At 44.3% G+C, this 144179-nt stretch overlaps 1 protein-coding gene across 2 annotated transcripts; it reads left to right on the top strand.

The window, feature by feature from the left end:
• The first annotated feature begins 60524 nt into the window (after nucleotides 1–60524).
• On the top strand, nucleotides 60525–128198 carry LOC144689630 (chitin synthase chs-2-like). Of its 2 annotated transcripts, none has more exons than XM_078556869.1 (19): nucleotides 60525–60627; nucleotides 61302–61443; nucleotides 65606–65785; nucleotides 66816–67852; nucleotides 70088–70177; nucleotides 86232–86405; nucleotides 88647–88824; nucleotides 91422–91523; nucleotides 92628–92769; nucleotides 104526–104726; nucleotides 108949–109233; nucleotides 110604–110783; nucleotides 113783–114134; nucleotides 115702–115745; nucleotides 121040–121104; nucleotides 121284–121394; nucleotides 121995–122212; nucleotides 122296–122377; nucleotides 127652–128198. In XM_078556869.1, exons 1-19 carry the CDS (start codon nucleotides 60575–60577, stop codon nucleotides 127709–127711), a joined length of 3696 nt encoding a protein of 1231 aa, XP_078412995.1. In that variant the 5' UTR covers nucleotides 60525–60574; the 3' UTR covers nucleotides 127712–128198. The 2 variants fall into 2 exon arrangements, with proteins under 2 accessions (XP_078412995.1, XP_078412996.1); XM_078556870.1 differs by having other exon boundaries at nucleotides 125924–128198.
• The last annotated feature ends 15981 nt before the right edge of the window (nucleotides 128199–144179 follow it).

The raw sequence follows: 144179 nt of genomic DNA, 5'->3' as shown, positions 1-144179 counted from the left end.
TAAGCTTTTAGGAGGTTTGCCTTGATTTTTTAAAACTTCAGTTGCAGTAATGGAGCATGATGACCAGTCTTTCAATGATGCCTGCTACGGATGCTAGAAGTTACTATTAAGCTCTGTTCACTGCTTTCCTCCCACTGGAGAATCGTGTTTAAGCAACAATTTTTTCAGTTGCTGCCTTGCAGGTCACCAAGTGTAATGGTGTGGAACTCAGACCCGGATTGAAGGGTGTGTCAAAACCCATGCTCAGTAAAATGGAATTTGTCCAGTGCTGCCTGCTTATTGCACCATTAAATTGAATATTTTGAGTCTTTTTCAAAGTTTGCTCACCCTTCCTCGATTGTCACTAAATTCTTTGACTCTGCTGCTGGATTGGGATTTTTCATGGACCACCACGTGCTGTGGTACAGCCCTTAGTAAGCTGAACAGTTGATTTTTTTTCTCTGTCTCCACGTCTTCTATGGAGCCTTTTGGAGATTTTCAACTCTTACTGAAGTCTTCAGTTTTGGTACCTTTTTGGTCAGACTTGCAAACCTTTTTAAAGTTGTTTTTCTGTGATTTCTGGGTCCTTCACAGCAGCCGCCACTGTGGCCATCATGTTGTATGTTGGTTGTGACTGGCTAAGGAATGATTGCTGAGACATAGGTATGTCTGAACAATAACTGGTTAATTGGATATATATAACTATACACAGATATACAAGACTAGGTGTTACTCAGTTTAAGCCATGAGCATTCTCTCTCTCGACTCCTGGTCATGCATCTCCTACATCATCATGTGGGTGGTACTGTTTCTCCAGTCCCATTCATTAACCCTTTCAACTCTGAACACATTAATACTACAGATGAGACCACATTTGGAGCACTGTGTATAGTTTTGATCTCCTTACTTGAAGCAGCTTGGAAAAGGTTCACTCAACTGATTCCTGGGATGAGGGGGTTATCTTATGAGGAAAGGTTGGACAGGTTGGGTCTATAACCATTGTAGTTTAGAAGAATGAGAGGTGATCTGATTGAAATATACAAGATTCTGAGGGGGCTTGACAGGATGAATGCTGACGGATACTGAGATGTTTCCCTTTGCAATAGCCTGTGAAATTCTCTTCCCCAGAGAGCAGTGAAGGCAGGGTCATTGAGTATTTTTGAGGCTAGTTTAGATAGATTATTGATTGACAAGGGAGCCAAAGAGTACAGCAAATAGACAGGAGAGTGGCTTTGAGGCCACAATGAGATCAGCAATGATCTTATCAAATAGCAGGCTCGAGGGGCCGAATGTCCTACTCCTGCTCCTAATTTGTATATTTGTATGTCATTCTGCAGTTGTTTCTTGGGCAGCTTTTCAAATGACTGCAAAAACTATAGACATAAAAGACTACAGGAAATGTTAGCTTTCACAGTTAAATAAAACCTTCAACATTCTAAGGCCAAATACAGTTAAAGAGGAACACCAGCTTCTTAAAAAGACAACCCTACAACCCTACAGACTAACTGTAGAAAAGGAACAAATATTTCCCTTAAATCTTTTGATTTTCCCTTTTCTCCTTTAAAACAAGCAAAATGTTTTAAATAGTCCAAATTGACTTCCTGCCAAACATTTTCAAGGCAGGAGCTTATCTCTTACAATACAAATTTTTCCTCTACCACAGTTGCAACAATAAATTGAAATAAAAATAACTCACAAACCAGCAACATTAATTTATATAAAAGCAAAATACTGCGGATGCTGGAAATCTAGAACAAAACAAAAATACCTGGAAAAACTCAGCAGGTCTGACAGCATCTGCGGAGAGGAACACGGTTCCTCTCCATGCGTCCCGACGTCAGCGCACACCATCGCGATATTTCAGAAGGCGGGTGCGTTATGAAGTTCGGAGGCACCCAGCCATGAATTAATGGGCCAGTTAAGGTCCTCGAGGCAGCAATTGATTTCCATTCTGCGCAGCCCGCGCGATTTTCAGGGTGTCGCACGGGCAGGTGGGTAGGCCACATTTTCAAAAACCTCATCCACGGGTGGGATAAGAGGGGTGAGTGGGCTCGCTAATGTGAGTTGTTAGGACTTTAGATTACTTGCTTGTGTGAACAGGACAACTTCATTTCGCTTCAGATCTGCTTTGACAGTAATAACAGGCTTCAGTTCATGACTCCAGAAGAGTCAGAACACTTGGGGTCTTTCAGGTATCAGACAGCTTTCCCTTACCCTGGGAATGGGGATTGTCTCCGCTGGAGGCACCTCCTCTGAGGAGGGAGAGAGGGTCAGAAGGGAGAGGAGGCCAGGTGTCCCTTTTCAGCCTCCATGGGGGTTACTTGTGGGAGGACAGGCGCAGGCACAAGGGGCACAGGGCCAACAGGAAGTCCAAGGCACATGGGGCTGCAGAAGATGCCATTATCCTGCTGCCAGGGTTTACAGGCAGCAATGCAGCTACCTCAATACATCTGAGATGGACTGCCGAAGGAGCCTCCACCTCTCAAGGGAAACAATGACCTCCATCTGTCAGATGATTGGCCCTGAGATCAGCTCCAACTGTGTGGGTGGACACCCCATGCCAGTGGCGCTGAAGGTCACAGTAGCCCTCGACTTCTATGCCTCCAGCTCTTTCCAGGGGTCGGTGGTGGTCTTTGTGGAGTCTCCCAGTCAGCTGTCCACAGTTGTGTCAAGCTGGTGACAGACACTCTGTTCAGGCGTGCATTGACTTTCATTCACTACCGCTAGGACAAGGCCAGCCAGGCAGAGTGAGCCAGAGGCTTCGCAGCGACTGCTGGCTTTCCCTGCGTGCAGGGTGCAATAGACTGTACACATGTGGCAGCAGGTGAGCCTGGTGCCTTCATCAACAGGAAGGGCTTCCACTCCATGAACGTACAGATAGTGTGTGATCACAGGATGCTGATTTTACAAGTCTGTGCAAGGTACCCAGGCAGCTCCCACGACGCATACATCCTCAGACACTCCCAGGTGCCGAGGATCTTCAGTGCTCCAGCCCGGCTGGATGGATGGATGCTGGATGACAAGGGCTATCCCCTCAAAAGGTGGCTCATGACGTCTCTCCACCATCCAAGAACAGAAGCTGAGCAGCGGTATAATAGGAGCCACGCCTCCATGTGGCGGAGAGAATCATCGGTCTTCTCAAGATGCGCTTCCGATACCTGGACCGTTCAGGGGGCACACTGCAATACCCCCCAGATCGTGTGTCACTGATAGTGGTTGCATGTTGTGCTCTCCACAATCTGACGCTGGAAAGCGGCGACGCAGTGGAGGAAGATGATGTTGACACAGCTGCTCTGGCTGCAGATGATGACTCCAGTAGTGAGTCCGAGGACAAGCACGCTCAGGAGAACGCTGAGGAGATGGACACTGACCCGGGCAACCTCCAGGGAGGCAGGGACACTGGGAAGGCTTTGATCCAACGCTCCTTCAGCTAGCCTAGCAAGGATGAACCACCGCCATCACATGCCAGGGCTGCAGGCTCCATACTCAATACCTGACAGGAACATTTGCTTGGTGAACAACATGCACTATATGTCATTTCAATAAAGCTCAATGACAAACAAGTCACTCATAACAACATAGGTTACCCTTCACCTGCAGAACTAATGAAGCACCCAGAGGCTTGTTGAAAACAAGCACATTTACTGGTGTGGAGCCTGACATACATAAATCAAATTAAACATAAAGGTGTTCAACATCACACCAACTTAAAAAGAACTTAAAAGCGGGGCAAAAAAAGAACACGAGTGATAAGCCTGTGTTGTGCCGAAGGTGATTTGCGTTTATGTTTGCGGGTGCTACGTCTAGGTGCTCCCCCCTCGCTGGCCCCAGAATTGGAGACAGCCTGCTCATTCTGCTGTCCTGTTGGCCTTGATGACCTTGGTGGGCGTCCTCTGGCCCGTGGAGCCTGTGCTGGCCCTGACTGGGAGAGAGCAGCCAGTGGCATGGTTGGCATCTCCCCAGTCACCGGAGCCTCATCTGATGCCATGGTCACTAGCAGAGGGGCAGAGGAGCTGCTGCCCTCATCCAGAGCGCCCTGAGAGGATCCCACAGAGACAACAAGCAGCTCGTGCACCAACGCCAGGTCGCTCTGGACCTCCCTGCTCACCATTGATGGATAGTCACCTAGCTGGGATACTGGGTGCCCAATCCATCTCCCACACTGACAGTGACCACCTGAGGTCATTGGCGGTGTGAGGGCTTGCAGGTCCGAGCGCATCCCCGGGAAGCCCTGATTGAGCTCCTGGAGGAGCCTCGACATGAGAGTCGCCACTCTCTCCATGGAAGAGACTGCACTCAGCCATGAGGGTCATTGCATTGCTCATGCTCCACATGGACTCCTCCATCATGGACACCATGGCACGCATTCCCTCATGTATCTCCGCCAGATTCTCCCATACACCCTGCTGGACTTCCAGCATCTGCTGCCTCAGAGATGACTCCAGAGGCACATCATCAGCCACTGACTGAGCATCTTCCTGGTCCCCAGCAGCCCTCCATCTGCCAGTGCCATGGGCACTCTCTGTCTCCACCCGCACCTCAAGCCAGTGTGAAGTGGCCTCACCGCTGTGCACCGAGACACTGGCCGACGATCTTGTTCCCACCGAGGTGCTGGTATCTGCGCTGGTGCCTGCCTGGCTGAGAGGGTCTGATGCAGGTGTGTTCAGATCCTCCGTGTCCTCAGGGGAGAGCAGCAGTCCTTCAGGCTCCTGACCCCAAAGGTCTTCTGGATCAGGATGCCTTCGTCTTTCCTTATCAATGGGGATTCTATGTTGGAGGCTGAAATCAATATACAGTCAACAGTGGAATGGTTGCATTGACAGATTCTGACTTCAGTGCACTCTTACCTCCCGGTGGCACCCCAACCTCACTGTGGCCAGTTGATCTAGGTGCATGGTGCCTCTCCAGCTCCAGTGCCTCCTGCTTGTATCTGGTAAGGATTAGAAGGTGGGGCGGCCCTCCACCAGTCCGCAGCCTCTCTGCGTTATTGTGGGCTGTCTTCTCATGAAAGGATAGAGGAGCATTGATTAGTCCACCCTGTACCTGCATTGCCATTGCCGCCTGGCCACCCCCACATGAGGAAAACCTCACAGGGCTCAGCCGATTCGTGACCCTGGAGCCGCAAAGCACTCATTCCAAGCAGCCAGGGCTCACTCCCTTGTCCAGATGCTGCCTCATTGACATTTGCCATTCACACTTGAAGAACTCTGAGGTCCAGGCAGGGAAGGGATTGGGGGTGGGTGGGTGCACCTAGCTGCTGTGCTAAGTGACCTATGCCAACGCGGTACTCACCCTTCCCGATCGCAGAAGGTCAGTAAAGCGCTTCATCACGTCATGGGAGCTGACCCGTGATGCCACCTCCTCCCAGGCATGTTTGGTTAGGTGGTGGGGCCTCCTCCTCCCATCTCTTGGGACAAGGATATCCCAGCGTATTGCCACCTTCTCCAGGAGGGCAGCAAGGCACTCATCTGAAAGCCTCAGGGCCGACTGTCCCGCTGACCTGCCCTGTTCTCCAACAACGTTCTGCATCCTTGCTGATCTGCGGAGTCAATGCCAGCCTTAGCACGGCCACTGGGTGACCATTTGACCCGGCGGACATTGGCCTCCCACCCCCTCCTGCCCCTTCCAGCTGATCTTGGGAGACACGCATTACGCTGGACAGGCCTTAATTGGCCTGCCTGTTTAAAATGGCATTGCGCGGGTTCCCGACCGCCCCTGCCCGCTCCCGCCGAGCCCGCCTGGCGCGGGAAAAATTCCCTTGTCTTTTTTTACTTTTTAAACTGTCCTCTCAACAGTTTGTTTGGGCACACTATTTTTTTTTAAACATTCATCCCCCGCCTGGTTTCTAGCTTCAAACACAACCGCACTAACAGCCAGGTTAGAGACATGTCGCTGCAACAACAAAGTGGTCATACACTTTTTTGCACAGCTCCAAATCTCGAACTCACTGGTTCAGTCACTCTGTTTCCTGATTTTTCTGGTCAATAATCTTATTTCTCTGAGCGCAAAAGTGAGCGCTGAAAATAATTTGGTGTCTCACCCTCCCACTTTGTAACTCCTCGCTTACTGGATAAACTCTAATTTCTGTTCGAAGACTCGTTTAACACTTCTTTTTAAATAACATTTTGTCTACTCTTTATCTGTTCTTGTTTATTCTTAATCTTATGTAAGTGTCGTTGATCATTGGTGGATCATTCAAGGTCTCCACACACCCCCAAAAGGGTTTTCCCTCCTGAGACATGTGCTGCCCAGACTCAAGAAATTGAGATTCTGCCCTTCTCTCAAAAAGTGTTCACAATGCACCAAGTCCTGCAGCACGGTCGCCAGTGTGAGATTTTGGGTTCTTTGCACCCCTTTAAGGCAGGAACAGACTTGGCAGCAAAACTTTGGTATGAATCAAATTTATTGAGACAAAGTAAAGACAAGTTTATTAAGTTCTCAGATGAACTATGTCAACAAAATTGAGCAGTTATTTACAGTTTAATGCGGATATGCTCCCTTGACAGGATCTAGGCGGCAGAGTGCACAAAATAGTTTCTCTCACAGCTTTGGTCTTTTGGTCTTCAAGTCTCTCTTGCTCCCTCTCTCTCTATCTCTGTCCCTTGTCTCTTGTTTTGATCTTGTCTCTAGATGGCCTTTCCCTCTGCCACGAAGAAGGCAAATTCGGCGTGTTATTTATTCTGGTTATTATCCAATTAACCATTCCCTCACCTCAATCATCTTCAGCCCTGTGTGGAAGGACATTTTCCTTGGCTAGTCAGGAATAGTTTAAGTGACTGTTGCCAGACTTATATATTTATGTATGTAAGGTCCTTTGTATCTCAATGTTTTTATATGCCATGGTTCTTTAGCTGGTAAAGAAAGACATGTAGTTTTTCACAGACAGCTTTCAAGGTCTTGTCCATTTTGCTATGAATAAGCTCTTTTAAAACTTGACACAAGCTCCCAGAATCCCTTTACTTGGCATCTTTTCTATACTGTGCCTTGCTTCTATGTGTTCCACTTCGCTATCCCACACGGAAGGGTATCTAATTAAGTCAAGTGTTAGCTAACCACAAGGTTAGTTGTTAGTTTCTTATAACAAATTTAGATTTTAACAATTCATATTCTTGTTTGTAACCTAATAATTTACAGAGGGTATTCTATAGACGTGCAAATAGTTAGAGATATGTGAGCAAATCTGCAGGGATGTGTAAGAGTGATGAGTTTCTGACTTGTACCCCATACCTATATTTATCTAGCCCAAGATCCCATATGCTTTGCTACACTCTCAATCTGTCCTGTCACCTTCAAAAATCTGTGCAAGACACACTGTGTAGAATGGAGAGGTCAATGGCTCTACTGGTGCAGAGATGTTTGGAGTGGATGCCAATTGTGTCCCAGCTGGTGACTTCCTCCAGCCATCCAGTGTGCCTGCCAAGGCCTGAAGATGTTACGGAGGAGGATGAGGGTACCAGCTCCCACAGGGCACCTTCAAGATCCTTGGCCTCCTTTGCCCCTCTTACAGAGGGAGCATCTGTGCAGCAGGGCCAAGTGATAGAGGCTGCCTCTACAATGATGCAAGTGCAGCAGCATTAGGCAACTCCAGGACGAGGACAACTAACACTTACATTTTAACCGCAGGCAAAGACAAGTGGGCAGGCGGCCACCATCTTCTCTGAAGGCCCAGTGGGAGCACTGCATAGGACTGGACAAATGTGGAGGCCACTGCATTGCGAAAAGCACGGAGTGGGCCAGCAGGGCGTTTTCTCACTATGAACTGTTTCCCTTTCTTATCACTGTAAAATTAATGACATCAAGCCACATGTTTGAGACATCTTTTATTGCTGGTGTGACATGGAAATTGGTTTGAGGATTTCAAGGTTTTGTCTATGGTGAGGGCAAAGCCTGTGACCAAATGTGCTTCCTCCATTGGCGGTAAGAGTTTAAATGTTTCGGACTGTGTCTTCAATCGATGTGTTAGCACAGGAGCCTCAGTGAGTTCCATATCATGCCGTTCATTCTGGTTCAGAGGTCCTCAGTTTAAACGTTCATGAATCAAATGATACCTGATATTTATGGCATCCTGAAACGACCTTTGAGACCCATGCCAGGCACCAACACTTCCTCGTGCAGCAGGGGCACCTTAGTATTCTGCATCCACTGCCTCCATTTCCTCCTCCTCTTCCACCTCCTGTTTCTCCTCATTCTCGTACCAGGGCCTCATCATCCTCATGGTATATACCTCAATGGAGGGCTGTAGCATGGAGAGTGTAGCAGACAACCACAATGACTGAGGACCTGCAGGAGGCCATTGGAGGGTGCCATCTGACTTCCCCAGGCACCTGAATCACATAATTAAAAGCCTGATGGCCTGCTCAATGCTTGTCCTAGAGGGAAGATGGCCTCTGTGCTTCTGCCTGAGTTTCTCGTAGGGGTGAGTAACCATCTCTTCAAGGAGTATCCCATGTTCCCTAGGATCTATCCATGGACTTTAGGGATTGTATTGAAGATCTGAGGCAGCCTGAACTACCAAAGGAGGTGACCAAAACCCAATGCCACAGGAGACTGCATTCTGCAAGCAGATAGTCACAGACGTCCGTGCCCTGGTCTCTGGAGACTTCACATCTCACTGCACTGGTCACTATGTCCTGCCAGTAGCCTCTTCAGGTTTTCAGTGAAGATCTGAGGCAGCCTGAACTACCAAAGGATGAAGGGATCTTGGCAGCTGCCAGGAAAGTGAGTGCATACATGGAGGGAGCTCTTACTGTGGTTGAAGACCAACTGAACAATGAAGGAGTGGAAGCCCTTCCTGTCGATGGTTCTCTCTCGCCAGTCACTCGGAGTCTTAATGGGTGCAAATGATGATGCCCTGCACCTGGGGGAAACCAGCAAAGGCAGCAAAACCCACTTCCCACTCTCACTGCGAGGCCCCATCTGTTTGGAATTGAATATACTGACCAGCTCTCACAAATAGGGCATCAATGATCTGTGAGATGCAGAGGTGTGCAGCTGTTTGCAAGATGCCACCGAAGTCCATAGCTGATCCTTTGAAGGAACCAGAGACAACGAAGCTCAAGGCCACAGAGACTTACATGGCTACTGGAGGGACATAGTGACCAGTGCAGTGAGATGTGAAATCTCCAGGGACAAGGGCACAGACGTCTGTGACTATCTGCTTGCAGAACGCAGTCTCCTGTGGCACTGGGTTTTGGTCATCTCTGGTAGCTCCACTTTCATCTGTAGACCTTAAGGGAGGGTATGGCCTATGTGTCTTTCCTGCTCCTTACGCCTGGCCTCTTGATGCCCAGGGCTCCGTCCTTCCTGTGCAGAGCATTGCTTCTCATTGCAACTGGGTCCAAAATCTAAGACTCATGCTAACATTGCCAGCTGTTGCCTTCCTTGTGCTCAGCTGGTAGCCCAGTGTCCTTGGCTGCTTGGGTCCTGACTCTTTTTGCTCTGTGACGGTAGGAGGATGATGGTGTCCTGCACTGTCTGAGTGCTAACTGCCCACTCTCCCCAATATCTGTGCAGTACCAAGGACACCTGTTTACCAATGCCTGGGTACCCCCACACTGTGCTATTGAAAGATTTGTAGCTCAGAGGTAATCCCCTGGGAAGGCTATGATTGGCTCCCCACTTTGTACCCATCTGCTTTTGCCTCAGACAGCGCGTACAGCTTGTGAATCTTGAGAAAATCTCAACACAGCCCATGAACAAGCTCTTAATGAGCTCTTTAGCACCTTAGTTGCCTTTATTTGGGGATTGGGTAGGATTGCTGTCCTGCCTCTCCACCCTGGCCAGGAACAGCAAAGAATTTTAAAAGAGGTGGCTACAGTGATAGTGGATGCTTTGGTTTTGATCTTCCAGAATTCCCAGGATTCTAGAATGGTTATCATGGATTGGTAAATAGAAAATATAACCCCACCATTCAAGAAAGGAGGGAGAGAGAAAATAGGGAACCATAGGCCTTAGATCAATACCAGGGAAAATGCTGGAATCTATTATTGGGGGTGTGGTAACGGGCAGCTAGAGAATCTTAATATCATTGTGCAGAGTTCACAAGGATTGGAAAGGGAAGCCTTTGAGGTTGTAACTAACAGGGTAGATAATTGGACAACAGTGGATATAGCAAATTTGGAATTTCAACAAAACATTCAAAAACTGCCACACAAGAGATTATCACATAAAGTTAGGGTTTATGGATTGATGGTGATTATATTAGCATGTATAAAGGATTGGTCAATGCCCATAAAACAAGAGAGTAGGAATAAAGTAATTTTTGGGTTGGCAGGCTGTAACTATTGGGGTACCCCAAGGATCAGTGATTGGGCCTCAGTTACTTACAATTTATATGAATTATTTATTTAACTGAGGGAACAAAGTAATGTATCCAGGTTTTCTAATGATACAAAGCTAAATGGAAAGGTGAATTTTGAGGAGAAGAGGCTGAAAAAGGTTAAAGACAGGTCAAGTGAGTGGGCAAGAATGATGTGGCAGATGGAATGCAATATGGAGAAATGTGAAGTTGTTCACTTTGGTAGGAAAAATAGAAAAGGAGAATATTTTTTAAATGATGGTAGACTGGGAAGTGTTGGTATTCAGTAGCACCAAAAGTTCACTAGACTGCTTCCTGGAATAAATGATTGATTTATGAGGAGAGATTGAGAGATGAGGTTTATATTCCCTAGAGTTTAGAAGAATGAGAGATGATCTCATTGAACCATATAAAGTTCTTTGGAGGCTTAACAGAATAGATGCTGGAAGGACATTTCTCCTGACTGAGAAGTCTAGAACTAGGGTCACAGACTCAGAATAAGGGGTCAGCCATTTAGGACTCAGATGAGGAGAATTTTTCTCTTTCAGAAGGTTCTGAATCTTTGTAATCTCTACACCAGAGGGTTGTGGAGGCTCAGTTGTTGACTATATTCAAGACAGATGTGGATAGATTTTTGGATGCCATGAGTATTAAGGGATATGGAGGTAGTGTAGAAAGGCTAAAGCAGAAGATCAACCATGATCCTATTGAATGGTGGAGCAGGCTTAATGGGTCCAATGGCCCACTCAAGCTCCTACTTCTTTTGTTCATATGTTTTACTCAACTGCCTTGGATGCCTGAAAAACTTCCAAAAAAAGTAATGCAAATAAGGGAAATATGTTGTGATAAAATGTTCTTATTTACACCCTTAGCATGGTTGGTTACCAAGGACAAGTGTGAGTTTCTGATCTACATTTCTGAGGGTTGGGGGGTGTCATTTAAACATTCAAAACTATTGCGGATATATAATTAGGAAAGAGATTGACTCAATTTCCCAAAGCAGCAGGGCAGATGAAAAACTGTATTTAAAAAAAAACATTTATTGCTCAGAGCCCTGTGGGCCTGCTCTGTGTATTTATAAGGCATTTAAGTGAAGTCCCTCCCTCCTGGTTCTAGTTGCACTGTAAATTGTGGAGACATTTACATATCACACTTAAATGACTCTGACTCCAGTAATAACTTTAATACTTTTAAAAATTGGACATAGACAAGCTGTTAAGATGTGACTTTTGGCATTTGGACTACAGCTGGTCTGTGACCAAAGGAAGCACATCCTGCAGGTCTGCATTCTGTTCCCAGGCAGCTGCCATGTTTCCTTCATCTTGTGAGAGCCCCAGTTGCCGTACCTTTTCAGGCTAACACCCAGACTCCGTGGGTGTCTGCTGGAGATAAAGGGTTATTCCCAGCAGCTGCCTATATATATGCTAATCTAGGGGAGGCGGTGGTGTCGTGGTGTCATGGTATTGTCACCAGTCTAGTAATCCAGATACCCAGGGTAATGCTCTGGGGACATGGGTTCAAATCCTACCATGGCAGGTAGTGGAATTTGAATTCAATAAAAACCTGGAAGTAAAAGTCTGATGATGACCATGAAACCATTGGCAATTGTTAAGAAAAACCCACCAGGTTCACTAATGCCCTTTAGGGAAGGAAATCTGCCATCCTTACCTGGTCTGGCCTACATGTGACTCCTGACCCACAGCAATGTGGTTGACTCTGAAATGGTCTAGCAAGGCACTCAAGTCGTATCAAGCGGCTAAAAAGCCTAAAAGGAATGAAACTAGATGGACCACCCAGCATCGACTTAGGCACCGGAAATGACAATGACAAACTCAGCCCTGTCGACCCTGCAAAGCCCTTATTAACATCTGAGGGCTTGTGCCAAAATTGAGTGAGCTGACTCACAAACTAGTCCACAGTGGCAGCAGTGTGTACCATCTACAAGATGCACTGCAGGAACTTAACAAGGTTCCTTAGATAGCACCAGATGACCACTACCATTTAGAAGGGCAAGGGCAACAGATACATGAGAACACCACCACCTGGAAGTTCCTCTCCAGACCACTCACCATCCTAACTTGGAAATATATTGTCGTTCCTTTACTGTTGGGTCAAATCCTGGAACTCCCACCCCAACAGCATTGTGGGTGTATTTACACCATATGGACTGCAGCGGTTCAAGAAGGCAGCTCATTACCAGCTTCTCAAGTAGGGATGGGCAATAAATACTGCCTAGCAAGTGAAGCCCACATCCCAAAAATGAATCTTAAAAGATGATGCAGATGATGATGTAGCACAGACATCAGTCAGTCATGTGCTAGCTTATCTTTACAGCAGACAGGCAGTTCTTGAAGGAGATATGCCATTTCAGTAACCCACCATGTACATATTGTAAATAGTATAAATGAACTAGTTTTATGTAAATACCTCTTCACTAGAGCTCAGGCCGAGCACGTTCCTCAAACAAGGTGGTGTCCTCCAGTATGAGCTAGCCAGGGGGTTTTGTTTTCTGGTCATTTGCTGCGTGCTGCATAATGTGACTATTGAAAGAGGTCTGGAGCTGGATAGAGAAGAGGAGCACCACGCTTCCTCAGAGGAGGATGGAGAGGAGGAGGAAGAGAAGGATGAAAGGGTGCTGCCAAGGAGCCCGGTGTACAGGCATTGTTTGAAGTCTGCTGAGGCCGTCCCAGGTCTCACGGCGATTGGCAGGCTAGCATGGCTGCAAAGGCCATGTCACTTCAACAATGTTTCACTTGAGCAGCTGCCAGATGACTCTGGCACTGACCTTTTGTCAGAGAGAGAAATTATCCAATAAGCACATAAGTCTGAATAAACCCATTGCCATTCACACTGATTAAAACTCAGCTCTCTACCGCCACCATTCTCCCTCAACACAGGCCTTGGCACCTTATAAAACTCACAGCTGATACGCTCGTGATTTCTGTCCTAGTCATGGAGGTGCTTCTCCAGAGGCTCCTGCGCCTTCATCATTGCAGGGGCAGCCTGTGTCACAGAATCTTGCAGCAGGGACGGCATATTTAGGCTAATAGTTGGGATACAGCTGGCATCCACTCCTCACATTTCTGTGCCATCAGCAACACTGAGCGTCAATGCTACAGAGACTCTCACTCTATATGTGCATGTCATCCTGCTGCTCCCACTCTGAGTGGTGCTGCATATGGCCCTCCATGAGGTTGGCCATCGTCTCAATCAAAGAGTTCATGTGCTTAAATTCCTGAGTCATAATGATGCACATTGTGCTGCATGAACTCTTCCATTGACTGCCCATGGTTCCACAATGCCTCAGGGATCTCCGACATTCAGAAACTCATCTGCCTCTGATGTGCCAGGAAGACCCGCCTTGTGTGTGACGTCCAGGCCCCAGCATCCCCACCAGTGGAGCATAGAAATATAGAAAATAGGAGCAGGAGTAGTTCATTCAGCCCTTCGAGCCTGCTCATGGCTGATCCTCTATCTCAATGCTGTGCTCCTGCACTCTCCCCTTGGCGACTTTAGAGTCCAGAAATCTATTTATTTCCTTCTTAAAGGTATTCAGTGACTTTGCCTCCACATCCCTCTGTGATAGAGAATTCTGTAGGTTCATCACCCTCTGATGGTCTACGCGGTATCCTGAGACTGTGACTCCTTGTTCTAGACCCCCAGCCAGAGGAAATATCATCCCTGCATCCAGTCTGCCCATCCCTGTCAGAATTTTATATGTTTCAGTGATATCTCCTCTGATTCTTCTAAATTCCAGTGAATCGGTCCAATCTCTCCTCATACGACAATCCTGCCATCCCAGGAATCAGACTGGTGAACCTTTGTTGCACTCCCTCTATGGTAAGTATATCCTTTCTTAGTTAAGGAGAACAAAACTGCACATAATGCTTCAGGGGAAGCGTTTTACCTTTGTAGGGTGGGCCCGTGCCTGACCCGATCAAGCATAAAATCACGCGTGATGATGTTGGGCAAGCGCCTGACGTTATTGCACACTCGCGATCTTTTGTTGGCGGGTGCGCACGAGTGTGGGCAGCCCGCCTGCTGATAATTAACAGGCCTATTAAGGCCCTGAAGCAATTAATTAATTTGTATTTTTTGCTGCCCAAACTTACGGTGGGTGAATAGGCCAGGCGGCCTTTGCATTTTTTTGCATTTTTGAAAGGGATGAGGTTACCAGCGATAAGTAAAAAACACAAGAATAATTTTCCACTACATTTTCAATATGTCCCTCTTCATTTGACTGAGTCACATGTGGGGACATGGTTATATCATTTATTAAATCTTTATTTGTCTTTGTCCAAATGTTCAGCTCCCTGAGGCAGCGCTGTGCCCTCAGGGAGCTGTCAGCGCGCGCTCCCCTGCGCATGCGCAGACTCCAGCGCTCGCCCTCCTCCTGCCCCACCCCCGCAGCGCTGAGCCTTTCAGCGCACCTTTCACATCGGCTGGCTGTTAATTGACCAGCCAGCATGAAATCGCGGTCAGCGCCCGATCGAGGGCAGTGGTCTGTGTCGCGGCCGCTCCTGGGCCCACTGCCGCGCCCGCCCAACAAAGGGAAAGTCCTGCCCCAAGGCTCTGTGCAGCTGCAGTAAGACATATTTGCTTCTGTACTCAAGTCCTCTCGCAATGAAGGCCAACATACCATCTGCTTTCTTAACTGCTTGCTGCATCTGCATGCTTATTTTCAGTGATTGGTGTACAAGGACGCCCAGGTCCCTTTGTGCATCAACATTTCCCAGTCTATCACCATTTAAACAATACTCTGCCATTCTATTTTTCCTACCAAAGTGGATAACTTCACTCTTATCCACGTTATACTGCATCTGCCATATATTTGCCCACTCACTCAACTTGTCTAAATCGCCTTGAAACCTTTTAACACCCTCCTCATCGCTCACATTCCCACAAAGTTTCATGTCATCAGCAAACTTGGAAATATTACATTTGGTTCCAAATCATTGATATATATTGTGAATAGCTGGGGCCCAAGCACTGATCCCTGCGGTACCCCCCTAGTCACCACCTGCCATTCTGAAAAAGACCCATTTATTCCTATACTCTGTTTCCTGGCTGCTAACCAATTCTCAATCCATGTCAATGTATCATGCCAATCCCATGTGCTTTAATTTCACACACTAATCTCTTCTGTGGGACTTTATCAAAAGCTTTCTGAAAATCCAAATACACTATATCCATTGGCCCCCCCTTATCTATTATGCTAGTTACATCCTCAAAAAACTCCAGTAGGTTTGTTAAACATGATTTCCCTTTCATAAATCCATGTTGACTTTGTCTAATCCTGTTGATATTTTCTAAATATCCTGTTATCAAATCCTAACATTTTCTCTACTACTGATGTTAGGCTAACTGGTCTGTAATTCGTTGTTTTCTCCCTCCCTCCTTTTTTAAACCGTGGGGTTACATTTGCCACCCTCCAATCTGCTCGGACTGTTCCAGAATTTATGGAATTTTGGAAGATGACAACCAATACATCCAAGGCCACCTCCTTTAGTACACTGGGATGTAGATTATCGAGCCCTGGGGATTTATAGGCTTTCAGTCCCATTAATTTCTCCAGCATTATTGTTTTAGTAATGCTAATTTCCTTAAATCCCTCCTTCTCACTTGACCCTTGGTTCCTTAGTGTTTCTGAGAAATTATTTGTGTCTTCTTCTGTCAGGACAGAACTAAAGCAGTTGCTTAGTTGCTCTGCCATTTCCTTGTTCTTTATTATAAATTCTCCCATTTCAGACTGTAAGGGACCTACATTTGTCTTCACTAATCTTTCTCTTTTTACATACTTATAAAAGCTTTTACAGCCCGCTTTTATATTCCTTGCAAGTTTACTCTCATACTCTATTTTTGCCCTCTTAATCAATCTCTTGGTCCTCCTTTGCTGAATTTAAACTTCTCTCAATCCTCAGGCTTCCTACTTTTTCTAGCAACTTTATATGACTCCTCTTTGGATCTAATACTATCCCTAGCTCCCTATATTCTGCTTTCAGTACCCCATCCCTCTTTTTATCTATGTTGTTGGTACCAATATTGACCACAACCTCTGGCTGTTCACCCTCCCCCTTCAGAATGTCCTGTAGCCGCTCAGTGATATCCTCGACCATAGCACCAGGGAAGCAATATACCATCCTGGTGTCACATCTGCAGCTGCAGAAACATCTATCTGTTACCCTTACAATAGAATTCCCTATCACTATTGCTCTCCCACTCTTTCTTCCCCCACTCTGTGCAACTGAGCCACTTGTGGTGCTACGGACTTGGTTCTTGCATCATCCCCCTGAAAAACCATCTCCCCCAGCAGTATCCAAAATGGAAAATCTGTTGGAGAGGGAGATGGATCCAGGCGACTCCTGCACTACCTGCCTGGTGCTTTTACTCTGTCTGGTGGTCACCATTCCCTTTCTGCCTGTGCACTCTTTATCTGCGGTGTGACCACATCACTGTACATGCTATTCAGGAAGATCTGATCCTTGTGGATGCTCCGCAGTGACTCCAGGCGCAGCTCCAGCTCAGAAACACAGATTTCGAGTAACAGCAGCTGGAGACACTTCCAGCACACATGGTCTCCCTGGACGCTGGAAGTGTCCCTGACTTCCCACGTCTCACAGGAGAAGTATTCCACTTGGCCGAGCTGCCCTGCCATGACCTATCCTTAAATTACTCCCTTTACCTTTACTTCCTCTAGTTTAAAGAATATTAAGGACAAAATAAATACTTACCAGGTCCTACTTACCAAGGCCATGACACTTCTTACTGAGGAATGGTAGAAAATGGAAGGGTCACCTCTTTTCCTCTCCAGCAAATTTTCTCTCTCGCCAATCTCCAACTGAGGCACTCTGATACAGCCCAAAGCTGCACCCTAGTGCAGACAGTGCTGCCTGTGTCTGTCCTCCATCCTCTGAAGATGACTGCCCACAGCTAACTCTGCCTCACCCTCCTGTTGTTGATAACTCATGATGTGCGGTTTACCCAATGCACCTTGTTCTAAGAAAGGCTGAGGCCCAACTGAAGTGAGTGTGTGCGTTAGTGGAGGGTGTAGAGGAACAATGTGATAGTACGGCCTCAGATACATTGCTCCCTGCCAAGGAAGCTGGCGATGACTGAGCTTCTGCTTCTTTCTTAATTTCTACAACTGGTTCTGTGGAAAGCACAAGGAGATGGTAGTAAGAACTCAGGCAACTGAGCAGATACCTCAGCACAACTAATCCAATAGATGAAGTGGTTATCTAGCTACAGTTGCCAATGGGCAGGACTCACTTCCATTCCCTTCACCTGTAGATTGAACTATCAAATGACCCTGTTCTTGACGACCTGCCATCTAACCATCGCCATTGACTTGGCACGATGGCACCCTTGCTATCTCCAGGGCTGCGTCCAGAGGGGATCAGTGTGTGGAGCTGCAGTACACCACCACCAATCCAAGATATCACTTGTTAATTATGCATTCTTCTTCTCCTACAGGAAGAAGAGAAGCAGCTTTTTGAGTAAGCTGCCCTCCCTCATCAATTCAAGTTTTACATGCACATGAGATGTTGCAATCCTCAGTGGTACTCTGTGCACAACTGTAAACCATATGTGAACGTACAAACATTGAATTAAGAGCAGGAATAGGTCATTCAGCCTGCTCCACTATTCAATAAGATCATGGCTGATCTGATTGTGACCTCAACTCCACCTTCCGCCTACCCCCGATAACCTTTGACTCCCTTGTTAGTCAAGAATCTATCTACTTCTGCCTTAAAAATATTCATTGACCCTGCCTCCATCACCCTCCAAGGAAGAGAATCCCAAAGATCTACAACCCTCTGAGAGAAAAACCTTCTCCTCGTCTCCGTCTTAAATGAGAGATCCCTTATTTTTAAACTGTGTCCCCTAATTCTAGTCTCTCCCACTAGGGGAAACAACCTTTCCACCCTGTCAAGTCCCCTCAGGATCTTATATGATCACCTCTCAATTTTCTAAACTCCAATGGATACAGGCCCAACCTGTTCAACCTTTCCTCATAAGATAAGCCCCTCATTCTGGGTATCAGTCGAGTGAACCTTCTCTGAACTGCTTCTAACACATTTATAGCCTTTCTTAAATAAGAAGACCAAAACTGTACACAGCACTCCAGATGTGCTCTCACTAACACCCTGTACAACATCTCTGTAGCAAAACATCCCTACTTCTATATTCCATTTCCCTTGCAATAAACAACAACATTCTATTTGCCCTCCTAATGAATTGCTGTAACTGAATTTTAACTTTTCCTGATTCATGTACCAGGACACCCAGTACCCTCTGTGCCTCAGAGATCTGCAATCTCACTACATTTAAATAATAAGCTGCTTTTCTATTGTTCCGGCTAAAGTGGACAAGTCCACATTTTCCCACATTATACTCCATCTGTCAAATTTTTGCCCACCCACAACCTATCTATGTCTCTTTGCAGACTCCTTATTTCCTCTTCACAACTCACTTTCCTACCTATCATTGTGTCATCGGCAAATTTCGCAATCATACATTTGGCCCCTTCATGCAAGTTATTGATATAAATTGTAAATAGTTGAGGCTCCAGCACTGACCCCAGTGGCACTCCACTTGCCATGTCTTGCCAATCCAAAAAAAGGCCCATTTAACCCTACTTGTTGTTTCCTGTTACCTAACCAATCCTCTGTCCATGCTTATATGTTACCCACTACACTGAGCTCTTACTTTGCGTAGTAACTCTTGATGTGGCGCCTTGTTAAATGCCTTCTGGTAATCTAAGTACAGCATATCCACAGGTTTCCCTTTATCCATGTTGCTCATTGTTTCCTCAAATAAAGTCAAATATGATTTCCCTTTCACAAAACCATGTTGACTCTGCTTGGTTGGTTTGAGATTTTCTAAGTGCCCTGCTATAACCTCCTTAATAATAAAATCCAGCAATTTCCCTACAACAGATGTTAAGCCAACTGGCCTTTAGTTTCCTGTTTTCTGTCTCCTTCCTTCCTTGAATAGAGGAGTTATTCGCTATTATCCAATCTGATGGGACCTTTCCAGAATCTCAGAAATTTTGCAAAATTAAAACCAATGCCTTACTATTTCAGTAGCCATTTCTTTTAAGGCATGAAGATAAAATCCATCAGGACCTGGGGACTTGTCAGCTTTTAGTTCTAACAATTTTCTCAGTATCCTTTCCCTGGTGATTGTAACTGTTTTAAGTTCCTCCCTCCCTTTCACCTTCTGTTTCACAATTATGCTTGGGATGTTATTTATATTCTCTACAGTAAAGACAGATGCAAAATATCTATTCAGTTCATCTGCCTATTCCTTATTTTCCATTATTAATTCCCCATTCTCACTCTCTAGAGGGCCAATGCTCACTTTACTTACTCTTTTCCTTTTCTTCTTTTCTTTTTGAAGATTGCTGAACTCTCATAACTGCAACTGACCACTTGATCTGATGATGTTAGGAGAACTATGGACACTCACTCTGCTTGGATCCCTGACTGCTGACCTCTGCAGCCACCTCTAACCATGTGTTCTTGCTCTGGAAGTATTTCTTCCTCTGAAAGGAGGGAAGGGCACAACTCTTCTCTTGGACATTGCATCTGTCAATGTGTCAGGGGCAGTTTCAGAAAAATACAGGCCCTCCAGGCATGCCTGTCCAGGCCAGTGCTGGCCCTCTGCACACCTTGCTGTTCTGTTCCCTCAGGTAATGACAAGCCCCAAAATGCTAGCTGTTTGCCTTTTAAAATTGTCCTCTGTCACTGTAATGATTGTAAGTTAAACTATTTCTTACTGTTCTGGGGAATCATGTGACTGTATAGACAAATCAGTCCTAAGCAGGGGGAATCTTAGGGGCAGAGTTTTTTAGCCTTGGTCTTGGATCAAGCATGTAGTCTCATCTGGAGTCTGTAAATAAAATTTACTGTTTCTAATAGGAAAATTCTGCACTCCGAGTTTATTACAACTGGCAATGAGGATAAATAGCACCAACACACCTCGCCTCGCGACCGTGAGTATTCCAATATTTTAAGAGAAGGAAGAAAAGAAGCTTACTCACCAGCAATGCCTCTCTTCGCCAGAATTGACCAGTATGAGGACTGGAGTCGATACATTGAGCGATTAGGTTTCTACTTTGTAGCTAATGAAATAACAGCGGAGGGAAAGCAGAAGGCAATTCTTCTAAGTGTCTGCGGGAGCAAAAGATAAACCTAATCTGTAGCTTTACAGCTCTGAACATGCCAAATTCCAGGTCCTTCACCTATTCGACCTCATGAAAGGACATTTTCAGTCTAAACCCTCAGTGATCATCCAAAGATTCAAGTTTAATTCTCGAGTAAGGGCCCCTGGTGAGTCGATCGCAACGTACATTGTGAAGTTAAAACAGTTAATGGAGCACTGTGACTTCAGTGATACTTTAAACGGCATGTTGTGAGATTGTTTAATTTGCAGCATAAATGACGATGCCATTCAGCGCCGTTTGCTTGCGGAAGTTGAGATAGACCTGAAGCGCGCCATGGAGATAGCGCTAGCAATGGAGAGTGCTGAGAGGGACGCGCAGGCTTTGCAGAGTGTGCAACATGGCGCTGTTCTGCAGTTAGGGCAGGAACCTACCTCCGGGCATGGTGTGAAGACCAGGGAGGCGACCGCGAAGCGGGACGTGGTCTCTACAGCTAGAAAAATAAAAAGAAATACTGGAAGCAGCTCACCAGTAACCCAGAAGTTAAAGTGTTACAGTTATGGGGGAAATCATGCACCTGAAGCCTGTAGATTTAAAGAGGCAGAATGCCACAAAAAAGGGCATGTTGTTAAACAGTGCAGAACTCAATCAAGGCAGCATTCAGACATCAAGCCAAGTTAAATCAAGTGCACAAGATGAGCCAGAAGTTACTGAAGCTGACGTTTATTCCCTACACAATCTGAAGGCCAGGAAAACTGAACCAATCACTGTTACCCTTCAAGTAAATGGAAAACTTCTGCTCATGGAGGCTGACACAGGAGCGTTGACCACAATGGTGGGAAAATACATCTTTAAATACCTCAGAAAAGGGACCCAGCCATTGAGTTTGGAGAAAACCACTGCTCAGTTAAAAACATATACAGGAGAAGAAATACAGCTGAAAGGCATCACCTCTGTACCTGTATCCTACAGGCAACAACAGCTCAGCTGCCAATAATTGTTGTAACAGGAGAAGGACTTAGCCTTCTGGGCTGTGATTGGTTGAAGGAAATCAAACTGAATTCGTCAGAAATTTTTCAGGTCAGGACAGGAGGAATTCCAGAGTTGCTGAAAAAGTATGACAGAGTATTCCGAGATGAATTGGGGAAAATCAAAGGTCTACAAGCTAAAATATATGTGGACCCTGAAGCAACACCCGGTTTTTTAAGGCAAGACCTGTGCCTTACACTTTAAAAAAAAGGGTAGATGTGGAATTATGACATTTGAAGAAGTTAGGAATAATATAGCCAGTCTAATTTTCAGAATCGGCATGTGATGAAAAGCCTTGTGATGAAACCAGGCTAAACCATTCACATCTGTGGGGATTATAAATTAACAGTGAACAAGGCTGCGAAATTAGACAAATACTCAATCCCAAGGATTGAAGATCTGTATGCTAAACTTGCAGGAGGAAGATACTACACTAAACTGGACATGAGTCATGCGTATCAACAGCTCGAGCTGGACAACACATCAAGAAGTTATGTCGCCATAAACATGCACAAGGACCTGTACCAATTTACACGCCTACCCTTCGATGTGCCTTCTGCCTGCTGATTTTCCAAAGGACCATGGAAAACTTGCTACAAGGACTTCCCTGAGTTATAGTGTATCTGCACGTTGTCCTAATCACAGGGTCCATAGAAACAGGACATGTGGCAAACCTGGAAGAGGTTCTGAAGAGATTTTTGGAGGCTGGCATTCATTTAAAAAAAGGAAAAGTGCACCTTCCAAGCTAAGGAAGTTACGTATCTGGGTCATTGAGTGGATACCCAAGGGTTGCATCCATTAAAGGAGAAACTCAGAGCAATCAAGGAAGCGCCCTCTCCTACTAACACCACAGAGCTCAAGTCTCTTTTGGGCAGGGTAAACTATTATGGTCGATTCTTGTCTAATCTAACTACCCCTTTACACTTATTATTGAAGAAGAACGACAGATGGTCCTGGAAGGCACAGCAAGAGGAAGCCTTCACAAGAGTCAAGACGCTTTTACAGTCATCGTGTCTGCTAGGGCACTATGACCTGTCTAAGGAATTGATAATCATTTGTGATGCCTCTCCCTATGGATTGGGAGCAGTATTGTCACACAAGATGGAGGATGGATCTGAAAGACCGATAGGATAATGTATCCAGAACCCGAGAAAGATTACCTTCAAATTGAAAAAGAGGGCTTGTCTATCGTATTTGGAGTAAAGAAGTTCCATCAATATTTGCATGGTCGACACTTCACCATAGTGTCAGATCACAAACCACTGTTAGGGTTGTTTGGTGAAGATAAGGCAATCCCACGGATAGCCTCTGCTCGAATTCAAAGATGGGCTTTAATTTTGTTGGCATACGAGTACACTTTTAGGCACCATCCGGGTGTTCATATAGCAAATGGAGATGCCCTCAGTCATCTCCCTTTGCCCGATAGTGTTACACATGTTCCAGTACCTCAAGAGGTAGTACTTGTGTTGAATTTCCTGGACTCCTCACCAGTCTGTGTGAGACAGATAAAGAATTGGACAAATTGGGGTCCAATTTTAGCAAAAGTCCGTGAGCAAGCATTACAAGGATGGTCAAATGCACAAGTCCCTGAAGAATTAAATCCATTCTTTGTACGTAGATCCGAATTGAGTTGTCAAGATGGTATTTTGTTATGGGGAGCAAGAGTCATTATCCCTTTGCAAGGAAGAGAATCATTATTGGAAGAACTTCATAGTTCACATCCTGGTGTTTCAAAAATGAAGATGCTCACACGAAGTTATATCTGGTGGCCGGGTATAGACAATGAAATAGAAAAAATGGTGAAACACTATCTCCAGTGTCAGCAACAATAGAAGTTGCCGGTTTCAGCTCCACTGCATCTATGGGAGTGGCCGGGTTGACCCTGGGTTAGACTACATATAGACTATGTAGGTCCATTTCTAGGTACCATGTTCCTGGTGGCTATCGACGCAGGATTCCAAATGGATGGACGTGTTTGAAGTGAGATCGCCTACATTGTCTACAACCACTGAAAAGCTGCACTGGAGTTTCAGTGTTCATGGTTTACCTGAAGTCATTGTGTCAGATAATGGTACTGCTTTCACTAGCATTGAATTTCAAATATTCGTGAACCTAAATGGGACTAAACACATCTGAACAGCACTGTATCATCCCTCTTCGAATAAGTTAGCAGAAAGAGCAGTACAAACCTTTAAAACAGGCATGAAGAAACTATCAGAGGGAACATTAGAAACATGAATTTCAAGATTCCTGTTCAGCTATCGTACAACTCTTCATGAGGCCACTGGTTTAACACCTTCAGAATTGTTAATGAAGCGTTGACTTCAGACAAGATTGAGTCTAGTATTCCCTAATTTAGAGAGGAAGGTGGAGAGAAATCAGGGTAGTCGGAAAGTGTATCATGACGTTCACAGTAAAGATCAAGAGTTTACTGTGGGAGAGACAGTTTTTGTATGAAATTTTGCAACTGGACCGAGATGGGTTCCTGGTACAATCGCCTCAGAAACAGGACCTTTAACTTATCAGGTAAAAGTGGAAAACAGGATTGTTAGGAAACAAGTGGATTATCTCAGAATTGAGAAATCCTCCAACAACCAGTCAATCCACCTGAAATCGAAGTCGAACCATCTTCCCTGAGGTGCTAGATTGATAAAGAACAGACATGCTGGATGTCTCCATTGAGGTAAATAATTATGAAATGCCATTGTCTCGGGATTTCCCTGAAGCTGCATTTCCTGTTCAGGGCGATCCAATGGAAGTTGTAGAGTGACGTCACTCTACCCGAATCCGAAAATTTCCTCAAAGACTACATTTTTAATGGTATGAACTGTATATAATTGTATATATGAGTAAAGATGTCTTTGTAATTAAGAGGGTAAAACAAAATTAAAGGGGGAAGAATGTAATGATTTAAGTTAAATAATTTCTTACTGTTATGGGGATCATGTGACTGTACAGATGAATCAGTCCTAAGCGTGGGCAATCTTAGGTGCAGAGCTTTCTAGCCTTGCTCTTGGAACAAGCATGTAGCCTCATCTGAAGTATGTAAGTAAAGTTTACTGTTTCTAACAGGAAACCTGTCATGCACTCCAAGTTTATTATAGTCATGAGGTCCCGCCTCCAGGCCATAACTGATGTCACTAACTGGGTGCCGAACTCGCCTCCAGGCCAGTTAGGGCCCTTTCCTTTAAAAATTGCATTGCATCAGTGATGCTGTCACGGCACAGGGTCACGACCTTGAAATGATCCAGCCAATGGATGCCCGTCCCCAGATGGAAAATGCAGTTCATGGGCCAGAATTTTCTCGTTGGCGTGCGGGGGCAGGACCTGCATGCCAATGTGTAAAATGACGCGCGGTGACGTCGGGTGAGCATCCCGATGTCACCATGTGCCATCGCAATATTTCGTTGGGCAGGCGCGCGATGATATCTGATGCGCGCCCGCCATTAGTTAATGAGCCACTGAAGGCCCTTGAGGCGCCAATTGACGGTGATTTTTTGGTGCCCGTGCAATCTTCGGGTTGGCGCACAGGCGCAAGGAGCCGGCATGTAGGACACATTTGTATAAACTGCACCCACGGGCGGGATTAGAGGGCTCAGTGGGATTGCGACTGTGCTCAGTCAAATATTGATGTTTCAAAGTTATTGATACTTGCCTGTGTGATCTGCAATACTTCAAAACTCATACCAGCTGCTTGGACTGGACTCACAACCTTCAGGTCGGCACTCTGCAGTGAGGAATCTATTTTGGGTGTGCAGGTTTCAGGAATGGGAATGGGAGCTGAACTCTCCACTGGAGGCACCTCCTCTGATGAGGAAGGAAGGGCTAGAAGGGGAAGGAGGTCAGGAGTGTACACTCAGCCTCCAGGGGAGCCACCTTTGGGAGGACAGGCGCAGGCACAAGGGGCTCATGGCCAAGAGGTAGTGCAAGGTGGAAGGGGCCACAGAAGACACCACTATCCTGTTGCCAGGGTATACTGGCGGCGAAGCAGCTACCTCAATATGTCTGAGGTGCAGTGCCGAAGGAGGCTCCGTCTCTCAAGGGAGACAGTCAACTATATCTGTCAGATGATTGGCCCTGAGAGCTCTGTGAACTGTGTGAGTGGACACCCCATGCCAGTGGCTCTAAAGGTCACAGCTGCCCTCAACTTCCATGCCTCTGGCTCCTTCCAGGGGTCGGTGGGTGATCTTTGCGGTGTCTCCCAATCAGCTGTCCACATATGTGTCAAGCAGGTTACAGATGCTCTGTTCAGGCGTGCATTGACTCTCATTCACCATTGGGATGAGGCCAGCCAGACAGAGTGAGCCAGAGGCTTCGCGGCCATTGCTGGCTTCCCCTGTGTCCAGGGTGCAATAGACTGCACACATGTGGCCATCAAGGCGCCAGCAGGTGAGCCCGGTGCCTTTGTCAACAGGAAGGGCTTCCACTCCATGAACGTGCAGATAGTGTGTGATCACAGGATGCTGATTCTACAAGTCTGTGCAAGGTACCCAGGCAGCTCCCACGACACCTACATCCTCAGACACTCTCAGGTGCCGAGGCTCTTCAGTGCTTCAGCCTGGCTGGATGGATGGCTGCTGGGTGATAAGGGCTATCCCCTCAGAAGGTGGCTCATGACGCCTCTCTGCCATCCAAGAACAGAAGCTGAGCAGCGGTACAATAGGAGCCACGCCTCCACAAGGGCTGTGGTGGAGAGATCCATTGGTCTTCTCAAGATGCGCTTCTGATGCCTGGACCGCTCAAGGGGTGCACTCCGGTACCCCCCAGATCGTGTGTAGCTGATAGTGGTTGCATGCTGTGCTCTCCACAATCTTGCGCTGGAAAGGGGGGACTCAGTGGATGCTGAAGATGCTGACGCAGTGGCTGCGGCTGCACACGATGAGTCCAGCAGTGAGTCCGAGGATGAGCACGCACAGAGAAATGCTGAGGGGGTAGACGCTGACCCGGGCATACTCCAGGGAGGCAGGGACACCCGGGAGGCTTTAATCCAATGAACCTTCAGGTAGTACACCACAGATAGACCACCAGGACAAGCCTGAGCTGTATACTCCATACTTAATATCTAAGTGCAAAACCTGCCTTGATAGGAACATTAACTAAGGGCCTTGTTAATAAAGCTGAATGTCCCACAAATCACTCATAACATTATTTGTCACCATCCACCTGCAGAAGAAAAGAGGCACCCTCGGCCATGGTGACATGTCTGAACTTAATATTACAACCAAAGGAACTTAAGAAAACAAATTGACAAAGGTGTTAAAAACCACACCAACTCATAAATACCTCATTGCGGGCCAACACAAAAGCACCAGTGATAAACACGTGGTGTGTCTAAGGTGCCTTACATTTACATTTCTGGGTGCTACGTCTTAGTGCTGCCCCATCACTGGGAGTGGCATCTGAGACAGCCTGCTGACTCTGCTATCCTGTTGGCCTCAATGACCTTGGCGATCGTCCTCTGGCCTGTGGAGCCTGTGCTGGCACCGCCTGGGAGGGAACTACCAATTCCACAGCTGGCATCTCCCCAGCCGTCGCAGCCTCATCGGATGCAATGGTCACTGGCAGAGGGGTGGGAGAGCTGCCGCCCTCATCCGGAGCGCCCTGAGAGGAACCCGCAGAGACGACAGGCAGCTGCTGCGCTGACGTGAGGTCGCTTCAGACCTTCCTGCTCACCGTGGATGGATGGGCAACGAGCTGGGAAACTGTTGTCGTGGGGCCCAATGGAGCAGTTCCCTCAGTGCCATTCTCCTGCCTTCACCCTGGAACCCTGCACATTCTTTTCAGATAACAGTCTAATTCCCTTTTGAATGCTTCAGTTGCCTCCACATCTCAGCATTGAAATGTGAGCCTACAAAGCCGCCTGTGTGCAGTCGACGGTACTCTGCACCAAGAGTAAGCCTGCTATCCTGACAAAACCATATGCAGCCTTCATTGGCAGGGGTACTGAGTATAAAAGCTGAGAAGTCATGCTGCAGCTGTATAGAACCTTGGTTAGGCCACACTTGGAATATTGCGTGCAATTCTGGTCGCCACATTACCAGAAGGATATGGAGGTGTTGGAGAGGGTGCAGAGGAGGTTTACCAGGATGCTGCCTGGTCTAGAGGTTATTAGCTATGAGGAGAGGTTGGAGAAACTCGGATTGTTCTCACTACAGCGACAGAGATTGAGGGGCGACTTGATAGAAGTTTACAAAATTATGATGGCATGGACAGAGTAGATAGTCAGAAGCTTTTTCCCAGGGTGGAAGAGTCAATTACTAAGGGACATAGATTTAAGGTGAGAGGAGAAAACTATAGAGGAGATGTGCGGGGCAAGTTTTTACGCAGAGGGTAGTGAGTGTCTGGAATTCTCTGCCAGAGGAGGTGGTGGAAGCAGGTACGATAGTGGTGTTTAAGAGGCAGCTTGACAAATACATGAATAGGATGGGAATAGAGAGATATGGACCCCGGAAGTGCAAAATGTTTTAGTTGACGGGCAATATGATCGGCGCAGGTTCCTGTGCTGTACTTATCTTTGTTTTTTGTTCTTTGTTCAGTCCACTTGCTTTTCTCTGGTAAGAATGAATTCCACTCTCCTGGCACTTTTGACGTCTCTGATACAACAATGAACTGAAGATGTTAGAGATGTTGCCAGCTTCAGCCTATATGTATCCCAGTGGCATCCCATCTCATTTCATTTTTCATATCAGTCAACATAGTGAGTGGCAGCAGCCTGACTAGTGAATCTATGCATCACTAAAGCTTAAAGATCATCTGTTGATGTGCCTGGATCTTGTGATAGAAACCTTGTCTGGAGGTGTCTTTAGTTGCTCACAGTGATCAGTGGGATTGTCATTCTTGGATGTTGTTCTGATTGCATTTGTGATCTTGTCCCAGTTGCAATAGGACTGCATTGTGATGGAAGAGCTGGAATGGATCTGATTTGTCCTTGGTTATGCCTCACCGTTGTGCGTTCATGTGAAATGACTTTGTAGGACCTTGGTTCCTAACAAATCTTGGTCACCTCAGCTGGTTGGCTCCTGCCTTCTGTGGGATCCTGGGTGTGAACTTGTTGTCCCAACGATAAACTTGGCAATTCTGTACCTGCATTTTTAACATGCACATTGGTCATCTTCTTTTGTGGTTTCAGAAGTTGCTCTCTAGTTTTTGAGAGAGTAGAATGGGTAAGACTAGGTAAGTAGGTACCCACTGGTCTGCCAAACATGAGCTCTGCCAGTAATGGAATCGCTGCACTTAAAGGTGTCTCTCTCAGATGTAACATTGCAATGTGTAGATCTTGCTTGGTCTGTCTACATTTGAGAATTAAGGATTTCACTGTTTGAATCATTCATTCAGCTAGGCCATTAGATCCAGAGTAATGAGGAGAAAAAGTAGCGTGATCAATATTTCACTTTTTACACGTCCTGAAATGGCTAATGAATAAATTGCGGACCATTTTCTATAATGATCTCTCTAGGCACACCAAATAAACTGAAAATAGCACTTAGAGTGTGCTGGCAGTTGTACTTGACTTATTGTACAATTGTTGAATAATGGGGTATTTGATAAAGTAGTCAACAATGAGGATGAAGTCAGTGCCATGGACATGAAAGAGGTCGGACACAATTTTGGACCAAGGATGAGTAGCAACTTCATGTGGACTCTATGGTTCTTTGTGCTGACTTGTCATATGCTCTTGACATGCCTCGCACTTCTTGACAATGACTTAAATGCCATTGTTCATACCTGGCCAATAGACTGTCTCTCTTGGGAGTCTCCTCGCCCAATCTGTTGGGTTCCTCCAACACCGAAAATAAACCCAACACTGTATATATTTAAAAACTTTATCCTTATTGCTATTTTTTATTTTTAAACTGGACTTTTTCTCAAGAACAAAAAATATTCACTTCTAAGTTTCTGGAATGTCACACCTTATTATGCCTAGGGAGCTACTAACAGACAACCTAGGACTGTTCAGGCCAATTTCAAAGGGAGCTACAGAAATTCCATTTACATTTGATAAGCCAATCTTGCTAGTGGAGTCAGTGGGCCTGCCGAGACAATAGCTTCCCAAATGCTAGACCCGCAACATAAATGGCACCCCTTTCAACCCATAATGACTGAGACATCATCAGTCCTGAAAACAAAACCAATTCCAGACACTGGATAAACATCCCTTTTAAAGTTATTGTGGAGAAGGAAGGTCACATAACCCAAGCCTCTGGCCCTTGGAACATTTCAATATCACATTCCTGGGCTGCACAGGTAGTTTGCTGTTTTACCATCCTCCTGGCAAACCACAAAGAAGCCGGCTCTGACCAGGCAGGACAACTGGGCCATCTAATCTGACTCTGCTGGAAGAGCAGGGCCACTGGCTTGACCAGCTTGAGCAATGGATTTCGGAGCTTGAGCATCAGCTGGAGACACAGCGGTTTATCCACGAGGCTGAGGGTTACATGGATAGCATGTTTTTAGATGTGGTCACTCCGGAGCTTAAGGAAGTGCAATCAGAGAGGGAATGGGTGACCACCAGTCAGAAGAAGGGAGGGAGGCAGGTAGCCAGGAAAGCCCCAGAGTGCATCTCACTCAAGAACCATTCTTCTGTGTTGCAAAACGGTGAGGGTGAAGGCTCATCTGCTAATCTGCTACCTAGCTCCCTAAATCCTTATTGCAGGACCTCATCCTTCTTTCTACCTATGTAGCCAGAGCCAAGTTCACGGCACTGTGGGTGGCTCAGCTGCACAAGTGGGGAGGAGTAAGAGTGCAAGAATAATAGTGGTAGGAAACTCAATAGTGATGGGTGCAGACAGGCGCTTCTGAGGCTGTAAACTCGACTCCAGGATGGTGTATTGCCTCCTTCTGCCAGGGTCAAAGATGTCACTGAAGGGCTACAGGGCATTCTGAAGGGGGAGGGCGAACAGTCAGAGGCCATGGTTCATATTGGTACTAATGACATGGGTAGAAAGAGCGATGCAGTTCTGCAACAAGAATTTAGGGAGCTAGGCAGCAGATTAAAAAGCAGGACAGCAAAGATTGTAATCTCTGGATTACTCCCTGTGCCATGTGCTAGTGAGTACAGGAATAGGAGGATAGAGAGGATGAATGTGTGGCTGAAAAGATGGTGCAGGAGTGAGGGCTTTAGTTTACTGGATCAATGGGTTTGTTTCTGGTGAAGGTGTACAAGTTGGACGGGTTGCACCTGAACTAGAACGGGATCAACATCCTTGCGGGGAGGTTTGTTAGTGCTTTTGTTGGGGGGGTTTAAACTAATTTGGCAGGGTATGGGATACAGAGTGGAGGTACAGTAGGGGGTGATGCACAGCCAAATATAGAAGAGAAACCAAGTCAGTCTGGAAGGCAGAGCAAACATAAGCCTCCTAAGGCACAAGGGAATAATGCAAAGCTGCTTGCATCTATTTTAACACAAGGAGTCTTACAAGTAAGGCAGATGAATTGAGGGCATTGATTAACACATGGGAATATGATATTGTTCTATCACAGAGACATGGTTAAGGGAAGGGTAGGACTGGCAGCTCCATATTCCAGGGTATTGATTCTTCAGGTGTGATGGGGCGGGTGGGTGTGGGTAGTGTAAAAGAGGAGGTGGCATTGCACTATTGATCAAGGAGTCAATTACTGCAGTAAGGAGGGATGGTATCTTAGAAGGATCCTCAAATGAGGCCATATGGGCAGAACTTAAAAACAAAAATCACTTTGCTAGATCTAAACAGTCAGGGGAGGTAGAGGAGCAGGTATGTAGGCAAATCTCAGAGAAGTGTAAAAATAATAGGGTAATAACAAGAGGGGATTTCAACTTCCCTAATATTAACTGGGATAGTCTTAGTGTGAAAAGCTTAGAGGGGCAGAATTCTTAAAATGCATCCAAGAGAGCTTTTTGAACCAGCATGTAGAAAGTCCTACTAGAGAAGGGGCGGTACTGAATCTAATCTTAGGGAATGAAGCCGGGCAAGTGGTAGAAGTGTCAGTGGGGGAGCATTTCGGGTATAGCGGCCTTAACTCTGTAAGGTTTAAGGTAGTTATGGAAAAGGACAAAGATGGGCCAGAAATAAAGGTCCTAAATTGGGGTGAGGCCGATTTCAATATGATAAGACAGGACCTGGCCAAAGTGGACTGGGAGCAGCTACTTGTAGGAAAGTCCACATCAGACTAGTGGAAGTCATTCAAAAAGGAAATAGTGAGAGTTCAGGTCCAACATGTTCCCATAAAGGTGAAGGGTAGGACCAACAAGTCCAGGGAACCCTGGATGTCAAGGGATATATAGGATTGGATAAGGAAAAAAAAAAGGAAGCTTTTGGAAGATACAGAGGGCTGAAAACAGCGGAAGCCCTCGAGGAATATAGAAAGTGTAGGGGGGTACTTTAAAAAGTAATTGGGAGAGAGAAGAGGGGGCATGAAAAACACTGCCGGTAGGATAAAGTAAAATCACAAGGTATTTTATGAATATATTAAGGGCAAGAGGATAACCAGGGAAAGAGTGTGGCCCAATAGGGGCCAAAGTGGCAATCTGTGCGTGGAGCCAGAGGACGTAGATGAGGTTTTAAATGATTAATTTTCATCTGTGTTCACTATGGAGAAGGATGATGTAGGTGTAGACATCAAGCAAGGGGAACTGTGATATACTTGAACAAATTAGCATTGAAAGGGAGGAGGTATTAGTGGTTTTAGCAGGCTTAAAAACGTATAAATCCCCAGGCCCAGATGAGATGTATCCCAGGCTGCTATGTGAGGCAAGGGAGGAGATTGCAGGGGCTCTGACACTAATTTTCAAATCCTCTCTGGCCACAGAAGAGGTGCCAGAGGACTGGAGGACAGCGAATTTGATACCATTATTCAAGAAGGGTAGTAGGGATAAACCAGGTAATTAGAGGTCTGTAAGTCTAACATCAGTGGTAGGGAAATTATTGGAAAAATTCTGAGGGACTGGATTAATCTCCACTTGGAGAGGCAGGGATTAATCAGGGATAGTCAGCATGGCTTTGTCAGGGGGAGATCATGTCTGACAAATTTGATTGAATTTTTCGAGTAGGTGACTAGTTGTGTAGATGGGGGTAGTGCAATTGATGTAGTCCACATGGACTTCAGTAAGGCTTTTGACAAGGTCCCTCATGGGAGAATGGTTAAGAAGGTAAGAGCTCATGGGATCCAGGGCAATCTAGCAAATTGGATCCAAAACTGGTTTAGTAGCAGGAGGCAGAGTGTTATGGTCGAAGGTTGTTTTTATGATTGGAAGCCTGTGACGAGTGGTGTACCACAGGAATTGGTGCTGGGACCCTTGCTGTTTGTAGTGTACATTAATAGTTTAGACATGAATAAAGGAGGTATGGTCAGTAACTTCGCAGAAGACACGAAAATTGGTGGTGTTGTAAATAGTGAGGTGGAAAGCCATAGGTTACAGGATGATATAGATGGGTTGGTAAGATGGGCAGAGCAGTGGCAAAAGGAACTTAATACTGAGAAGTGTGGGGTGATGCATTTTGGGAGAACTGCCCTTAATTGGCCCACCCACGTAAAATAGCAGCGCGCAGCCGATTGCAGGCGGCGATCGGCTCCACAGCCGCCCCTACCCGCTCCCACCCAGCCCGCCCGACAGAGGTAAGATGTAGCCCTATAACTCTATTTCGTACCATCACCTACTGACTCAAATCTCTGCGTGCCCACTTCATCTTGTGACATCAACGCCACTTGAAAAGTAAATCTTACAACACTGGTCTCCAGCCAGTCGCCTTGAAATGCCTATGTGAAAGAATTCCTCATTGGACTCTGACTTTGGGACTCTGGAACTCAAATGAGCCAATATTCAGTTTTTTCTGTGGTCCTTGTACTGTAAAGCTCCTTTTCCCTATCCCTCCCTTTACTGATTGAATGCGGAGTGGGATATTGCGGATACTCCATTCACAGATCTTGAATGTGAGGAATAATCCAACCTTCTGAGCTAATCCTCCTAACTCGAGTTTGCTGTGGATTATTAATAAAATTGGATCGCATGAAAATCAAGAGGTTGGAAAAAATACGTCACTGTTACTCTTTAAAACAAACTAATTCAAAACACCTGTTTACAGACAGGCAGTAAGAGGAAAACAGTACTGTTTGAACTGACCCTTATCCTGTCCATAACAGGACTCTTGAGTGAATCATGAAGTTGTTGAAGAATATCAGGTTGCAAAGATTCTGGTATGATGACCCGCCTACCTTTAAAAATGGCTCTCCAGGAGATGCCTGCTCATCCTGATAAGGCCAAAATGGTCTCACATGATCTTGGACATGTTGAATTGAATCAGGCCATGCTTCGATGATGGTTTTCCAAAGTTTCTGTAGTGTAGAATCTTTCGCCATAATTTCTTGTAGTGGCTGGCATTTGATATGCGCAAAAAGTACCAGATCATTTGAAGGACTTGCATTCCCCTGCAAGTGCAATGTTCCAGCTCCCTTGAAACTGCCAATGTTGTTGAAACATTCTGGGTATTTCGATGTTAGGTCATGAACTGAGGTGATAGAAGTAGTTTCTGAGGTTGATCTATTGTATGAGGTCTGACCAATCCATGGATTGTCACTAGCGTGAGCTCACAGCATACTGGTAGACCTACGATTGCTGGGCCTTTAGTCTCCACGATATAGAATTTCTGTGACACCTGGGCAGATTGATTGTATTTACACTCCAGGATTATGGATCCTTCACATGGAATTAGTGAACCATCGTACACTGAAAATTTCATAGTAGTAGGTTTTGCCATGGTTGTCCATGCCTGTAGATATATGTCTCTCAGAAATAGGAGTAGTGTGTTTGCACTTGCCCTTTAGTCATTCTTTATCAATCATGAATATTTATCAACTTTCTTCCGGCAAATAATTTGAATCTTGGCAAACACTTCAGACGGTGTGACGGCACCTATATTGTTCATGAGATTGAAACATGTGTTCACTGCTCTTCGTCTCGTCATGCACATCATCATCGTTTTCTTGCTTGTCAATCGCCTCATGTATATGTTTCTGATGGGATACCAGATGGTCCTTCTTATTGCTTGAAGGTACTCATTGTGTACAATCTATTTGGATCAGTGCAATGCCCTTTGTAGCTGCATCAGTTTTCACTCTTGTGCACTGCTGCCACTAATTGCCCTTTCTGGCACATGCCTTGCAGAATTGCTGGAAAGCTGGGCATTTCCTTGGTGCATGCAGAAGACCACATGTTGTGCTAGATTTGGGTGTTCTAGTGAGTGTGTCAACAATTGGGATTGCATTTAGGAGCTTTAAACCTTGTTGGCCTGCAAGGATCGCTTTGTACTTAACACCCATCATTGAGTAGCTCTTCAATGCCATATGTTTTGTCTATTAGATCTTTCTGGAATGCTTCCATGGGAGTGGATGTGATCACCAACTCAACAATTCTGCCTGCTAGCTCTGCATTTGAAAAACCACAGTACGTACTCTTTTCTTTGCATCTGCTGATGAAGTGGTCTGTGGAGTCTGTAGGTTGTTGTCGAATGACATGAACTGTAGTCGATGAATACGGAAGTTTAACCTGATTCTAAACTAGTCTTCCAATGTAGTCCATATTTTATGGGATCCTTGAACTCTTCTGTTAAACCTAATGTGTTCAGCCTGTCTAGAACGTCATTCCCAATTGCTAGGTGAATTTTTATGACTTGCTTGTCTGTTTAAATGATTTGAATTCGGATAGTGGGTCAGCTGCATCCCAATTCAAAGTGCGAAACTTTGTCTATGTTTTGAAATATCCCTTTGACCTTCCTTCTCGTATTGTACATGGGATGAGTGTTGCTATAGCTGCTTTCGCACACTTTTCTGAAGCTCTTCCTGTTATGATCACAGTCTTCTCTGGCCTGATTGTTCTGAATTTTTTTTTTGTTTGATTCTCCCTCGCTCGCTGTTGATCCCAGCCATACCCTGGTCACTTGCCTTTCCTAACGAGCAAACCTGGTGCTGGTCCTTTTAACGTACTGTCCCACTCATGGAACTGACAGGGTATGCACTTCAATCTCACCACGAGGGATCCGTCTGCTTACCAATCCTTCATTTGAGCAATCTAGGCACTGTTTCTTCAAAGCTTCCCTGCACAGTCAGCACGCTGCGTTTTCAGCACTGTCCGATGCTGTGGCTTCATTGTGGTCTCACCAATATATTGAGGGTCAACTCATGCCATGTAGCATGATCTAAGACAGTTCATCATATTGTACCTGTACTTAATCTTGCTGCCAGACTGAGCACCATGTTGTTTGGAAGGAACTAATGCTGCACACATTGTAGTGTTTTTATAATGACATCAAAAGCATCAATCATTCATAAGGGATTGGGTAAACATGTTGTGGGTTCGATCATTGAGACTCGGTACTTGATAACAGATATATGTGGGTATAAAGCTTAAAGACACCAGCAGCAGAGCCATCTGTGTGTGCTCTGCTTAAAAGAAAAGGTGAAAAGAAAATTAGATCACATGACATACTTCCTTTCTGGTGATGTCATGTTACAATCTCTTAAAGGCATATTACAACAGGGACGATGAACCAAAGCCCTGTCAGTCCTCTCAGGTGGAAGAGAGGGGAGCGTGAAATTGAAGGAATGGGTATCCCCTCTGGGTTCCCCCCAGCCTCGAACCCGCAGTGATTTTACTCTGGGGCAGGACGGCCTCAGAAGGGCCGCCTGCCCTTACCCCAGTTGAGGCTCTTAAGTGGCCAATTATTGGCCACTTAAAGGTCATTTGCCACCCAGCCTCAATTTTTAGGCTGGCAGGGTGATTTACCTGGCATGGGCGAAGCCTGAAAATGAGTGAGCGTAGGCCTCGGGCAGCAAGGGTGCCTCCATCAGAAGCTTTCTTTTGACTTCGGGCACCCTTCCCTTAAGGTTCGGTGGCTACTGGACCTCTCTACCTCCCCCTCCACCCTGACACCCCGCCCCAAGCCTTCCTACCTTCCCACCCTGCGACCCCATAAACTTACCTTGCTGCTTGGCCCCAGGCATCTTCCTCTTGTCGCTGCAGGGACTAGAGAGCTGCCAGCCAATCAGATAGGCCAGTGGCTCTTTTCCTCCTGAGTGAAGGGCAGAAGGCCTGTGCCTGCAGTGTGATTTGTGAACCCATCCCAGAAACCCCACCACCTGAAATAATCAGCCCTAGGTTTTTATGACAGCTAAGGATAGTTTCATGGTCACCATTACTGAGACAAGATTTCAATTACAGATTTATTTAATTTAATTTGAATTCCATCAGCTGCTGTAGTGAGATTTGAACCCATATCCCCCTGAGCATGACTCTGGGTCTCTGGATTTCTAGTCCAGTGATATTGCTACTATGCTATCTACCCATATGTCACTGCAGTAACAATGTGACAAGAGTAATTAATTGGCTGTAAAGTAATTTGGAATGTAGTGTGCTCATGAAAGGCACGATAGGAATACAAGCCTTGCTTGTTTTATTTTTTAAAGCTGATGGTGAAAAGAGCCTAACTGTACTGTCCATAAAATCTCATACCTGTTTGGACTTCTGTTCACTGAATGTTTTATCAGTTCCCGCTTACCTTCTCCTTTCTGATGCCAAAGTTTTGCCTACAGTAAAGACTTTAACTGTAACCTCATTCTAATATCACCTCTGAATTCCAAACTCAACACGTTGTCCTGATATTCTTACCTTTGAACGTGGGTATGGGGTACAACCTACAAGGCCAAAAAGCCAAGAGCTGAAAGTGGGATTAGATTGGATGGCTCATTGTCAGCCAGGGTGGACATGATGGGCTGAATGGCCTCCTTTTGTGCTGTAAAGGAAAGAGATGGAAGGCATAATCAATAGTGCTATCAAGCTTCACTTGCTTAGCAATAACATGCTCATTGATGCTCAGTTTGGGTTCCACCAGGGTCACTCAGTTCCTGACCTCATTTCAGCCTTGGTTCAAACATGGACAAAAGAGCTGAACTACAGAGGTGAGGTGAGAGTGACTGCCCTTGACATCAAGGAAGCATTTGACCGAGTGTGGCATCAAGGAGCCCTAGCAAAACTGGAGCCAATGGGAATCAGGGGGAAACTCTCTGCTGGTTGGAGTCATACCTAGTACAAAGGGAGATGATTGTGGTCGTTGGAGGTCAATCATCTCGGTTCCAAAACATCACAGCAGCAGTTCCTCAGGGTAGTGTGCTAGGCCCTACCATTTTCAGCTGCTTCATCAATGATCTTCATTCCATCATAAGGTCAGAAGTGGGGATGTTCGCTGATGATTGCATAATGTTCAGCAACATTTGTGACTCCTCAGATACTGAAGCAGTCCACATCCAAATGCAACAAGACCTGGACAATATTCAGGCTTGGGCTGACAAGTGGGAAAGTAACATTCGTGCCACACATGTGCCAGGCAATGTCCATCTCCCACAAGAGCGAATCTAACCATCACCCCTTGATAGCATCACCATTTCTGAATTCCCCTATCAAAATCTTGGGGGTTACCATTAACCAAGACTGAACTGGACTAGCCATATAAATACTGTGTCTACAAGAGCAAGTCAAAGGCTAGGAATCCTATGGTGAGTAACTTATCCCCTGACTCCCCAAAGCCTCTCCATCATCTACAAGGCACAACTCAGGGGTGTGATGGAATACTCACCACTTGTCTGGATGAGTGCAGCTCCAAGAATCTTGGCACCATCCAGGACAAAGAAGCTAATTTCATTGGCATCCCATCCACAAACACTCACTCCCTCCACTACGGATCAACAGTGTACCATCTACAAGACGCACAGCAGGAGCTCACCAAGGCTCCTTAAACAGCACCTTTCAAACCCACGACCGCTACCATCCAGGACAAGGGCAGCAGACACATGAGAGCACCGTCAGCTGGAAGTTCCCCTTCAAGCTACTCACCTTCCTGACTTGGAAATATATCGCCGTTCCTTCATTGTGGCTGGGTCAAAATCCTGAAACTCCCTCCCTAACAACTCTGTGGGTGCACTGACACCACAGGAACTGCAGTGGTTCAAGAAGACAGCTCACCTCCACATTCTCAAAGGCAATTAGGGATGGGCAATAAATGCTGGTCTAGCCAATGATGCTGACATCCCTCGAATTAATTTCAAAGAACCTATGATTCTATGATTCAACATGGGATATGTTTGTAAGGGCTAGTACCCCCATACCCTTTATCCCATAGCAAGCTGTGCTCCCATGTCAAAAAGGGTATGAGTAGGGGAGAACAGTGTCCCACAACTCTCCAACTCTCAGTTACGACTCCAAGTAGCTGGTTTTGCACGCAAGCAGTCATATCCCAGGATCTTGAGTCATCAGTTGCGCAAAACTAAGTGAGGGGCCCTTCAGATTCCAGCTGGTGTGGTGTGGCCCTTCCAATATGCACGACGTTTGGGAATGGCGGAGCAGGCAGAATATGCTAACCAGCTAGTAGGACAGTGGCACAAAAAGCAGAGACCAGCCAGGTGTGGGATACACACAGGAGCACAGTTATGATACTTGGGGCATAACTTTCCATGCCCGCTGGCGTAAACAGACAATATGGCAGGAAGGCCAAAAAGTGGTTTCAGGCCGTTGTGAAACACATTTACAACCAACCCGTCAATGGGGGGCTGCGTTTCCGATCGGGAACTTCATTGTAATACATCTGCATATCATTATAAGCCCAGCTCACCGGAATTAACCCTCAATGCTGGATCATCCAAGCACGGTGCCTTGGTTGCACATCGACGTGTTTCACAACAGCATTTATCAGGAATGCAGCTGGCGAGCTGCACTTTGAGGGGAACTAGGAGGTGAGTACACAGTAATGTTGCACAGTGCTTACGAGGTCGCTTGTTGGACCTCAAGGTTGAGATGCCAGGTATTCATGCGAGGGCACAGGCAAGTCACTTTTTCCCAGCTGGCTGACTGCCCTGCAGTTGAGGTGAGTTGGGCAAGTGGGCAACGGTTGCACTGTGGTTACAGGCAGTGCACAAGCACATGCAGTGAGGTAGGGGTGGGTAGGGAAGCAACCATGCATTAGGGAAACCTTATATAAAGTGACCATTCCTCGGCAGCTGAGACAGTTCAGGCACTCAAACTTTGTCATGCTTGGAGTTGAGCATCTAGCTTATCTGCCCACTCAAGCAACACAGGGGCCTGAAAGTGCCACTAAGCGCTCCAGAGCTCTTCACCTCATGGGCACTGACTGCAAACTAATGAGCGTTTTAGTGGACTGCAGAACAGTTGGACGGCTGGGGAAGTTGTACAATCTCCTTGCTAAAGCTGGCCATGGAGCAGTCACTGGTGGAGGTGCTCACAGCCCCTTGTGATGTCATCATCCCAGTTTGGACCAGTCTCCCTGATGGTTCAAGCTAACAGCACAGCCTTGCAGCGTGAGTTAGGAGAATGCCTGCGCCTGAGCTGAGAGCACAGCATACAGTTCAATGGGCAAAGCTGCCGCCAATCGGTCAGGTGGATTGGGGCAGAAGTGGTTGGGGTTTCAGCCAGCCATGCAGCGCACTAAAGTCTGGCCATCCAAGTGGTGGCCAGCAGTCTCCAGGGTGCATTAAGGGGCCTTCAGACTTAACCAAGAGAGGTTCATAGCATATCCAAGCTAACCCACATGTCTTTCCCTTTCATCCTGCAGGAGGAGTACATCAGGAGCATGGAGCCTGGTGACCTTGCTGTATGCCTCATGACTTACAGGGAGCAGAGATGAAGGAGAAGAGAGCGATGGAAGCGCCTTGCTGCGCAGAGGGAGGAGCTGCACCCTCAGGCAGAAGGGGCAGCTGGGGCGCCCGCACATGCTGCAGAAGAGCCACAGTGTGCCATCACTGGTTGGCACCTAGCTAGACCCAGGGCCTATTGATGCCGCCTTTCATTCCTACAGGTGATCAAGAACCAGTGTTGCTGAAGACTGTGCTTTTCTAGGGAACTGGTTGGTCACATCTGGCATTTACTGCACCACGTGGCGCCACGGGCACATGGAGGGCATCCACTGCCAGTGGCCATGAAATTGACCACAGCGCTTAATTTCTATGACTGTGGCTTCTTTCAGGGCTCCACAGGTGACCCTTGTGGAATATCACAAGCCTCCACCCACAAATGCATTTATTAGGTCATGGACACCATCTTTGTGAAGGAACACAACTTTGTGCATTTTGCCAGGGACCAGGGAAGCCAGGATGCAAGAGCGCTGGGATTTACCCAGATCTCATGTTTCTCACAGGTACAGGTGCCATCAACCGCACTTATGTAGCACGCAGATCTCCATCGCAACAAGTGGTCAACTATGTCAACCACTTGCTCAATGTGCAACTGGTGTGCGACCATGACAAATACATCCTGCAGGCCTGCGCACGGTTCCCAGGGAGTGTCCATGACTCTTACATTCTCCGTAGGTCTCAGTTTCCTGGTGTCTTTCATGGTTCACAGAGGCCGCAGGGTTGGCTCCTCAGGGACAAGGGTTACCCACAGAGGAGGTGGTTGATGTGCGGCAGCTTCAGACTGCAGCAGAGTGAAGGTAAAATAAGGCTCATGCTGCAACTCGGATCTTAGTGGAGCATAGTTCCGGTGCTTAGATGGTCTGGTGGAGCCTTGCAATATAGTCCACAGAGGTTGTCATGCGTTGTCATCACCTGCTGCGCCCTTTACAACCTGGCGCTGCAATGGGGAGAAGAGCTGTACATCTCCTCCGCTGAGGAGGACATCAATGGGGCTGAGGGTGAGGAGGTCCTCGAAGGTAAGAATGCTGGTGATGAAGCCATTGCACTGATAGATCAGGCAGGTGTTCTCGGGAGGCCCTCATAGCTGCTAAATTTGTGGAGGATGATGATAACATGCAGTGAGGAGACACCATAGATCCTCACATTGCATCTGTGAACATTTGACTCTAGTCTGGCTGATGACAACCCACATGCCCTCTGTGATAAGGCTCCTGTCATGGAGACACAGTGGAGGCCCTATTAGTCGCTCGATTGCAGGAGGATGATGATGACGATATGCAGTAAGGACACTCCATAGATCTTCACACAGCCTCTGAGAATGTCTGACTCCTGTCTGTCCGGGGGCAGATCGCTTGCGCTCTGTGATCAGGGTCACCATATGGAGACACAGCCATGAAACTTTAAATGCACCTGATGCTTTGTCAGCCTTCAGCACCTGCCCCCTGCAGGAGCACAGTGTCACTGGTCACAGATGCTGACGAGATGTGGGCCAGCCCCACCTCAAAGGTGCTGAGAGCACACAGAGAGAATGGCGGAACTCTGTGGCGCCTGCCCACGACATTCTGGCAGCAATGACCAGCACCGCCGAGGTGCAGGCATCAGTAATGTGTCCAGTGAGTGTGAAGCCAGACAATCACTTTGGTCCTAAGGTTACACAAAGCACAGGGAAGAGGCCCTGGACTGAGACACCTGCCTTTATCTTGTGCAGGAACCAAGATTTCACATCTAAGTGACATGAACACTGCTCATCTTAACAAGGAACCATAGGCAAGGAGACATTCTTGGGAGTTTATTTACAATAGTGAACATTATGTACAAGTGATTAACACCCATCCCAGGCTGTGCAACTACACCTTCTTAACCTTCCTAGCCCTGCCACTACTTCGTTGTGCACCCCGACATCCACACTGGCGTTGGGGGCTGCCTGCTGACTGCTACCTGTGATGACCTTGGTGTGTTGGCATGCTGGCGTTATCACCTCAGCCTGAAGGCAGACAGATTCCTCCATCGTGCCTTGCAATCTGAGGAGTGCAGCGAGCATCCCTTCCTCATGTTCCTGGACTTGCCTTTGCAACTGTAGCAACTGAGGTATGACTGAGTCCAGAGGCTCGTCATCTGACTTGGACTCAGCAGATTTCTGATCTCCAGCAGTCCTCTGAGTGCTGGACACCTGGGGAGCCCCTGTTTCCACCTGCTGCAGATCAGACAGTGCAATGTGCTCACCAGATTGTGATCCCAAGGCTACTGTAGAACTAGGTCCCACCGAGGTGTGTGTCTCTGCGTTTGTGGAGGGTGTGGGTGAGCGCTGTGATGGGCCTTCAATTGGGGTTTCAGCAGATTCCTATTGTGAGGTGCCTTCGGGGCTTGAGTTGAGGACCTGGGTCAAGGGCTCCCTTGGCTGTTTCCCAGATGTCCCTGCAAAAGCAAGGAGAGATAATCAGTACATGGCAGTGGCCTGTGAAAGATGACACATCACTCACAGCATGGTTGTTTGATGGATGTTGCACTGCTGGATCCTCACTTGGCAGAGCACCCCTGAGCTCACTATCAACACAGGAACAGTCCAGATTCTCACCAGCCAGCTGTATGGCTCTATTTTCAGAGTCCGTGAGGACTTGATTCCTACACCAGTCTGCGACCTCTCCCTTTTTTTGTGTACCTGCTTGCCCTGCATGAGATAGATGGAGAGGGTGTAAGCAGGACACCTGCCAGGCCAGATGATAGGTATGCCTGACGTGTGTGGGTGGATGAGGCCAATGAAGGTGTGTGTCTGTGAGTGAGATCCCTGTGGATGTGTGATGGGTTTGTGAGTGTGTGAGTTGAGAGTGATGAGAAGAGTGACTTACCCTGGCAGAACAGAAGAGATCATTCATCCTCTTTCAGCACTGTGTGGCTGTCCTCTTTTGAAGGGCATTGGCACTGCCTACCCCTTCCACTGCCTCCCAACCTGGATTGGTGATGTTGCTGCCCCTCCTGCAGCCTGAGTGGGGGCAGAGGACATCACAGCGGGCCTCCACGACATCCAAAAAGCATTCCAGTGACGTGTCACTGACTCGGGGGGCTGCAGTCTTCTTGCCTTTCTGGGCCATGTCTTCTATGCAGCAGTCCTTGGCTGGAAGCACTGAAAGGTGTGCGCATGGCTACACTTTAAATATGGCACCCGGCGTAAGGAAGCAACGAGGTAATGGTAATGGTAATGGTGGACAAATAAAAGCCTGCCTGCCATCAAAATAGAGCATTTCTCAGGAATGCATGATTAATGAGGCAGGTTTGGGACGATATAGCGTGAGAAGCTGCTATTGCAGCTGGCAGGTAAAACTGTTTTCCTGCCCACTGCTGAACTTAGTGCAAATCTGGGATGATTCCGCCTTTTGTAAGACAATCTGGGCAGCACCTATGAAGAGCCTGGGACCTCACACAGTAGAAGCCCCATTGTTAGCCATCTATATTAATTGTCGAAGAATGGGAGATACAGAAGAGGCAACTGATTCTGTTGAAAATTGTGACTGAGGTACAGAGCGACCTGCGTGTCTTTGCACATGAATCATAAAAAGTTAATATGCAGGTACAGCAAGTGATTAGGAAGGCGAATGGAATGTTGTCATTTATTGCAAGGGGAATGGAATATAAAAGTAGGGATGTTTTGCTACTGTTATACACAGTGTTGGTGAGATCACAGCTAGAGTATTGTGTATAGGTTTGGTCTCCTTATTTTAGAAAGGACATAACTGCATTAGAAGCAGTTCAGGGAAGGTTATCTCGACTAATTCCTGGGATGAGTGGGTTATGTTATGAGGAAAGGTTGGACAGGTTGGAGTTTAGAAAATGAGAGGTGATCTTATTGAAATATATAAGATCCTGATGGGATTTGACAGGGTAGATGTTGAAAGGATGTTTCTCCTTGTGGGAGAGACTAGAACTAGGAAACACAGTTTAAAATAAGGGATCTCTCATTTAAGACGGAGATGAGGAGAAATTTTTCTTTCAGAGGTTCCTAAGTCTGTGGAACTCTGTTCCCTGGAGAGTGGTAGAGGCAGGGTCATTGAATATTTTTAAGGCAGAGGTAGATAGATTTTTGACTAACAAGGGGATCAAAGGGTATCGAGGGTAGGCAGGAAAATGGCGCTGAGGCCACAATCAGATCCGGCATGATCTTACTGAATGGCGGAGCAGGCTTGTGGGGCCGAATGGCCTACTCCTGCTCCTAATTCATATGTTCGTATGAATGGGATAACAACAGGTAGTGGGTGCATAAAAGACAAAGATGGTAAAACATTGTTTGAAAGTGTTGAATTAACAAAATGGTGAACAGAATATATAAGTGAGTTGTATGATGATCCAAATTGAGGGAGTCCTCAAGTTATAGGGGCAAATGAATGACCAAACATTATGATATCAGAGGTAAAGAACACTTTCAAATTGATGAGTATTGAACAAGGAACAGCTATGGATGAGGTTTTTTTTTATTCATTCACAGGATGTGGACATAACTGGCTAGGTCAGCATTTATTGCCCTTGTTCAGAGGGCACTTAACAGTCAACCACATTGCTGTGGGTCTGGAGCCACATGTAGGCCAGACCATTCTTCCCTAAAGGACATTAGTGAACCAGATGGGTTTTTACAACAATCGACAATGGTTTCAACAGAACATCTAAAAGACATCAGCAAAACAGAATTAGAAACGATAACAGAAATTTGTGTTCAAACCTATACCAAAGGATACATTCCAAGTAGCTTGAGACATTCGTTATTCGTTAGGTTACCTGCGAAACCTAATGAAATGGAGTGTAATCATTTTAGAACTGTAAGTTTAATGAGTTATCCCATTGAAGTGATCTTGCAAATCATAATAGAAAGAAATAATAACACACTTGAAGCAGAAATTGGCGAAACACGGTCTGGATTTAGACCTGAGGCTGAATTTAATGGCACAGAGCGGTTGCACGGTACTCCTGACATGCCGTAAAATAGATTGTGATGACATCAGGGGGGTTTCTGACATCATCACGACGCATCGCGATATTTCAGGAGGTGGGCAGATCCACATGTCGACAGTCCACCCGACATCAATTAAATGGGCAATTCAAGTAGTTAAAGAGGCAATGGACTGCAATTTTAAGCAGCCCATGCATTTTAACAGCTGGTGGATGGGCTGCACAGACAGGCAGGGAACTCACAATGAGCAGTTTCTCAATCCAGGATGGGATGTAAGGCTGAAGATGGAGCAAAGAATGTGGAGCTAGGATTTAATATTTATTGGTTAAGTTTTGACTGTCTGGGTTGTTTTCTGAACCATATTGTTCAAATTTTTCCAGGGGTAAGGAGCCTTCTGTCCTTAAAGAAACACTAACAGACTGACCACAACACCAGTGATCAGCACCTCAGCAATCAAATTGCTTACAAATGGGGATTGCTATATCAGGTGAGGGTTCTTCCTCAGATGAAGAGAGGAGAAGAAGGTAGAGGAGGCCAGCTGGCTGGAGACAGCATCAACATGTCCGCCCACAAGAGCAAGCAGCACACCCTGGCCAGCGAGGCTTGCTAAGGAGGAGGGGCCAATGGATGCGCCAGTACCCTGCTGGCAGAGTATACCAAGTAAGATTCAACAATCTGGCTGTAATGGAGGTGCAGTGCAGAAGAAGGATCTGCCGTTCAAGGGAGACTGTATCTTCTGTCTGCGAGATGATTGGCCTGAGGTTGCATTCAACTTTGCTGGGGGTGCACCCTATGCTTGTGGCACTGAAAGTGACTGTTGTAGGGGGAGGCAATGACATAGAGGTATTCCGGAGACCCAGGGTAATGCTCTGGGAACCTGGGTTCGAATCCCACTATGACAGATGGTGAAATTTGAATTAAAAGTCTGATGATGACCACAAAACCATTGCCAGTTGTAGTAAAAAGCCATCTGGTTCACTAATATCCTTTAGGGAAGGAAATCTGCTGTCCTTACCTGGTTTGGTCTACAGGCAACTCCAGACCATAGCAACCTGGCTGGCTCTTAAATGCCCTCTGGACAAGGGCAATTAGTGATTGGCAATAAATGCTGGCCTAGCCAGCGACTCCCACATCCCATGAACAAATAAAAATAAATTTAAGCTTAAGGCTCCTTCCAGGGCGCTGTAGGTGATCTCTGCAGTGTGTCACAGTCCACAGTATGCAACTGCATAAAACATATCACGGATGTACTCTTCAGGAGTGTAAATACTTTTATACTTTTCAAAAGGGGTTAGGATAGCAAGGCAGAGTGTGCAAGAGGATTTGCAGCTATTAATGTGTTCCCAAAGATTCAGGGCTACATTGATTGCACCCATGTGCTGATCAAAACACCTGCAGGAGAGCCGGGATCCTTTGTGAATCATAAAGGCTACCACTTGCTCAACATCCAGCTACTGTGCAATCAGCAGCAGCAGACCCTCCAGGTATGTGCAAGATATCCTGGGAGTTGCCATAACTCTCCGGCACTCCCTGGTTCCATGGCTTTTCAGTCCCCCTGCATGATTAGATGGCTGGCTGGTGGAGGATAAAAGATACCCTCTGAAAAGATGGTTAATGACATCAATAAGCCATCCTCAAATCCCTGCTGAAGAGGGGTACAAGAGAAGACATGCCTCCATGAGTGTCATGATCGAGAGGACAATCAGCCTGCTCAGAATGATGTTCCATGGCCTGGACCGGTCTGGGGGAACCACTTCAATATGCATGAGATTGTGTGTCGTTAATTGTTGTTGTGTACTGTGCCCTGCACAATTTGGCTCTCTCTCTGGGAGATCAGATGGAGGAAGATGACTGGGATGGATAACCATAGACGTTTGAGGATGAATCCAACACTGACTCTGAGGATGAACTTTTGCAGCCACAGGGCCAAGCTGAAGAGCCAGCAGGGCAGCAGCCTTTGGGATCCAGGGAAGCTCTCATTCAAGGGAGCTTCCTATAGTCAGCCAAAGTCTTCATTCCATATCCTTGAAAAGTAGCAGTTACATAATTGCTCAGACCACATGAACCCCTCCTGACCCTTTGGACTGTGCCTCCTCCGAAAAAGAGCAATCACCCTCAATTGCTTTTGAGTTTGCGTTGCGGGCTCCAAACTTCATACCACTCATAGCGCAAGAAGAACATGTGATATGAATTATTAATGTATTAAATTGATGTGGAACAACAAAACACAAGTCACACAGCTGAATATATCACCCATGACTGCCCTTCTGTGTTTACTGTTTACAAGTGCTTCATCTTTGTACTTCCCCATCACTGGTAGCTGCACTGGAGGCAGGCTACTGACTCAGATGCCCCATTGGTCTGAATGACCTTAGAGGTTGTCCTGTGGTTGGCGGGGGCCCTGAGTGCACAACTGGGTGGGAGAGTCCTTCACAGTGGTAGGACACTCCTCAGTTGTCGTGGATTCTTCAGACAATACTGTCACTGGCAGAGGGGCAGAGGAGCACCTGTAGCTAAAGGCTATTCGATGAATTGCTGAAATGTGACATTGACAGTAAAGATGTGAGATTTATCCGGAGCCTATATTGGGACCAAATAACGAGTATCAGGCTTGAAGATGGACAATCAGACATGTTTCAAGTGAAGAGAGGAGTACAACAAGACTGTATATTGTTGCCAAGATTATTCAATCTGTACATTGAACAAATATTCAGAGAACTAGATGTCTTTCCAGGGTAAACATTGGAGGCAAGAACATAACAAACTTGCGGTATGATGACCAAACAGAGCTAATTGCAGAATCAGAAGAGGCCCTACAAAATATCGCAGATGGAACAAAATCTAGAAGTTTAGAATATGGATTGAGTATGAACACCAAACTGATGAAAATAATGGTAGCTAGAAGGAAAAATTAGAAGAAACTAGAGTGAAGATTGCAGTGGATGGTGTCACACTAGAAGAAGGAGATAAGTTTGTTTGCTTAGGGTAAATGATAACAGAAGATGGTAGATGTGATGCAGAAGTTAGAAGAAGGATAGGGAGAGCCAGATGTAATTTTGTGAAGATGAAGGATGTGGTAACAACAAGAAAACTCAAGCTTGTAACAAGGAAAAAACTCATAAGATGCTACATTTCATCCAATTTCCTGTTTGCATCAGAAACCTGGACAATAAGTAAAGATCCATGGAAGAAAACAGAGGCCTTTGAAATGTGGATCCAAAGATCTATGCTAAAAATTCCACATACAGACCATAAGGCAAGTGAAGAGGTTATTGAATTTGTAAGAGCAAAAAGAACTCTTAAAAAGTGACATACAAAAAAAAATGTCCGTACTTTGGCCATTTGATCAGAACTGAAAAACTACAGAGATCTCTTCTAAAGGGTAAAGTGGAGGGTGGCAAAAAGAGGTTTCGACCTAGGTGGATTTGGATGTCATATAAGGGCTGCAGACGAGTGACAGTGGATGTGTGAGAATGGCGCAAGGCAGACAAGCAGCGGCAGAAAATGACTGCATTATCAAAACCAAATTATTGTGCAGAATCGTAACTGCCGAGAGAGAGGTTGGGTGCAGGCAAGGCAAATACTGTAAAAGTGTTGTCAGATCAGGACCCACTTCTGGGTTTTATTAAGCAGGTGCAGGCGTGGAGGTGTGAACTCCTTTGGAGCTGTTGGGTAAGTAATTGTAATATGCAAACAGGTGATTAATTCTTGATTATAATCAAGAATTCTGGTTTTAAAAGCCAGTGTATGTATTTCTTGAGCTGTCAGCAATTTGCCAGGGTCACCGAGGCAAGTGCACAACTGGAAGAGTTTCTTCAGTGAAAGTGTCAGACTGGGAAGGCTTTAAACAGTGAAACTGAAGAGCTACAGCCATGGCCAGCTGAGGGACTGCTGCTCACAGCACTCCTTCTGACAGTGCGCTTTCACTGCTTGATAGTAGATTGTCAATTTTTTGGAAGTCAGTTCATCTGCCTTGGACTTCACTCTCCTTCAGTTGCATGGCCCTGTTGCAAGCCTTCACCACAGAATGGGAGCAAAATGTAAAAAGCAAGAAACAAGAATCAAAGGTTATGGGCGGCTGGCAAGAGAGTGAAGTTAAGGGAACAATCAGATCACCCATGATCTTATTGAATGGTGGAGAAGGCTTGAGAGGCTAAATGGCCTTGTCCTGACCCTATTTTTTATGTTCTTATGTTTTTATGCTATGCAACTCAGCCTTGTACCTCTGATGAGGGACAAAAGGAGTAGCAACTTAAGCACCAACATCATCAGCAGCAACACCAGCAGCAGTACCTGCTGTCTTCTCCTCAGTTACAAGCTGATCCACAGGGCAGAGGGGACATCAAGGCTGAAATTTTCTAGCATTCCCACAGTGACTCCCGCCGCAGTGGGGCTGGAGAGCCATTCAAATCTCCGGAAGGTCGTGCAGGTATCAGGGGCTTGAAACTTCCGGCCCAAGATCCAACTGGAAGGGTGCAAGACCCCCAACACAGGGTCCCTTCAGGAGGCTCAGGATTTCATGGCAGGTCTTGCTGACATCTGTAGCCTCCTTACCAGCAGAGCAAGTGGGCATGCATTCCCAACAAGGTGCCTGTCACTGGAAGGCCAATCCCTCTGGGTCTCTGCCTTTTGCCAAGCTGGGTGTTCTCTGCAGGAGAGAAATCAGAGATGAGTGATTATTTGTAATGGCTTGCGGGGAGGAGGGAAGGATGCCATTTGTGGAGGTTGACTGAGAGGAATAGGTGTGAGAGTCAATACGCTGCAGTTGAGTGTGTGTGTTGTAAGATTTTCTGGGATTCGGAGGCCACAGATACCTAAATAGGCAGTCGACTATTCATAAGTCATTTTAAACAGTTTACTAAATTTATTAAGATACAGCAGTTTAGATATGATACATTAACTAATTGGTCAGAAGATGTGTACAAATTCTAACAGTTGCAGCTTACTGGTCCCAGATGGCAGACAAATGTTTGGCACGAAGTGTATTGATCTTATCTTCATCCTCCTCCTTGTCCAACCTGAGGAAGACAACTGCCAACAGGCACTGCAACCTCGCCACGACACCTCACCAGGACCCCGCTAGTATATGACCCCACCAGGACCTGGACCCTGTGCATGAGCACTTGTTAATATATCATTTTTCTGGGGGCTGGTAGCTTACCTAGTGTCAATCACCTATTCAAATTACTCTGATTAATGGACACAGGACAGGTACCTAAACTGTCAAGGTGGTTACCAGCTCCCCTGTTCGTCATCCTACTCGAGGTCAGCTTTTTAAATTACATCCTGCTGAGGGTCATTTTTTAAAATTCTTTCTGGGATATGGACTTCACTGGCTGGGCCAGCATTTATTGCCTATCCCTAGTTGCCCTTCAGAAGGTGGTGGTGAGCTGCTTTCTTGAACTGCTGCAGTCCATGTGGTGTAGGTACACCCACAATGCTGTTAGGAAGCAAGTTCCAGGATTTTGACCCAGCGATAGTGAAGGAACAGTGATATATTTCCAATGAGTGAGTGACTTGGAGGGGAAATTCCAGGTGGTGGTGTTCCCATTTATCAGCTGCTCTTGTCCTTTAAGTTGGTAGTGGTCGTGGGTTTGGAAGGTGCTGCCTAAGAAGCCTTGGCGAATTCTTGCAGTGCATCTTGTAGATGGTACACACTGCTGCTACTGTGCATCGGTGGTGGAAGGAGTGAATGTGGATGTGCTGCCAATCAAGTGGGCTGCCATGTGTTGGACATTGCCAAGCTTCTTGAGTGTTGTTGGAGCTGCATTCATCCTGGCAAGTGGGGAGTATTCCATCACACTCCTGACCTGTGCCTTGTAAATGATGGGCAGGCTTTGGGGAGTCAGGAGGTGAGTTACTCGTCGCAGGATTCCTAGCCTCTGATCTGCTCTTGTAGCCACAGTATTTATATGGCTAGTCTAGTTCAGTTTCTGGTCAATGGTAACCCCCAGGATGTTGATAGTGGGGGATTCAGCGATGATAATGCCATTAAATATCAAGGGACGATGGTTAGACTGTCCCTTGTTGGAGATGGTCATTGCCTGACACTTTTGTGGTGCAGATGTTACTTGCTGTTTGTCAGCCCAAGCCTCAATATTGTCCAGGTCTTTCTGCATTTGGACATGGACTACTTCAGTATCTGAGGAGTCATGAATAGTGCTGAACATTGTGCAATCATCAGCGAACATCCCACTTCTGACCTTATGATGGAAGGTCATTGATGAAGCAGTTGAAGATAGTTGGGCTGAGGACACTACCCTGAGGAACTCCTGCAGTGATGTCTTGGAGCTGAGATGACTGACCTCCAACAACCACAACCATCTTCTTTTGTGCCAGGTGTGACTCCAACCAGTGGAGACTTTTCCCCCAGATTCCCAATGACTCCAGTTTTGCTAGGGCTCCTTGATGCCACACTCTGTCAAATGCGGCCTTGATGTCAAGGGCAGTCACTCTCACCTCACCTCGGCTGTAGTGAGGTCAGAGGCTGAGTGGCCCTGGCGGAACCCAAACTGGCCGTCAGTGAGCAGGTTATTACTAAGCAAATGAAGCTTGATAGCACTGTTGATGGCCCCTTCCATCACTGTAGTGATGATTGAGAGTAGACTGATGGGGCGGTAATTGGCCGGGTTGGATTAGTCCTGCTTTTTGTGTACAGGACATACCTGGGCAATTTTCCACATAGCCTGGTAGATGCCAGTGTTGTAGCTCTACTGAAACAGCTTGGCTAGGAGCGCAGCAAATCCTGGAGCACAAGTCTTCAGTACTATTGCCGGAATATTGTCAGGCTTCACAGCCTTTGCACTATCCAGTGCCTTCAGCCATTTCTTGATATCACGTGGGGTGAATTGAATCAGCTGAAGACTGGCATCTGTGATGCTGGGGAGCTCTGGAGGAGTCCAAGATGGATCATCCACTCTGCACTTCTGGCTGAAGTTTGTAGCAAATGCTTCAGCCTTATCTTTTGCACTGATGTGCTGGGCTCCTCCAGCATTGAGAATGGGGATATTTGTTGAGCCTCCTCCTCCAGTGAATTGTTTAATTGTCCATTCAAGACTAAATGTGGAAGGACTGCAGAGCTTAGATCTGATCCTTTGCTTATGGAATCGCTTATCTCTGTCTATCACTAGCTGCTTATGCTGTTTGGCACGCAAGTAGTCCTGTGTTATAGCTTCACCAGGTTGACACCTAATTTTTAGGTATGCCTGGTGCTGCTCCTGACATGCCCTCCTGACACTTCATTGAACTGGGATTGATCCCCTGGCTTGATGGTAATAGTAGAGTGGGGGATATGCCGGGCCATGAGGTTACAGATTGTGTTCGAGTACAATTCTACTGCTGCTGATGGCCCACAGTGCCTCATGGATGCCCAGTCTTGAGTTGCTAGATCTGTTCGAAATCTATCCCATTTAGCACGGTGGTAATGCCACACAACATGATAGAGCATGTGACCAAGCTATTAAACATAGCTTTTCTATCTATTAAACTTATTCCTCTGGAAATTGAGTGACAAAGGATGAATAAATCATATCAGCCTCCAGGTACCAAGTATCTATCTGCTTGATGGAGCAATGGTGGTTACAGACAACTTGCATAGATATTGAATGAAATCTTTTCCTGTTCAAGAACACAATGGCATTGGTTGAAGGAGCCGACATGGGCGTCTTGCCCAAGAAATTGTATTTTAAGGTGTTCATTTCTCAGGTGCTACATGACCTCCTAAGGCCTCAAAATGCTGGCAGCAAGTGGAAGCACTCCTCAGATGTTGTAGAAGATTGAGTGCACCACCCACCACATTGGCTAATAACAAACAGGAGGCGTCCTCTATCCATGCTTAAATCAGATATGATAAACATCCTTCACATAAGGGGCCTAATGCCTGCTTCCCATTGTCCCCATTGCCACATTGGGCTGGATTGTACAGGGGGTAGGGGGTGGTAACCTTGCCCTAGAGTGAAAGTCAGCAATGAACTTGCCCCTGCTTTGTCAGCTCGACCGGTCAGGTGGTTAATTAGCTGTAGGCTGGACTTGCACCTCATTGGTAAGGAAATCCTGCTTCCGAGAGCTGCCAGCCAATCAGGTGGCCAGCAGTTCTCTTGTCCCAGGAGCGCCATGGGGAGCTGGGGCTGCATCCAGTCCCCAATGGTGATTGTTAATGGAGCCGATATGAAGGTAAGTTTTGGGGAGGGCATTGCCAAGCCAGGTTGATTGGCCCAGGAAATGGGGCGAGGAGATGGTGGGGGTGCTGGGATGAAAAGGGCAGTAGGGAAGGGAAAATGTGGGGTGGGAAAACCTTGGGGCAGGGCCTCCGATGGGCACAGGGGGCCCATAAAGGAGGTACCCCCTAACATGCCCGGCTACCAGCCAGAGCAGTGAAAACTGCTGGGCCAGGATTTCCTGGTTGGCGAGGGGGGATGGGGCCCACTCGCCGACACGTAAAATGACGCGGGATGATGTTGGGCAGAACTCCCGACGTCACCGCGCCCCATTTAAATTTTCAGGTTGGCGGGGGCTCAGCAGAATCAGCTGTGCACCCGCCGACCTGTCAATGGCCAATTGAGGCCATTGACAAAGTCATTAAACTAATTAAGGTTGGCGGGCAGGCCAGGAGCCCTGGCGGGAATTAGATAAAGCATGAAACCTCATCCACGGGCGGGATGGGGTTTCATGTAGGTTTTAATAAATGTTATTAAAGTGTATTCAAAAGTGATGGACATGTCCCAACTCATGTGACAGTGTCACATGAGGGGACATGTCAGGGAAATTTTTTTTCTCTATTTTCCACATTTTTTATTGTACAGCCGATCTCCCTGAGGCAGCACTTAGCCCCAGGGAGATGAATGTGTTCTTTCATGTGCATGCACAAATGAGTGCACTCTTGGCTCAGGGAATCCCCCCGCCCCCTGCCCGCACAGTCCGCGCAGACGTCACGCTGGGCGGGCCTTAATTGGCCCAGGATGCCCAGTCTTGAGTTGCTAGATCTGGGCCTTAATTGGCCCGCCCACATAAAATGGCGGCGCGCCTCCGCATGCCCGCACTTAAACATCCCCCCCAATGGGGGTAAATTCTGCCCCTGGTTTAAACAATTGGCCTGGTTGGTGATGTAAGCTTTTGTGAGCTTAGAGCTGAAATATAGGAATGAATTTAACCCAGCCTGCCTGCCACAAATTGGGTGGGTAGATTGTTAAAATGGCAAGTGGGGTGTTGGCACCCTCTACCTCTTAACTAACCTCAAATCAGGTAGGCTGACAGAGGCATACTCTACATTCAAAAGACAAGGCCTGATGACATTATTTGCAACATTAAGCCGTTTTAGTTGGTGGCTGTCAGCTGAGTAGCTACAAGAGACCAAGTTTGGTCTCTTTGTTAAACCATTCTAAAGATTTACTATGTGTGTCAGTAGGAGCAACCCTCCCCAAGGAGTCTTTTGTACTCCCAACCCTGGTTGGAAGAGTAGAGTACAGGAAATAGGATCTATGGGTTTCCTGGAGGTCCAGCTAAATTTAAAGGCAGGAACTGATTTAAATTTTTGGGCTATATTTCTCGGGTGACACCAGATCGAGAGGCTCCAGACCTCAGCAGGGAAATGGAGATGGCGGAGGGAGACAGGGATTGTGGGTCATGGATGATAACATTTGTAAGGAGTGTGGAGTGATTGGGAATGGCCAGAGAGATCAAGAGAGTTGCAGAGAGATTGATTGCATGTTGGGCAGTTTGTTTGGGGCCTGAGAGATTGGGGGTATGCTGTGAATAGGTCAAGGCTGTCCACTTGCGGGAAGAGGCATCTAATTGTGAGGTTGTGTCCTAATTGCAGGGCGGGTGCATTCTAATTGCGGATGGTTGATCCCATGGTGTAGAAACCATGGTGGGCTATGGGGAAGCACTTTACTCTTCCTGGCCCACAAACAGTGCTGAAATAGCACTTATCTGCTGGATCTGGCTTTCCTCTCCTCCCTCAGCTGCCAGGTTTACCATGATGTGGGAAACCTGACCCATAGCCATGAAATTTAAAAGACAGCTAAAATCAAGGGGATGCAACCTCATTAACGTGTTGCAGTCAGGGACACACCTCTTGTGAGTAGGTTTGCCATTTGATTCCAGTTTTAACAAAAGCAGGTTTGTTGGTGTTGGATTTCTTAGTTTTGAATTTTTGGACACCCCCTCGTCCCTCTCCTGCCCAACCTGTGGAGGTTATAATGCCCTTCTTTTATTTGTGATTTAATTTATTTTTGAATACTTCTGCTTAATTTATACTTTACTGTTTCTGCCTTTGTGCTATTTATTGTGGGGCTGCTATGTGCATATACTCCTCAATTTCTAACAAAGTATAATTGAGCATTTCCCCTTCCATTGCTTTTTGGCAGTTGGTTGATGACACCCAACTTCTACCTCCCTACTTCTCTTTTTTGTCATACTACCTGTCATGAAAGATTGAAGAAAATTTTGAGTCAAACATTGGGAAATCCAAAGCTATTTTATACAGTCCCCACCCAAATTACACACACTTGTTACTGGCTTCCTCTCACTCCCAAGCAGTTTATTCAGGCTCCATCAGAAAGATTACTGTCTTGGCATTCTGGGCATTCAGAGGTGTTGTGAATGTCTAATTTTATGATTTATATGCTTTAAGAGGATAACTTTTAGTGGGAATTTAATTTTTAAATGTAAATGAAAAAAACCCTGGGTTTGAGAAACTGGTAAACACCCCTAAGATAATTACAATTCAAAGGATGGTCCATGTTTACTTAAAGGGGTTGGAGCTGGGGGTGTGAAAACAATAAAAAACAAGTGGTCCTCTCCTAGCTTTGTGATGGAGTTAGTGAGTCTGGTAAGATTGCAGTTGTCCACATTAGAGATAAAATACTCATGTGGGTCCCAGAATTAAAGGGATGTTTTGAAGATAATGGTAATTAGTTTAAATCTCTATCTGGGACATCCCAAATGTGCCATGTTTCCATGGGATAGCAGGGAGGTTTTTTTTTGGTTTGGGCGTGTGATCTCTCACAGAAACAGGCAGGCAGCCTGAAGCAGATTTATAAAGGCAGACAGAGATTCTGCCAGGAGCTGAAAAGCAGCTATGGATTAGGAGCAAAGGATTATCAGGAATGTTTCTGATCAGCAGTCGCTAAGCAAGAATGCAGGGAGGCCCATGCTTGAGCTGGGGATTCCACAATTGTGTGGTAATGAAGGAGAGTTGGAATGTTTCCTTAGCTGGATGCTAGTGGAAGAACCCCATGAATTTCATACCTTGGAGAATAGGGGGAACATGCAGGAAAAGTAAGTGAATTCTTGAGAGCTGTGGCACACCTTAATTTGGTTTTAGGTAGACGTGAAGGAACCCTTAAGACACTAAAAAGTACAAGGGAGTTCTTGGGTAGAAATTAAAATGAACAGGAAGAGGTCTGTTGAGAATGTTGGGTTTAAAGTATAAATGTTTACAATGGTGTTAAGTTAGTAGTACTTGTTTTGTTTAACTTTTGTACAGTAAATGTTTTTTGGTTAAAATGTGAAATCTTGTGGCATAGTTCTTTCAATTGATGATGGGGAGTTTGAATTCCTTTTTAAAAGTTACTGGTCTGTACTGAGATGGGGATGATCTTCCGGCCGGTGAGCGGGGGCACGGCCTGCTCACCGATGCTTAAAATGACGCAGGATGACGTCGGGCGAAATTCCCGACATCACCCCGCGTCATTTCCATTTTCAGGTTGGCAAGGATGCAGCCGAGTCAGCTGTGTGCCCGCCGACCTGTCAACGGCCTATTGAGGCCATTAATAAACCAATTTAGGTAATTGACAGGGCTGCCCGTCCAACCTTAGGGTTGGTGGTGCAGGCTGGGAGCTGGCGGGCTTAAGAAAAAGCATGAAACCTCATCCATAGGCGGGATGAGGTTTCATGAGGGTTTTTAAATATTTAATAAAGATTTGAGTAAAAGTGATGGACATATCCCAACTCATGTGACAGTGTCACATGAGAGGACGTGTCAGGGAAATTTTTTAAACATTTGTCTTCAAAGTTTTAGTTCCGGCGTGATCTCCCTGAGGCAGCACTTAGCTGCAGGGAGATCAGTGCACTCTTTTGCGCACATGCACGGATGAGCGCACTCCTGGCTGAGGGAATCCTCCACCGCCCGCGCAGGGAGTGCATAGTGCTTCCAGGCAGATGTCATGCTGGGCGGGCCTTAATTGGCCCGCCCACGTAAAATGGCAGACGGCCCCCATTGGGGGCACCGATCGGAGGCGCGCCTGCCCATGCCTGTTCCTGCACATCCCCCCGATAGGGGGGAAATTTTTCCCGTGATAACAGAGTGTTGTGAATCTTAGGAAGTCTCTACCCCAGAGGGTTGTGAATTCGCCCTAGTTGAGCACATTCAAGGCATGAGATTTTTGACCTCTCATGGAATGTAGGAACATGAGGAATGGGTGGGAAAGTGGAGTTGAGGCAGAAGATCAGCCATGTTCTTATTGAATAACAGAGCTGGCTCGATGGTCAGTGTGGTATACTCCTGCTCCTATTTCTTATAGTGTGATGTTCTTGTGTTATGTTCAATACAACTTCCTTCTACCTCTGCAGCACCTTCCTCCACAGCACAAACTGTAATCCAAGCTTTTGTCATCTCCCAATTTGATTACTCTATTGCCAAAATTGTCACCCTTCTAAGTTTCAATTTCCATAAAGTCCAACTCACCCAAAGTTTGCTACCTCTGTGTTCTGTCACATAATCAGGTCTATTTGCTCATGACATGACTTCTCCTTGATGTGTATTAACTGTGTATTGTCTAATGCATTGATTTCAAAAAAGTTTGATGACACAAGGACAAGTCCTGGCACAACTGTTTGGTAGTGACAGGCCGACTGGGGAATGTTGAGCAGTGGGAAGGTACTTCTGTAGGGGGTTGGAGCCAAGTCAGTTCAAAACTATAAAGGGATTTGAACAGAGACACTGTTCCCTTTCTGGGAGAAATCCAGACCTCAACATTTTACCATTTACATCAATGACTTAGATGAGGGGAGTGAAGACACGGTAGCGAAATTTGAAGATGACACAAAGGTAGGTAACAAAGTATGTTGTGAAGAGGACATGAGGAGGTTACAGATGGATATAGATAGGATGGGTGAGTGGGCAAAGATCTGGCAAATGGCGTTTAATGTGGGAAAATATGAAGTTGTTCACTTTGGCAGGAAGAACAAAAAAGCAGAGTATTACTTAAATGGAGAATGGCTGCATAATTCTGAGGTGCAGAGGGATCTAGGTGTTCTAGTACATGTCTAGTCTAGTCACAAAAAGTTAGTATGCAGGTACAGCAAGTAATTAAGAAGGCTAATGGAATGCTATCCTTTATTACGAGATGGATTGAACATAAAAATAATGTTATGCTTCCATTATACAGGGCATCGCTGAGCCCACACCTTGAATATGTGTGCAGTTTTGGTCTCCTTATTTAAGGAAGGATGTAAATGCATTGGAGGTGGTTCAAAGCAAGTTTACTAGATTGATACCTGGAATGAGCGGGTTGTCTTATGAGGGAAGGTTGGACAGGCTGGGCTTGTTTCCACTGGGGTTTAGAAGATGAGGCATGATTTGACTGAAGTATATAAGATCCTGAACGGCCTTGACAAGGTGGATGTCGAAAGGATGTTTTTTCTTGTGGGTGAGTCCAGAACTAGGGGGCAATGTTTTAAAAATGGGGGCCACCCTTTTAGGACAGAGATGAGGAGAAATTTTTTCACTCAGACGGTTGTGCAACTTTGGAATTTTCTGCCTCAGAAGGTAGTGGAGACGGGGTCATTGAATATTTTTAAGGCAGAGGTAGATAGATCCTTGTTAGGCAAGAGAATCAAAGGTTATTGGGGTTAGATGGGAACATGGAAATTGGAACACAAGAAGATCAGCCATGATCTTATTGAATAGTGGAGTAGGCTCAAGGGGCTGAATGGACTACTCCTGTTCCTATTTCTTATGGTCTTATAAGGGGGTACAATCTTACATATATAGAGTTAAATCTTCTTGGAATCAGTAAGTATTTCTTCACATAAAGAGTATAGAAATCTGTAATGCAATTCAGAATCAAATCAAATTTTCAGCACTGAGATCAATAGATTGTTGTTAGGCAAGGGCATCAAATGAGATGGATCCAAGTTGGGTTAATGGAGATGATATCACTGAATGTCAAAAAAGTCTCGAGGGGCTGAATCAGCCTACTCCTGTTCTTATGTTTCAGGCACTCCTCTGCACTCTCTAGTCACAATTACCTTGGCACAGGTTTTGGAGGAGGTCTCTTGCTAGCTTCAATGTGTTAAAGTTGGAGCAGCACATGAAGTCAAAAACGTATGAAACAAATCAAAACTTTAAAAATAATTCTTACATTTCAGGAGAATACAAATCTATGCTTATGTCCTAATTGTCCATATTTTGCTCTAAAACCAGGAACAGAATAAATGAACTAATTTTAGAACAATTATTTAGATGGTATAAGCATCATTTAATTGCAGAATGAGATGTTTCCTTCCACTAGGCGGGTGCAGCAGCTCATGTTGCGTAACCTCACCTATGCTTCAAGGATTTTTAGCAATCTAATCAAAGCAAAGACAGATGAAAGGCATTTCAAGAGTATGAGCTGCTTTTACATCCTCGACATGTTCGTATGGTTCCCCCTGAATTTAACAAGACTAGTTAAAACAAAATGCAAACATTATTTTTAATTGTAATTTTAAACTTGTGGTCTAAGAACAGTATGTAATGGAGGATTGTGTAAAACAGTATTTATTTCCATTAGGAGTGAGACATCTGATCTTTCTTACTCAGAATCAATTCTGTAATTGCCCTTTATTTAAGTGTACAGTTTGGATCTGCAGGTTAACAAACAGCCAATGCTATGAATGTATTCTTGTGGCTGAGCCAATAGCTGTTACACATCAGCTATTTAATTTATACAAAGAAACTGGTAAAAAGGCATTGCATAGCAACCTGGCTAAAGCTTTTTGACCCACTCAGCCATGACAGGTGAATTTAACAAACAAGCACCCCTAAAACCCAAGCTCTGGATTTCAGATTAGCAGTAAGATTGATAGAATTGGGTGACTACTTAATGAAACTGCTACCATAAAGATCTGTGCCGTTCCAGTGCATATATACTTTTCATCTTAGGTTGCATGATGGTCAGTAAAATGCTGCTTGATTTTTTAATTCTAATCATTGAGTGCTTAGTTATAGTAATTGTATACAACCATTAAAATTATTCCAAGAATTAAAACAAATTCTATTATTTAAGGAAATGGTAATAAATATATACTCTGTCTGTGGCTGATTATTCAAAATGGTTTTCAAAATAAAACCATCTTTGACATAGCTGAGAAGATAGGTGTGGCTGAATATGTAAAATGAACACCACACCTATAAGGACAACTTGAAAGCATATATATAGATAGTATTCAGTGTATTTGGCTTACTCTAGCCGAATACTCTTGTAAATAACATTTCTTTGCTAACTATTGAATAAAAATGGAGAGTAAGGATCAAGATATCAATGAGGTGAAAAGACTGTACAGAAGCAGGTAAAACTTTTTTAAAGTTCCCTTAATGTGATATGAATTTATTATTTCTAAAATGATGCATTGATAGACATATAAATATTTCTGTAAAATATTTGAAAAATGAATATTTGGCATTTGGCCACTAGCTACTTGTTATTAAATATCAGGGTTTATAGCTGGTTTGGTAAATTAAAAGAGTAATTGTAAATCTTAGAGCACCATGTTTATTTAAAGCAATACACTCTGTAATCATGTACAGTTGAAAGGTTTGGAAGCATTGTGTGGTGGGGTGGGGGCGGGGGAACCTCTGAAAGAGCTAAGGATTTAAAATGCTGCAAAGCAATATTCATTTACAATAGCAAAGTAACTAAAAACTCTAATATTTGGTCATCTGATGATTGGTTTTTTTTACAAATCAAATTAATTGCAATGAATTTTGACAAGTTGAGTACCGTAGTTTTTGAGAATGTGTAATAGATGCTGCAGTGTAAAGAACTTCGGACATGTGCTGTTCATCTCCATACCTCCTCTGCTTCAGCTGTTAATAATCATCATAATTGTGCTATACTTGAAATATTATGTAAACATTTGGGCAATTTTACCTTAAGCAAAAATTACTACATTTTAAATTTACAATGAACAATCTACTAAGTCCACTGTACAGCAGGTGCTTTATTGTATTTTTTTTCATTTAGTTTCAGGAAAACTTGGGATTCCTTTATGTTGAAAACGGTAAATGATGAAGAAGAAATCACTGGGAAATTTGTGCTGCTCTTGCAGTATATAATCTGCTTTATCTTTGGAGTTTGTGTTCTGGGATTTATCTTTCTCAGCAAGGTTAGTAAATACTTGAAGAAATAGTGCTGGAAATTTAAAAAAAACTTAAATTTGCTTCACATCTTTTATTATATTGTAAGCCTTTTACAATTTTGTTAAACAACAATATTATAGTGCAATTTTTACTTAAGACCTATGGATCACATTACATAAGCACATTTTATGACCTTAGAAAGTCCCAAAGCACTTTTACAGCCAAGGAGATAGCAATGAAATAAATGGCTAGATTTGTTTTGAATGTTGATTGAGATATAAATGTTGACCAGGGATTTAGGATAACTTCTCTTTCAGTAGTACCATTGAATATTTTACCTGCCTGAGAGTGCAGACAGGGACTTCAGTTTAATGATTCACCCCAAAGATATGTACCTGTGACAGTGCAGCACACCGTTGCAATGTCCACCTAGATTTTGTTGTCAGATCTCTTGATTGGGGTTTGAACTCAGAGCATCCAATCTCAGTGAGAAGAGTGCAACCACTGAGACACAGCCGGCACATATCCATCAGGTTGATGGAATACAAAGGATAAGATTGTTGAAGCAGAATGAATTTGATGAAAGATCCTCAAGCTGAAATGCTAACTCTATCTCCACAGGTTCTGCCTGACCTGCCAAATATTTCCAGTGTTTTCCTTCTTCATCATTCTAATATTTTGATTTGCATAAAAGTAGGTCAGCTTCAGGAAGAGTAGGTGGTACTTTCTGAAGGGTAGTTGATGGTCAGGGAAATTTAGTGGACTATGGGAAGGGTAGCTGGTACTTTCTGAAGAGTAGTTGGTGCTCGGGGAATTTTAGTGGACCTTGGGAAGGGTAGCTGGTACTTTCTGAGCTCAGAAAGACTGAGGGCAGGATTTTCTAGCCCCACCCACCACCAAGATTGTTCGGTCTCACTGAAAGTCAATGAACTTTTGGCTGTGCTGTCACAACCCCCGTGGCAGGCCCCATCATGGCGGGGCTGGAAAATCTCAGCCTATATCATTTTTAATGCAATTGCATCAGTAACAGGATGATATTTTTGTAATGCAATGTTGTTATTCCACTCAAATAACAGTATTGTGAAACAAAAGGTGTCAATTGGCCAGAATTTACTGTAAAAATAATGATAAAGCTAATTAGACTCACCATTATTTATAAACAAATTGAACAGAAGCTTCAGGTGCATGTAGATGCACAGTTTAGATGCAAAAACCCAGAAGTTGCTGTATGGAATGTACTGCTCTGTCATAAGTTGCAGGAAAACAGAATCTCAGCATCTGACTCTCCATTCCAAGGTATTAAACAACATGGAGTTCCTCTACAGATGTTGTAGATATGAACTAAACTCACCACAGAAAGTTATGACTTGCCCATTTTAACTTAAGTAGCATTTTAAATGTGGCAAGTCTTAGGGGAGAATTTCTCTCCTGTTGGAGGGGAAGTGCAGGAGCGGGCGCGTGCAGACGTGCCTCCGATCGGCGCACCTGATTGGGGGCACGCTGCCATTTTATGTTGGCAGGCCAACTAAGGCTCGCTCAGCCTGACATCAGCCAGGAAGAGGGGAGGAAATCCCTCAGCCAAGAGTGCACTCTTTTGCGCATGCGCACGAAAGAGCGCTCTCATCTCCCTGAGGCTAAGTGCTGCCTCAGGCAGATCAGCGCCAAATTTAAAAATGGTGAAGGGGCAAAAATAAAATTTCCCTGACATGTCCCCTCATGTGACACTGTCACATGAATTGGGACACGTCCATCACTTTTAATCAAACATTTATTAAATTTTTAAAAAGCTTCATGAAACCTCATCCCGTCTGTGGATGAGGTTTCATGCTTTTTCTGAAGCCCGCCAGGGCTCCTGGCCTGCCCACCAACCTTAAGGTTGGACGGGCAGGTCCATTAATGAGCTTAATTATTTTTTAAATGGCCTCAATAGGCCGTTGACAGGTCGGCGGGTGCATAATTGATTCGACTGCGCCCCCCACGGACCTGAAAATTGAAATGACGCAGGGGTGACGTCAGGAGTTCCGCCCGACATCCCGCGTCATTTTACGCGTCGGTGAGCAGGCCCCACCCCCCACTCACCGACCTAAACATCCTGGCCTTAATTATTGCCAAACATCCTCTCTGTCACTGAAGAATAACTTGTCAAAATGTGGAGACTCATTTCCTCAGCTTTAAATTATTGTTTGAGATTTAAAATGTCAAGTTTAAAATTATATTTTTAAATTTTTCCTTGCTGTCTTTTTATCCTATCTTTCTTTGCCTCACTTTTGTTTTCTGCATCTAATTTGACATTGCTTTCAGTATTCTAACCTGCATTTCCTGGTGCACCATCCACGCAGTTCATTACCAATTCTTTATTCTGATTGGTTAAGGGTTGCATAGTGGCTTGCCTGTTCATATAGTTCTCAGCTTGCCTGTAGAGGACACTGCACTGTTATCATCTCCCATTAACAGCAATTTATTGTGCAAAATCAATTAAATGGACCAAGGCAATCAGTTCTTCAGTTAGAGTGAATTCCAGCACATTGTGTTACAAACAATTGTCCAAAGTTTGCCATTGAACTTTCTGATGTTCTTTTGAAGATTTTCATTGCACAATTAAATATGATATTCTAAAGGAATGACCAGCGTCATAACATAATGAAATCTCAATGAAGCTGAGCAGCAAAACCATATGTGCCTGAACTGAGATAAAAAGAAATCTCAAAGATAAAGAAAGAATTTGTATCCATATAATGTATTTCACAACTTCAATTCACCCCAAAGCTCTTTCCCTTCACTTTCGTACCTTTGAGTTGTAGTTGCTGTTATAATGTAGGAAATGTAGCAGTCTAACTGTGCAGAGCCAGGACCCAGATATAGCAATGTGAAAATAACCACGTAATATGTTTCTTGTGATACTGGCTGAAGGATTAAGACTGGCTAGGGCACCAGGGAACTTTGCACGAAAGTAAAATACTGCGGATGCTGAAAATCTGAACTCAACACAGAAAATTCTGAAAATACACAGCAGGGAATGCAGGATTGGTGGAGAGAAAAACAGAGTTAACATTTCAGGTCGTGATCTTTCATCAGAACTGTTCTGATGAAAAGTCATGACCTGAAATGTTAATTCTGTTTCTCCCTCCTGCCAGAACTGCTCTGAGTTTCCAGCATTTTCTTTGTTTTATTATCCCAGAGAGAGCGACCCTGAACTTCTTGGGAATATAACTGCAGGATTGTTTACATCCACCTGGAGAAAACAAACATCTTAGTCTCATCTGAAAGACAGCAACTCCAACAGCGCAGCACTCTTCCAGTACGGCATTGGGGTGTCAGCCTAGGTTTTGTACTCCAGAGATTGGCTTGAATCCACAGCTTGAATCACAGGCAAGAGTGCTAGAAACTGAGTCTGCTACGAACTGACATCCAAGGAAAAGTAAATTGACCTCCCCCACAACCAGCTGATAGCATCCATGGGTAAAATCTTTTTGTTCAGTATGATCTTCAAGTTCATTTCCATTTTCATGCTAATCTCAAATGCTAAGGAGTAAGAACTAATAATGCAGTTGCTCCAATAGCTTTCAAAGTTCCTGAGCTATCTTGGGAGAGTAACAGGAGGTTGGAGTTCATGTTACTGTTTGTAATTCAGTAATCTGTGTTTGAAAGTGAATATTAGTTGAAGAGAGGGATAGGCTGTGCTGTGATACCCTCTCCAATTAAGTAACCCATGGAAATACCCTAGCCCCGAAATTCCTTCTGGCCAGCAGTTCCTGGTGTAAGTTGTTCCCAGGTACAGCACAAACTAGGGATTTTGTGCAGGACCCAGACATGCCGGGCCTCAGTCTGGACCGGCAACATGTCCTATCCAAACCTGACTTATGGCAATGAATAATATGGAGCTGAGTGGAAGGGTTTCCAGACTAGGAATTTCCTCAACACTAGTCTCTCTTCCACCAAGAGACCTGATGCTGGAATGAACTTGGTGTACAGGTCAGCTAAGGGTAGAAGTGGAGCCCACCACTTGGAGACCAGGCATGGAAAATGCCAGAAATTGTTCCAATACTATTTCCTGATTAATCCTCCAAGGGAGCAATCATTTTTGATGCTGTATGTTAATACCTTGTGATTAGTCACCATGTTGTACCTTTTGACATGCTGGAGTGAGTGATGTTAGTACTGAAGAACGTACACTTTTATATTTTGCAGACAAGTCTTCTCTTATTGATCAGCACTTCAAACACTCACTCACCCTTTGAAAACAAGCCTTTCAATCACCTTGTCTTAGCTTGTGCATTATTGGTGCCTAATGTTCTGGCATTTGCAAAGGCCTTATGGAAAACAGCATTTGGATCATCCATCGCTCCTCCACCGAGTATTCTAGGAATGGTAAGATGAACCTCCTGTCCTTTAGCTAACAAATCATTAGAAACTTTCGGGTCTTCTTGAAAAAACTAGACGAGAAGCCAACGTTAATTTTCCAGGTGAAAGTTTAGGGCAGAACCTCATCAATCACTTTGCATATTTTTTAACCCGGAATTACAAAGTAATGAATAAGAAACAGAATTTAAATTTTTTTAAAGGGATTAACACCTCCGCTAAATGACAGAGAGAAGTATCTTAGACAGGTGAATTCAGCACATATCCCACAGTACAATTTTAAGGGAATCTTCCAGCGCCCTCCGCAGTGGCTTTTAAAAGATCTAATTTAAATGTCTCTTCAAGTTATACAAATATTATTGTAATTTTTGATATCTGTTGACAAGGCGTTAAGACAAAGCAGGAGATTTTAGAAAATAATCGATGTTGACAAATCTGCTTTAACTGGGCGTAAATCAGCAAAACCTGAGAAGGTTCAATCTCAGTGCATTGAGTTCACTTATCCACATGTGATCCTTTTGTAGGGGTAACTTACTCGTTACTTTGAAAAGTTAATTAAAAACAGTTCCAAAGTTATTTCTCAAAGCACACTGGAAGCAAAGAGACAGAAAGAAAATGATAAATTGAATATTTAATTAATGATCTGTTAAAAATGACTAGTTACACTCTATATTTAAAACTCACATTCTATGACACAGGGTCAAGCCTGCAGTTGTTCCTTTCTACCGCTAGATGGAACTTTATACACTCCAGGGGGTAGAAATTCAGCTCGGGCAGTTTCTGATTGGCCACAGTTATAGGCACCGCCTGATATTTAAATCTATCGAATGCAAGGAGCTGAAAATTGTACCGAAGGAGTTAGCCCAGTGCGAGAGGAATTTTCATTGAGAACTTACCTATCAAGATAGATTAAGCTAACTGAATACCAATGAAGAATCTTATTGATGCAACACTTTATTTCCATGTTTAACCTTGTGTTTTGCAACATTATAATCTAACCTTTTAGACTTTCTTTTTGTTTCTTCCATTTTATTACCAGGTTTGCATGATTGAAGCAGTTGTTGCTTTTGGTACTTCAGTCCTGGTGCTGGTCTGCATGCCTCACTTTGACATTATAACTAATCTGTACATTTTGAATGGCGTTTGCCTTCTTCCCTCTCTTCTGCAAGTAGTGTTTCAGCTGAAACCGCTCAAACCTTCTATGTTGCTCCCAGTGGTCGGCTTTGGCTTTGTTTTCCTGGGCCTCGTGCTTTTTATTTTAGCTCACAACCCTCAAAAACATTTAGAGGAAGTTCAACACATTCAACCGTATGTGGCACTTGCAATTGTTGCCTTAATCTTCACTTCATTCAACTGGTGGGAAAACTTTACATTGTACTGCAAAATTGGAGTGATGGAAAATATAAGGAAAAGCTTGCGCCACACCAGAAACATCACATATATTTTTACCAGTACAGTTCGAATTCTGGTTACTGGTGCCGTAGTAGCAGCGTGGATCCCAATGAAGGGATATAACTGGAAAGATGTGAAAACAGTCTCGCAATTCGATTTAAAAATGATCTTGAGCCTCTTTGGAATACAGGCGATTTCTTCCGCCCTTTGCCACTGGTTTGGGGTTCTGGTGTGTAAAATGCACGCGGTCAGACGCAGCTTCATTGTGCCTTCCATATTAGCCACTCCAATTGTGTTTTTTGCTTTTTTGATTGTGTTGTATGATAGTTCGACTAAATATGGTGAAGCGGCTGCTTTTAACCTAACTGCCCTCTGCCACAGTTTAAAAACCTCCAATGATAGCGACGCTGTACAAATCTTGCTTTTAGAAATTCCTCGCAGCCTTTGCAGAGCGCCTGCAATATTATTTTCCAACAGAGTTGGCTTGGCACTGCTGGGCTCCTTGGCTATCTGCTTTTGGCTAGGGCTGTTTTTCTCAACATTCTACGTGTGGGGCCAACACATTCAACGGATTGAAAGGACATCGCAGCTGTTTGTTCGATGGCTGTACGAAACAGTCTTCATGGAACAGTCAATGCTGCTCAATACACGAGTCCAGAAAAAGAGAGAGGAAAAAATTAAAAGGTACAGCTCTACGTTATACTTTCTTACGGATATCTTCATGGAAAGATATTTTTCGCTAAACTTGTTTAGTACAAGGGAGCCAATATGCAAGGCACTTGACTTCACTGTTACCATTCTATTGTGGAAACCATTTCAGCAGCTGGTTGCCTTATTGAATGACAAAAATAGGTGTCAAGCAGAAAAAAACAGCCTTAATTCTCTGGCTCTGTTATCCTGAGGGACATTCCTTTTGAACAATTCACAGTTAAGTCTGCAGAGATCTCTGTGCAATGCAGTGCTTAAAGTGCAGTGCAGGGAATGATCAGTTTCATGTTTTTTGAAATTATGTCTGTCTTCCTCAGCAGGTCACTGCCACAACATGGTCTGTTTTAGTTGGGATTGTGACAGACCTCCCTTTATACATTTCTCCAAAAGCACCATTGGAACTGATGGTGGGGGGTTTATGAGATGTATGGAGCTGGTTGGATGCAAGCAATGTCCAAAATCCAGTCTTTTGCTATTGCTCAATAAAACATTCTGATATTGGGTGAAGCTCTCCCAACTCAGCAATAACTAATTACATTTAACCCAATTCCAGCAGACAGCTATTAATAACTAATTTATATTAACACTAACCAATGTATTTTTTTTGGTGATTTCGAGTGAGAGTTAGAAGACTAACCACATTTCAATGTTCCCGTTCATTCACACATATAAGACATGACTTCCTTGTGCCACTTTCTGCTCCAGTGCTGGACAGGTGCAGGCTGCGTCCAGTTATAGCCATGATACAGGCCTGCCTTCTGTGCAGGACAAGTGCAGGGTCTTGCATTTCTAAGGAGAAAAGCAGGGTGACCAACTGTCACATATTTTAAGGGATTGCCCCTTATTTTGGCTGTTTGTTCTGAGTCCCTTAAGGGATGCCTTTTGTCCCATATCCCTCGGACAGCCTGTGGGAGTCTCAGTTGAGTGATTTGAGCAGGACTTCTGTGAGTCAGCAAGCAGGGATATGATAATGCTGTGACTCCACAAAATACGTTGTAAGCTTTGGTTGCTTTAAACAACCCAGAAACCCTCACCACCCCCACAACCTCCCCCCCACCCCCCAATCCTCCCACGCCCCCCCACCCGCCCCTGATTCCCTTCCCCCCACTCTCAGGCTTCCTCAGCCCTGCTCAATTGGTCACCAGCATCACTACCCACTACCCACCACCCACTCCCGGACACCTTCCCCCTCCCCCCACCCCTCACACCTTCCCTCTCCCCCTACCCCCCCACTTAGTCCCGGTCCCGTGGTTGAAATGTCTCTTATTTTATTTCATAAGAGTTGGTCAACCTGGAGAAAAGTGGGTAGATACAGGTGTCTGTGGCTGTGGGCCTGGTTGCTAGGCAGGAGGCCTTCTGGCTATTGTTAGACAGCAGCAAAAGGCCCTGATACCAAATAGAGTTGCCAATTCTCAAGGACTGTCCTGGGGTCTCTAGAAATTAAAGTTTAATCCCTTCTGCAAGAAACCCAGGAGAAAAGTCATAAGGGCACTAAAAAAAATGGTTTTCTTTGAACAGTTTTATAACAATATTGGTGATAGTAAAAAGACTCTTTGATTAACTGACAACCAATCAGGTAATGGGGTCTGTTCACATTCCAATCGAAGGCAGGATGGCATGAAGATCAACGGGCCAGGTTGCCAATGGAGGGACGGTAGGGTTAAGGTGGTTGGAGATAGGAGGACATGTGATGTACCCACCAGGCTACACTCAGCTAGAGTTTACAACCCTGATACTGAAAGATGCGGCAGGTACTTGAAAATGAAATGCTCCTGATCTGGATTCTTCTTTGGCTTACTGCCATATCTCCCTTACCTTCTGATACGAGGAGCATCCTGACTTAAGCACTAGCTTTAACACCTGAGTGATAAATCTGTGCCTACTGCAGACACAGACCCAGCTAACACAAAGCCCAGAAATCTTGGGGCAATTTTGTAAAAGTGGGGAGAAGAGTAGGGAATTATTGCTGTATTAGGTCTACCCCAGCTTTTTTCCTACCTATGCACCCGCAGAGCAGGCATTCCCTGGGCCAAGTTTAGGAAATCTGTCCCCCTAAAATGTCTCCCAAGTAATTGAGATTTAAAATAATTTCCTTAATGTTTAACTGACCCAAGTATAATTAGCAATCACAGTTACTATGAATTCCGAGCATTGTACATTATTTAAAACAAATTTTTGATATTAGTAACAAATGAAACATTTTCTGAACAGGAAATCGGACCATGTCATGATATACCTGTGTGCAACAATGTGGCATGAAACAGTGGATGAAATGGCAAAGATCCTTACTTCAATATTCAGGTAAATCCAGGGGAACCAGCTTATGTTAACAAAGACATCAAAGCTAAAATGGGAGTTTACCTTCAAGGCATCCAACCACAAACTAATGTTATGACATAGTACATTCTGTATAACAAAGCAATAATAACAATTAATTGTCATCACTGAAGTTGTTTATATAGCTGAATGTTTTCATCTTGGATAGTGTATGTTTGTGCGACATCCAATCACATTGTGAGGCTTTCCAACAATTTCACTGGACCTCCTTCCACTCTGCTGCTACTTGGCAACTCTGCTTGCAAATGTAAATCCCCAGCCTTTGTTTTTTTCCCGCTTGTTCGAATAATGTGGAATGGATTGGCTTTACAATGTCAGTTAACAGTAGAATGAGGGTTCATTGCCTTTGATATTTTCCTTACAATTTTGCTGTTCTTTTGGGAATACATCCTGCAAAAAAGGAAGGGAACATTGACTTCTTGAACATTGACTTGAACAGGTTTTGCACCTTTGCTGTCTGCCAGAATATTGAGAGTGAGGGGAGGTATCTAACCTCTAAGGTGGGGAAACAAAATAAAGCTAAAATAGTAATCAAGTGGCTGAGCTATTTTTTCCTCCTGGGAAATTCTTCCCACCTCCAGTCTGCCTGATCATGATTGCTGGGCTGCCTTTCGGTCAGATGAATTTCCAGTTTGAAGGCTCCTTCCAGTGCCTTTGTACTTGTCCAACTAAAGTGCTAGAGAGTGCTCAGATGTGACTCCTTTGATATTTTTCTCACCCCATTTACCATCGTTCAAATCTGTTTTTCATTCTGTGACTTTGAGTATTTCTACTCATTTTTGAGCACATTTCTATTGTGGGTTGTTCATTATCCTCCTTCTGTGAGGAAGGAGCCATGTCACCGAGTTCCACATCAATTCTGCCCTGTGATTCTTTGAGACAGAATAAATGAACTTGAGGGGAAACAATGCCAGAGACAAAAAGGTAAAAGTGAGGAGTCAGTGGAAGTTAGGGAGTGGGCTGAATTTTCATTCACTGTCATATGAACATAGAAGAGTAAGTCATTGGTTCTGGTGACGGAGGGCACCATGGTTTGAATTCTCACCCTTTTGAGTTTGTGTTCTCTTTTTTCCCCTGCAATGTGAGAGACAAGGTCACTCTGCTATTGGGGTGACACAACTTGCTACATTGGTGTCCATGAAGGAGGAAGCCCTTGAAATTTCCAGGATGGAGCTCAGCAGGGGGCTGTTGAGGGCAAGATGGGTGTCCATCTGAGATGGGTTGAAAGGATCTTATCTTTTGCATGTGAAGGGATGAAGCTATCTCTTCATTTGTTTACTGCACGAGAAGCATAAACTGGGCTGCTGCAGCTCTGCCGAAGCAGTTACTGGCAGAAGAGAACTTTCCTAACTAAAGTCTTATGTCTACCCCTGGGTCAGTTGTGGAGGGGGAGCCCCAGCATTCAAGCATGCTGTGCCTGCAGCTTCAGAGGAGGAAGGTACATCCAAGGCTGCACCATCACAGCCATCAAGTGCATCCTCCACCAGCGGAGAAACACCTCAGACACAATTGTGCTCAGCAAGGCCGAGGTGCAGAGCTTTGGGGAACACATGCAAAGCGGTCATTTTTTTGTGCTCAATAATGAGGTGTGAGTGTCACTGCCAAAGCCAGCATTTGTTATCCATCCCTAATTGAGAAGGTGGTGATGAGCTTTGGGAGTCAGCAGATGACTTACTGAAGAAATCCTTGGACTCTAACTTGTTCTTGTAGCCACAGTATTTATATGGTGGGTGTAGTTAAGTTTCTGGTCAATGGAAACCCCCACAGGATGTTGATGTTGTGGGATTTAGTAATGGCAATGTTTTGAATGTCAAGGGGAGATGATTAGATTTTGTCTTGTTATATTGCCTGACACTTACGTGGCCTGAATGTTACTTGGCAGTTATGAGGCCAAGCCTGAATGTGTGCTCCAGGTCTTTTTGAATGTGGGCACAGACTGCTTCAGTAACTGGGAGGGGGGTCAAGAATGATACTGAAAACTGTGCAATTATCAGCGAATATTCCCACTTCTGACCTTATGATGGAAGAAAGGCCATTAATGAAGCAACTGAAGATGGTTAGGCCTAGGACACTGCCCTGCGTAACACCTGTAGTGATACCCTGAGGCTGACATGATTGGTTTTCAATAGCCACAATCATCATCTTTTGTGCTAGGAATGACTTCAGCCAGAGGAAAGTTGTACCCCTTATTCCTATTGATTTCAATTTTGCTAAGGCTTTGATGCCACACTTGGTCAAATCCTGCATTGTTGCCAAAGGTATTGACTCTCTTCTCACCTCTGGAATTCAACTCTTTTGTCCATGTTTGGACCAAGGCTGTAATGAGGTCCGTAGCTGAGTGGCCCTGGTGGAATCCAAACTGAACTTCAGTGAGCAGGCTATGTCTGTGTAAATGCCACTTGATAGCACTGTCGATGGTACCTTCCATCATTTTGCTGATAATCGAGAGTGGACTGATGGGGTGCTAATTGGCTGGATTGGATTTGTCCTGCTTTTTGTAGGCAGGGCATACCTAGGCAATTTTCCAAATTGTCAGGTAGATGCCAGAGTTGCAGCTTGGTTAGGTATGCGACTCATTCTGGAGCTCATGTCTTCAGTACAACTGTGGGGTGTTGTCGGGGCTCAGATTTTGCTGTATCCAGTGCCTTCAGCCATTTCTTGCTATCATGTGGAGTGAATTGAATTGGCTAAAGACTGGCATTAGTGATGCTGGGAACTTCAGATAGAGGATGAATATAGAAAGTTCAGAGGGGAAGAGAAGCAAATGAAGAGTATGAGTAGAGACTGACAGCTAACATAAAAGTGAATCCAAAAGCCTTCTGAGTTAGCAAGAGGAGGGGTAAGGGCAATTGGGATCTAAAAAGTGGATTTACATATGGAGGCAGAAGGCATGCTAAGGTACTAAATGAGAGCTTTGCACCTGTGTTCACAAGGAAGAAGGTGCTGCAAATTCATTTTGAAAGAGGAGGTAGTTGAAATACTGGATGTTCTTAAAAATTGATGTACAGGAAATATTAGAAAGGCTGGCTATTCTTAAAGTTGGTGAGTCACCAGGATCAACTGTGATGCATCCAAGGATGCTGAGAGAAGTAAAGGTGGAAAGTGTGGAGGTACTGGCCATAATTTTCCAATTCTCAGATGGTGGGGGTGCCAGTGGACTGGAGAATTGCAAATGTCCAATAAATGGAGTAAGGATAAGCCCAGCAACTACAGTCTAGTCAGTTTAAACATGGTGCTGGGAAAGCTTTTAGAAACAATAATCTGGGACAAAATTAGCAGTCACTTGGACAAGTGCAGATTAATTATGAAAAGTCAGCAGGGATTTGTTAAATGCAAAACATGTCTATGTAACTTGTTGAGTTTTTTGATGAGGTTTTATGACCACAGCTTATGTTAATTGCTGCACAAACCAAATCCTAGAGGGAAACTCGGCTAATGGGCCTTAATTTTTTCTTTGTATTCTGAAAATGAGAAAAACTCAGCACGTCTGACAGCATCTGTGGAGAAAGAAATACGACCCTTCTTCAGAGCTACAGAGAAGTATAAATGTGATGAAATTTATACTGTTTAAGGTGGGTGGAGCAGGTGAAGCTGGATAGAAGGTCAGCAATAGGTGGGGGCAAAGGAAATCATTTTTTCCCCCATCACCACCCCTCCCTCCACCCCACCACCACAAGGGCCATCTGTTACTTGTTCATGTTGTTCTTTTCAGAGTACTTACCCTTGTTCTGCTATTATCACATTCTGCTTTCTTACCTTAATGCCACTATCAGCACCTTTTTTAGCCCTTACCACTACCATTAACACTCCCTTTGTCCTTTTGTTCACGACATCAATGTCAATCTCTACTTTGCCTGCACCTATCGCTGGCCTTCTATCCAGCTTCACCTGCTCCACCTCCCTAAAACAGTATAAATTTCAATGCATTTTTACTTCTCTGTAGCTCTGAAGAAGGGTCATATGGACTCAAAATGTCAACTCTGATTCTCTCTCCACAGATGCTGTCAGGCCTCCTGAGTTTTTCCAGCATTTTCTGTGTTTGTTTCAGATTTCCAGCATCCGCAGTATTTTGTTTTTCATACTCCCTTATAGCTTAACTATAAAAATCCAATAATATTACCCAAGGCAAACTGCTGTAGCTATAATGAAGGAATACCACATGATCTCTTAATGGCCTCCCACTCTGCTGTGGAAATCTAAGACTTCAGAGCCAGACTGTTTGTTACATCCCAAGACTTCTCTGGCTTGACTGGATGGCTGAGGCAAACTGCCTCTTCCCCCAGCCTAGATCTATAGCTAACAGCTCCCAACCCAGCTCCAGTGCTACACCTCACAGCTACCTTAAGCTTTCCATTGTAACTCTAAAATACCCTTTTCCCTCTTTCATGTCAGATTCCATTGTCCTCACACCTATTTGAAACTCAAATCCTTCCAAATATAAAATCTTTCATGTTTCTATTTTTTTCCTCTGCTTTCAGGTCAATAAAATGTAATATACCTTTTCTATTTATCTATGGAACTCCTGCAAGATGCAAACATGTTTCTTGATATCTCTGACTTCGCTTTGATATTCAAACAAACTCTCAACTTATCTAAAAATGCAAATGTTAGATCTAATCTATTCACTTGTACCTCAGACCTAACACCTCTATTCCTTTTCATGTTTTAAAAACCCCAGACAACCTATCTCCTAGTGACCTTTGCCTAGCTTAATTAAATAATTTACATGCACGCATGCAGCCTTCTTTACAGAATAACACAATATTCCACAAAAATATTTTAAAAATAAAATCCATTTCTCAGATATAATAGAGATGGTTGGTGAGGACAATTCGGTTGATGTTGTGTTTATGGACTTCCAAAAGAGATTTAATAATAATAAAGTGCTACTTTGATAAAGTGCCAGTTCAGTTGAAGCCCATGGAAAACACAGGAAACATGGCTACAAAGTTCACTGACTGACAGGAAACAGAGGGGAGAATTTTCTTCCCGTCAGGGGGGTGAGCAGGAGCAGGTGCAGGCGCAGGCGGGTGTGCAGCCAATCGCTGCCTGCGTGCCGCCATTTTACATGGGTGGGCCAATCAAGGCATCACGCACACCTGGAAGTGCTGAGCGCTCCCTGTGCAGGCGGGGAGAGTAGGCGCATGTGCGCATAAGAGCGCAGAAATCTCCAAGGCACAGAGCTGCCTCAGGGAGATTAGTTTGGTCAAAACTTTTAATAAACAGAAAAAACATTTTTAAGACATGTCCCCTCATGTGACAGTGTTACATGAGCTGGGACATGTCAATGAACTTTAATAAAAATTTTTACTCCATTGGTAAACACTTCATGAAACCTTATCCCGCCCATGGGTGAGGTTTCATGATAAATGCGAAGGCTGCCTGGGCCTTAAGGTTGGACGGGCAGCTCCATTAAGTGTTTTTGGCCTTAACAGGCCTTTGACAGTTTGGCAGGAACACAGCCAACACTGGTGCGCGCACGCTGAACTGAAAATTGGAATGACGCGCGGTGACGTCATTTTACGCGTCGGCGAGCGGGACCCGCTCCTGCACTCAGATCCGCAGATTCTGGCCAGACAGTAGTGGTGAATGGTTGTTTTTCAGACTGGAGAAAGGGATAAAGTGGGTTCCCCAGAGATCAGAACTTTCCTGATTTCTACTAATGACCTGGACGTGGGTGTACAGGGCACAATTTCAATGTTTTCAGATAATGCAAAGGGCAGAATCATCCCAGATTTTCATTAGGTGTGGTCGTGGGGGCAGGAGGTGGGGGGTTGGTAAAATGACATTTTACGCTGTATCGTCCCAAACCCACCACATTAATTATAAGTTCCTGGGAAATACGCCATCTCGATGGTGGGTGGGCTCTCATTCGCTCTCCACACCACCACCTCGTGGCTTCTTCATGCCAGGTGCCATATTTAAAGTGCAGCCACACGCATACCACTTGGTGCTTCCAGTCCTGGACTGCTGCATGGATGACATGGTTCCAAAAGGCAAGAGGACTGCAGCCCCCAGGTTCAATGGGGGCTCGAGCGCCTTTTGGATGTAGTGGAAATCCCCGGTGATGTCCTGTACCCCACTCTGGGCTACAGGATGGGCAGCAATATCGCTTATCCGGCTTGGGAGGAGGGGGCAGCGGTGGTCAGTATCAACGCCCTGCAAAAGGGGACAGCCACCCAGTGCTGCAAGAGGATGAATGATCTCTGTTCCATCAGGGTAAGTCACTCTTCTCATGACTCTCAGCTCTCACACTCATAAGCCCATCACACATCCACAGGGCCCTCACTCACTGTCAGTTCAAGGGACATCACCATTCACTCTCTCACACACACCTTCATTGTCCTCATCCCATCCATGGGACCACTCACCACCCACACATGCCAGGCATACTTATCATCTGGCCTGGCAGGCATCCTGCTTACACTCCCTCCATCTCTAATCATTCAGGACAAGCTGGCACACAACAAGAGGGAGAGGTTGCAGACTGGTGGAGGAATGCCTGAAATCGAGGACCTCACGGTCTTTGAAAACAGACAAACCCAGCTGGATAGTGATGATCTGGACTGTTCCTGTGCTGATGGTGAGGTCAGCGGTGCTCCACCAAGTGAGGATACAGGAGTGCAAAATCCATCAGACAACCATGTTGTGAGTGATGTGTCCTGTTCCGCAGCCCCTTGCCATGCACTAATGACCTCTCCTTGATTTTGCAGGCACACCTGGGAAACAGCCGACAGAGACCATGACCCAGGGTCTCCAATCAAGCCCCGAGGGAAGCTCAGAAGATGAAACCACTGAAACCCTCCCTGAAGACCCATCACAGCGCTCACCCACATCCTGCACCAGCACAGAGCCACACACCTTGGTGGGACCTAGCTTTAGAGTAGCCTCAGGATCACAATCTGGTGGGCACATCACACTGTCTGATCCGCAGCAGGCGGCAGCAGGGACTTCCCAGGTGTCCAGCACTCGGATGACTGCTGGAGGCCAGACATTTCCTGAGTCTGAGTCAGATGACGAGCCTCTGGACTCAGTTATGTCACAGTTGCTGGAGCTGCAAAGGCAAGCTTGGGAACATCAGGAAAGGATGTCCGCTGCACTCCTCAGATTGCAAAGCACAATGGAGGAGTCTGTCCGCCTTCAGGTTGAGGTGATAGCGCCAGCATTGCAATGCACTGAGGGCAACACTGGTAGGATGGTGGCCGCCATGGAGACCTTGGTTCAGGATCTCGCTCCTGCGCTGCTCCGTGGGCTGAACTCCATCGCTGATGCCACAGTTGGCCTTCAAAAGTGCGTATGTGAGAAGGATGTGGTGCAGCCTGATCTCACTCCAGCTACCCCTTCCCATGGGGAGGAGGATCAGCAGGTGCACCCCCTGGGGCTATCCACCCAGGTGACTCTGGGAGTGTCCGACCCATCCGAATCCCCTCTTTCTGTGACCTCCGCAGCTCCACAGGCCGAAGAGAGTGCCACTGCAACACAGCAGGACCCTGAAAGCAGGCCGGGGCCCTCCAGGTCTCAGCCCTCCAGAGGACACCCGCCAAGATCATCCCAGACATGGCGTAGCAGACAGCAGGCTGCCTGCAGATCCGCTGTGGATGTTCGGCAAACACCGAGAAGTAGCGGCAGGGTTAGGAAAGTTAAAAAGATGCAGCTACACAGCCTGAGCATGGGCGTTAATCACTTGTACATAATGTTCACTATTACAAATAAACTACCAAGAATGTCTCCCTGCCAATGGCTCCTTGTTCTGATGAACAGTGTTTGTGTCACTCAGATGTGAAACCTTTCTGCACAAGATAAAGGCAGATGCTTCAGTCCAGGGCCTCTTCCCTGTGCTTTGTGCAGCCTTCAGACCAAAGTGATGGTGCGTCCTCACACTCCCTGGCCACATTACTGATACCTGCACCTTGACGGAACTTGTCATTGCTGCCAGAATGTCGTGGGCAGGAGTCACTGAGTTACATCATTCTCTCTGTGTGCACTGAGCATTTTTAAGGTGGGTCTGTCCCCTATCTCTTCAGCATCTGTGACCAGCGACACTGTGCTCCTGCAGGGGTCAGGTGCTGAATGCAGACAAAGGATGAGATGCTTTTAAAGTTTCATGGCTGCATCTCCATGACATGTCCCTGATCACAGAGTGCAACAAGCTGCCCTCCTCCAAGCAAGGACCTCCTCACCCTCATCCCTGTTGACGTCCTCTTCTTCGGAGGAGATGTCCAGCTTCTCCATCTCCTCCTCAGCCAACTCCTCTCACCATTGCAGCGCCAGGGCGTGGCAGGTGATGATGATGCATGACACCCTCTGTGGTCTATATTGCAGGGCTGCACCAGACTGGTCCAGGCACCAGGACCTCATTTTCAGCATCCCATTGGTCTGCTCCACCAAGTTGTGAGTTGCAGCATGAGTCTCATTATACCTTCGCTCTGCTGCAGTCTGAGGCCACGGCATGGGGTGCCATCAGTCTTCTGCCCATAGCCCTTGTCCCCAAGTAGCCATCCCTGCAGTCTCTGTGGACCCTGGAAGACATGAGATTGAGAATGTAGGAGACGTGGACACCTCCTGGAAACAGTGCATTTCTGCTGGTCGCACACCAGCTGCACATTCAGTGAATGGAAGCCCTTGCGGTTGACATAGTTGACCGTATGTTGCGATGGAGATCTGAGCACCGTGTGAGTGCATTCGATTGCACCCTGCACCTGTAGGAAACCCGAGATCTGGGCAAATCCAATTGCTCTTGCATCCTGGCTCTCCTGGTCCCGGGCGAAATGCACAAAGTTGTGTGCCCTCGTGAAGATGGCATCTGTGACATCATGGATGTATTTGTGGGTGGAGGCTTGTGATACCCCACAGAGGTCACCTGTGGAACCCTCACAGGAACTACTGGTGTAAAAATTGTGCGCTGCAGTCACTTTCATGGCCACGGGCAGTGGATGATCCCCATGTCCCCATGGCACCAAATCCTGCAGCAGCTGGCAGATGTGACCGACCAGTTCCCTAGACATGTACAGTCTTCGGCAACACTGGTTCTCGGCCATCTGCAGGAATGAAAGGCAGTGTCTATAGACGCTGGGTCTACCTGGGTGCCGATCAATGATGGCTCGCTGTGGCCCTTCAGCAATGTGTGTGGGAACTCCAGCCACCCATTCTTCATGAGGTCGCTGCTCCTCCCTCTGCACAGCCAGGTGTCTCTGTCACTTTTCTCTCCGTCGTCTTTGCTCTTTGTACACCTTGAGGCATACAGCTAGTCCTCCTGCAGGATGAAAGAGAGAGGCACCTGGGTTAGCTTGGGTATGCAAAGATGATTAAGTCTGAAGGCCCCTTAACACATCCCGGAGAGTGCTGGTTACCACTTGGATGGCCAGAGTTAAGTCTGCTGCATGGCTACCCAAAACCCCATCCTCCTCCGCCCTGCTCCACCTGACTGGTTGGCGGCAGCTTCACCCATTGGACTGTATGCTGTGTTCTCAGTTCAGGACAGCCATTCTCCTAACCCACACTGCAAGGCTGCACTGTTAGCTTGATCCATGGGGATCCAAACCAAGATGATGACATTGCAAGGAGCTATGGGCACCTCCACCAGTGACTGCTCCATGACCAGCTTTAGTGAGGAGATTGGACAATGTGCCTGGTCATCCAACTGTTTTGCAGTCCACTAAAATGCTCATTAGTTTACAGTCTATGCCTGAGGGGTGACAAGCTCTGAGGCACTTGGTGGCACTTGAATGGCCTCTGTGTTTCTTGCGTGAGCTGATAAGCTAGAGGCCCGACTCCAAGCATGTCAATGTGACTGCATCTGAAATGTCTCAGCTGCAGAGGAATAGTCACTTTTTACAAGGTTTGCCTACTGCGAGGCCACTTTATTCCTCCCACCCCCATCCCGCAGATGCTTGTACACTACCTTCAACCTCAGGGCGGCTCTTGCTCCAACGCTTTCAATGCGTTTCAACCTTGAAGTCCAACAGGCGACCCAGGCAAGTGCTGCGCAGTGTTACTGTGCGCTCACCTCCAAGTTCCCCTCAAAGTGCAGACTGCCAAGCGCACACCTTATATATGCTGTTGTGAAACATGTTGGCATGCAATCATGCCAATGTGGTGGATGATCCAGCCAGGGGGATGAACCCAGTGGGTTGGCCTTATAATGATATGCAGATGTATTACAATGAGGTTGCCAATGTCCCATGGCGGGAAACGCGGCCCGCCATTGACGGGCTGAGTGAATGTGAAGCCGATTTTTGGTCTTCTCACCATATTGTCCGCGCACGCAGCCAAACACGCCCGACTCCAGTGGGTACGGACGATTCTGCCCAAAGTTTAGAAGTATTGTGAACTGTCAGGATAGTGATAGAGTTGAAGATGAAATGGACAGGCTGGTGGAATGGACAAACAAGAGAAGCACGAGAGGAGCCAGGAGTTGAAGAGAAGCGCGAGAGGAGCCGGGAGTTGAAGTGAAGTGCAAGAGGAGCTGAGAGTTGAAGAGAAGCGCGAGTGGAGCTGGGAGTTGAAAAGGAGCGCGAGAGGAGCCGGGAGTTGAAAAAGAGCGCAAGAAGAGTCGAGAGTTGAAAAGGAGCATGAGAGGAGCCAGTAGTTGAAAAGGAGCGCGAGACAAGCTGGGACTTGAAAAGGAGCACGAGCGGAGCCGGGAGTTGAAAAGGAGCTGAGAGAGCAGAGGTGACTGAAGGAGTTCGGTGAGGAGGGAACGAGGTGATCATTTGAGTACTGTGAGTACGGTCAGGTAAGTATTTACTACTTTTATCACTTATAGTTTTTAAGTTCTTATTTTGTGGTTCATCGTTTGTAAGGGCTATATTCTGTAACAACGAGGAGCAGGGAAGAAGGGCCCTAGAGATATTGATATTATTTAATATAAAGTATCTTCAAAAGGTTTAATTTAATTTAAAGGGTTAAGTCATGGCAGGAGAGCTCAAAGCCATGGTGTGCTCCTCCTGCTCTATGTGGGAAGCCGGGAACATTTCCAGTGCCCGGGGCCAGCATGTGTGCGGGGAGTGTCTCCAGCTACAGCTCCTGGAAGCCCAGGTTTTGGAGCTGGAGGGGCGGCTGGGGGCACTGTGGAGCACCCGCGAGGTGGAGAGTATTGTGGATAGCATTTATAGAGAGGTGGTCACACCACAGGCTAAGAGTCCAAAGGCAGGGAGGGAATGGGTGACCACCAGGCAGAGTAAGAGGACTAGGCAGGCAATGCAGGAATCTCCTGTGGCTATTCCCCTGCAAAACAGATATACCACTTTGGATACTGTTGGGGGGGAAGGGCCTCTCAGGGGAAGGCAGCCATAGCCAAATTCAATGCACCATGGTTGGCTCTGCTGCACAGGGGAGGAGTTAAAAGTGTGGGAATGCAATAGTTATTGGGGATTCAATTGTATGGGGAATAGATAGGTGTTTCTGTAGCCACAAACGAGACTCCAGGCTGGTATGTTGCCTCCCTGGTGCTAGGGTCAAGGATGTCTCAGAGCAGCTACAGGACATTCTGAAAGGGGAGGGTGAACAGCCAGTGGTCATGGTACATATTGGTACAAACGACATAGGTAAAAAAAGGGATGAGGTCCTAAAAGCAGAAGATAGGGAGTTAGGAAGTAAGTTGAATAGTAGGACCTCAAAAGGTAGTGATCTTAGGGTTACTACCAGTGCCACCTACTAGTCAGAGTAGAAATCGCAGGGTATATCGGATGAATATGTGGCTGAAGAGATGGTGTGAGGGGGAGGGTTTCAGATTCCTGGGACATTGGGACCGGCTCTTGGGGAGGTGGGACCAGTACAAACTGGACGGGTTACATCTGGGCAGGACCGAGACTGATGTCCCAGGGGAAATATTTGCTAGAGTGGTTGGGGAGGGTTTAAACTAAAATGGCAGGGGGATAGGAACCTATGCAAGGAGTCAGAGGAGGGGGAATCAAGGACAAGCACAAAAGACAGAAAGGGGAATAAGTAAAGTGATAGGCAGAGAAATCGAGGGCAAGAATCAAACAGGGCCTCAGTGAAAAATAGTGGGAATGGGACAAGTAATGTTAAAAAGACAAGCATTCGCAATAAAGTGGATGAATTAACCACGCAAATATATGTAAACAGGTATGATATAGTCGGAATTACGGAGACATGGCTGCAGGGTGATCAGGGATGGGAACTGGACATCCAGGGGTATTCAGTATTTAGGAAGGACAGACAAAAAGGAAAAGGCGGTGGAGTTGCATTGCAGGTTAAATAGAAAATTAACGCAATAGTGAGGAAAGATATTAGCTCCGACGATGTGGAATCTGTATGGGCAGAGCTGAAAGACACGAAGGGGCAAAAAACATCAGTGGGTGTTGTATATAGACCCCCAAACTGTAGTGGTGATGTTGGGAATGGCATTAAACTGAAAATTAGAGATGCATGCAATAAACAAACATGTGTAATTATGGGTGACTTTAATCTGCATATATTTCGGGCAAATCAAATTAGTAACAATACCGTAGAGGAGGAATTCCTGGAGTGTATATGAGATGGTTTTCTGGACCAATACGTTGAGGAACCAACAAGAGAACAGGCCGTCCTAGACTGGGTATTGTGTAAGGAAAAAGGAATAATTGGCAATCTAGTTGTGCTAGATTGGGGATGAGCGACCATAATACGCTAGAATTCTTCATCAAGATGGAGAGTGATGTAGTTGATTCTGAGACTAGGGTCTTGAATCTTAATAAAGGAAACTATGATGGTATGAGGCTCGAGTTGGCTATGATGGATTGGGAAACGATACTTAAAGGGATGACAGTGGATACGCAATGGCAAACATTCAAGGAGCGCATGGGTGAACTGCAACAATTGTTTATTCCTGTCTGGCGCAAAAGTAAAATAGGGAAGGTGGCCAAACCATGGCTTACATGGGAAATTAGAGATAGTATTAGATCCAAAGAAGAGGCATACAAATTGGCCAGAAAAAACATCAGACCTGAGGATTGGGAGCACTTTTGAATTCAGCAAAGGAGGACCAAGGGATTGATTAAGAAGGGGAAAATGGAGTATGAGAGTAAACTTGCAGGGAACATAAAAACTGACTGTAAAAGCTTCTATCGGTATGTGAAGAGGAAAAGATTGGTGAAGACAAATGTAGGTCCTTTACAGTCAGAAACAGGGCAATTTATAATGGGGAACAAAGAAATGGTGGACGAGCTAAATACATACTTTGGTCCTGTCTTCACAAAGGAGGACACAAATAACATACCAGAAATGTTGAGGAACACAGGGTTTAGTGAGAGGGAGGAACTGAAAGAAATCAGTGTTAGTAGGGAAATGGTGTTGGGGAAATTGATGGGATTGAAGGCCGATAAATCCCCAGAGCCTGATAATCTACATCTCAGAGTACTTAAGGAAGTGGCCCTAGAAATAGTGGATGCATTGGTGGTCATCTTCCGAGATTCTATAGATTCTGGAACAGTTCCTACAGATTGGAGGGTAGCTAATGCAACCCCACTATTTAAAAGGGAAGGTAGAGAGAAAACAGGGAATTATAGACCAGTCAGCCTGACATCAGTAGTGAGGAAAATTCTAGAGTCCATTATAAAAGATTTAATAGCTGAGCACTTGGAAAACAGTTGCAGAATCAGACAGAGTCAGCATGGATTTATGAAAGGGAAATCATGCTTGACAAATCTACTGGAACTTTTCGAGAATGTAACTAGTAGAGTTGATGAGGGGGAGCCAGTGGATGTGGTTTATTTGGACTTTCAGAAGGCTTTTGACAAAGTCCCACATATGAGATTAGTGTGTAAAATTGAAGCACATGGGATTGGGTGTAGTGTATTGAGATGGACAGAAAACTGGTTGGCAGACAGGAAACAAAGAGTAGGAATAAATGGGTCTTTTTCCAAATGGCAGGCAGTGACTAGTGGGGTACCGCAGGGATCGGTGCTGGGACCCCAGCTATTCACAATATATATTAATGATTTAGATGAGGGAAGTAAATGTAATATCTCCAAATTTGCAGATGACACAAAGCTGGGTGGGAGGGTGAGCTGTGAGGAGGATGCAGAGATGCTTCAGTGTGATTTGGACAAGCTGAGTGAGTGGGCAAATGCATGGCAGATGCAGTATAATGTGGATATATGTGAGGTTATCCACTTTGGTAGCAAATACAGGAAGGCCGATTATTATCTGAGTGGCTATAAATTGAGGGGAATGTGCAATGAGACCTGGGTGTCCTTGTACACCAGTCGCTGAAGGTAAGCATGCAGGTGCAGCAGGCAGTAAAGAAGGCAAATGTTTTGTTAGCCTTCACAGAGAGAGGATTTGAGTACAGGAGCAGGGATGTCTGGCTACAATTATACAGGACTTTGGTGAGATCACACCTGGAATATTGTGTGCAGTTTTGGTCTTCTAATCTGAGGAAGGATGTTCTTGCTATAGAGGGAGTGCAGCGAAAGTTTACCAAACTGATTCCTGGGATGGTGGGACTGACATATGAGGAGAGATTGAGTCGGTTGGGATTATATTCGCTGGAGTTCAGAAGAATGAGGGGGGATCGCATAAAAACCTATAAAGTTCTAACAGGAGTAGACAGGGTAGATGCAGGAAGGATGTTCCCAATGGTGGGGGAGTCCAGAACCAAGGGTCACAGTCTGAGGATACTGGGTAGACCATTAGGACTGAGATGAGGAGAAATTTCTTCACCCAGAGAGTGGTGAGCCTGTGGAATTCGCTACCACAGAAAGTAGTTGAGTCCAAAACATTGTATGTTTTCAAGAAGGAGTTAGATATAGCTCTTGAGGCGAAAGGGATCAAAGGATATGGGGAGAAAGCAGGAGCAGGCTATCGAGTTGGATGATTAGCCATGATCATAATGAATGGCAGAGCAGGCTTGAAGGGCCGAATGGCCTACTGAATCTCCTATTTTCTATGTTTCTTTAGCAAATTAAATTCAATGCAGAGAGTGTAACGTAATACATTTTAGTAGGAAGAATGAGGAGAGGTAATGTAAAATAACGGACACAGTTTTAAAAAGGGTGTAGAAACAGAGCGACCCAAGAAAGTGGTTAAAAAGGCAAACAAAATTCTGGACTTTGGAGGCATAAAGAACAAAAAAGGAAGTTATGGTGAAACATTTTGGCCTCTGTGTCAAAATATGAGCACTTTAGGAAGGACATGAAGGCCTTAGGAGAAGGTGTAGAAAAGATTTAGGGAATGGTTCCAGGGATGAGGGACTTCAATAAGATGGATAGCTGGGGTTGTTCTCCTCAGGTAAGAGAAGGCTGAAATGAGCTTTGATAGAACTGTTCACGATCATGAAGTGCATAGGCAGAGTAGATAGGGAGAAACTTGTTCCCATTAGCGGAAGGTTCAATAACCAGAGAACACTGATTTAAGGTCATTGGCAAAAGAACTAACGACAACATGAGAAAAATACTTTTTGACATAGTGAGTGGTTCAGATCTGGAATGCACTACCTGCAGGTGAGGTGGAGACCGGTACAATTGGGGCTTTCAAAAGATAATTAGATAAGCACATGAAGTGAGAAATTTTGCAAAGCTACAGGATAATGGGACTGGTTGAGTTGCTCTTAAAGAGGACAGTAGGGACACTACAGGCTGAATGGCCTCCCCTGCTGTTATCATTCTATCCTATGGTTAGCGAGTAGAAGCGGTATATTCCAAAGCAGGGGCCCAGTTGTTGCTAACCTCTTCATTCATCTCCTGAAGAAAGGACTTCTCATTTCTATATGGTAATCTATATGATGACCTGGCAAAGTAGAGACAAATCTCAGAAAACCAAATCAGTTAGAATCACAGTGAATGCCGCACTAAAGTCAAAACCAGTGACTTTCGAATTGGAAATCGAGTGCTTGACTTTGTACTGACTTTCTTCTGGACAGTCTTATTGTCGTAACTAAATGTTCATGAAGATAGTGCTTGATATAAACTGTATTAGTCATAAGATTATGAAATAAGAGATCTAACATTAACAATTATTACTGTGCCTGCTTTGGTATATCCAAAGCTCATTGAGCCAATGTTATCTTATTTTGCAGATTGGACAAATACAAACCAAACTCTTCAAAATCCCACAAAGACAATTTTGACTTTGAAGCACACGTTTATTTTGATGATTCTTTTCATCTCACCAGTCCAGATAACAATGTGCAGGAAAGAGTTGTGAATCAATATGTGAAGAACCTCGTTTGCATAATGGAGGACATTTACAAGTACTGGAACTATCTTACATTCAGTATGAATTCCTGTTTATATAAATAAAACTCATAATAATGTCGACAAGCCCCTGACTACCAGCTGCATTTTATGTTAGGAAATGAGCTTGGTAACTAGGTATAAACTTGTGACAAGTTTCAGGACTGCCTTCGGCATTCTTTTGGATACAATGACACTAGTGACCCTAAGTACATGATCGAGTGCTTTATGCTCATGTTTGTCCTCATGCTGCCTAATGTCTAACTATGTGAGAGGTTATCCCAGGGTGAACCAATAGGACTCCCTAGTAATCAGCCTATACTGAGTCTTTCACATGTACACTTCTGCACTTCCTAAAGATGGACTGAAAGATTTTGAGAATCATTATCTGCTTAACCTTATGTGAACATACAGAATAACATACAGAACAGCAAATTCCACTTATTTCAATCAATTTCAATTCTTTCTTTGTAAAATAGGAAAAATTTAACTGTGAGCCCTATCACTTTCATAAGCTGACCACCTGTCTTTAGAATCCATTTCTTTCAGAACAACTTTGAACTGCAAAAGTTGACCTGAATTTTAGTTTCCAGCCCCAGCTATATAAATTGCCACTTGCAGTCTAACTGTCCCCATGTCCCTTTGTCTTTTTCCTCTATGACCTGGCCAGTGATTCTAAGTTCCTCCCCATTCAGTAATTCACCAGTAAGCCTGCCAATAACATTGGTTACTTACCCCTTCTCTCATTAGGATATGAGGTTAAAGAAAAGGGAAAGAGACCATCCTGACTAATGGGCTTAAGCATCTGTTTCAAATAGAAAATGAGCCATGACATTCCACAAACAGGTTTCTTTAGCTTTATTACACACCTTCAATGCTTGTTGCCTGGGCCATTTTTAAATCTGTTAAAATTTACTTTGCTTGAAAACACATTTAAAAATAACTCAAACTCAAATCCACTCAGTAAGAGAAAAAAACTATAGATACCAGACCCCTTATTTGGCGTCCCAAAATTCGGAATGACCTGAAAACCGGCTACATTCAAAGCTGGCACCACGAGTAGCAATTTAAATAACTTATTCTTTATTTTTCATACTTTTGTACATGCTAGGCCTAGGATCCAAAATCCATAAACTCCCCAAATCCAGCACACGTCCAGTCCAAGCTTCCCGGATACAGGGTCTGGTACCTGTATATACTAGATACCATAATTCACCAGGGTGTGGTGGAGTAGTGGTAATGTCACTGGGTTAGCAATCCAGAAGCCTAAGCTGATGCCTTGGGGATATGGGTTCTTATTCCCCAATAACAGCTGATGAAATTTAAATTCAATTAATAAATCTGGGATATAAAGCTGGTCTCTGCAATTGTGACCATGACCGTTATCACTGATTGTTATAAAGGCCCAACTGATTTTCTAATGTCCTATAGGGAAAGGCAATCTACTATCCTTTCTTAGTCCAATCTACATGAGGTTCCAGAACCACAGCAATGTGGTTGACTCTCAAATGGCCTACCAAGCCAGTCAAGGGGAATTAGGAATAGGCCTTGCCAGTGATGCCCACATCCCATGAAAGAATTAAAAAATTGATTCAAGGTGTGAAATGTCTGAACCAAAGCAAAATGTTTATTCTATAAATGTACAGATTCATAAAACATGGACAATATTTATTGCAATTATAGGTTAATATAGCCCAGAATTACAAAATGGATACATTTAATCCAAATGCATTTAAATTAGTAATTGTTCAGGTAATAGAACACATAAAAATATTTGACTAACTTTATTATCCATTACTTCCTGACAGTATTTTAATAATGGCTGTTAACTGTAGCAATATCTTAGCTAAATATTAGAACAAACAAATATGACATGATAGAAATAAGAACAGTGAGCCTTGCCTAACCTTACATAAGTATCCACTTAAAGTATAATCATTATTACACCTTTTAAAAACTAAAAGAATGGGATTAATGTAATGTAATTTATCCTTTCGTTTGTTCCTCACAACTGTGCCAATTTAATTTTGAAGTCTGTTTTTGTTTAAGCAGGTAATATCAACAGTGGGAGGGGGAACATTTCAGAGGGTGTTAGTTTTAAGGAACTATGCGAACGTACAATTGTAACAGTAAGACTGCTTCAGCACCACGGCTGTATGTAACATGTATCTGTCACACTCCTGAGGAATAAAATAGCACGGGTTCCAATTTCAAGAACTTGTAATTAATTTTTTGAAATTAAACCCCTTATTATGCAGGATATTTTCACGTGAAAAGCAGACTTTGAAGGATGAAGAAAATGAGGAAATGGTAAAGCAAACCATAATGGAGACGCCTTATGGTGGAAGAATCACCTACACCCTTCCATATGGAAACACACTGTATGTTCATTTGAAAGACAAGCAGAAAATTCGGCACAAGAAGAGATGGTCTCAAGTACGTTTAAATAATGAATATAGTATAAAATTAAAGCAAGTCATACATTTAGAAATGTGAACCAGAAATCATCCCTACTAAACCTGAAAACTCACAGCAAGATGTTAAATATATGATAGTCTGGAGCTTTAAGGCAGAATTTCACCTGCTGCTCTGAGACTGTGTACCAGGTTCCCCTCATGTGTTGTACTGCTCTCCTATTCACATTATTGAACCTATTATTTTACTTTAGGAAAGGATGAGGTATTCTTCTTTGCAGAAAATAAAGCCTGATGTAATTGATACTTTACATATTTCATGATACCCATTTTTAATGTAACAGGGATATATGTCAAAGAAAGTTTTTCACTGAAATATATCTAACACTAAAATAAACATAACACAAAATCTAAAATATATTTTTCACTGTAACCTGACCCAATAACACAATGGTCAGAATCTGTAATTCTCATTGTTTATAATTATATTGACAAACCACTTCCTCTTTAATACAATCTTAGTACAATAATACAATACCATGACAGTGTTGTAGCGAATTTTATGGGAGTTCTGAATTTCAGGGTGTGACTGTCACTTTGTAAGCAAAGAAAAAGCATACTAAGCTTTTCATTCAGGAGTGTGTTGCTACTTCTAAGGAAATACCCTCTGGTAATAAGACTTCTGCTATATAATACTGCTGACAGTGTTTTCCGAGCAGTTCGGTTTAAGTACATAGCTGTTCAGCTAATGCATTTAGCAGGTATCATGGCTCAATGAGAAGTAAACAATAAAAATGTGTAAGATCAGAATAGTTTTAGATATTGTTTAAATCAAAATCATAACCTCAAGTAACTAGAACATTTAAGGTTCAAATGATAAGACTCACATTTTGCCAACTTGAAAAGCATTAGACTTTATTTGGCATGTTATCTTTATTTGTGTTGTACATTCTTAGTGTCCATTTGTCTGTGGATGCTGCTGCTTTCAATTCTGTGATGAATCATGAAAAATATCTTCTAGCAGGCTACAGAGTTATAACAATTGATGCCATTATATAAAGTAATAGAGGCCCACAGCACAGAAGGAGCCCATTGCGTTTGTGCTGACTGTCTGAAAGAGCTATCCATTAGATCTACTGGTACTTGCCTGCTCCTTCCCCATAGCCATACAAATTTTCCTTTGCACGTATACAATTCCACCTTGAAAGTTACTACAGTAAATCCATACCATAACTTATGGCTGCATTCCTGAAAATCACTACTCTAAATGAATCAAGTTTACGTGAATTATGGTTTCCCATAGGAATCAATGTTTAAATTGAGGCTAGCTTCCGTCAGACATTTCTCATCTGAAAAAAACAATGTACAAGTTGAAATACTGTACCACACATGTGCAGCACTGTGCATTCTAAGCTGGAATAACTTGCAAAATAAAATAAATCACTAAATATGAAATAAATCCTGTAAAAAAATCAAATTAGATAACACTTCCCAGTCTCTCTCTCTTATAGGCAATCCCTTGGGTTTGGGGAAGATGTGCTTCCACTCTGGCTTGATGGGTTGGGCAGGTGTTTGACTTCTTCATGGATGCTTTGAGGACATCTGTGAAGCGTTTCAGTGGAGGTGGCTTTGACTGCTTTAGAACCTCGATGCTGGGCATGTTGGCAAGTGGGATAACCTGGCTGTTGCACTGTAAGGGATAGCCCAAGAACTCTAGCAATATCGATTGCTTATTCCCCAGCCACAAGATGTTTTAAAACATCAAATTTCACTGCTGATTTAAAAGACTCTCCCACAGCAAAACTCCAGAATTTAATAAACTCTGCCTTTGGATGCCTTTTTTTCAAAAAGGGATCAATGTTGCCTTGAATTCCACACTACTCATAATGACGCTGACCCGACAGGTCCCGATGTTGCATGACAGCAGCTGATTGTGTGATGACGTGAGAAGAACCTTTATACTGGAAATCAGGACTTATATCAAGGAAACAGGACCTAAAACAAACACGACATTCTAATGAATCAACTTAAATTGGGGCAACTTAAAACAAGGTCTTACTGTTTCGAATCTGCTTCTATTCACCAGGTCACAACAACTTGCTGCAGAGAAAAGTTTTCCATCTTTCCTCTGTTTGTTCATCAATTATCCCTTTAACCTTCTGCTCATTTTGTGGGACAGCGCTCAATTAACTGTGCCTTAGTATCAGATCTGATTTCCAGGAGGTTTATTGGACATGCTGTTTGGTGATTTGGAAGGTTTGAGGTGTTTAGAGCAGCTGCAGTCAGATGAGATGGTCTGTGCTTGATCCAAAATTGTCAAGTGGTGAGTTGCAGAAATAGATTTAGTAGCCTTCAAATGGTTCCCTAAAGGCACGTGAGATCAAAGTTGCCTTTGACTGAAAATGTTGATGTTAGTAGTAAAGTTCTTTTGAAATCTTCTCAAGGTCTGAGGCACATAAGGTACGGAGATATTAATTTGAAGCCTAATCAGATATATTTAACTCCTGAACATTGTTAGTAACTTGGTCGAGAACTGGAAAATAATCACCTCCAAAGCAACAAAGCATGCCCCTGTGCATGCTAGCATTTTTTTATTGTATCTTGTATGCTTCTTTTCAGATCATGTACATGTATTATCTGTTGGGATGGAAGTTAAATAGAAAGTACATTACCCTATCAGGAAAATTTGAAGATGAAATGTCCACTGCAAATGCCTTAAAGGTAAAAAAATGAGATTCACATTCTAGTGCCTCAAATGATGATGTGCAATAGCAATGTATAGGGTGTGTTTCTCTCTCGAGTTAGCATTTTAGCTGATGCCTTGATCTGATTGTGTTAAACAGGAAGGGGTGAATTGTAAACTCCAAACAACCGATGGGCCTGAGTCAAGTGAGATGATAAAATGTAAAAAATCTCAAGCTTGACTCCTATTCCCTTCCCATTTCGGGTTGAACAGAGATGAGACAAGGAACAGGCTGCCTGCTTGCTCCCAGGATATGGGTTGATAATTTAGATATTTTAATGAGGCTGGCAGTTGTTAAACCCTGGCCGGACAGGTTTCACAGGCCTCAGGAAACCTGATAGCTCAAGGTTAGGTGATGACATCTTTGGAGAGAATGTGCAAGTATACCTGCATGTGAAGCAGGTATACTTCTCCAAGCTCTCAAGCTTGCTTACTTCCCTTGGGTCAGCTGCCCCTACCATCTGCACCTAGCCCCGCCAGACAAATTCCCCCATGCAGTGTTGGGGATCAAATTCAACTGGGACCAGACCCCTTCCTGGGATCAGGAATGAGACTCTCCTTGTCCCAAAGATTGAACCCTACCTTGGATTTCATCCCTTGTTGGGGTTGGGATCAGACTGAGCATCCCCCACCTCCCTCTTAAACTCTCTGGCCAGGATTTTACGGCCCCTCCCGCCTGGCTGGATATTACGGTCCCATCGAACTGAATGGAGATTTAAATGGCTCGCCACATCCGCTGGGGCCATAAAATCCTGGCCTCTCAGTAGCAGCTGCATGTTTCATACCTACACTGGCGAGCTCTCCACCCAATTGGAAGTCACGCCTTGCATTCAAGCTGACTTCCGGGAGGTGATCCTCTCAAAGAGAACAGGAATTCTGTCTATCCTGTCCAAAACCTTGCATCCTCTGTCCCCTGCTTGCCAAACTCAACGTGTCAGTATTTGGATTTTTATGTCTCTGGTAAATAGAAATGTTATGCAAACAGGCTATTTGCATGCTTCTATCATACAGTAATTTTCAGACCTTTCTATTCAAAAGCATAATAAATCTCATGTTTTTTTTATATTCATTTTGTTGAAAAGATTGAGAAGGAGAACACATACATTCTGGCTTTGGATGGGGACACTGACTTCCAACCATCAGCTTTGATCTTGTTAGTTGACAGGCTGAGAAGATATCCCCATGTCGGGGCTGCATGTGGTAGAATACATCCAACTGGAACTGGTATGAAGTTATATTTAGCTCTCTACGTAACCTTATTCACATATCTTTACTTACTTGCAGAGTACATAACACAGAAGAAAAAATATAAGTCATGACCATAGATTGCCACATTCAATGTGTTTGTAAGAATAAAAAAAATGGTGTTTCCACAGTTATTTGCATTTTAAGTAAAATATTTAAACTGTGTGTTGTGAACTAAAGCAATCACTCACCTTTCCATCTATACAACAAAGAACAGTAAATGAGCAAACCCATTGACTAAGAGCTTCTGAAATTCTAAGTTCCATCACAAGTTATTACATTTAAAAATTCCAGTTTTGCATTTAGTTACAAAAAAAAATTCCATTGGCAAAAAGACTAGAATTTGTTTAATATCACAATATTTAAACCCTGGGTATTTAAACCACTGGGGGAAACCCTGGATCATTGCTGGGAAGATAAGCCATGCCTCCTTTTTACAGCACTAGCTGCAGTATTCAGTTAAGTGTTCACTAGCACACGGAAGAGCTTTGGGACACTTAAGCAGCTTCTCAGTGTGTTAGTGAATGAGTGCATGAACGAATGGGTGAATGTGTAAGTGTGGAACTGAGTAGGCTGTCAGCTGGGTGTGTGGCAGGTGGGTAGGGTGGGAGCTGGGTAGGATGGTGGGTGGGTGAGCAGGTAGTTGAGTTGTGGGTGTAGTCAGTCAGGTCGGGAGGGGTTGTCAGGTTGGGCGGGAGTCAGGGGGTTGGGGCGTCAGATGGTGGGGGCTAGTCTGGTCGGGCTGGGGGCGAGTCAGGTGGTGGAGACAAGTCAGGTCAGGTCAGAGAGGGGGTCAGGGAGGTAGTCGGGGGGTGGGTGGAGAGGAGAGCCGTGTGGGGGGGGTCAGTTGTGTACTTAGACTTGGACTTTTCTGTCTAATATTTCCTGGGTAACTATCCAGGTAAGTAAGTCAGAATTGTCTAAAGTCTCCGTCTCTAATTCAGAGGGTCCCAGAGAGTAGGGAAATTTCCTATTGGAAATTCAAGTTTCCCGGGCAGTTCTCACAGAGTCATTGCATTGGGACCTCTGCAGTGTCCCGAAGTGCATCTTTGGAGGCATGTCTGGTCACTGACAATCCAAGACCGGAAGATCTGGGTCATTATTGGAGTAAGTGAATGGGGAAAACTGCAACAAAAAACCATCCACTTTGAACCTTAAAAAGAATGAACAAGTTGCTATCTAACTGTTGAAAAGTTAGAAACAGTGGAGGCCCAAAGAGACTTGGGGGTCCAGTACATAGATCATTAAAATGCCACGAACAGGTACAGAAAATATTCAAAAAATGCAAATGGAATACTGACATTTTCATCTGGAGGATTAGAATTCAAGGGGGTTTAAGTTATATTCCACTCACACAAAACCCTGGTTAGACCATACCTGGAGTACCGTATTCAGTTCCGTAACCATGGATCAGAGTGTGAATCTCAAGTCAGGCCATTTCCCTGACATCGTGTTCCTGCCTCTTGTATAAACACACATGCACACATTATTTTCCCCTGGGGATTCATGGTCGGGCTGGGGTCAAGGATGCTGCTTCCCGAAGCAGGACCAAGGTGGGAGTGGAGGAGGGCAGGTGCCAAGGCTGGCAGGTTAGAAGACTCACATCCATTTTCTGGGACATCGGCCTACTTCAATTCATGATTATTAGGCACCTTACCCATCACCCCCCTTATCCAATCCCATGCCCCCTCCATTCCTCCTCATAGCTCTCCATACTCTCATTCCTCCTCCATGCCTGCTCATCATTCACTGTACCCACTCACTCAATATGGACAGAACTCATGAGCCCTATAATAACACCATAGAATGCTCATGAAACCATCAAAGTGAACAGTTGTTCATTCAAACTCCACTTGTAAAATAAACTTTCTCTTAAATACTCATATGTCTGTCAAAACAAACAAATAGCTATGGAAAACAGCTTCAAAGAAACATTAAAGAAGCATTAAAACTGTCAATGAAACAAAGTTCATAGTCCCCCTAAAAGCTTTGTAATTAGCCCCTGCTGAGCTAAATCTATGAGTAGGATTTGGAACTTAGCCAGGCATTTATAATGAGATTTCATTGCACAGTTTTATAAATAAATCTTCCAGAGCTAAATACAATAGAGCCTTTGAAATTGACTGAACAGATGTCTAACCGTGCGCTTTCAATCAAAGAAGTCAGGCATCTGTTCAGTTTTCTCAAAGGCTTAACAGATATCTAGACTTTAAATCAATGTAAAAATCAAAGCACCTGATCTAGTTGACACATTAATATCTGATTCTCAATACGGTTAAATGCATAAGAACCCTTTATCTACTGGAGAAATTTATCAAATGCATACGAACACTTAGATAATACTGATCAATTTAATAGCCACTTACTTTTTAAGGACAGAACCCTATGGTCAGTTACTGAATTAAAGCATACCTAACTTGTCATATGGAATCTAATTAGGACATTTGAAGTTGACAACACCTTTTAAACATACCTGTCGAAAGGTTCTTGACTGCACAATAGGCTCCACAACAAGGTTCACAAATTGACTGATCTGACTTGTTTCACTCAGGCTTCAAGAACCCACCCACCTCGCTGAAGCTCTCAAACTCAGGGAAACTCAAATTGAGGCAGGCATTTAAAAAGATGAACCCAATGTTACTTTGAGTGCGTGCCGGGTCACAACCCACCACATTATCTGTGCCAGTCAAGATGGCGGCCAGCAGGAATTGGCTAGGAAATTTATTTGGCCACCCTGACATCCAGCCCCTTACCTTGGGGAAGATATATTGGCTTGGAGGGAGTGCAGCATAGATTTACTAGAATAATGCCTGGACTCCAAGGGTTAAGTTATGAGGCAAGCAACAGATTTGGGTTGTATAATCTGGAATTCAGAAAATTAAGGACTGATTTTATTGAATTTATCAAGACATTAAGGGGAATTGATAGGATAGATGATGTTATGATGTGGCAGATAATATGTGCCAGGCAGACCGAATCCACAAGGGAAACTTGGTCACGCTGTCACAACGTTTTGCAGTTTGTATTTATTACAACAAGATGTGTGCACTGAATTCAGAAGTAATGAGTTCACTAGGAGCTTTAGAGATTTAAAAAAATTAAATTAAAACATTTATTAACAAAATAAATTTCAAGCACATACATATGAGTGCTATTATTTAATACTAAAACAACTCCTAAAATTCCTAATTAACCTAATTCCCTGTTACACACCCCCTTTAAGGCAACAGTCCAAAGCAGATTTTAGATTTTTTTTTAAAAACCCAGAAAGTTAACACAGAGCCCACTTGACAATGGAATTCCAAATGAATTTTACTGGACATAACAGACATATGCACAAATGGCTGGAGGATTCTTCAAGGCTGTTTTACCTACTCCTGTTAAATCTTACATGCTCTCCAACATAGCCTTTCATCCTCCTTTCTCTCTCTTTAATATGTAAATTCCATTGCTCCATATATCTTTGGAATTCTACCGTTCCTATAATATAAAAATTTTCATGCTGCTAATATTGTCAGTAACCTTTGGGGAAAAAATAAACACACTCCTTAGCCTGGCTTATCTGGCTAGTTGTAAACAGACGAACACCCCTTTGAAGTTCAAACAGTCCCTTCACTTATCTAAAAGATGCAAATTCCCTTCACATCTTATATGCTAAGACAGTATTCATGTTTACTCATTAGCATTTCAAGTACATTTCTACATAGAGCTTCTATTGATGATTACAAGCTTGCAGTCTACCTGACTCCAAAAGTAATTAAATCACACAAACACAGCCATCTAGGTGATAGAAGTCGTAGATTTGGAATGGACCATCGCAGATGCCTTGGCAGGCTGTTGCATTGCATTTTATAGATGGTACACAATGCTGTCATTGTGCAGCAGGATTTAAAGCGCCTGCTGCAATTTAATGCTGACCAGTGATTACTTCCCTCCTGTAATATCCTCTCCCAGCAATCTCATCACCTACAATCTCCCCCCCACCATGCAATCTCTTTAACACCCTCGATCTCATTTCCCCCTTACAATCTTTTCTAGGGCCTGAATTTTTCCGGCGCTGGGCAGGCTCGGCGTGAGTGGGCGGGGGCAGTCATGGAGCTGACCGCCGCCCGTGATCGGCTGCGCATCGCCATTTTATGCGGGCGGGTCAATTAAGCCCCACCCAGCGTAATACGTGATCGTAGTACTGAGCTCTACCTGTGTGGGTGGGGGGAGGAAGAAGAGTCGGGTCCAACACTCTTTCACGCATGTGCTCAGTAGTAGCACTCTCACTTCTGAGACAGCAGGTTGTGGGACGTATTCCAGAGACTGAGGCACAAAATCTGGACCGACACTCCAATGCTGCAGTGTCAGAGGTGCTGAAGTTGTGAAATGTTGTCTATAAATGCAAGTCCTCTCCCTTTTCCTTTTTATTTTAACATTACGATGGTGATAATTGGACATGCAGTTTGTTCAAAATAAAGCAGATGAATTTTGTTTATCCTGAGTATTTTAAAAGAAGACAATGGGCAGAATTTTATGCCTCGCTGGCGGACACATACCTGACCCGAACAGACATGAAATAGCGCGAGATGATGCCGGGCGAGCGTCCTTACGTCATCCCCGCACACAAGCAATCTTCAGGTCAGCGGGCACACACGGGCGTTGGAGCCACGCCTGCCAACAATTAAAAGGCCACTTAAGGCCATTAAAAAAGCAATTGTTCACAATTTTACGTTGCCCATGCAATTTTGCAATTATTGCATGGGCAGGCATGCAGCCAACCTTTAAGGAAACCTCATCAAGGACGGGATAAAAGAGGTCAATAGCATTGCCATCCTGAGGAGTGAGAAGTTTAGGAGAAAGTTTGCTGCTGAATGCTTATTTGAACTTGATAGCTTCATCTCTATTCTGAGCTTCACTCTCAGCACTTCTAGGCTTCATCTCAGGACTCATTGGTGTCTCCAAAGAGGGTTTTGACCATGTAGGCCCTTCCAGATACCAGACAGCCTTCTGTTACCCTGGCAAGGGGGATTGTGGTCTCCGCTGTTGGCAACTCCTCTAAGGACAAAGAGGGGGGCAGAAAGGAGAGGAGGCCAAGTGTCCCAATGCAGCTTCCAGGGGAGAGGCGCAGGAACAACGAGCGCAGGGCCAGCAGGTAGTGCAAGGTGGAAGGGGCCGGAGATGCCGCCACTATTGTGCTGCCAGGATTTACAGGCAGCTATGCAGCTGCCTCAATATATCTGAAGTGCAATGCTGAAGGAGGCTCCGCCTCTCCAGGGAGACCGTGACCTCCATTTGTCATATGATTGGCTCTGAGATCAGCTCCAACTGTGTGGGTAGACACCCCATGCCAGTGGCTCTGAAGGTCACAGTGGCCCTAAACTTCTATACCTCTGGCTCATTCCAGGAGCTAGTGGGGGATCTTTGTGGAGTGTCCCAATCAGCTGAGCACAGTTGCGACAAGCTGGTGACTGATGCTCCGTTCAGGCAGGTAATGACATTTATTCATTTCCGTACGGACAAGGCCAGCCAGGCTGAGCGAACCAGGGGGCTTGTGGCGATTGCTGGGTTCCCTCGCGTCCAGGGTATAATCGACTGCACACATGTGGCCATCAGGGCACCAGCAGGTCGGCCAGGTGCCTTCGTCAACAGGAAGGGTTATAACTCCATGAACGTGCGGATAGCTTGTCACCACAAGGTGCAGATTCTGCAAGTCTATGCAAGGTACCCTGACAGCTCCCATGACACTTGTATCCTCAGACTGTCCTAGGTGCCGAGGCTATTCAGTGCTCCAGCCTGACTGGGTGGATGGCTGCTGGGTGACAAGGGCTATCCCTTGAAAAGGTGGCTGAAGACTTCTCTCCGCCACCCAAGAAGAGTCATGCCTCCACAAGTGCGGTGATAGAGAGGACCATAGTTATTCTGAAGATGCGCTTCTGATGCCTGGACCATAAAGGGGGAGCACTGCAATACCCTCCAGAGTGGGTGGCACTGATAGTGGTTGCATGCTGCACTCTCCACAATCTGGTTCTGGCAAGTGGGGACCCACTGGAGGAAGAGGATCTTGAGGCAGCTCCACAGGACACAGAGGATGAATCCAGTGGTGAGTCAGAAGAGGAGCCCAGTGAGGAGAATGCTGAACACATGGAGGCAGACCCCTGTATCCTTCAGGGAGGCAGGGACACCAGGGACGTCTTGATCCAACACTCCTTCAGCTAGGCTGCCAAAGACCTGCTTCCACCTCATGTCAGGGTTGCCGACTCCATCCAGGATGTTTGAAATGAACCTCTCATTTGAACACAAAGTCCACTCAGTGCCTGGGCAATAAAGTTTAGGGCCACTCACGTCCAGCATTACATACTGGCGTACCCTGCATATGCAAAACAAGTGAAGCCTACTCAGGCCATAAAGACAAAAAGCAAAATTTATATCATGCTGACACTCACATCAAATGAACATAACTATTTATGGTGTTAGTGGTCACACCAGTAAAAATATAAAAAAAACATGGCCTTTTGTGCTCATAGTGCCTTAAAACTTACGTTTGCGAGTGCTGCATCTTTTTGCCCCCAACCCACCCTGCTCGCTGGCACCAGCATTGGAGACAGCCTGCTAACTCTGCTGTTATGTTGGCCTTGGTGACCTTGGCGGCCGTCTTCTGGCCAGTGGAGCCTGTGCTGGCCCCGATCGGGATGGAGCGGCCAGTGCCACGGCCGGCATCTCCCCAGACACCGCAGCCTCATCAGATGCCATGGTCACTGGCAGAGGGGGGAGGGAGCTACTGTCGTCACCCAGAGTGCTCTGAGAGAAGCCCGCAGAGAGTACAACAGATTGTGTGCCAACATGAGGTTGCTCTGGACCTCCCTGCTTGCCATTGATGGGTGGGCATCTAGCTGGGACACTGGGTACCTCATCCATCTCCCACACTGACACTCACCACCTGAGGTCATTGCCTGTGTGAAGGCTTGCAGGTCCGAGTGCAATGCTAGAAACCCCTGCCCTGTCCCTGGAGCTGCCTCTCTCAATGAAGGAGGCAGTGCGCTCGGCAATGAGGGTCAACACAGTGCTCATGCTCTGCATTGACTCCTCCACAATGGAGACCATGGCGTGCATACCCTCATGAATCTCCGCCAGATCCTCCCACACATCCCGCTGGACATCCAGCAGCTGCCGCCTAATGGAGGACTCCAGAGGCTCACCTGCCTTTGACAGGTTTTGTCCTGGTCTCCAGCAGTCCTCTGACTCCTGGCGCCCTGGGCACTCTCTGCCTCCGATTGCTCATCAAGCAAATGTGCCTCACTGCGGTGCAGCAACATTCTAGCCAATGATCTAATGCCCACTGAGGTGCTGGTATCTGCACTGGCACCTGGTTCAGAGAGTGGATGTGACGCAGGTGCATTTAAAGTCCCGTGGTCCTCTGGCATCAAGAGTGGCTCTTCAGGGTCCTGCGCTTGAGTGCAAGCTGGCGAATCAAAGGGAGAACAACGACATGTCATTAGTTTAAGTCATCACACTGTCACTGTGCATGCCAGGCTCCCTGGTGAGACGATGGAGATCTGTATCATGGTGCCATCATCTTTTAATGATCAATGGGGACTCCAGTTTTGAGGCTCCCATCAGTGAAGAGACTGCACAAGAATGTTTGCACAATCTGACACTCTCACCTCTGTTCACTGCACTCTTACCTTCCTCAGAGACCCCTGCCTCTCCACAACCGGCTGACCAAGGTGGGTGGCGGCACTCTAGTTCAAGGCATCCATTTTGTACCTCATCAAAATTAGGTTTGGGAGGCCTCAGCCTGTCCTTGAGCACTCGATGGTATTATGATTTCTCTTCTCCTGAAAGGGAAGGGGAGCATTGGTTAGTCCACTCTCTACCTGCAGTGCCATTGCAGCCCGGCCTACCCCACGTGAGAAGCACCTTACAGGACGCACCTGAGTTGTGACCCTCGACCTGCAAAGCACTCAGGCCAAGCAGCCAGTGCTCACCCCTTGGCCAGCTCTGGTGTCAGTGGCAGTTGGCACTCAGACTCTAACACCCCTGAGGTCCATGGCAGGGGGACAGACAGACTGTAACACTTCAACACACTGATTCATGCCAACTCAGTACTCACCCTTGCCAAGCACAGCAGGTCATTGAACCTTTTGTGACACTGCATCCATGTGTGCCGAACAACACCGTGGCTGATGACCTCGGCTGCCACCAGCTCCCAGTCTTTTTTGGTCAGTTGTGGTGGCCTCCTCCTGCCATCCCTGCGTACAAGAGCCTGACACCAGCCTCTCCACAAGGCACTCATCCAAGAAATGGGGCGCCGAATGCCCACCCGACTTGTGCTCCTGCCTCACTTCTCCAGCCGCTGGTGAGGCCATTGTTCCAGTCTTCTGGACAGACTCCAAGATTCTTCCCTGGCAGCCTTCAGGGAGCTGCATTTGCCGGTTTTAAAGCGTCTGCCTGGTCGCCATTGGACCCGGCGCCCGACAGCTCCCGTGCCTGCCTGGCTCTTCCCGACCATTCAGAAACATAAACATAGAAACTAGGAGCAGCAGTAGGCCATTCGGCCCTTTGAGCCTGCTCCGCCATTCAATATGATCATGGCTGATCCTCTATCTCAACGCCATATACCCGCTTTCTCTCCATATCCCTTGATACCCCTAATTTCCAAAAAATTATCAATTTCTTTCTTGAATATACTCAGTGACCCGGCCTCCACAGCTTTCTGTGATAGAGAATTCCACAGGTTGACCACCCTCATCTCAGTCCTAAATGGCCTGCCCCATATCCTGAGACTCTGTGGCCCCCTGATTCCAGACTCCCCAACCAGGGGAAACATCCTCCCTGCAGCCTCTCTGTCTAGCCCTGTTAGAAGAAATTTCAGTCAGATCCCCTCTCATTCTCCTAAACTCTTGTGAATACAGGCCCAGTTAAAACAATCTCTCCTCATACAACAGTCCAGCCATCCCCGGTATCAGCCTAGCGAACCTTCGCTGCCCGCCCTCTATAGCAAGTATATCCTTTCTCAGGTAGGGAGACCAAAACTGCATGCAATACTCCAGGTGTGGTCTCACCAAGGCCCTGTATAACTGCAGTAAGATATCCCTACTTCGGATCTCAAATCCTCTTGCAATGAAGGCCAACATACCATTTGCCTTCCTAGTTGCTTGCTGCACCTACCTATTTACTTTCACTGCCTGGTGTACAAGGACACCCAGATCCTCTTGTACATCCACATTTCCCAATATATCACCATTTAAATAATACTCTGCCTTTCTGTTTTTCACACCGAAGTGTATAACTTCACCTTTATCCACGTTAGACTGTATCTGCCATGTGTTTGCCCATACACGCAACTTGTCTAAATCGCCTTGAAGCCTCCTTGCATCCTCCTCACAACTCACAACCCCACCCAGTTTTGTGTCATCAGCAAACTTGGAAATATTTATATTATGAATAGCTTGGGCCCAAGCACTGATCCCTGCGGCACACCACCAGTCACTGCCTGCCACCCAGAAAAAGACCCATTTATTCCCACTCTGTTTCTGGTCTCATTCCATGCCAGTATATTGCCCCCAATCCCATGTGCTTTAATTTTGCCTACTAGAAGATTGGTTTCACACTGGGCAGACCTTAATTGGCTATCCAGCGTGAAATTGTGTTTGCAACGCGGCCAGAGCCAGGAGTGGATTCCATATTCCGTTTCCGCTCCAGCCAACCTGGCTTGCACACCAAGCATGAAATTCAGGCCAGTGGCTCAGATTTTTCAGCCAGTGTTGAAAGAACAGCACTCGCCATTCGTTACACTTATAGATGCCTATAAACTTTGTGTGGGCTTTATGTGCCAAGTTATGGTCTTTAAACCCTTTTCAATGTGGCACCCTCTATAGGATATTTGTAGCATGCGTGAACAGGGCAAGTGTGTCTCTTTAACCAATTAAATGGAATAATCCTCACTGAGACGGGCAGGATACTATTTCAACCCATTCAAAACCCATCCACCTCTACAGAATCAAAATTGACCCACTGGTCTTAACCAGGAAGTATGAATTAGAATATTCAATTCAATGTAAAATCATATAAAGAAAGCAAAATAAAAAGATAGAAGGAAAGATGGGATTAAGATAGAGAGAGAAAAAAGAGACAGAGAAATTTTAAAAATGCATATTTCATGTATCTAACAAATCTCAAACAAAAAATAATTTCTGAATGAACGAGACTCCACACTTTTAAAATTATTTTTAAGAGCTCTTTTGCAGTAATTAATACTTATTAAACAGTTGAAAATTCAGCCCTTCCAGCTGAATTCACCAGCCCTAATTTTTTCTGGTGTGTATGGTGGTTATCTAATGGCTAAGTACTGCAACTTCACATCCTTCACGCATTCTAGTGCTGAGTCACTCAGCGAGGTACAGGTGCAGTGCAGCTTGTAGAGGAGTAGAGAAAAATCAGGTGACAATTTCCCAGTTTCCACTATGTATATAACTATGCATTGTGTTTACTGCAGGTTGCTGCCTAATGAACCTCATAATAGGTGAGTTCTAATAAACTCGTCATTATTCCTCTCACAAAACCCAGGCCATCAGGTTTATTGTGATTAATAAGTATTAAAATCTCCTTTCCCCCTCAACCCCCCCTGTAATTTATGTTCTTTTTTAACCATAAATGAAAATTACTGCCTTGATGAAAATATGCTATTATTTGCTGGCTTGCTAATATTTGTTCTGAGGGATGATAATGTTGTCTGTGGAAGCTGCTTAGTTGAAGTTGAATAGTGCTAATACAGGGTCAGATGATATGCAATGATGCATGACTAACTTTGAAAGTCAGAGAATGACATAGAGGCCAGAATTCCACCACAAGTTGGGAAGTCCCAACCCTGGGAGCAAAAGCATGGGTGCATGGCAATACCTGGGCATAAGTTCACTGGCAGTGCCCAATTAAGAGGCCACCGCTAGGACTGCTGTCCAATAGAGAGCAGCAGCCACCCTCTGACAGCTGCTGGTCCATTCAGAGAATTGGCAGCCCAGCAGCTTCGGTAGGGCCACACATAGAGATGACCGCCACTGAGACTGTGGGATGAAGAGGATGTCTCCATGTTAAGGCACCCTTGAAGACCAGATAGGATTTTGTTTCATGTGAGGCATGCAGGGGCCAGCAATTGGAGGGGTAAACCCTCCAGTGGCAGTGTTGGGGTAATGAGCGTAGTCATTGCCTTGGGGGAGCCCCTCCATGGGCCATGGATCAGACATTGAGGGACAGCCCCCTCACAAACCCACTTGGAAGCTGCCAAAGTTTATCTGGTGGTCTCCGCACACAGTAAAATGCCAGTGGGGGGAGGGGGGATGGTAATTTGCTGTAAATTGACCAATTAATTGTTTTAATTTAACACCTGCCTCCAGTCAGTGGGCGGGGGAAAGAGGGGTGGTGGGGTGATGCACCACTGCCTTCCCTGCCCCTGAGAATATACAGCAGGATGTTAGGCTCCTCTTTCAGCACCTTCTGCTACAAGTTTGAAGCCTTCTGCTCCTCAACCCTTCTCCAATGGGCTGGTAAATTTCATCCCAGAGTTTCTCCTCAGGCAGGGTACAGTCCATGGTAATGTTAATTGTACATGGCTAATGGAACAAGCAGGCTTGATCAACCAAATGTTCATACCTACTTGCATATCTCCTCATGTTAAGTCATCAAACTTTGATACTCAGTAAATCTGTGCAGACCAGTAAAGTGTACATTTCCACCCCCGCTCCTTCCTCTCAAAGGTCCTATGGTCTGGTACCAGAAGTTTGAATATGCTGTTGGTCACTGGTTACAGAAGACGGCTGAACACGTGTTAGGCTGCGTACTGTGCAGTCCAGGGTGCTTCAGTTTGTACAGGGCTGCAGCCTTAATGGATAATAATGTGGTTAAAAAATATACCACCAAAGCCACCGAAGGACAGCATTTTGTCCAATACGATCAAGGTATGTAACCAACGTTCACTTTTACATTTGGCTAGAATTTCCATAAATCTCCCTCCATAACCCTGGGAATGGTGTAAATGACTGCTTATGAAGTGTGGAGAACGTTCTGAGATTCTTCCGTCAAAGGGGCAGTGGGAGATTGGGCAAACCCCTGTCGTAATTCTACCCCACTGTGCATAAACAATTAATCTCAGTGTGAATGGGAAAGCTTTAGCTGGAAAGAACATTCAGATCATAAGGTCATTAGAAACACGAGCATGAATAGGCCATTCGGCTCATCAAGCCTGCTCCACCATTGAATAAGATCGTGGCTGTTCTGATTATGGTCTTAACTCCACTTTCCTGCCTGACCCCCATAACTCTTAATTTATTATCTTTGTTGATCCAAAAATCTGTCTAACCGAGTCTTGAAAATATTCAATAAAGCAGTCTCTACAGTTTTCTGTGGAAGAGATTCCTACTAACAACCCTCTGAGAGAAGAAATTTATCTTCATCTTTAATGGGAGAGCCCTTATTTTTAAACTTGTGACCCCTCATTCTAGATTCCCCACAAGAGGAAACATTCTTCCAGCTCCTACCCTGTCAAGCCCCCACAGAATCTTATAGCCAAAGTTTTTAGGATGATGAAGGCTTGGCCACATACCCGCCAACAGCCCCGATGCCATTTCACGCTCTAACAAACGTTAATCGGCAGAAGGTGGGCCTTCCGCCTGTCACTGGGAAGAAGTCCCGGCTTGGAGAGCTGCCGGCCAATCAGGCAATCAGGGTCTCGAGGGATAGGTTGGTGTGGGAGGGATGGAGGTCTGGAGGTCACCGGGCCCTACGGGTAGGGCGACTCAGTCAGAAAGGGGCTTCTGATGGAGGTGCTCACCCCCCATCTTCCTGCTTGAGATCGAACTTTGTTCAATTTTGGGTTTCTTTCCACTGATCCATCATCTGCCTGCCAACCTAAAAATTGAGGCTGGGGTGGAAAAGGCCCTTAAGGGACCATGAAATGGTCACTTCTGGGCTTTAATTGGGGCAAGGGTAGGCTTTCCATCCGAGGCCCTGTCCGTCCCACCATAACATCACGACCAGGTTGGAGCGGGCGGGATCCTGGAGGGAATCCCATCCATTCATCTTCACGCTCCCTACCCCCGCTACCTCCAGAACCTGACCGTGGGTGGGAGGGGGCAGTGTAAAACTCTGGCCTATGCGTTTCAATATAACCACCTCTTGTTCTTCTAAACTCCAGTGAGTATAGGCCCAACCTGCTCAAACTTTCCTCATAAAACAAACATCTCAAACCAGGAATTAACCCAGTGGAGCTTCTCTGAACAGCTTCCAAATCAAGTATCTCCTTAAGTAAGAAGACCAAAAGTATACAGAGTGCTGCATTTGTAGTCTCACCAATGTCCTGTACAATTGTAGCAAAAATTTCCTCCTTTTATACTCCATCCCTCTTGCAATAAAAGCCAACATTCAATTTGTCTTCCTAATTACTTGCTGTACCTTCATGCTGACTTTTTGTGATTCACATACAATGACACCTAAATCCCTCTGTACTGCAGCATTCTGCAGTCTCTCTCCTTTCAAATAATATTCTACTTTTCGATTCTTCCTGCCAAAGTGAACAACCTCACATTTTCCAATATTACACTCCATCTGCAAATTTTTTGCCAACTCACTTATCATATCTATGCACTTTTACAGACTCTTTGTATCCTCCTCACAACTTGCTTTCCTACACAACTTTGTATCATCAGCAAATTTGGTTACAGTATAGTCTGTCACTTCACAAGGTCATTAATATAGATTGTAAATAACTGAGGCCCCAGCCCTGATCCCTACGGCTTTCCGCTAGTTATAGTTTGCCAACCTGAAAATGACCCATTTTTCCCTACTCTCTATTCCCTGTTAGTTAGCCAACCCTCTATCCATGCTAATATACAACCCTCAACACCTTGTTCTTACCTTGTGCAGTAACCTTTTATGTGGCACTTTTTCAAATGCTTTTTGGAAATCCAAACATATAACACCTACTGGTTGCCCTTTATCCACCTTGCTTATTACATCCTCAAAGAACTCTAATAAATTTGTCAAACACAATTTCCCTTTCAGTTCTGAAGAAGAGTCATACGGATTTGAAACATTAACTCTGTCTTTCTCTCCACAAATGCTGTCAGACCTGCTTAGTTTTTCCAGTGGTTTTTGTTTTTGTTTCAGATTTCCAGCATCCGCAGTATTTTGCTTTTCCCTTTCGCAAAACCATGTTGACACTGCCTGATTGTATTATGATTTTCTAAGCGTCCTACTACCACTTCCTTCCTAAGAGATATTTCCTTTAGGGATGGGCAATAAATGTTGGCCTAGCCAGCAATGCCCACATCCCATGAAAAAAAGAATAAATTAATAAAAGATTTAGCACTTTCCCAATGACAGATGTAAGACTAACTGGACTGTATTTTCCTGCTGTGTCTATGTCCTTTCTTGAATAGTGTGTTACATTCGAGGTTTTCCAATCCACTGGAAAATTTTCAGAATCGAGGGAATTTTGGAAGATTACAACCAATGCATCCAATAACTCTGTAAGCACTTCCTTTAAATCCTAGGATGCAGGCCATCAGGTCCGGGGTAGTGCTAGCCTTTAGTTCCATTAGTTTTCCATAGTACCTTTTTCTCTCATGACCATGATTATTTAAAATTCCTCTCTCCCTTTTGCCTCTTGATTTTCTCCTATTCTTTGGGCGCTTTCTGTGTCTTCTACTTTTTATATACTTGTAGAAGATTTTACTGTCTGTTTTTATATTTCTAGCTAGTTTTCTCTCATACTCCCATTTCTCCTTTTCTTTTTTTAGTCATCCTTTGCTGGTTTCTAAAATTTTCCCAACATTCTCGGTTACCACAAATATTTGTCGCATTGTTGTATTTCAATTTGATACCATCCTTAACTTTATTAGTTAGCCATGGATGGTGCATCCTTCTTATTGCATCTTTCCTTCTCAATGGAATCTATCCTTGTTCTGAGTTATGAAATATCTCCTTAATTGTCTACCACTGCTTTTCTACCATCTTACCTTTCAACCTCCTTTCCCAGCCCACTTTAGTCAACTCTGTTATCATATACTGGAATTGCCTTTATGTAAAGGCCCAGTAGTTTCAGGCCCAAATTTCTCACCCTCAAACTGAATGAGAAATTCTATCATGTTATAATTGCTCTTACCTAGAGGATCTTTTAGTAAGAGGTCATTAATTAAGCCCGGCTCATTACACATTACCAGCTCTAAAATATCCTGTTCCTTGGTTGGTTCCAGAATGCTTATTTCTATGAAACTATTCCAAATACACTCTTGAACTCATCTTACAGGCTACTTTTGCCAAGTTGATTCATCCAATCTATATGAACATTAAAATCTCCCACAGTATTGAAGTACCTTTCTTACAAGCCAGCCTTATTTCTTGATTTTAAACTCTGCCCTTACGGCATTGCCACTATCGGGAGCCTCTAAACCAGTCCCTTCAATGATTTCTTTCCTTTGCTATTGGATCCAAACTGATTCTCCATTTTGACCATCTGAACCAAGATCATTTATCACTACAATACTGATCTTATCCTTGATTAACAGAGCCACCCCACCTCCTTTTCCTTTCCTCCTGCCTTTCTGAAATGTCAAAGACCTTTGAATATGCAGGTCCCAGCTGCCGTCATTTTGCAACCATGTGTCTGTAATGGTGTTCATATCATACTCATTTATTTCTAATTTTGCTATCAATTCTCCATCTTGTTACGAATTCTGCATGCATTCAGATAAAGAGTGTTTAACTCTGTCTTACCATTTTTCGCTACTCTGACCTTATTTGCTAGTGCACACTTATGTTTGTACACTCTGTCCCTTCCTGTCACACCAGTCAACTCCTTTCAATAGGAAAAGCTGATATTAACTGAGAGGCAACTACAACACATTTCCCTCACTACCATTATGTCATATTGTAATAATGGGCTACAGTCAAGAACAGTCAGTCAAAGGGACTAATTATAACCATATGTAAATTTGTACAATTGGTTTAACCACACACTAACCATTTAGTGTATGAATCATCCAGGATGCATATTTTACTGAAGGCAGGGATATTCCTTGTATCAAGAGAAGCTCATATTTTTGGATGATTTAAACGATCAGTCATACTATGATGGGCTAGTAAGCACTTTTAACAGTAACGTGCATTCATCAACTCTAACAGGAGAAGACCGTTGGCTATGTACATTATTACTACAGCAGGGCTGGCGTGTAGAATACAATGCAGCTTCAGATGCCTACACAAACGCACCACAGGAGTTCAGAGAATTCTACAATCAACGACGCCGTTGGGTGCCATCGACTTTGGCGAATACAATTGATCTTTTGAACAGCGGAGCACCGACCTCCAGGAGAAACCCCTCAATTTCAAAACTCTACATTCTGTACCAGATTATTGGAACAGCAGCATCGATTCTGGGTCCTGCCACTGTGGTTTTGATGATAGCAGGTACTATGCTTTTCTACCACATTGTGATATTTTCTTACCTGTAACTTGGGATAAAATACCTCAACTATTGACAATATTTCATTTCTACAGCATTATCATAAAATAGTATCAGTGCCACAAATGCATGAGTGATTGTATTTAGCTACATACAGATGAAAGGACACAGGCTTTTTTGCCCCTATGAGTGGGAGTGCAGGTTTCTGCATCAATATGAAGGGTGTGCTGACACACAGTCATCTACTGATGTGTCTCATCAGGATCTGCCAAAATAATTATAAAGTATCTTACATGCCAGTCAGGCCTTAGGATTCAGCAGCAGAAATGACACCATGACAGGTTTCTGACATTACTGCACAGCCTTGTAGTGGGATGTACACCCCAAATGGTCCAGCAATCTCACAAAAGGTCAGAGTTTTCATTAAAAAAAAAATTATTTGGAAAACCTTGTTACAGTTGCTTACAAACACATGAGGGTAAGTTCAGCATTCCTGTGCTCCCAACATGAAATGTTATTTGCTCGGAGTGTGGATTGTCTACAAACCTGTTGCACTGATTCCTCAGCCCTCGATTCCCATTAAGCAAGGTTCACGGCCGGGAGTGTAAGATCGCCTGGTTTGCTGCATGGTGTGTTGACATACATCAGACTGAAACACCTAATGGTATGATTTGCACCTGTCATCATCATAACTTTTCATTCTCACTAACCAAACAAAATAAGTTTACCAAATACCTTTTCGTGCTGTCAAGCCCACCGAATACTTGGTCAACGATTCCGCTCACACCCAATGTCATGTATCATGATGTCATGCCATCAATGCAGTATGGAGTGGGCCTTCAGAAGGTAACAGCCGATGCACATTGCTACAGCAATGTGATTCAGGTCTATAGCAACAGTAACAAGTTTCACTTATACAACAGCTTTAATATAGAAAAACTCCCCAAGAAGCCTTGAAGAGAGGATGTAAAAATGGACACCAAGCAACAATAGTAGGAAAGTCAAGGATGGTGATCAAATACATGGGTCAGGAACTTCCTTAGAAATGCTCCCAGTCTGCTATCTTAACTTGACTGGAAGTGCAGTGAAAAACCTGTTGACTCTGAAATTATGGTGGCTCAGCAGGAGTAACTTTGAGTATGTTCCTGACTGTGGTCTAACAAATGGATCTTGAGGGGGTTGTGCTTGGTATCAGTGAATGAGAAACAGAAAAGTCTAATAGGATATCTTATATATTGATTAATATTGAATTCATAAGGTTAGTAAAGGAAAGCTTATAGGATAACTTTGTTCTTTGTTTTACCCAATCTTAATAGGATAAATGTTCTTTTTAATACAATGTAGATGACTTTATGCTACACAATAACTTTTACAGGAGCATTTACCTTTGTGTTTAACTGGAATGGAAATGTTGCTCTGGCACTTGGGATCTTGCCTCCTGCCACCTACATACTGATCTGTTACAAAGTCAAATCAGATACCCAGATCAATATTGCTGCTGTTCTGAGCATCTTTTATGCCTTTCTCATGATTGCAACGATAATGTCCATTATTGGTGAGTGTTTCATTGACTACATTTCTAGATTTCAAATTAAATTTTATATTGTACAGGAATTAACTTTATCACACAAACCTTTGAAACTATTCATCTTAAAACTTTGTAATATGGATTATCTTTTCATGTTTATTAATTTATTCATTAATACTGCATTTAATTATGAATCACCATGTTAAAGATGTGCACGAGCAATCAAAGCACTGTTTTGCCATCTGAAGTTGTCAGATAAGAAAGTGAAATGTAATTTAAAATGCAATACATAGGGATGAAGAACATAGGAACACGGAGAGGGCATTCAGCCTCGATCCCAATTGACATTCAGTTAGATCACGGCTAACATTTTAATTCTTAATATCTTGTATCCTAACTGCATTCACCTGCCTTGGTTCCAAACTGTTGTACTTACTTAATAGTGGTCCAAATATCCCTCTTTCCTGTTTTGAACATGAAGTCATTTTTGGACAATCATAAATCAATAATATATTGCAAACCTTTTTGCACACTTTTGGTATCTTATTCATTATAAATTCCTGTTTCCAAGGTATTAGTAGAAACTGCCCATGTAGAGTTGTAGCTAATGAAAGCACTACAGAAAGTGACATGAAACTGGGGAGCTGAATTATTTCGGTATGGTTTAGTCTAATTAACCATTGCCCTCTAATCTGATTCACAGGAAGATGATAGTTAAAATCTCACACAAGGGGTAGAATATTCCGCTCGGTGTGCAGGCGCGTGCCTGACATGCTTGAGCGTAAATAGCGCGATATTTTGATCTATTAAGGCCATAAAATTAGCAATTGACTGCGATTATTCACTGCCCGTCTAACGTTACCCTTGGCAGGTGGGTGAATCGGCCAGGCGGCCTTTGAATTTTTGAGGAAAACTTATCCAAGGGCGGGATGAGGTTTCTGTGATTAATTTAAAAAAAAGATTCAAATATCTTGAAAAAATTTTCATCACCCGTATGTTGAGGTGTCTTATTCTGACGCGTGGACATAATTTCCCGATTTTACATTCTGTTTTTTTTTATTGTAAATTCATCAGCTCCCACAGGTAGCTCTGTGCCTTCAGGAAGCTTTCCTTCCACGCTCGTGCTAACTTCAGCGCTCACCCTCCTCCCGTCCCCACCCCGGCAGCGCTGAGCCTTTCAATGCACCTTTCACGCTGACTGGACATTAATTGGCAAGCCAGCGTGAAATCACAGTCGGGGGCTGATCATGGTCGGCGGTCCATTCCCCGGTTGCTCCCAGGCCCGCCGATCGCGGCCACCTACCAACCTGAAAATTCTGCCCAAAGAGTTAAAACTATGGGGGTTTGAGTTAAAAGGGGTATTTAATAAGTTGTTGTCATAAGGGCATCTGGGCACTTACATATTGTTATTACATTCTTAATCTCAGATCTTTACCAATTTTTATGATAGTCATTTATATATTTTTTAAAAAAGCTTGGAAGCTAAAATGAGACAACAAGCACAGAATTATTTGGCAGTGTCAAGACAAAGAGGAGATTCGGTGAATGGTCTGAACCTTTTTACACAGATTTTATTAGCCCAGTTACAACTTACTCGAATGTTCTGTTAGTGGCACTGCAACCTTAACAAGTTACCTTTCCTGCTGTATTAAGTGAAACATTTGTGTAGAATTTGAGAATTAGGCTTTACTCAACTAAATTGTTAGCTTTGTTGGTGAAAAAACGCAGATATCATGTGAAGCAGCAGCATTAAAAGGGTTGTTGCAGGAGAAGGAGCAGCGTTGAAGCCATGGCTGCTGGAAATCTGGAGTTTTGTGCCATTCTGGAACCAGGAATTATGTTGTAGCTGCTGCTGCATTTTTGAGACAGGTGAAATACAATTCCAGCTTTCCCAATGTTTTCATTAGTCCTCTTTTTTTTTGACAATACCAGCCAATCCCTTTAAGACAGATAGGGCAGCAAAGAAAACAATGTTAGTGCCAGGTTTAAATGTGGCAGACTGCTCCCATATACACCTGGCTGTTTATCATATAGAGCCTCAGATATTCATGTACATGTAATTGACATTGCTTCATACTTTTCAAACAGGGTCAGGTGCAGCCAATAGAAGGCTGTAACTGGGAGGAGTTATGTTCCCAATTTCCTACTCTTTCAAGATCCACTTCCCTCCTCCTGCCCCCATCCAGGGGGATGAAAAAGGTAGACTGAATCAAAGGGATCATTTGGGGTTTGAGTTATAGAATGAACTTGGGATTGAGGACTCAAGCTATCTCTTTGGTGAGAGTTTTATCAAATAGATTTTTTTTACATCTTCCGATATATGTTAGCACTGTATATCCTCCCAATATACAGACCAGCTGCATTACATTTTTTTTGTCACTGCCATGTTTCAAATGTGTTGCCAATTATTTATGTTCTGCAACCTTTGCTTGCCTTTACTGGAGGGTGTAACCATATCAGTATTTAATTACCAAACTGATGGGTGTGACTGTCTTAAAATTATTACCCTATATGTCAAGGGAGCTTTCAATTAAATCGAACAAAGTGCTCACTATGTTTACAAAGGAGGCCAAACAAGTAGCATTTCAGCAAGAGAAGCATTGACTTACAAAGATAAGAATATGTGAGGGGAGAAATTAAACTCACGATTGCCTACCTGATGCTTGAAAAATGTACGGTCAGCTGTTAAAAGTTGTGGGAGGTTTAAAGAGGATGAACACTTTGGATACACCTTTCACACCCTGCCTGCTTTAGGCAGACCTGTAAATGAGTGAGCAATCTGTCTGCCTAAAAAGGCACAAGAACCTTTAAATATGCAAATAGGGATCCTACATTGTTTGTCAGACTCTGATTGGAAAATTCTGGTGCAAATGGGTGGGGCATGACTTCAGTAGACACTCTTAAACCAGACAAGGGGCTTCATGCTAACATATGCCCTGTACATTCACGTTCACTTGACTGTGTAGGTGGGAAAGATGAGTCATAAGCTCGTTCCTTAATGCTAACACCATGTTCTGTGTTTTTAGGTGAAATGGTCAGAGAAAACACCTTTATTACTCCGACAGGCTTGTTCTTTATCTCCATGATGATCCTTTACATCTCAACAGCAATGCTCCATCCCCAGGAATTCCCCCTTGTGTTTTATGGGCTGCTGTACATAATTTGTATCCCCAGTGGATACTTGCTGTTGCCAATTTACTCCATGGTAAACATGAATAACGTTTCATGGGGCACACGTGAAACAGTCAGTCCGAAGGTACAGGACAAAAAGAAACCTCAGCAAGTTCTGCGATATGAAAAGAAATGCAAATGCATCTGTTGGGATATTGAATTTGTAGTTAAAGAGGATAAAAAGGAACTAACTCAACATACAGACAGGTAACTTGCTTTCAAAGTAATTACAATATTAAAAGGCAGTATAAGTTGCTGTAGTCTTCATATAAAACTCTTAAAGAGTTAACAGTCCAATCTCCCAGTTCTCTGTGTTTGGGATTCCTTTGCTCTGAAAGTTTAGTTATTGATTTTTGATTGATACATTCTCTTTGGATTAAACTGGCCTCTCAAATTGCCCTTTACAAACTCGCAAGCCCCTTACAAGCCCCTCCTCCCACTGCTTGAGGCAATGGGATTTCTTTTGACTGGGGTGGAGGTGGGAAAGAGAAAGAAAATTCTGTTTTCAAAGGGAAATCCTGACTGTTTTCCGTTTCCATTTTTAAGCATGAGAAAGATTAGCTACATATTTTCCCATGAACTAAGATGACAGGTGTCCAAGCAAACTCACAAAACGTTTCATGGTTCACAGTGGCAGATTCTTCTTGACATTGTTCCAATTAATATTGATATTGGTAAACTTAATGTGCTGAATTTTGCCGTCAGTGGGTAGGAGGTGGGGCCCGCTCGCTGACACCTAAAATGACGCGGGATGACGGCAGGGAGAACCCCCGACGTCATCCCGCCCCATTTAAATTTTCAGGTAGGCGGGGGCACAGCAAAATCAGCTGCAGGCCCGCTGACCTGTCAATGGCCAATTGAGGCTATTGACAGGATCATTGAAACAATTAAAGGACCTGCCCGTCCAACCTTAAGGTTGGTGGGCAGGCCAGGAGCCCTGGCGGGAATTAGAAAAAATATGAAACCTCATCCACCGGCGGGATGAGGTTTCATGTAGGGATTTAAAAAGTTTAATAATGTTTTAGTGTAATTTATAAACATGTCCCAGCTCATGTGACATTGTCACGAAGGGAACATGTTAAGGATTTTTTTTTTCTATTTTTAACATTTTTAAAAGTGTTAGCAATCTCCCTGGGGCAGCACTTAGCCTCAGGGAGATGTGCGCTCTTTCATGCACATGTGATAAAGACCGCACTCTCGCTTTTGGGGAATCCCCCTGCCCACACAGGGTGCGCATAACGCTTCCCGGCGGACATCACGCTGGGCGGACCTTACTTGGCCCGCCCACGTAAAATGGCAGCGGGGCCCGCTTCTCTGGCGGGGATTGGCTCCCCGCCCGCCGGAGATTGGGTTGGGTCCGTCCGCCCGGCAGGTAGAAAATTCTGTCCAATATTTCTTCCAATCATTCACATCAGTCTTCTTACCACATTCAGAAATATAGGGCCCAATGTTAACCCATTTAAATCCATCCAATTGCAGGGAGTTAAAATCAGGTCCCTTCTTTCCATTGTCCTGACTTCTCTGTTCTATTCTGTGCTATGTCCTTGAGAGTCCTGGGTATATCTTTGAAATATTTTGTACCTGGAGGGCATCCTTTTTATCTTTTTAATTAGGTCATTGCTTTGAAATCTAAAAATTGACAGTGTTCACTTGTGACTTTTTCCCTATTTATATTTTATATTTCCTAGTATCATCATATTTCTTGATGCTCTATGTTCAAACTATTTCAAATCTTTGAAAAATTATTCAGGTATTCTTTGATTTTTTCCTTCAGTATGACTGATGAAGAGGAAGAAATCAAGCCCAGAGTTGAAGATAGTGAGTATTGATAAGGTTATAGAAAATCCTGACTTGTGGTTAATTGATGGGCCTTCCAGAAATAAATAGATAAAACCTCCAACACAAGCAGAACTGTTGTTGGTATTGCAGGGTTTTCTTCCTGCAGAGGTTGCAAAAATAGTAAAAGGACACAACTAAAGGCTCTAACCAGAATCTTCCAGCCACGCTCCTCCCACCTCCCCCCTTTCCCCGCCATGGTTAGTTCCTCCACGGCGATGCCATTGAGCCATTGAAATCTCCATTCACCTCGGGGGAACCAGCAGATCCCCACCAGTGTGACAGGCTGGAAAATTCTAGCCTTTGTACCTAAATGCACACAGCATTCATACAAGATGGATGAATTAAGATCACAAATAGAAATAAATATATATGATCTGAGAGGCATTACAGAGACATGGCTGCAGGATGACAATGTTGGCTCCAGAATGACAATGTCTGGGACCTGAATATTCAAGGGTGCAAGACATTTTGGAAGGACATGAAACTAGGAAAAGGTGAAGAGGTAGCTCTGTTAATAGAGGATGGCATTAGCACATTTGAGAGGATGACCTAAAGATCAAGATGTAGTTTTGGCAGAGATAAGAAACAGTAAAGGTAAGAAATCACATAGGGAAGTAGTTTATATGCTCCGTAACAGTAACCATACTGTAGGGTGGGGTATACAGGAATAAATTGTGGGAGCTTGTGACAAAGGTACAGTGATAATCATGGGTAATTTTAATCTACATGTAGGTTGGATGCATCAGTTTGGCAGGGGTAGCCTGGAAGATGAGGTAAAAGTGTTTTTGTGACAGTTTCTTGCAGCAGCACATTGTACACCCAAGCAGAGAGCAGGGTATTCTGGATCCAATAATGTACAATGAGACAGGATTTATTAATGACCTCACAGTAAAGGATCCCCTAGGTAGCAGTAATCAAACCATGATTAAGTTTTATATTCAGTTTGAGGGACAATAGAGTGGGTCTAAGATTAGTGTTTTACACTTTAATAAGGGCAATCATGAGGGCATAAAGATAGAGCTGTCTAAAATAAACTGGGAAATTAGATGAAAGGATAGGTCAGCAGAGATGCAGTGGCAGACATTTAAGGAGATATTTCATAACACTCAGCAAAGATACATTCCAGTGAAAAAGAAAGACTCTAGGGGAAGGACACACCAGCTGTGTCTATCTATGGAAGTTATCAAATTGAAAGAAAAAGCATACAATTCCGTGAAGATTAGTGGCAGATCAGAAGATTAGACAGAATATAAAATACAGCAAAGGGTGGCTAAAAGAATAATATGGAGGGAGAAATTAGAGTACAAGAGCAAGCTAGCTAGATATATAAAAACAAATATTTTGAATTTCTACATGCATTAAAAATGGAAAAAAGTAAATAAAGTAAGTGTTGGCTCTCCAGAGAGTGAGAATGGGGATTTAATAATGGAAAATAAGTAAATGGCGGATGAATTGAACAGATATTTTGCATCTTTCTTTACTGTAGAGGATACAAATATAATCCCGGAAATAAGTATGCATCGAGAGGTGGAAGGGATGGAGGAACTTAAAACAATTACAATCACCAGGGAAAGAGCGCAGAGAAAATGATTAGAACTAAAAGTTGACAAGTCCCCAGGTCATGATGGATTTCATCCTGGGGTCTTAAAAGAAATGACTACTGCATTGGTTTTAATTTTCCAAAAAAATTCCCTAGATTTTGGAACTGTCCCATCATATTGGAAAATAGTCAATATAATTCCTCTATTCAAGAAAGGGGTGAGACAGAAAGCAGGAAACTACAGGCCAGTTAGCCTAAAATCTGTCATAGGGAAAATGCTGGAATCTATAATGACGGAGGTTATAGCTGGACATTAGAAAACCTCAGTGCAATCAGGCAGGGTGAACATAGTTTTGTGAAAGGGAAATTGTGTTTGACTAATCTATTATAGTTCTTTGAGGAAGTAGTGATCAAAGTTGATAAAGGGGAGCCAGTGGGTGTGGTGTACTTAGATTTCCAGAAGGCGTTTGACAAGGTGCCACATCAAAGGTTGCTACACAAAGTAAGAGTTCATGATGTAGGGGGTAACATATTAGCATGGACAGAGGGTTGGTTAGGGAAGAAGAAACAGAGCATAGTAGCCATGAATTGGTCATTTTTGGGTTTGCAAAATATAATGAGTGTGACAGGGACCAGTGCCAGGGCCTTAACGATTTGCAATCTACATCAATGGTTTGGGTGAAGGGATTGAATGTATAGCTGCTAATTTGCTGATGATATAAAGATAGGGAGGAAAGTAAATTGTGGAGTGGAAGTAAGGGGTTCTCAAAGGGATATAGACAGGTTATTTCAGGAGTGTGATGGAATACTCCCCACTTGCCTGGATGAGTGCAGCTCCAGCAACACTCAAGAAGCTTGACACCATCCAGGACAAAGCAACACACTTGATTGGCACCCCTTCCACAAACATTCACTCCCTCCACCACCGATGTACAATGGCAGCATTGTGTACCATCTACAGAAACTCACCAAGGTTCCTTGGGCAGCTCCTTCCAAACCCACAACTGTTACCATCTAGCAGACACATGGGAACACCACCACCTGGAAGTTCCCCTCCCAAGTCACTCACCATCTGGACTTGGAAATATATCGCTATTCCTTCACTGTTGCTGGGTCAAAATTCTGGAGCTTCCTCCCTAACAGCGCTGTCGGTGTACCTACACCACATGGACTGCAGCGGTTCGAGATGGCAGCTCACCGCCACCTTCTCAAGGCCAATTAGGGATGGGCCATGAATGCTGGCCTAGCCAGTGAAGCCCACATCCTGTAAATGAGAAAAGAAGTGAATGGGCAAAATATGGCAGATGAGTATAATGTGGGAAATGTGAAATTTTCCACTTTGTCTGTCGGGAAGAATAGAAAAGGATCAATTTTTTTTAAAATTCACTCATGGCATGTGGATGTCGCTGGCAAGGCCAGCATTAATTATCCTTGAGAAGGTGGTGGTGAGCTGCCTTCTTGAATTTTTGCAATCCATATGGTGTAGGTACACCCACAGTGCCGTTAGGGAGGGAGTTCCAGGATTTTAGCCCAGCGACAGTGATGGAACGATGATATTTTTCCAAGTCAGGATAGTGAGTGGCTTGGAAAGAAACTTCCAGGTGGTGGCGTTTCCATGTGTCTCTTACCCTTGTCCTTCTAGATGGTAGCAGTCGTATGTTTGGAAGGTGCTGTTGAAGGAGCCTTGGTGAGTTCCTGCAGCGCATTTTGTAGATGGCATACACTGTTGCCACTGTGCATCGGTGGTGGAGGGAGTGAATGTTTGTGCATGGGGTGCCAATCAAGAGGGCTGCTTTGTCCTGGATGGCATTGAGCTGCTTGAGTGTTGTTGGAGCTGCACTCATCCAGGTAAGTGGGGCATATTCCATCACACTCCTGACTTGTGCCTTGTAGATGGTGGACAGGCTTTGGGGAGTCAGGAGGTGAGTTACTTGCCGCAGGATTCCAAGCTTCTAATCTGCTCTTGTAGCTGCAGTATTTATATGGCTAGTGCTGTTCAGATTCTGGTCAATGGTAACCCCCAGGATGTTAATCGTGTGGGTTTCAGCAATGGTAATGCCATTGATTGCCACGGGGTAATGGTTAGATTCTCTCTTGCTGGAGATGGTCATTGCCTGATACTTGTGTGGCGCGAATGTTACTCGCCACTTCTCAGCCCAAGCCTGGATACGGTCCAGGTCTTGATGTATTTGGACATGGACTGCTTCAGCATCTAAAAAGTCCACGCATGGTGCTGAACATTATCTAAATGGATAGAGATTGATGAACTATGAAATACAGAGGGATTTGGGTGCCCTGGTACATGAATCACAAAAAGCTTGTAGGCAAATGGAATATTGTTGTTTATTTCAAGGGGAATAGAGTATAAAAGTAGGAATGTTTTGCTATAGATATATGGGGCATTGGTGAGTCCATGGGTAGAATCATCCATGGAATGGCAATTACCATTGGATTGCCACTTGTTCGTATTTACCTACCCTACACTGGAGCTCCACACTTCTCACCCGTACCTCCGAGCCAGGTCTCGTGAGAAATGTGCAGTGTTCCAGTTGTGGAGTCCTTCCCTTGGAGTGTAGGATCACGGGTGGGAGGACATGCCATACCCCCTTGTTAAGACACTAGCTACCATAAACTTTAAATGTCCCAAAGCCACTTTGTAAAGCTAGGCAGAGAAGTGAAATGTGTAAGGTAAGTGACTGAGGGGGTAGGGTGGGCCGGGGTGAGGGATCGGGAAGTCGGGCAGGCTGAGAGAAAAGAATTTCTTCTCATCTCTGTCTTACATGGGAGACCCCTTATTTTTAAATTGTGTCCCCTAGTTCTAGTCTCTCGCACAAGGGGAAACATCCTTTCAGCATCACCCTATCAAGTCCCCTCAGGATCTTATATGTTTCAATAAGATCACCTCTTAATCTTCTGAACTCCAATGGATGCAGGTCCGGCTTGTCCAACCTTTCCTTGTAACATAACCCTCCCATCCGAGGTATCAGTTGAGTGAATCTTCTTTCTGCAGGCTGAAAAGATCACATAATTTGTTAGTTTATCAGTCTAATTATCGAGTTATATTTGGGGTTTGTAATGCCGCATAGTGATGGTGGGGTGTGGGGGTGCGAAAGATACTGGGATCAAATGCAAAATATTGATGTTACACAAGGTTCAGCGGCAGCACTGCATCAAGAATTGTGGTTTTGATCTCATATCTAAATATGTGGTCCTCTAATCCAGAATGAAACTCCATTGCAGTACTGACGCTGTGCTACATTTTCCAAGGTGCCATTGTTCAGATCGGATGATAAACTTCGGCTCCATCTGCCACTTCAGGTTGATATAAAAGATCCTATGTTACTGCTCTAAGAAAAACTGGGGAGTCCCCTCTGATATCCAAGCCTATCACCATCTTCACGAAAATCAGTTTATTTCACTACTTACCTCATTGCTGTTTGTGAGACTTTACTGTGCACATACATTGGCAGCTGTTTCTCCTCCATTGCAACTGTACAAAAAAAAAATTCTTTGTTGACTTTGCTCCACACCTGAGATCATGAAAGATGCAAATTGTCTCTATGTTTTTCGAAAGATGCCACCACAGAGACTGATAACATGCTTTCTTCTGTATATTCAAATGGAGTTTTGGGTCATTTGCAGTTTGAAGGTCAAAATGAAAGATATTTTGTTGTTCAACTGACTTGATTGCAATGCTTTTGAGAATGATCTCACTCATGCTTTCATTGTGTAGATTGGATAAGTAACTTGCAAGAGCAGTCACTCCATATACTGCTTGTTGAAGAAGAGCTTGATGAAGTAAGTTGTTGCTAATGACATTTTTCATTTCCTTGTGTATTCATTTCAATGTCTAATATGAAATCTGTTTGTTGTATGTAGCAATTCACTTGTAATATAAAGCAAAATATGCCATACAGAAAGACGATTGGAATATAACATTTTTATTCACCTTATTGTTCAATATTTCTTATCTGTAGACAGAAAAGCCATTCTGGAAAGACCTCATCAACCTATATCTTAAACCAATTGAGGAAGACAAAGAGAGACAGGCAGAGATAGCAAAGCAACTGAAGTCCCTCAGAAACAAGGTAAAAATACAATGTACAGCTAACTGTTCTGAATCTGGTCAGCTTGTTCAATCCCAAAGGGGGAACCATGTTGAACTATGTTTGGGTGTGGAAGGAGGAAACAAAGGAGGTACAGAAGGCACAGAGAAGTCAGCAGATTTGAGGGTTCAGCATTAGAAATGGATTGCCAAACTTTTTCGCGATCTGTTCAGCTTTTCGAGCATAACATACCAGCCATTACATCTACAAAATCTTGCCAATGCTTGGCCATTGTGCAAAATGCCTTCCAATTGAAAGAAAGCAAAACACATGTGATAATGGGCTAAAAGATAAACTTTGTGAGGCTTCATGCTCTGAGTGCAACCTGGCTCAGTAAGACTGAGAAATGGAGATTCAGTGTTGGTGCGGGTTAGCACACCCAATAGGTACAGTTCCTGTTTTCTCAGTGATGAAAGTAAATCAGGAGCTCCCATTGAACACCTGTAATGATTAATTCAGTTTACTTTTGTTCTTGCATGGCGAGGGTTACAAGAAAACCATATTGCTGGGAAATGTGTGTTCACTCACATTGTACTCAATGGGAATATTACTTTTATGAATAACCCCTTCCATTCTTTTCAGGCCACTTTTCTGTACTTCATTATTAATGCTTTGTGGATCGTTTCAACATTTTTCCTACAAGCAATTGGTCCAGAGATAAACATCAAGATCCCAAAAATCCTCCCAAATGGTATCTTTTCAGAAGATGAAATTCTAAACATCGAACCACTCAGTTTCATGTTCTTGATATCGTTCGCTGGGTTATTGGGAATTCAGTTCCTCACCATGTTGTACCACAGGTATTAATGAAACTGTATTTTGATTTACAAAGAAATCATGCAATGTTATGGAAATGGTAACAATTTTACTTACTTTTTTTCAGGATTAACACACTCATTCACTTTATAGCATACAAAGGAACTGAAATGAAACCGCAACAGAGTGTTGGAAAGTATTACCAAATGGTAAGACTGACAAATTTCACTATGCATTTTATTGAAAGGAATCAAGTTATCTATAATGAATTAAAAGTCTTGTATTTGATGCCAACTTCCTGTAATCTTTGCACTTCCTGTTACACTGCCCTCATGTCGTACTTGAGACATTTACTTGGCTCAAAGTAAACCAGCAGCAAATCAGAATTGAAGATGCAGGAAAGTAACCAGAGGATCCATTAGTCCTTTTGGTCCATCATGCCTCACATGGCATGACACCCCAAATGTTAGCCCAGAAATAGCTGCCAAAATCATTGTAAGTTTACTTTTATTTATTAGTAAATAATTTATTTATTAATAATTAATATTACACATTTATTAATGTGCAAATTGTCCATCAGCTTGTCACAATTAAGAAATATCCTGCTGTCAGCCTTGTAAAGTGACCTAAATTTTCACACTCCCGTCAGGTGTGCAGAGTTGGGAGAATTCCTGGCTCCACGTGCCCGACTCCTGAAAAAGCACCCTGGAAGTTTGGATTTTCGTCCTGAGCCACCCCCAGGAAGAGTTTTCAGGCAGCCACAGGGGCTTTTGGATATTTAGGTGGGCTGTGAGAAGGGTCCGCCTTGGTGCTCCAGCACTTTGTCCAAGCTGTGAAAAAAAGAACGAAACAAAAGAATGGCCTTCCAGCATTCACTCACTCCATCACATACACCCCATGATGCATCCATGCTAATCCATGCTATCTAATGCCAGCCACACATCGCCGATGGCCCTGCATACCATCCATGCCAATGTATGCTCCTCTACCCACCACCCTTGGCCCTTTATACTCTCTATGCCAACCTATGCTCCTGCTAACACTCCCCTCCTCATGGTCCTTTATGGTCCCTATACCCAATTTACGCCTACCCATGCCCCTCCACCCATCACCGTTTTCCTTTACAACCCCCATGTCGACTCACCCAATATTTACCATGGGAAGACCTCAGGGTCCGTGCTAAGATTGAATAAAGTTCTGAAGTGTTTATTGTTGAATTTACTATTTAAAAAAAACTCTCATTGATAACAACCCATTCACTACAGTTAACTTCCTTTAATCCCTTACAAAGACTAGCATTTGTATTCATTGTCCCACTTCAAAGATTCTATAAGCGCTTGAGGCTGTCAATCAAACTGTGAACTGACAGACATCCCATGTGACAATTGTAGGTTGTGAAATCAGTTGTGCTGCACTAATCCCGTAATAGCAATCACCCGGTTTATGTCAACAGACAGAGTGAAGTAGCAAGCGCTGTTTTTTTTACACTGCTGACAGTGTTTTTCAAATATTTAAAGGGCAGGAGATTTAATGGCTTAACAGCTTAACAGTTCCCTTGTCAGTTCCGATGAGCTTGAGAGTTTCAATGAGTTTATCCACTTTTTCTGCATATTCATGTCTACTTTCAACAATTCCAAAGGACACTTCACCTCCCCCAAAGGACACCTGACCTCTCCCAAAGGTGTCCCTCGACCAAATCCAAAAGGGTACCCTACCTTTCCAAAGAATTCCTGTAAGTTAGACCTTCTCCTACCAGGTCTAATGTGCACAAGTCGTACTTCCCATTTCCTCCTTGTGACAATCAGATCAGACTGAAGGCAGTTTCACTTTAACATGTGCAGCTGACTCCCTGACTCACAGATGCCACAAGTTCTACCCTCTCCCATTTTCCCCCTTGCAAAAATATTGGGGGCTGGGTTCAGGGGCAGGACTTTCAGATTTAGGCTTCCAGCACCGTTTTTGCAAAGACAGAGACCGTTTTTGTCTGAGCAGAAATTCGGGTCAGCAATTCTCCTTCAACATTCCTTTGAGTTTCAAGAAATTGGTACATCTGCACATTCATTGCCAATTAAACTCACCACATAATATTCAGAGTAGTACCTAACAGCATAAGGACCTTTTTAATGATGAGATTGAATACCAAATATGCAACTTCTCTGGCCCTGAAACACAAAAATCAAAACTGTAGAGTTTAATTTCAACATGTAATAAATTGTTCTAATGATTTTTTTCTCACTTTTCTGTTTTTCACTCTTATTGCAATTATTCTTTCACTCTTTTTATTTCTCTTTCTGTTCCTGATTTGACTTTAATTCAGCATATTTCCAACATGTCTCAGTTTCCTTCTCCATCTTTAAAATGCCTTGGTTAAGGAGAGAGACAATTGGTCCCATAATTTACCAAGATCCCAGATGCTCTGTTCTCAGCTCATACTTTCAGTAATTTACAGGGCAAGAACTTTTCGAGCTAAATGATGATGAAAAAATGTCTAAGTAATGGGGTCACCTCTAGATGCCCTATTCTGGGAAAATCTGGACTATCTTAAACTTTATGTCTTCAAATTCACCATGAGTGGCACGTGGAATATGTATTGGTTAGTATTTAATTGTGGATTTAGTTAACACATGCTGTGGCTGGCCAGGTGCAAGTTTTATTTACATAATTTAAGGCCTGATTCCTTGGTTCTACTACCAATAGATGGAAAATACAGATGTAAGAAAATCTCCCATTATACCTAAAGGATTTTAAACCCTCTTTGATCTTTATGGTATTGTAGGACTGAGATGAAGCAGTGGTTCTGAGTAAATCATTATTGACTATTTACGCCACAGCAGATTTATTCTGCAAGGACACTGGCATAGTGAGAGTTACTTTTCCATAATTTCCTGTCAAATTAAAGGTGTGTTTAATAGTACTCACTTTATTATTGTGAAAATGGCAAAGCAACTTCAGGTCAGAGCAGTTGCATGGCTAAACACAAAAATCCAAAAGGTACATTCTGAAATGTGTCTCTTTGCCTGACTCTGTGTGCCTCACCATTAAAATGCATTGGGAGATGTGAAGTTCCTGAATTTGCATGCTAAAGTTAGAAGTCGTCTGTAGAGATGCAAGGAACCTGTTTTAAAGTCATTTAAAGTCCCTGCAAAATTATTTATATCTAGATTAACTGTCAGAGATTGCTTTCATGATATTCTAATTGTTAATTAATATCAAGGAACTCTTTGACACTAAAAAGTAACTATTACAAATCTGGAGTCTCATTCCTTCCAGTTTTACTTGTCGTTAAACATTTTTAAAAAGTACAGTTTTAAATTTATTTAAACCTTTCCTTTCTATTTCTTTTCCCTCCCTCTTAATGCAATTTTATTTCTCTCCATCGTCTACATTTCTCTTTCTGTATCTGATTTGGCATTGAATGCCAACACTCTATTTTATATTTGCTTCCTAGTCCTTGCACTGATAATCTTACAATTCTTTAATCTAATTAGTCAAGGAAATACATAGTTGCTTGTCCTGTTCACTCAGATCCCAGTTACAGCCTCACATTTTCAACAACTTGCAGTGTAGATTATTGTCAAAGTTAAAATGGCAAGGACAAGTTTAACTAAGCAGACACTGTTAGATTCACTCCTACAGCATATTTTGCCTCAATGTAATTTGAGTTTTATTTCTAATATAAGTGAAAACAATTTTGCTTTTCAAGCACAAAACCCTGAATGAAAATTGAATGTTATTTAACTTTCTCCTTTTTTTAGTATAAAGATCATGAGGTTTGATATTATACCGGAGAAAAACCAGCAGAGCTTGAGAAGAATCAAACTGCATCTCACCAGCTTCACACTAATACTACCATTATCGTCTGTGTGAAACACAACTAACAACTACTCAGGGATATAACAGCAAAGTTCTGTGGTTCATGTTACAAATCAGAAATATATACAATGAGAGAGTTATTTTTTGATATATTAACAATACCTTATGCAAATAGGCTGTGAGATTTGTTGGTGCTGCATCCCTTTGTAAATAGGCACCTAAGTGCCATAATGGCTGGAGGCAAATGCAAGTACATTCCATTTGGTACCACTCTTCTTGTCTCTCCTCTCATCCTGGCCTCTGCTCATCACCTGGAATGGCATCTAAACCAGCCGTTCCTTGTATATCCTGGGACCAACTTGATGCTGTGACTGGTGTTCACAGCTCGCTGGTTCCAGGAAGAATGACGATTGGATGTCTTGGACATTGACCCAGACGAATGAGGCCATTGGGCCAATTCTGCGTAGTTCTGCCATCAGCCACAGCTGGCATGAACAATTTGTGCTGCACTAGGATTACAGCCCGATTTGGAAGCCACCAAATTATTAGGCTATAAAATAAGTATAAACATTTTTAAAAATAAGTAGACTTTTCTGAAATATTGTTGGGCCTATATTATGACATCTGGTTAATGCGCCCTACATCTGAATTAATCTCAATGTGGAGAGAATAATTGTAATAAGATAAACATCGCCACAAATTAGATTGACCGAATAACTCAGGGACAAATAAGTTTTGATCAGCCTCGGGATTGTAAATAATTACTGTTACACATGCCAATCTTGACATAATCTACTTTTGACACTCACTAAATTGATGAATTGGGAAGATAATTTCCTCCATGTGCCATGTATTGCAAAACTCTAACTATATTATTTATTAAACTTTTCCAATTTTATTACACATTGACCACAAAGGAAATCTTTTCTCAAAGAGTCATCCAGAGATGCAGCAGTAAGCCTTCATTCCTCCTGTACTGATTCTATTTTGGTTAACATCTGGCCCACTTGTTCTGTACTGGATATGTGTGGTGAGGACAGGACCTTGCATTAGACCTTATTTTTCTCATATGCCAATCAGCTTTACCCAAGTTCTTAAAATGGCCAAAATTTGCAAATAGCCAAGATCTAAAGATGACCATTGGATATAGAAAGAGATTATATACTCCCTTGCGTGTGCAATGACTATCAACTGATACATCTAAAATATAAACGTGAAAGGCAAAGATAATTTTGCATACAAATGCATGTGCACAAGACCCACACGTTATATGCATCATGCTAAACATAAGGAATTATTAATGTGCAATTATGATACTTTACAATTGATCATGAATTCACATATCTATACCTTTGCACAAAATGATCAGTTGTTCTAGTCTCTGTTTACAATAATCTTGAAGATGCAAAATGTTTAATGCAAATATGAATGTTAATTTATGAAATAATGAAGTTACTTATTAAATGTATCATCTATCAAATGTGACATGTTACTTATTTACATTTAAAGTGCAATTGTGTTATGTTTCATCTGTGCACTTTTCACATTATAAGACAAGCATGCTTCATGTACACAGAATTATGATTCAAACGTAGAACTCCCGTGTATCAGATCCTTCCTTTCTCATGCTGCAGAATTTTAAAGCATCAACCACTTCCTATTCTCTCCAGTTTACAGATTTCCTGATCCAAACAAAAACACAGAATCCTGCCATGATGAGATGTTCCTGATGAACCTTTTCTAATGTTCCGCTAATGGACTAATGTCCATTGAATTTTTGGAGACAATTATTGCATTTTAGAAACAGTGGATTTAATTTTATATATGCTCTTTTTGTGGGTTTTGCTTTTAGGATTAATTTACTGAATGAATAGCTAAGCGATCTGTGGTACACATTTGAAAATGGACTAGGTTTGTGTATAATTTATTGGAATGCTCAGCAAAGGGTGAACTTGGCCTAAACAATACTTTTTAACAACGGGTGACCAGGTTATTATGATTTTTCCACTGTGATTTAACTTCTGTTCCATACTTACTGCTCCAAATGTGAAAATGACCTCTGTTATAAGTGGATAATCCCTGATGTTTACACTAATAACTGTATTCATAAAATTACATCATACATGTGACAGGGTGAATGTTTAACCACATTTTCAAGATACCTAATCATTGGTATGTGAAACCGTTGCTTACTTAATAAACTGGTCTTATGCTAAATTTAGCATTTCCATTTGATTATTTATTATTGGTCAGATGTGGTGGATCGGTTTTGGTAAGGATTGTCCCTTTGCAATTCTCATTGGTTTTAACAAGGAAACAATTCTCAGTACTGTCGTAAGCATATACACAATAAGGTCTAGAAATCAACAGTATGCTACTAAAGGGTTGATGGTGGGTTTATGAGTGAGTTTAGACCTGTTGTTTTCGCCCTGATAATGTTGAGTTCAGCAGCGGGAGGAATATGTGTATTATAATGTCTGCACAGTGAACTGAGCAGCATAACGTCAGAAATGCGAGTTAGATTGAGCAGATGTTTGTTGTATGAGGGGAAAGTTAGAATTCTCCTGATTGGGATGGAGATCGCATCATGCAACAGCTAGGTACCAAAGAAGATAAATTACAGTCAATGTAATCTCCTGGACTAGTTTTAAACACTCAGAAGGATTGGAGAAGATTTTCCAGATTTCTTTCCTCCCTAATTAACTAATGGCTTTTGGACTGGTTTTTCACTTTCCCTAGGAGACTATTTGGCATCTATTGGGTAAGCAGTCACTTGGCCAGATGCAAAAGGCATCACAATTATATAGAGCAGGCTAGATGGACCAGCTGGTGTTATCTTGTAAAGGTGTTTGCTTATTTGTATATTCTTAAATACTCCATGAATAATGTAAAAGCTAAGGATGTAACTCGATAAAGGGCCCCAGGTTCAGGACTGATCGAGCAAGAGCAAAATAATGTGGACACTGGAAATCTAAAACACAAAAATTGCTGGAAGCACTCAGTAAGTCTGGCAACAGAGCAAGAAACAGGGTTATTGCTTCAGGATCCTGCGTCAGAACTTTGTCAGAGTGATCAATGCAGCATTTGTTGACTTGACACTTAATATATTCAACCAAATGCAGTGCAGAAACAATAAATCCAATAAAAGCTTGAATCAAATAGTTAAGACAGTGCAATACAAGCCTGAGGAAGTCACAATCAAGTGATCTCATTTTCTGGACAGAAGGAATGCAGTAAATCACCACGAATCTCGAGATGTTCTCGGCCAGAGCCTACAGGATACCTGCTGACTGATCAAGTCATATAAATCTCTGGTTGAAGACATAAATGGCCCAGCTGAGTTTCTGTCAGTGTGTTAGTGTTCAGCTTGTCTCTGGGGGTTTCTTGCTGTATGATGTCGGAGAGCATCCCTTCTTATCTAGTAGCCAGTCATGCACAGTGCATGGGAGCTCACACATCTGTGGGTCGGATGAGTGTCTCATTATAAATGTATCATGGCAGCTCCCTGGATAGCAAGCACTCACCTGCATTGTGTGTTGCTACTACTCACATATGGGCTACACATTGAGGTAATGGAATCCTTTCTACTCTTGAACACCTCTCATTTAGGGGCTTGCAAGGCCACATATTTGGATGGTTTCAGTGACATAAAAAAGTGCTGCTTTCACCTTGACCACCAGAGGCACTGCGCTCCTGGCTGTGCTGTGATGTCTGAGGCTCTGTTCCATGAGGCCACAGATCTCTGTGACAATCTCCATGGTAAAGCACAGCCTTCTTGTGAACTGTCCTTGGCTCATGTGAATGTAGGAGTCGTACTTTCTGAATAGCCTGGGTGGATAGATCTTCCTGATGAGAACCCTTCTCAAAAGGTGAAATCATGAGAGGATTTTCAGGAACGATGTCGACGCTATATTGGTGAAGACTGGACAAAGCGTCCCAAGAAAGCCTCCTGACATGTCTCAGAAGTCCCCTTCAAACATTGTGTAGTCAGTTGATCTCAATCAGCTAGTGAACAAAAAAGTTGAGCATGGTTTAAAATAGCACTCAAACTCCTGAACAAGGACTTGTTTACTCCTCTTCAGCTGGTCACTTTTAGGAGAGGTCATTAATTGAAGCATTGCCCACCAAAATGCCTGTGCCCAGTTTAATGTGAACTTGCAAGCAATTCAGTTGTCAGTTAGCCCCTTGGATGAAGGGTTGTCCTTGGCTCTTCAACTCCTGTATCAAGATGGTGTCTTGCACTAAACATAGGTTGAGCAAGCATTGCATCTTAAAACATCCTGAGCACCTTGCAGGCTCTTTAGTCTTAGGTTTCCAGGGATAACCACCCCCTGCATCTCTCTGTGGACAGCCTATGAATCAATCCTGTACATATCAGCTCTATCTATCCTGAGACTGGGGAATTAATAATGGGAATGAGGAAATAGCAGAGGTTTTGAACAAGTATTTTGTATCTGTCTTCACATTAGAAGACACAAAAAGTATCCCAAGAATAGGCGAAAATCAAAAGGCAAAGGGGAGGGAGGAACTTAGAATGATCACTATTACTAAAGAAAAACTAATGCAAATACTAACGGGACTAAAGGCTGACAGGTCCCCTGGGCGTGATGGTCTGCATTCTAGGCTGTTAAAAGAAGTGGCTGCAGAGACCATGGATGAATTGGTTATAATCTTCCAGAACTCCCTAGATCCTGGAAAGGTCCCAGTGGATTGGAAAAATGGCAAATCTAACACCTCTGTTCAATTTTTGGAACTCATTTCCATCGAGAGTGGTGAAGGCAGGGCCATTGAATATTTTTAAGACAGTGGGAGATAGAGCTTGACTAACAAGGGGTCAAAGGTTATCAGAGGTAGACGGAATATGGAGTTGAGGTTACAATCAGATCAGCTATTATCTCATTGAATGGTGGAGCAGGCTCGAGGGGTTGAATGGCCTCCTCCTGCTCCTAATTCATATATTTATACGTTTCCTCTCTGTTCAAGAAAGTGGGGAGACAGAAAGCAGGAAACTATAGGTCAGTCAGTCTAACACAGGCTTTTCCAACCTTTTTACGTGAAGGTCCACATTTCAATTTTTTTCTCACTCTAGGAGCTGCAAACTTTGGGAAGAAAAGGAAGCCGAATCAGAGGAATGGAAATTTATCTCATTATGAATCCAAAAAACAAAAATCTGCATCTTTATGAACAAGCTCCAAATGTAAAGACTAACTTAGTGCCTTAGCTTCTCTGCATCATGTCGAGCATTTTTTTTTTACTTGCACAAGAAGTCAATGCTCTTATATTTGATGTGGTGCTGCGGAGTATTCAGGACAGATCACCCGTGTGTCAGGAGTGATCTTGATTCTGTCCAGCTTTTTCACAGGAGGGACCACGTCTCAATTTTTTCCTCACTCACTGCCCCTCACCCACCCCCAACCCCTTCACCCCCTCCCATGTTCCTCCAGCCTCTGGGTCTCTCTCTCTGCCCTTCCTCCCACCACCCACAGATTTCTCCGTTGGGCCTTGCTCTGCCACCACCCCTCACCCCTGAGTCACAAACCTGTAAACTTACCACCCTGCTTCATCGCTCTGGAAACAGAACTGATCGCCGCTGCTTACTGCTCATCCAATCACAGACTGTTTTCTCCTTGCATTTGCTGCTGATAGGCTCACTTGAGCCTAAGAGCAGCAAATGCAGGGAGAAGACAGTCTGTGATTGGGTGATCACCTCAACAGCATCTTTAGATCTACTTAACTGTTCTTCGGTCTATCTTGGAGAACGCTTGGTGCGCTGCATACACAGGCAACATAGATGGGATTCTGGCCTGTTGGCTGCCTAGCGGGCAAGCCCTATCTAATGTCTGTTAAAGAGGTAGCAGGACATGTAGAAAATCATCATACAATCAGGCAGAGTCAACATGGTTTTGTGAGTGGGAAATACATTATCATAGAGGACTGGCAAATCAACAGGAAACAGGAAAACAAGATAATGGTTCATTTTCAGGATGGCAAACTGTAACTAGTGGAGTCAGGGATCAGCACTAGGATTACAATTTATGATCTATATTAATGACTTGGATGAAGGGACTGACTGTATTGTGGCCAAACTTGCTGATGATACATAGATAGGCAGGAAAACAAGTCGTGAGCAGGATACAAAGAGTCTGCAAAGGGATATAGATAGGTTAAGTTAGCGGGCAAAAACTTGGCAGATGGAGTGTAACGTGGGAAAATGTGAGGTTGACCACTTTGACAGTAAGAACAGAAAAGCAGAATATTATTTAAATGGAGAGGGACTCCAGAATGCTGTGGTGCAGAGAGATCTGGATGTCCTCGTACATGAATCATAAAATGTCAGCATGCAGATACAGCCAGAATATTTGCCTTCTTGCAAGAAGGATGGAGTGTATAAGTAGGGAAGTCTTGCCGACATTCTACAGGACATTAGTGAGACCACATCTAGAATACCGTGTGCAGTTTGGTTACCTTACTTAAGGAAGGATATACTTACATTGGAAGCTGCTCAGAGAATGTTTACTGGGTTGATTCTGGGATGAAGGGGTTGTTTTATGAAGAAAGATTGGGCCTATACTCATTGGAACTTAGAAGAATGAGAGGTGATCTTATTGAAACATGTACTTTGGCACAGAGGGATGGTCATTGATGAACCATATTTGGGTCAAGGACTGGTTCATGTATATCTATGACAGTGAATGATTTGCAATACTCAGTATGAGGAGGGAAGCTGTAGACTACAAGAAGATATTAATGGACTGGTCAGCTGGCCAGAAAAGAAAATTGTCCTGAACGCACCTCTAGGAACTCTCACCTCTCTCTGCCCTTTAGACTACTACTGTCTCAGTCTATATTCAGATAAGTAAACCCCTCCCCCTTTCATAATTATTCTATAATGCTTGCATCTCTTTGCAATCTTCTTGCAAATTTGTTCCCCTACACCTTTCCCACTAGCTGGTGGCCTACAGACTACACCAAACTATGTAACTGCACCTTTTTGTTCCTTAACTCTAGCCAAATAGATCCTATCCTTGACCCCTGTGGGACTTCCTCTCTCTCGCGCACAGCAATGCTCTCCTTAATGCTGCCACCCCTCATGTACTCAAATTAGTAAGATGTGCCCAGCAGTATCTCCAAGGATGAGTACCAGGAATTCAGCTCTTCATCAGATTTGTAAATTACTTAGAGTAGGAATTGAGAACAGTATATCCAAATTTGCTGAAGACAAGAAGGTAGATTAGAGTATTTCCTAAGTGATGTAGAACTAAGAACTAAGCACTGAATCGGGGTGGGGTAGGAAGGTGGTGGGATCTCCACCCGCCACCCTCCCGCCCGATTAAATGCCCAATGTCACCAAATTTTCCACAGGGGAGGGTACAAGATTCTGTCCATAGAATCCCCAGGAATTGTTGTCAGGACCCCTGCTCTTTATGTTACATTTTAATGACCTGGACGTGGGTATACAAGGCACAATTTCAAAATTTGTGGACAATACAAAACCTGGGAGTATTGTGAACTGTGAGGAGGATAGTGTAGAATTTCAGAAGGACATAGATTGGTGGATTGGGTGGAAGAGTGACAGCTGAAATTTAAAGCAGAGAAGTGTGAAGTGATTCATTGTGGTGGGAAGAATGTGGAGAGAATGTACAATAAAGGGTGCAATTCTAAAGTGTGTGCAGGAGCAGAGGGACCTGGGTGTGTATGTACATAAAACATTGAAGGTAACAGGACATGTTGAGAGAGCGGCTAATAAAGCATAAGGAATCCTGAGCTTTATAAATAAGGGGCACAGAAAACAAAAGCAAGGAAATTATGTTAAACCCATATAATACAATGGTTGGTCCTCAACTGAAGAATTGCATCCAGTTCTGGGTAACACAGTTAAAGAAGGGTCTGAAGGCATTAGAGAGAATGTAGAAAAGATTCACAAAAATGGTTCCAGGGATGAAGAGCTTCAATTACATTGATAGATTGGAGAAGTTAGGACTGCTGTGTTTGGAGAAGAGAAGATTGAGAGGAGATTTGATAAAGATATTCAAAATCATGAGGGATCTGGACAGAGTAGATAGGGAGAAACTTTTCCCATTGGTGGAAAGTTCAAGAACCAGAGGGCACAGAGTTAAGGTAATTAGCAAAAGAAGCAACGGTGACATGAGAGAAAGCATTTTCATGCAGCATGTGGTTAGGATCTGGAATGCACTATCTGAGGGTGGAGTGGGAGCAGGTTCAATTGAGGCATTCAAGAGGGAATGAAATTGTAATCTGAAAAGGAAGATTGTGTTGGGTTATAGGAAGAAGGCAGGGTGAAATTCTCCTTCAGAGAGCCAGCACTGGCATGATGGACCAAATGGCCGCTTTCTGTGCTGTAACCATTCTAGATTCTATGCTTCTAATGGAGTAAATAAGGAGAAACTATGGATTGATAACCAGGGGACAAAGGTTTAACGTGATTGGGAAAAGAATCAGAGACAACAGGAGGAAATATTTTATTATACAGTGAGTTGCTGTGATCTGGGGAATGCTTGGTACTGTGCGTAATGCTGCCACCTGGAGGACAGGTAGAATAACTGTGGAAAGGAAAGACTGTGAAGATGGCTGAGGCCTGAACTAGGCCTGACAATAACTCATGAAGCAGCAAAACTGCAAACAATAAGAAAAGAAACAGATGAAACTTTTCTGATTTCAGAATGCTGGCACATAGCCTGCCACAGATACTGGTCCCAGTCTTTGTCCTTTGATTAATTATGCAGCCCAGTGATTAGAATCATAGCATGATTTCTGCTGCTTCCTTTATCAGAGCTGAGGAAGTATATCTTAACTCATCCATCCAGAAAAATCTACCATCAGCCATCAACTGACTCTTAAAAAGCTTCAAGCTTACCATTACATTACCAGAAGGATATGGAGGCATTGGAGAGGGTGCAGAGGAGGTTTACCAGGATGCTGCCTGGTCTGGAGGTTATTAGCTATGAGGAGAGGTTGGAGAAACTCGGATTGTTTTCACTAGAGTGATGGAGATTGAGGGGCGACTTGATAGAAGTTTACAAAATTATGAGTGGCATGGACAGAGTAGATAGTCAGAAGCTTTTTCCCAGGGTGGAAGAGTCAATTACTAGGGGACATAGATTTAAGGTGGGAGGAGAAAACTATAGAGGAGATGTACGGGGCAAGTTTTTTACACAGGGGGTAGTGAGTGTCTGGAATTCGCTGCCAGAGGAGGTGGTGGAAGTAGGTACGATGGTGGTGTTTAAGAGGCAGCTTGACAAATACATGAATAGGATGGGAATAGAAGGATACGGACTCCGGAAGTGCAAAATGTTTTAGTTGACGGGCAATATGATCGGCGCAGGCTTGGAGGGCCGAAGGGCCTGTTCCTGTGCTGTACTTTTCTTTGTTCTTGTTCTTTTTGCCTTCACCACTTTACCTAGAGGTTAATGCCGTATGTTGATCGCTCATTGTGTGCCCAGCTTTCTGAACTAAATTTACCTTTGCCAATTTGACCTGTGCTCCTCATTCTAATATCACAGTTTCCCTCAATTAATGCTCTAAATTTATTTTTTTCTATACCGTAAATGATATTCCAGACTCCTACAGGGTCCCTTCTGACAATCCCAGATTTCCTGATTGGTTAGTCCTGTAATGTCAAAGATCAGCCGTGTAACTTACTGAACAGGCCTGAAACTTGGACAATGTATAGGAGGCACCTCAAAGCACTGGAGTCGTACCATCAACGCTGCCTGTGGAAAATCTTACATATTAAGTGGGAGGACAGTTGCACGAAAATCAGAGTCCTCTCACAAGCAGGCATCACAAGCATCGAGGCCATGATCATTTGCCATCATCCACCATCAGCTTCATTGGGGGAGGCGGTAGCATAGTGGTATTGTCACTGGACTAATAATCCAGACACCCAGGGTAATGCTCTGAGGACCTGGGTTCCAATCCCACCACAGAACATGGTGGAATTTGAATTGAATAAAAATCTGGAATTAAAAGTCTAATCGTGATCAGGAAACCATTTTCCATTGTCATAAAAACCCAGGGAAGGAAATCTGCCCTTACCTGGCCTGCACATGACACCAGACCCACAGCAACATGGTTGACTCTGAAATGGCCCGGCACACCCAGTTGGATCAAGCGGCTAAAAACAAGTCAATAAGGAATGAAACCAGCACTGACCTAGGCACCAGAACAACAAAGGCCTTGTTGACCCTGCAGAGTCCTCGTTACTAACACATGGGGGCTTGTGCCACAATTGGGAGAGCTGTTTCACAGACTAGTCAATCATATCGTACAGATCATGTCTCAGATAATGCCGTCACCATCCCTGGATATGTGCTGTCTCACCGGCAGGACAGGCCAGGCACAGTGGTACACAGTCAGGACAGAGCTGCTCTGGGAGTCCTCAACATTGACTCCGGACCCCAAAAAAGCTTCATGGCATCAGGTCAACATGGGCAAAGGAAACCCCCTGCTGATTACCACGTACCTCCTTCAGCTGATCTCCAAGGGTGGCTCGGTAGCACCACTACTGATCAAGCTGGCTGAGTCCTAAAGGACACAGCTGGGTATGCGGCAGGTCTGAGGGAACCAACAAGAGGGAAAAACGTGCTTGACGTCATCCTCACCAGCTTGTCTGCTGCAGTCGCATCTGTCCATGACATTATTGGTAGGAGTGACCACTGCACAGTCGTTGTGCAGACAAAGTCCTGCCTTCACATTGAGGATACCCTCCATCGTGTTGTGTGGCACTACCACCATGCTAAATGGTATAGATTTAGAACAGATCTAGCAACTCGAGACTGGGCATCCATGAGGTGATATGGGCCATCAGCAGCAGCAGAATTGTACTCAACCCCAATCTGTAACCTCATGGCCTGGCATATCTCCCACTCTATCATTATCACCAAGCCAGGGGATCAACCCTGGTTCAATGAAAAGTGCAGGAGGGCATGCCAGGAACAGCACCAGGCAGACCTAAAAATGAGGCGTCAACCTGGTGAAGCTACAACACGGGGTTACTTGCATGCCAAAAAGCATAAGCAGCAAGTGATCGACAGAGCTAAGCAATTCCACAACCAGCAGATCAGGTCTAACTTCTGCAGTCCTGCCACATCCACTCACGAATAGTGGTGGACAATCAAACACCTCACTGGAGGAGGAGGTTCCACAAATATCCCCATCCTCAAAGACGGAGAAGCCCAGCACGTCAGTGCAAAAGATAAGGCTGAAGCATTTGCAACAATCTTCAGCCAGAAGTGCTGAGTGGATGATCCATCTCGGCCTTCTCTGGATGTCCCCAGCATTTCAGATGTCAGTCTTCAGCCAATTCGATTGACTCCACATGATATCAAGAAATGGCTGAAGGCACTGGTTACTGCAAAGGCTAGGGGCCCTGACAATTGTCCAGCAATAGTACTGAAGACTTGTGCTCCAGAACTTGCTGCATCCCTAGCCAAGCTGTTCCAGCACAGCTACAAGACTGGCACCTACCCAGCAATGTGGAAAATTGCCCAGGTATGTCCTGTACACAAAAAAGCAGGACAAATCCAACACAGCCAATTACTGCCCCATCAGTCTACTCTTGATCATCAGTAAAGTGATGGAAGAGGGCAGTGCTATCAAGCGCTGAGGAACTCCCTCAGGGTAGTGTCCAAGGCCCAACCATCTTCAGCTGCTTCATCAATGACCTTGCTTCCATCATAAGGTCAGAAGTGGGGATGTTTGCTGAGGATTGCACAATGTTCAGCACCATTTATGTCTCCTCAGATACTGAAGCAACAAGACCTGGACAATATCCAAGACTTGGGCTGACAAGTGGCAAGTAACATTTATGCCACACAAGTGCCAGGCAATGACCACCTCCAATAAGAGAGAATCTAACCATCGCCATTTGACATTCAATGGCATTACCATCACTGAATACCCCACTCTCAACATCCTGGGGCTTACTATTGACCAGAAACTGAGCTGTACCAGACACATAAATACAGTGGCTACAAGAGCAGGTCAGAGGCTAGGAATCCTGTGGTGAGTAACTCACCTCCTGACTCCTCAAAGCTTGTTCACCATCTACAAGGCACAAGTTAGGAGTGTAATGGAATACTCTCCACTTGTCTGGATGAGTGAGTGCACCTCCAGCAACATTCAAGAAGCTTGACACAATCAAGGACAAAACAGCCCGCTTGATTGGCAATCCATCCACACACAATCATTCCACCACAACTGATGAAATAGCAGCAGTGTATGTCATCTACAAGACGCACTGCAGGAACTGACCAAAGCTCCTTAGACAGAACCTTCTAAACCCACGACACTACCATCTAGAAGGACAAGGGCAGCAGACATATGGGAATACCAACACCTGGAAGTTCCCTTCCAAGCCACTCACTACCCTGACTTGGAAATATATCGCCGTTCCTTCACTGTCACTGGGTCAAAATCCTGGAACTCCCTCCCCAACAACACTGTGGGTGTACTTACACCACATGGACTGCAGCGGTTCAATAAGGCAGCTCACCACCATCTTCTCAAAGGCAATTAGGGATGGGCAATAAATGCTGGCCTAGCCAGCGACACCCACATACCAGGAAGGAATAGAAAATATATAGTTAGGATGTCAGCTGCTAGGCTCTCAAAGCAGACCTTCTCCTCCCAGCTCAGTCAAGGCAAATGCACCAGAGGAGGACAGAAGAAGTGCTTCAAAGATGTGCTGAAAGAAAATATGAAGAACTACAACATTGACATCAACTCCTGGAAGACCATTGCTATGGACTGAACCAGACAGCGGCAGAGTCTGTGGGAAGGATCCCAGAATTTTGAGACCCAACGATGATAAAATGAAGAGGAAAAGGGAGAGAAGTGAAAAGAACATACCATGACCTGAACTGATAATACACGACCAGACATCCCACATGACCACAAATGCCCTATGTGCCATAACGTCTGCATTCCCGAATCAGCTTCATCAGCCATCTTTGGACTCATTGGCTTGAATCTTGCGCTTGTTGGGTGCGTGTGATTGGCTGGACCAGAAGTGGATGCAATATGCGCTTCCAGCTGTGATCCACCCCCAAGCACGATTCCACGTTGGCTGGCCAGTAACTGGTAGCCAGCATGAAACGTGCGCTGAGAACGGCTCAGTGCTGCCGGGGCGGGGGATGGTGCGGGAAGAGGGCAGGCGCAGAGAAAAGTGAGGTGTCCCTGGAGGCTGACAGTGAGCTGCCTCAGAGAGCTGCAGGACTGCAAATATGAAATGAGGTCAATAAACTGCTGCAAACTGTGTCAATATTCCAATTTCAAGCACCTGACAGCAGACTACATAACACCTCATTCCTCAAACATCATCTTCGATTTTATTTAACCCCAGACATTTTATCCCGCCTTGGGTGGTGTTTGTAGCGAAAATCTGAAGGGCACCTGGCCAACTGGCCCGTCCGCCAATCGCAAAAATGGACGGGCCACTTAAGATAGCTGACGATTGGCTCCTGAATGGGCTTTATTGCTTGCTTAACTGTTGGCAGGCATGTGTAATGTTGTGCGTGAGCGCGATGATATTGGGACGCGCGCGTGACATCTTCTCGCGTGATTTCATGCGATTCCAGGTTGGGCACATGTCTGCACGTTCAATTAAAAATTCTGGCCGTGTAAGGCAATCATCCTCACTCGCAATGGACAGTCAATAATTATTATAGCTGTTCTCTGTATCATCTCTGGTGCATCAATATCACCCATGGGTCTGGGTGACCAAAACTGGATATCATATTCAAGATGTGGTCTGACGAAAGCAGTGTGCAGTTTCAGCATGACATCCTCTGACTTGTCTTCAAACTGCTTAATCCAATATTCTATTGGATTCTTTTTGTCTCTTTATGGGGTATGTGGAACATTTCTTGTTCCAGTCCTACTCAGGCCTCCTCCCACAACTCTTTCTCCGGTACATTGATGACTGCTTCGGTGCCGCTTCATGCTCTCGTCTGGGCCTGGAAAAATTTATTAATTTTGCTTCCATTTTCCACCCCTCCATCATTTTCACGTGGTCCATCACTGACACTTCCCTCCCCTCCCTTGACCTCTCTGTCTCAATTTCTGGTGATAGACTATCCACCAATATTCATTACAAGCCTACCAACTCCCACAGCTAGCTCAACTATAGCTCCTCACACCCCGCTTCCTGTAAGGACTCCATCTCATTCTCTCAGTTCCTTCGCCTCCGTTGCATCTGTTCTGATGATGCCACTTTCCAAAACAATTCTTCTGACACGTCTTCCTTCTTCCTTAACCGAGGTTTTCCACCCACGGTGGTTGACCCATCTCCCGCGCATCCGCCCTCACACCTTCCTCTCCCTCCCAGAACCATGATAGGGTTCCCCTTGTCCTCACTTGTCACCCCACCAGCCTCCACATTCAAAGGATCATCCTCCGCCATTTCCGCCAACTCTAGCACGATGCCACCACCAAACACATCTTACCTTCACCACCCCATCAGCATTCCAAAGGGATCGTTCCCTCCGGGACACCCTGGTCCTCTCCTCCATCACCCCTTACACCTCAACCCCCTCCCACAGCACCTTCCCATGCAACCGCAGAAGGTGCAACACCTGCCCCTCTACTTCCCCCTCCTCACTGTCCAAGTGCCCAAACACTCCTTTCAAGTGAAGCAGCATTTCACTTGCACTTCCCTCAATTTAGTCTACTGCATTCGCTGCTCCCAATGTGGTTTCCTCTACATTGGAGAGACCAAACGTAGACTGGGTGACCACTTTGCGGAACACCTTCGGTCTGTCCACAAGCCTGACCCAGACCTCCCTGTCACTTGCCATTTCAACACTCCACCCTGCTCTCATGCCCACATGTGTGTCCTTGGCCTGCTGCAATGTTCCAGTGAAGCTCAACGCAAACTGGAGGAACAGCACCTCATCTTCCGACTAGGCACTTTACAGCCTTCCGGACTTAATATTGAGTTCAACAACTTCAGATCATGAACTCTCTCCTCCATCCCCACCCCTTTTTTATCCCTTTTTTCCAATAATTATTATATTTTTTTAAATTTATTTTTTCATATATATATTATTCTTTTCCCACTTATTTCTGTTATTATTTTTAAATTTTATTTCCATTCATTGTTCTATCCCCACCTTTTAGCCTATTTCGATCGCCTCCACCCACTCCACCCCCACTAGGGCTATCTGTCATTTGCTCATCCTGCTTTCTACCCTTAATGTCATCATTAGCACATCCTTTAGCTAATATCACCACCATCAGCACTCCTTTGTCCTTTTGACTATGACATCTTTGGCAATCTCTCCTTTGTCTCCACCTATCACTGGCCCTCTATCCAGCTTCACCTGTCCAACCCCCCTTAAACAGCTTATATTTCACCACATTTCTATTTCTCTTTAGTTCTGATGAAGAGTCATACAGATTTGAAATGTTAACTCTGTCTCTCTCTCCACAGATGCTGTCATACCTGCTGAGCTTTCTCCAGCAATTTTTGTTTTTATTTCAGATTTCCAGCATCCACAGTATTTTGCTTTTATTCTATCGGATTCACTGGTTGGTATTCCTCAGTGACTGGACATACTAAATACAGAGACTCCTTTATGGGTGGAAATGTGTAACTCTGTAAATAAATATAAAAGTGTGTAAAGATTGGCTCTAGTTCTTGTCTTCACCAGCTGGCTCTCTGGAATGGAACAGTAGGTGACAGGAGGAGAGAGATCATATTTCCACAGGGAGCCAGGAGGCCCTCATAGTCACCCTCCAAAGGGAATGGGAACAATTGGTTAGGGAGGTCATGGCCCGGAATCTGACCCTGAAGACCTTGCAGCAGTGCTGCAAGAATTTCATTGATCACACGTGGGTGGTCAAGGTGAATGAATGTTTCTCCAAAGAGTATCCATCACTCCACCAACCCCTCAGGCTACTCAATGCACCACAGCCCCATACTCACTCAGCAACAATCAGGATTCAGGTCTGTCATTCAGATACTCCACCTTGCCATCACACTTTCCAATGCTGGCAGCCTCAAACCAACCTCTGAGTGCTTCCAATACCTCCTGCTATTCAGCAATTGCAAACACATCACACAAGGAGTTCAACACAATCACTGATGTTCTGCCATCCCACTTGCAGAACAAGTTTTCACATAATAGACAGGAGCAAAGCTGAACCAACAAGACACAGGTACCCTCATTTCTTCTGCCCGATGGAGGAGATGGTGCTGCACATCAAGGGTCCACTGCGACAAAGCCCATAGCAGAAAGGCAGAAATTGATTAACTTCTGCTTCTATCGCTGGAGATACAATAAGGCCTAGTATCCCACTGTGCTATCACTGGAATGTTCACGTTGCTGCAAACCTATAACTATTGCACACCTTCCTTAATCTGTGACAAATCACCCTATCAATTGCTCACTATCATTGCCTATGAACATGGAGATATGGCAAATGGGGTGGCTATGGGTACTCACATGGGCCCTAGTTATGCCTGTCTTTTTGAGGAGTATGTGAAACATTCCTTGTTCCAGTCCTACTCATGCCCCCTTCCACAACTCTTTCTCTGCTACACCGATAACTGTATCAGTGCTACTCCCTGCTCTCATCCAGAACTGGAAAAATTAATCAAATTTGCTTCCAATTTCGACCCTTTTCACATCTTCATATGGTCCATCTCCAACACTTCCCTTCACTTCCTTGATTTCTCTGTCTCCCTTTCTGGAGATAGGCTGCCTTTAATATTCATTACAAGCTCACAGGTTCCCACACCTCCCACAATAGCATTTCCTCATACCCTACAACCATATCCTTCCACTCTCCCAGTTTCTCCATCTCCGCTGCATCTGTTCTGATGCTGCTCCAGTGGTGTTTCCAAAATGTCTTCCTTTTTCTTCAACCGAGGATTCTCCCCCACTATGGTTGACAATGTCCTCGGCTGCGTCCAACCCATTTGCCATACTTTTGCTCTCACCTATTGCCTTCCCTCCCAGAACATCAAAAGAGTTCCCCTTGTCCTCACTTTCCACCCCACCAGTCTTCATATTCAAAAGATCATCCTCCACCATTTCTGCCAACTCCAGCATGAGACCACTATCAAGCACACCTTCCCCTCCTCTTCCCTGTCAGCATTCTGAAGTGACTGTTCCCTCCATTACACCCTGGCCCATTCATCTAACACTCCCAACACCTCATCCCCTTCTCATGGCAACTTTCCATGCAATCACAGGAGGTGTAACACCTGCCTCTCTCTGTCATTCCTCCTCAAAAGCCCCAAACATTCCTTCCAGTTGAAGCAGCGATTTACTTGTACTTCTTTCAATGTAGTCTACAGTATTCTATGCTCACAATGCAGTCTCCTTTACGCTAGGGAGACCAAACACAGACTGGGTGACCGCTTTGTGTAACATCTTCGCTCAGTCTAAATACCTTTGCCTCCCTTGACATTCCAATTCACCACCTGTTCTCAAGCTCACATTTCTGCCCTCAGCCTGCTGCAGTGCTCCAGTGAAGCCCAATGCAAGTTGGAGGAATAGCACCTCATCTTCCAATTAGGCAATTCACAGCTTTCTGGACTCAACATTGATTTCAACAAAAACAAAAATAGCTGGAAAAACTCAGCAGGTCTGATAGCATCTGCGGAGAGGAATACAGTTAACGTTTCGAGTCCGTATGACTCTTCATCAGAATTAAGGAAATATAGAGATGAGGTGAAATATAGGCTGGTTGAGGGGGTGGGACAGGTAGAGCTGGATAGAGGGCCAGTGATAGGTGGAGGCAAAGAAGAGATTGCCAAAGATGTCATAGACAAAAGGACAAGGGTTGTTGACAGTGGTGATATTATCTAAGGAATATATTAATGGTGACATTAAGGGTAGAAAGCAGGACAAGCAAGTGACAGATAGCCCTAGTGGGGGTGGAGTGGGGGAAGGGTTCGAAGTGGGCTAAAAGGTGGAGATGAAACGATAGATCAAAATAAATTTAAAAGTAGGTGAGAAAAGAAAAATATATTTTAAAAATTATAAATTATTGGAAAAAGGGGGATTGGAAAGGGGGTGGGGATGGAGGAAAGAGTTCATGATCTGAAGTTGTTGAACTCAATGTTAAGTCCGGAAGACTGTAAAGTGCCTAGTCGGAAGTTGAGGTGCTGTTCCTCCAGTTTGCGTTGAGCTTCACTGGAACATTGCAGCAGGCCAAGGACAGACATGT

The sequence above is a fragment of the Cetorhinus maximus genome, chromosome 14, assembly GCF_964194155.1.
Source record: "Cetorhinus maximus chromosome 14, sCetMax3.hap1.1, whole genome shotgun sequence".
Classification (NCBI taxonomy): Eukaryota; Metazoa; Chordata; class Chondrichthyes; order Lamniformes; family Cetorhinidae; genus Cetorhinus; species Cetorhinus maximus.
The sequence above is the reverse complement of the archived record's forward strand: the minus strand, read 5'-3'. Positions and strand labels throughout refer to the sequence as shown.

What these genes read in the sequence shown, in the direction of transcription:
- LOC144689630 (XM_078556869.1), top strand. Translation starts at nt 60,575, where the DNA reads ATGGAGAGTAAGGATCAAGATATCAATGAGGTGAAAAGACTGTACAGA. An exon ending in AAAAGACTGTACAGAAGCAG is followed by an intron (nt 60,628 to 61,301) that starts GTAAAACTTTTT and finishes TTTTTCATTTAG; the next exon opens with TTTCAGGAAAACTTGGGATT. An exon ending in CAAGCCCAGAGTTGAAGATA is followed by an intron (nt 115,746 to 121,039) that starts GTGAGTATTGAT and finishes TTCATTGTGTAG; the next exon opens with ATTGGATAAGTAACTTGCAA.